General features: G+C 33.5%; 20 protein-coding genes, 2 non-coding genes and 2 pseudogenes across 39 annotated transcripts; 12 read left to right on the top strand and 12 right to left on the bottom strand.

Annotated features, from left to right (window-relative positions):
- Positions 1-6,484: 6,484 nt before the first annotated feature.
- LOC121206067 (transcription factor GTE10-like) lies at positions 6,485-8,207 on the top strand (annotated as a pseudogene).
- Positions 8,208-13,870: 5,663 nt separating this feature from the next.
- LOC107931499 (uncharacterized) lies at positions 13,871-26,159 on the top strand. 3 transcript variants are annotated; one of them, XM_041077399.1, is made up of 11 exons: positions 13,871-14,593; positions 15,639-15,806; positions 16,009-16,110; positions 16,203-16,304; positions 16,421-16,540; positions 16,998-17,135; positions 17,312-17,605; positions 18,437-18,689; positions 25,590-25,755; positions 25,848-25,976; positions 26,067-26,159. In XM_041077399.1, exons 1-10 carry the CDS (start codon positions 14,099-14,101, stop codon positions 25,891-25,893), a joined length of 1,884 nt encoding a protein of 627 aa, XP_040933333.1. In that variant the 5' UTR covers positions 13,871-14,098; the 3' UTR covers positions 25,894-25,976; positions 26,067-26,159. The 3 variants fall into 3 exon arrangements, with proteins under 3 accessions (XP_040933333.1, XP_040933334.1, XP_016718893.2); XM_041077400.1 differs by lacking the exon at positions 26,067-26,159 and having other exon boundaries at positions 25,590-25,759; positions 25,848-25,974; XM_016863404.2 differs by lacking the exon at positions 26,067-26,159 and having other exon boundaries at positions 25,590-25,859.
- LOC107931449 (transcription factor GTE8) lies at positions 19,533-25,168 on the bottom strand. Of its 2 annotated transcripts, XM_041077398.1 has the most exons (10): positions 23,008-25,168; positions 22,861-22,909; positions 22,627-22,770; positions 21,628-21,689; positions 21,459-21,528; positions 20,934-21,011; positions 20,744-20,859; positions 20,599-20,665; positions 20,383-20,513; positions 19,533-20,138 (listed from the first exon to the last, which is right to left on the bottom strand). In XM_041077398.1, exons 1-10 carry the CDS (start codon positions 24,331-24,333, stop codon positions 19,866-19,868), a joined length of 2,316 nt encoding a protein of 771 aa, XP_040933332.1. In that variant the 5' UTR covers positions 24,334-25,168; the 3' UTR covers positions 19,533-19,865. The 2 variants fall into 2 exon arrangements, with proteins under 2 accessions (XP_040933332.1, XP_016718814.2); XM_016863325.2 differs by lacking the exon at positions 22,627-22,770.
- Positions 26,160-30,859: 4,700 nt separating the features above from the next.
- LOC107921605 (4-coumarate--CoA ligase-like 9) lies at positions 30,860-34,735 on the bottom strand. Of its 2 annotated transcripts, XM_041077401.1 has the most exons (6): positions 33,492-34,735; positions 32,755-32,944; positions 32,318-32,463; positions 32,180-32,247; positions 31,193-31,295; positions 30,860-31,076 (listed from the first exon to the last, which is right to left on the bottom strand). In XM_041077401.1, exons 1-6 carry the CDS (start codon positions 34,530-34,532, stop codon positions 30,951-30,953), a joined length of 1,674 nt encoding a protein of 557 aa, XP_040933335.1. In that variant the 5' UTR covers positions 34,533-34,735; the 3' UTR covers positions 30,860-30,950. The 2 variants fall into 2 exon arrangements, with proteins under 2 accessions (XP_040933335.1, XP_040933336.1); XM_041077402.1 differs by lacking the exon at positions 30,860-31,076 and having other exon boundaries at positions 31,197-31,281.
- A 1,992-nt stretch (positions 34,736-36,727) lies between these two features.
- LOC107921778 (vacuolar protein sorting-associated protein 36) lies at positions 36,728-41,747 on the bottom strand. 2 transcript variants are annotated; one of them, XM_016851629.2, is made up of 9 exons: positions 40,970-41,747; positions 40,404-40,607; positions 39,886-39,979; positions 38,926-38,983; positions 38,754-38,823; positions 38,084-38,219; positions 37,925-38,009; positions 37,349-37,401; positions 36,728-37,035 (listed from the first exon to the last, which is right to left on the bottom strand). In XM_016851629.2, exons 1-9 carry the CDS (start codon positions 41,633-41,635, stop codon positions 37,031-37,033), a joined length of 1,371 nt encoding a protein of 456 aa, XP_016707118.1. In that variant the 5' UTR covers positions 41,636-41,747; the 3' UTR covers positions 36,728-37,030. The 2 variants fall into 2 exon arrangements, with proteins under 2 accessions (XP_016707118.1, XP_040933337.1); XM_041077403.1 differs by having other exon boundaries at positions 36,728-37,401.
- Positions 41,748-44,575: 2,828 nt separating this feature from the next.
- Positions 44,576-49,148, top strand: LOC107921779 (WD repeat-containing protein 74). Its single transcript, XM_016851630.2, has 12 exons — positions 44,576-44,798; positions 44,885-45,000; positions 45,091-45,120; positions 45,216-45,352; positions 45,607-45,777; positions 45,915-45,978; positions 46,073-46,180; positions 46,591-46,744; positions 46,889-46,978; positions 47,702-47,757; positions 47,857-47,911; positions 48,592-49,148. Exons 1-12 carry the CDS (start codon positions 44,717-44,719, stop codon positions 48,828-48,830), a joined length of 1,302 nt encoding a protein of 433 aa, XP_016707119.1. The 5' UTR covers positions 44,576-44,716; the 3' UTR covers positions 48,831-49,148.
- Positions 49,149-49,264: 116 nt separating this feature from the next.
- LOC107921784 (mitochondrial pyruvate carrier 1) lies at positions 49,265-52,334 on the bottom strand. Its single transcript, XM_016851636.2, has 5 exons — positions 52,164-52,334; positions 50,911-51,033; positions 50,716-50,770; positions 50,479-50,614; positions 49,265-49,622 (listed from the first exon to the last, which is right to left on the bottom strand). Exons 2-5 carry the CDS (start codon positions 51,004-51,006, stop codon positions 49,583-49,585), a joined length of 327 nt encoding a protein of 108 aa, XP_016707125.1. The 5' UTR covers positions 51,007-51,033; positions 52,164-52,334; the 3' UTR covers positions 49,265-49,582.
- A 918-nt stretch (positions 52,335-53,252) lies between these two features.
- Positions 53,253-56,788, bottom strand: LOC107921780 (adenylate kinase 4). The gene is made up of 6 exons (XM_016851631.2): positions 56,364-56,788; positions 54,823-54,968; positions 54,611-54,730; positions 54,351-54,518; positions 54,036-54,125; positions 53,253-53,599 (listed from the first exon to the last, which is right to left on the bottom strand). Exons 1-6 carry the CDS (start codon positions 56,473-56,475, stop codon positions 53,501-53,503), a joined length of 735 nt encoding a protein of 244 aa, XP_016707120.1. The 5' UTR covers positions 56,476-56,788; the 3' UTR covers positions 53,253-53,500.
- An 872-nt stretch (positions 56,789-57,660) lies between these two features.
- On the bottom strand, positions 57,661-59,450 carry LOC107921781 (60S ribosomal protein L17-2). The gene is made up of 7 exons (XM_016851632.2): positions 59,287-59,450; positions 59,133-59,169; positions 58,898-58,938; positions 58,290-58,520; positions 58,102-58,204; positions 57,949-58,016; positions 57,661-57,848 (listed from the first exon to the last, which is right to left on the bottom strand). The coding sequence occupies exons 1-7, from the start codon at positions 59,287-59,289 to the stop codon at positions 57,801-57,803; spliced, it is 531 nt and encodes a 176-aa protein (XP_016707121.1). The 5' UTR covers positions 59,290-59,450; the 3' UTR covers positions 57,661-57,800.
- A 1,165-nt stretch (positions 59,451-60,615) lies between these two features.
- On the bottom strand, positions 60,616-62,376 carry LOC107921782 (60S ribosomal protein L17-1). Its single transcript, XM_016851633.2, has 7 exons — positions 62,197-62,376; positions 62,033-62,069; positions 61,777-61,817; positions 61,216-61,446; positions 61,031-61,133; positions 60,878-60,945; positions 60,616-60,777 (listed from the first exon to the last, which is right to left on the bottom strand). The coding sequence occupies exons 1-7, from the start codon at positions 62,197-62,199 to the stop codon at positions 60,730-60,732; spliced, it is 531 nt and encodes a 176-aa protein (XP_016707122.1). The 5' UTR covers positions 62,200-62,376; the 3' UTR covers positions 60,616-60,729.
- Positions 62,377-64,552: 2,176 nt separating this feature from the next.
- LOC121206461 (uncharacterized) lies at positions 64,553-68,321 on the top strand. Of its 3 annotated transcripts, XM_041077404.1 has the most exons (6): positions 64,553-64,760; positions 66,460-66,505; positions 66,868-66,988; positions 67,241-67,311; positions 67,700-67,803; positions 68,034-68,321. In XM_041077404.1, the coding sequence occupies exons 1-6, from the start codon at positions 64,587-64,589 to the stop codon at positions 68,079-68,081; spliced, it is 564 nt and encodes a 187-aa protein (XP_040933338.1). In that variant the 5' UTR covers positions 64,553-64,586; the 3' UTR covers positions 68,082-68,321. The 3 variants fall into 3 exon arrangements, with proteins under 3 accessions (XP_040933338.1, XP_040933339.1, XP_040933340.1); XM_041077405.1 differs by lacking the exon at positions 68,034-68,321 and having other exon boundaries at positions 64,572-64,760; positions 67,508-67,807; XM_041077406.1 differs by lacking the exons at positions 66,868-66,988; positions 67,241-67,311 and having other exon boundaries at positions 64,572-64,760.
- Positions 68,322-69,119: 798 nt separating this feature from the next.
- Positions 69,120-71,086, top strand: LOC121206464 (60S ribosomal protein L17-1). Its single transcript, XM_041077411.1, has 7 exons — positions 69,120-69,282; positions 69,422-69,458; positions 69,651-69,691; positions 70,217-70,447; positions 70,538-70,640; positions 70,724-70,791; positions 70,883-71,086. Exons 1-7 carry the CDS (start codon positions 69,280-69,282, stop codon positions 70,928-70,930), a joined length of 531 nt encoding a protein of 176 aa, XP_040933345.1. The 5' UTR covers positions 69,120-69,279; the 3' UTR covers positions 70,931-71,086.
- Positions 71,087-72,048: 962 nt separating this feature from the next.
- Positions 72,049-74,800, bottom strand: LOC121206462 (uncharacterized). 4 transcript variants are annotated; one of them, XM_041077408.1, is made up of 5 exons: positions 74,356-74,771; positions 73,728-73,973; positions 73,379-73,460; positions 72,630-72,708; positions 72,049-72,254 (listed from the first exon to the last, which is right to left on the bottom strand). In XM_041077408.1, the coding sequence occupies exons 1-5, from the start codon at positions 74,689-74,691 to the stop codon at positions 72,251-72,253; spliced, it is 747 nt and encodes a 248-aa protein (XP_040933342.1). In that variant the 5' UTR covers positions 74,692-74,771; the 3' UTR covers positions 72,049-72,250. The 4 variants fall into 4 exon arrangements, with proteins under 4 accessions (XP_040933342.1, XP_040933344.1, XP_040933341.1 ...); XM_041077410.1 differs by lacking the exon at positions 74,356-74,771 and adding an exon at positions 74,123-74,268; XM_041077407.1 differs by lacking the exon at positions 72,049-72,254 and adding an exon at positions 72,328-72,551 and having other exon boundaries at positions 74,356-74,800.
- A 299-nt stretch (positions 74,801-75,099) lies between these two features.
- On the top strand, positions 75,100-75,692 carry LOC121206465 (zinc finger protein SHOOT GRAVITROPISM 5). The gene has a single exon (XM_041077412.1). It carries the CDS (start codon positions 75,132-75,134, stop codon positions 75,609-75,611), a length of 480 nt encoding a protein of 159 aa, XP_040933346.1. The 5' UTR covers positions 75,100-75,131; the 3' UTR covers positions 75,612-75,692.
- A 2,547-nt stretch (positions 75,693-78,239) lies between these two features.
- LOC107931394 (glucuronoxylan 4-O-methyltransferase 1) lies at positions 78,240-81,648 on the bottom strand. Of its 2 annotated transcripts, none has more exons than XR_005901500.1 (3): positions 78,888-79,052; positions 78,766-78,820; positions 78,240-78,506 (listed from the first exon to the last, which is right to left on the bottom strand). XR_005901500.1 is itself a non-coding variant. In XM_041077413.1 (3 exons), the coding sequence occupies exons 1-3, from the start codon at positions 81,540-81,542 to the stop codon at positions 78,429-78,431; spliced, it is 963 nt and encodes a 320-aa protein (XP_040933347.1). In that variant the 5' UTR covers positions 81,543-81,648; the 3' UTR covers positions 78,240-78,428. The 2 variants fall into 2 exon arrangements, 1 of the variants encoding a protein (XP_040933347.1); XM_041077413.1 differs by lacking the exon at positions 78,888-79,052 and adding an exon at positions 80,713-81,648.
- A 783-nt stretch (positions 81,649-82,431) lies between these two features.
- On the top strand, positions 82,432-82,504 carry TRNAV-UAC (transfer RNA valine (anticodon UAC)). Its single transcript has one exon. It is a non-coding gene; the product is annotated as a tRNA-Val (tRNA).
- A 4,433-nt stretch (positions 82,505-86,937) lies between these two features.
- Positions 86,938-88,680, top strand: LOC107939837 (heavy metal-associated isoprenylated plant protein 7). Its single transcript, XM_016873220.2, has 5 exons — positions 86,938-87,113; positions 87,207-87,429; positions 87,514-87,719; positions 87,818-87,911; positions 88,036-88,680. Exons 1-5 carry the CDS (start codon positions 87,105-87,107, stop codon positions 88,491-88,493), a joined length of 990 nt encoding a protein of 329 aa, XP_016728709.1. The 5' UTR covers positions 86,938-87,104; the 3' UTR covers positions 88,494-88,680.
- A 3,616-nt stretch (positions 88,681-92,296) lies between these two features.
- Positions 92,297-96,247, top strand: LOC107939843 (uncharacterized). 6 transcript variants are annotated; one of them, XM_041077414.1, is made up of 7 exons: positions 92,389-92,577; positions 92,903-92,979; positions 94,241-94,294; positions 94,657-94,777; positions 95,030-95,100; positions 95,489-95,592; positions 95,794-96,247. In XM_041077414.1, exons 4-7 carry the CDS (start codon positions 94,707-94,709, stop codon positions 96,028-96,030), a joined length of 483 nt encoding a protein of 160 aa, XP_040933348.1. In that variant the 5' UTR covers positions 92,389-92,577; positions 92,903-92,979; positions 94,241-94,294; positions 94,657-94,706; the 3' UTR covers positions 96,031-96,247. The 6 variants fall into 6 exon arrangements, with proteins under 6 accessions (XP_016728715.1, XP_040933348.1, XP_016728714.1 ...); XM_016873225.2 differs by lacking the exon at positions 92,903-92,979; XM_041077417.1 differs by lacking the exon at positions 94,657-94,777 and having other exon boundaries at positions 92,390-92,577.
- A 1,369-nt stretch (positions 96,248-97,616) lies between these two features.
- Positions 97,617-99,558, top strand: LOC107939840 (11-beta-hydroxysteroid dehydrogenase-like 6; annotated as a pseudogene).
- Positions 99,559-99,696: 138 nt separating this feature from the next.
- Positions 99,697-102,221, bottom strand: LOC107939841 (60S ribosomal protein L7a-2). The gene is made up of 7 exons (XM_016873222.2): positions 102,065-102,221; positions 101,544-101,594; positions 101,246-101,447; positions 100,703-100,872; positions 100,486-100,614; positions 100,303-100,395; positions 99,697-100,025 (listed from the first exon to the last, which is right to left on the bottom strand). The coding sequence occupies exons 1-7, from the start codon at positions 102,065-102,067 to the stop codon at positions 99,894-99,896; spliced, it is 780 nt and encodes a 259-aa protein (XP_016728711.1). The 5' UTR covers positions 102,068-102,221; the 3' UTR covers positions 99,697-99,893.
- A 1,318-nt stretch (positions 102,222-103,539) lies between these two features.
- On the top strand, positions 103,540-103,611 carry TRNAQ-UUG (transfer RNA glutamine (anticodon UUG)). The gene has a single exon. It is a non-coding gene; the product is annotated as a tRNA-Gln (tRNA).
- A 520-nt stretch (positions 103,612-104,131) lies between these two features.
- LOC107939842 (uncharacterized) lies at positions 104,132-106,672 on the bottom strand. The gene is made up of 2 exons (XM_016873223.2): positions 106,321-106,672; positions 104,132-105,268 (listed from the first exon to the last, which is right to left on the bottom strand). Exons 1-2 carry the CDS (start codon positions 106,391-106,393, stop codon positions 104,409-104,411), a joined length of 933 nt encoding a protein of 310 aa, XP_016728712.2. The 5' UTR covers positions 106,394-106,672; the 3' UTR covers positions 104,132-104,408.
- A 739-nt stretch (positions 106,673-107,411) lies between these two features.
- LOC107939812 (probable serine/threonine-protein kinase At1g54610) lies at positions 107,412-111,824 on the bottom strand. The gene is made up of 7 exons (XM_016873198.2): positions 111,252-111,824; positions 110,887-111,171; positions 109,554-109,865; positions 108,776-109,003; positions 108,461-108,561; positions 108,236-108,359; positions 107,412-108,011 (listed from the first exon to the last, which is right to left on the bottom strand). The coding sequence occupies exons 1-7, from the start codon at positions 111,642-111,644 to the stop codon at positions 107,679-107,681; spliced, it is 1,776 nt and encodes a 591-aa protein (XP_016728687.1). The 5' UTR covers positions 111,645-111,824; the 3' UTR covers positions 107,412-107,678.
- A 3,217-nt stretch (positions 111,825-115,041) lies between these two features.
- Positions 115,042-116,289, top strand: LOC107939825 (CASP-like protein 1F2). 2 transcript variants are annotated; one of them, XM_041077419.1, is made up of 3 exons: positions 115,043-115,281; positions 115,366-115,486; positions 115,577-116,289. In XM_041077419.1, the coding sequence occupies exons 1-3, from the start codon at positions 115,241-115,243 to the stop codon at positions 115,790-115,792; spliced, it is 378 nt and encodes a 125-aa protein (XP_040933353.1). In that variant the 5' UTR covers positions 115,043-115,240; the 3' UTR covers positions 115,793-116,289. The 2 variants fall into 2 exon arrangements, with proteins under 2 accessions (XP_040933352.1, XP_040933353.1); XM_041077418.1 differs by having other exon boundaries at positions 115,042-115,281; positions 115,366-116,289.
- The last annotated feature ends 13,472 nt before the right edge of the window (positions 116,290-129,761 follow it).

The raw sequence follows: 129,761 nt of genomic DNA on the forward strand, positions 1-129,761 counted from the left end.
TTAATTAGTAAATCACTCCCACTCCGGATTCCTTTAGATAATGAAGAACTGATTTTAGGTTATGTTTCGGGAGAGTTTTACCAACGTGGGATAGAGTCAACAAAAGTGAAATAAGTGCTTATGATTCAACCAGGGGGCGTATAATTTATAGACTTCGCAACAAGGATTCGAACGATTAGGTAGTTTTTTCAACTTCAAGATTCCTTTCGAGGGGATCCAATTCAAATTTCAAGAAACTTATTTTCTTCCAATAAGCGAATTTGGAAAAATTTAAGTAATAACAACTATGAAAATAAGGGCTTCCGTTCGTAAAATTTGTGAAAAATGTCACCTAATCCCTAGGAGGGGACGAATTATCGTAATTTGTTTTAACCCGAGACATAAACAAAGACAAGGATAATATTTCTATTCTAAAAAGAACTCCTGAAAGAAAAGAAACTAATCTTAAAGAAAGCGATAAACAAATAAAAATAAAAGATCTGTTTTGACATGAAATGGATATATCCATATATCTCTGACTTATCTTTATGAAATGATAAATTATGGCAAAACCTATACCAAAAGTTGGTTCACATAGGAATGGGCGCAGTAGTGCACGGAAAAGTGCACGTAGAATACCAAAAGGAGTTATGCATGTTTAAGCAAGTTTCAACAATACCATTGTTATTGTTATAGATGTACAGGATAGGGTAATCTCTTGGTCCTCTACCGGCACTTTTGGATTCAATGGTACAAGAAGGGGGACCCCTTTTGCTGCTCAAACCGCAGTGGGAAATTCTATTTGAGCAGTAGTAGACCAAGGTATGCAACGAGCGGAAGTTATAATAAAGGGTCCTGGTCTCGAAAGAGATGCAGCATTACGAGCTATTCGTAGAAGTGGTATACTATTAAGTTTCGTACGGGATGTAACCCCTATGCCACATAATGGTTGTAGACCCCCTAAAAAAACGTGTGTAGAAATAAAAACTAAAGAGATTTCAAGAGAAATAAATGATTCAATGATTTGATCAAATAAAATAATATTGCTATGGTTCGAGAGAAAGTAAAAGTCTCTACTTTGACTCGGATAGGACAATAGAAGTGTGTTGAAACAAGAACAGATAGTAAGCGCATTTATTATGGACGCTTCATTCTGTCTCCACTTATGAAAGACCAAGCCGACACAGTAAGCATTGTGATGCGAAGAGCTTTGCTTGGAGAACTAGAAGGGACATGCATTACACGTGCAAAATCTGAGAAAATACCCCACGTATATTCTACCATAGTAGGTATTCAAGAATCAGTCCATGAAATTTTAATGAATTTGAAAGAAATTGTATTGAGAGGGAATTTGTATGGAACTCGTAACGCTTTTATTTGTGCCAAGGGTCCCGGATATGTAACTGCTCAAGACATCATCTTACCACCTTCTGTGGAAATCGTTGATAATACACAGCATGTAGCCAGCCTAACTGAACCAATTGATTTGTGTATTGGATTACAAATCGAGAGAAATAGAGGATACGGTATAAAAACGCCAAAGAACTGTAACGCCCCTTACCCGAGACCGTTTCCGGAGTCGAGCGCAAGGCACTACTAAACTTATTTTAGCACTTAACCAAATTCAGATAATTTATATCATACTTTTCAGACAAGCTGTCCAACTGCGTCATAGTTGCTAAATAATTCATATCTCGAGTTATAAAACTCGAAATCCAAATCCGTAAATTTTTCCCGAATTTATACTCATATATATACTTACCAATTTTTTTATATAATTTTTGGTTGGTCCAATTAGTACATTTTATTAGTTAAATCCTCCCCTGTTTCAGGGTTTGGCTACTTTGACCCCTGTGCACTACGAACCAAATTTCTCTCTGTAAAAAATTCAAATAATCATGCCGTTTGTTTCTCTTAAAAATAGACCCAATGAGGAATCCATACATATACAGTATGACTCATAATTATTTTTGTGAAATTTTTAATGATTTTCTAAAATCAGAACAGGGGAACTCGAAGTCATTCAGACTCTGTCTCACCAAAATTTAAATATCTCATAACATAAAATCCAATTGCATGCACCGTTTCCTCTATATGAAACTAGACTCATTAGGCTTTAATCTCATTTTTTTTCCAGCCCTTAACTCAATTTCCAAAATTTATGGTGAATTTTCAAAGTCAAACTATTGCTACTTACCAAAAACTGTTTTAGTACAAATATTGTTAACTAGTTCATAACATCTTTACTTCAATTCATTCAAACTCTATACATGCCACATAAATCTTTAAACATAAAACAAAAACTACCAGAATTGATCTGAATAGTGTGTCCTGTTGTGTTGATCCGATCTACCCACTTCACTTCAAGTCAATCTACATAAAAATATTAAACACACACAAGTAAGCTTATTGAAGCTTAGTAAGCTCATAGGCATAAAAACACAAATCATATCAAATATCGTACACAATCATATATCTATTAGTTTAACTATTTCATCCTCCAAATCACAATTTCATTAATAACTCATTGGAATAATTTCCATATGGCTACTCACAATTTAACTCCCTTAGGCCCATTTCTCATTTACTTCATTCTCAAATTAGGGAACAATAAGGGAATTGAGTGCTTCATTATCACATTGCCATAGTAAACTATGGACTTTCACATTGTTACGCATCACACACCGAAGCCATAGCCTTGCCATGGTCTTACACGGTTCACATATCATACCGAAGCCATATCCCAGACATGGTCTTATACGGAATCACATTATCACATTATACCGATGCCATAGCCCAGCTATGGTCTTATACGGAGTCACATTATCACATTGCACTGATGCCATAGCCCAGCTATGGTCTTAAACGGGCGCACTTATCACATATTTTTCGTCAATTCATCAGGGTCACAGAATAGAAGCACTCAAATCCATTGTTCCTACTAATTTGTACTTTTAGTTACACATTATTTATTAATTAATGCAAATTGATAGTATTCATCAACAATGAAATACTTTAACAATCATAAGATTTTCATATCAAAACATTGAACTTTGCCATATGAACTTACCTGGACTAATTTGCAAAAGTCGTAGAAATTCAGGGACTATTCTTGAATTTTCTCCTTTCCACGATTCAGTTCGTTTTCTTGATATGATGTAAAATATGAAAAACAAGCTTTCTCCAGACCTTCTATGGCGTTTTGGCTGATAAAATATGAAGAGATCTCTAGATTCTTCAATTTTATTCTTATTTTATATGTTAAAGTTGTAAAATTTCCAATTTTGCCCTTATTTCCCTTATTTTTCTGCTGATTTTCTTGCCTTTGCCGTCCAGCCTATTCACTTTTAGGCTAATTTCCCTTTAAATCTTCCTTCTTTTAACACTTGAGCTATTTAATCCTTTTAGCAAAATTTATTTTTATTACAATTTAGTTCTTTTTATTTAATTGACTACCTAATCGTTAAAATTTTTCAACAAAACTTTAATACTAGCTAAATGAAACTTCATAAATATTTATAGAAATATTTATAGCTTGATTTTCAAATTTGAGGTCTCGATACCTCGTTTTTGACCCGTTTGACCTAATAAATTCTTTTAATTCACTAATTTCACCATTTCACAAATTCTTCTAAATTCTTACTTGACTCATAAATATTAAATTACTATCTTGTTCAATCTTATTTGTCGGATTTAGTGATCTCAAATCACCATTTCCAACACCACTGAAAATTAGGCCATTACAAGAACTTTCACGACGGAAGTTATCTTATAAATGCCGTATTCATGCCTGTTCGAAATACGAATCATAGTATTCATTGTTATGGGAATGATAATGAAAAACAAGAGATACTTTTTCTAGAAATATGGACAAATGGAAGTTTAACTCCGAAAAAAGCACTTCATGAAGCTTCTCGCAAATTGATTAATTTATTTATTCCTTTTCTACATGCGGAAGAAGAAAACTTACATTTAGAAAACAATCAGCACGATGTTACTTTACCTTTTTTTTCCGTTTCATGATAGATTAGTTAAACTAACAAAAAAGAAAAAAGAAATAGCATTGAAATATATTTTTATTGACCAATCAGAATTGCCTCCCAGGATCTATAATTGTCTTAAAAAGTCCAATATACATACATTATTGGACCTTTTGAATAACAATCGAGAAGACCTTATGAAAATTGAAATCGAGAAGACCTTATGAAAATTGAACACTTTCGCACAGAAGATGTAAAACAAATATTGGGCATTCTAGAAAAGAAGTAGAAAAAGCATTTCGAAATTTATTTATCAAAATTTTTAATCCAATGGATTTTGAACCTTCAGCACAATCCATAGATTCGGACCAGAATTGAATAAATGTATCTAAGGAGAATTCACTTTGCCTTTGAAGTGGCTACTCTTTAGATACGCACATCATGATATCTTTTTAATTGATTCAATTTAAAAAAGACCTAAAGTTAGGGATTTATCAATCGGTTGCTCCAATACCCAACCAAAGGCCTACTGCAGTACCAATAAAAAAAACGGTTGCCGCTACTGGACGACGAAATGGATTTTGGAATTTATTAACATTTTCCAAAAATGGTACTGTTAATAATCCCTAGGGTACTGAAACCATTAAAAAAACACCCAATAAATTGTTAGGTACTGTACGAAGTATTTGAAATACAGGAAAGAAATACCATTCAGGTAATATTTCCAAAGGAGTTGCAAATGGATCCGCGGGTTCACCAATCATTGAAGGTTCTAGAACCGCTAAGCCCACGTTACAAGCAACAGTACTGAGAATTACTACTGGAAAAATATATAATGGGCCATGCGGGTTCCCCATAATAATTATGCCCCATACCTTTAGCTAATTTAGCTCTTAATACAGGATCATTCAAGTCAGGTTTTTATGTTATTAGGATGGGTGAATTTTTCTAGATCCATCCCCCAAAGGAATCGGGCATGATAATTTTTCATCATCCGGCTCAAGCAAAAGTCAATCGAATCAAATGGATACAAACGGATACCTATAAAATAAATCTATATTCTATATGTTTAAAATAAATCTATATGTTATCCCCACTTATATGAATGGTTCCATATGTAAGAAAAAAGTTACCCGATTCCATTTTACGGAGTTGTAATTATACATTCCAAGGAATTTCATTTTTACAGGTAAATGCTCAATACCCAAGTAGGCGTACAAAGTTGATCGTGACCAAGTGCTTTATGGGTCGTCTTAGGCCTTGCAATTCACCTTTATCCCAAAAATATATCGAGATTTTTTACATACAAAAGGTTTACTTGTTACTAATATAGTCTAGCCTTTGCTCTTATTTAGATCGCTTATTTCACTCCGATAGTATAATTAAATCGGGTCGATGCAAAAAAAATGAATGGAAGGTGAGGGATGAAAAGCAGAAGAGAAAATGAAGAGTATATATAGAGTTAGTGGGGGTCTCTCTGCTCTAAAATACAAAGGTGAAATGCAAGGCACTAGTGTCATGGGTTGCGCATGGGAGCCCGCAACCATGACACATCTGTGCGATCCATCAAGAAGGAAGGAGGTCATTTGGCCCAATCGGACTGGCCCGTTGCTTGAAGAGATTGAAGGCCCATCTACAAGTTAGACAAATATGGAAACATGATCTTAAAAGATATGATTTTATAATCTTAGAGATCTTAGATATGATATGTAATCTTATAAGATATTATTTTATAGAATTACATATCTTAGATAAGATATGTAATCTTAGAAGATATAATTTTATATTCTTAGAGATTTAATTGTAGATACCCTTTAATCATAGCCGTTGATGTACTTGATTTTGCACCGTTGGATTTGGAGAGGCTCAACTATAAATAGAGGCCTCTTCCCTCATTGTAAGGCACTTGAGTTTTGAGCAATAAGAATTCTTGAGAGCATTCACTCAAAGTTCTCTCTCTCTTGTGTTCTTATTTTCCTTGGCTTGTTCTTGTCTCATTCTTCTTTCATCTTGTTTGGCTTTGAGTAGCTTTCGCTTGAGTTGTGTTTTGGGAAGAATTCTATTGAATCCTTCTTTTGTGGAAGTTAGGCTGACTTAGGCGTTTTTAGAGTAAGAAACTGCCTAAGGCCGCACGGATTGTGAGGCAAGAATCCTAAGTCCGTGACACTAGAAGCTTCTTCCATTTTTTTGTTAGTGGACTAATTGTGGGTATGGGATTGCGGCTGGATTTCTGGAATAAAATTAGTGGACCAAACTGTGGTCTTCTCTCTGGCATGGATAGGCTTTATTCGCTCAGCGAGTTTTTCACCTTTCGTGGATAGATGGGCTGGGTCGGGAGCAGTGACAATAGGAGTTTCAGTCTTAGGCTTTTTTGTGTACCCAAACAAAAGGAAAGGGGTTTATGTCTTCAGTTGCTTAATTGAACATTCTATTATTTGATGAATGTGAACCCTAATTCGAATTCTTTTGAAGAGTAATGAACTGTTCATTTGTGAACTTTGAAAGAGTTTGAATCAGTAGATAAGAGTTCCGAGTTTTTACAATTAAGTATCATCGAATGTAAACCTTAATGGAATTGTTGATATGTGTGGTCATTGGAAGTTAATCTCATGGCACCAACTTTTCCGTTAGAATACACTGGACCGAAGGAATCCGAAAGGTGTTCATTTTCACAATTGATGGGGAAATCTAGGGAGTATTTTAAGGGAGGGAATCGTTCTGGTTTTATCCCTGGTTATAGGCATGCGGTTGAGATCATGGGTGAATCAGAAGGGATTGGGAGCTCAGGACGGATCGATACAGAAATGACAGCATCAGAGGGTACATGTGCACCTAAAAGGAAATGTATTGGTTTGAATGCTGATAGTTACAATAATTTCGGTGTCCCCATGGAAGCATTGCTGTTGTCAAAGATGTCACTATCTGAGAGAAAGAATTTGGAGTTGAGATTAAAAATGGAGCTTGAACAGGTTCGGTTGTTACAGAAGAAAGTTGCTAGTTTGGGCTCGAGGTTAGATTTTTTATCTCCATCTACGGATAACAGGAGTTGCAATGATGGGAAGAAGATGCCTTTGCTTAATAAATTTAATCGGTCTGGAGCATCGAATTCACAACGTAAGAAACGACCTCTTGGAGGACATAATGGAGTCCACTCAAAGAAGAGCACATCGGGACGATTTGAACCGAAGCTGGCCGTTGCAGTGAATAATTCGAATGCTTACTTGATGAAGCAATGCGAGGCTTTGCTCAACCGTTTGATGCAACATACTTTCGGTTGGGTTTTCAACAGCCCTGTTGATGTGGTGAAGTTGAACATTCCGGATTATTTCACTGTCATTAAGCATCCTATGGATTTCGGCACTGTGAAGAAGAAGATAACTTCTGGACAGTATACTAGTCCATTGGACTTTGCTGCTGATGTTCCTCTTACACTCTCATATGCAATGACATATAACCCACCCGGAAATGATGTCCACATTATGGCCGAGACGCTAAGTAAATATTTTGGAGCAAGATGGAAAGCTATAGAAAAGAAGCTTCCTATAACCATGAATGTCGTTGATGCTATGCCTTCAATAGCGGCGGAGCACCCTATAGAAGTTGAAAGGAATTGTGACATCTTGCCTATGAAATAGAAAAAAATAACCCCAAAAGAAAGTATTCTCAAGTCAGAGCCCGTTAGACAGATGATGACCGATCAGGAAAAGCAGCAGTTGAGCACAGAATTAGAGTCTTTATTGCGTGAGTTGCCTGAAAACATTATTGATTTCCTTAAAGAACATAGTTCTACTGAAGGTCAAATGGACGAAGAGGAGATTGAAATTGACATCGATGCTCTGAGTGATGAAACCTTGTTTCAATTGCGAAAACTTTTGGATGGTTATTTGCTCGGGAAGCAAAAAAGCCAGGCAAAAGTTGAACCTTGTGAAATGGAGGTATATTCCTAAGTCTCTATGCCAATACCTTGCTGATTTTCTATCCAGTATGCAAGATTCAAATTGATGATATTGGTTCGTCTTTTTCCCCATTGTAGCTTCCTAATGAGTCAGGATTTAGCAATTCGTCAATGCAGCCTTGTAAAGGTAATTTACTGCACAAGTTGCTGGTCGTGATCCATCCACTTCTAGCTACCCTTCTGTAGAAATAGAGAAGGAATTAAACCATACAAACAGCAAATGCGGTAGTTCCAGTAGCTCAAGCAGTGAATCAGGTTCTTATTCTAGTGGTTGGTACTGTATTGGGTCGTAAATGATACACTTGTAATTGCGAGATACTCAGATTCGACTTTTTTAATTCGAATTTGATTCAGTAATTATCAACCCGAGCTCGAACTCAAGTAACTTGAGCAAGTCGAATCGAGCATCTTAATACCCGATTCAAACAGTCTCACAAGCTTTTATTTTTAATCAGCCTTTTATTTTTAATATATACTTTAAATAATTAGAAATTGTTTGCGTAAAAGCTTAATTCATGCTAGAGCTCGAGTATGGGGATCAAATAAAATAGTTTAATTAAGCTGAGCTCAAGTGAACTTAGGTTGTCTTGATTTTAGAGTAGAGTGAGATCTTGCAGTGTGTTTGAACTTGTTGGGGCATCATGTATCAGATTAATGAAAGAACTGGGAATAGCTTTTGCGTAACGAGGCCATCTTTGTATAATATGAGGTCATGATGTTCACTGTGTGATTGACTGTTGAACTCTTACCATTAAGTTGCTACACCTATTTATTTTTCATGAAGTGTATCGGTGTTTGGCACAGGTGCCAGACACATTGTCGGACATAGGTACAAGGATATGATCTTCCAAATAGATTGAAAAACACAGAGAAAATATGGAAATACCCATTTTAGGCACATAACCGTATTTGATACTTGCACTTGAGTTCAAGTAACAGATTATTTTAGGTCTTCATAGGAGTACACACCATTATATGAAAAAACTTAGAATAATTTAACAATCTCACTCCCGAGTCCAAAGTAACATAGCTTAAAGTTCAATAAAATTTATATAATTGGTTTGCCTACTTTTTAATCCCGTAATTCTGTGTTGGCATCAGTATGTTGGAAATAATATAATAATATATCTATCGAATATTAAACATATAATAATATATTTATCAAATAAAATTAAAATTTAATAGATATCATTTGATTACGACTAAAATTTTAATATTTAAAAAAATAAAATAAAAAATGATGAAATTAAATTATAAATATTACCTCCACAACTTATCCACAACTTATGTGCAGTATAAAAAACTTCCTTTGATAAAAACAAAAAACACTTTTTCCAATATAATAATAATTTTTATATAATAAATTTTAAATTTATCCTTTTATCAAATATATACTCATATATCATTCGTATATACGTGACAATGCAACAACCAACAAGATATATACTTAGATAGATAGCTATATATTGTTGTTCGATTTTGTTAATATGTGAAAAACAAATTTAAAAGGGCATCAAGGGTCTTAGTCTCCACAAAATTGAAAAATTACTATGAAACCCTTCAAGAAATGTTTAAATTATAAATTAATATGTGGTTAAATTGTGCTTTAATTTTAAAAAAAAAATTAAAACTCTTTAAAAATAATACAATCATATATTAATACATGATGAAATTATATTTTAATCTTTTAAAATTTTATAATTCATATAAAAAAATTCACCCGTGATTAAAAAGTCTACCGACTTTAGGCAAATGACAATTCATAATCTTCTCCTAAAAGTAAGAAATCCCTCACCAACATCCATATCTAAATACATATATGAACATACCTATGTAGCTTTGATACTTAAAAACTCTAAATACATGGAACTCTTGGAAAATAATATACATATACTTACATAGTTGAAATAACAAATTATGAGACTCTTCATTTTTTAAAATATTTGTATAAGATTTATATTCTGATAAAATATAATCGTTTAAATAAATGAAAAAAAAATCATACTATGTATAGCCGAAGAACTACAACAACACATATTCTACAAAATATTCTTCGTCCATGACTTTGTCCCCCACCCCCCCCCCACCAAAAAAAAGAAGATATGACAGTCGAATTAAATTATATAAAAATAAATAAACATGCTGTTCTCTAAGGCATCTGGCGTGTTTTAGAACAAGGTTGGTTTCTATAAATTATTATTTTAATAGTATTTATTTATTTTAGTGTTAAATGTGAATTTAAATATGATATATTTGCAAATGTTTATTATTCATGCATATATAAAAATTTAATCACATTAAATCCACTAGTACTTAACGTTAATATTAATATATAGCTAAATCGAGAAAATAACTTAATTGGAACAATACTTTAAGATGCGGATTCAATTAAGATATTTTAAAAGTTTATGGGTCAATTTAGAATATGACCCATAATTTGAAGGTCTATGATAAAATTAATTCAAATTCATAGAGACAATTTTCAAAATTACTCATTAACTTACAACTTGTATAATATAGGACTTTAATTTGGTGTAATTATATGTATAAAATATAGAATTTGATTCAATTGTAAATCAAGTTACACATGTTCAATACATATAATTGTTTGATATAAAATAAACAAACATAAAAAATGATGTCATAGCAACCGCAATGTTAGCCATATGTTAAAATTAAATTAAATTAAATTTAAATTCAAATTTTCATGTATGAGATCATAATAAAATTAAATTTTATGTTTAATTTTGTTATTTATCTAAAATATATACATATAATATTGTAACCCATTTAATATAAATTAAATTGTGCCATATTTACAAGTGAAAAAAATGTAAAATATATAATTATTAAAAAATATGTAAAAGATAATTAAGGTTTCAATTGATATAGTAAAATTTAAAGATTAAAATTTATGATATTCTTATTCAAATCTTACAGTGTGGGGATATTTTTAAATATTTATTTTACATTTAAATAGTATAGATATATCTTATTTTATATTTAAATTTTTATCTTATTTAATAAAATTTCCTCTTCCTTTTTATGAATAAAACTATACATCTTTATGGAAAAAGGTGATAAGTGAATATCATGTCCCGTACTTAAAAAAGCCTTTGATAAATGTATATCAACTTATTTAAATATGGGACTTGTGATGAAAACAATGCATGGCCAAGGTGGATAAAGCTTTTAATAAATGATTGACAGCCTCAAATTAATGTTTAAAACTCTTTGGTCCCCCAAAACATAAAAAGCCTATGATTTAGAGGTAGTATGGTAGATGTGGGTGGGGTTTGGATTGAATTTAAGAAATGAAGGAATAAAAATTATTTAATTTTAATTATAAAAATATTAATATTAATATAATAATATATTTTTAAAAATTGGTTAATGAGGTAAAAATATCATGAAAGTTTATGTACTGAGCATATGTATTAAGAATTATATTACATTTTGTTTATTTTATTCAAAAAATAATAATTTCTATATAACAGATCAAAGAGCATAATGATTATTTTTATTAAAAATTTTATCGATTTCATTTGTTAAAAACTTATGTGACTGGAAGAATAATCAGATAATTACATGTGATGTGTCACATGTACTTTTGTTAATATACAATGACAAGTTTTTATTAATAAAAATTGATGAATTTTTAATAGAAAAATCAGTTTACTTTTTGATTTGACGTACATGAACTAAATTACTATTTTTTAGTAAAAGGAGCAAAATGCAATTCGAAAATACTTTACTCAAGCCCATAAATTTTTATATTAATCTTTATATATTCATATAAGGCAACACTTATTCTCTAATCTTGATCGCTTTTTTTTTAGTTTTTATTAATGTGATGACTTATCACTTTGAATTGTACGTCATTTTTAATCATTTTAGTCTAAATAACTTCAAAGTGTTATGTCAAAACCATTTTCTACCATAAGTTAATTTGATGATATTTGAGGACACATTAAATTTAATTTTTAAGAAATTAGATTTTTATTAAGATTATAATTTTTTTTCTCAGGTGCAATCAATCACCTATGAAATTATATTTTTAAAAAGAAATTTCAAAATCCTTTAAAATATAAATTTAAAATCTGCATTATTGAAATAGAGAAAGAAAAACAAATTTGGGTTGTGAAATCATAAAATTTAATTTTTACAACCTCACACATATATATAATTTTTATTTCTATTTGTTATATTGATAGTTTTAAACTAAAAAATAATATATATAATTCAAACTTAATTAAAACATTATTTCGACTTTATCCGGACAAAATATGAGTGTTACATATTATATTATTACAATTACGTGGACTAAAACCGAAAAAAAAAAGAAAAAAGAAAAAGGCCCGACTACTTTTATGGAATCATCATTGCCTTTAAAGGAAGGTAATTGTGTATCCGTTTGTATGATTTCTTTCCTTATTTTTGTTATATTTATATTTAAGTTTTATAAAAGTATTTAAATTTTAATATGTTGATATAAATTTTATTTTTATTTGGATTGTATGTTTCTTTATGCTGCTTTTATTACGTTTGTACTATATAGTTGTTTTCCTTTTCATGTTAGGTTCATGCATATGTGATTGGATTTTAGTTTTATATATTTATATAAATATTGATATGTTTTTTTATCATTGCATTTCGTTGTAGTTTATATAATTTAATTTTAGTAACCAATTATTTAATTTTTTAAAACAATAATATTTGTAATGTATTAATTAATAAAAATATTATCACGATAGATATCTTAATTTCAAAAAAATATATATATCTATTATAAACAAAAGCTATTCTTATGCTATGCTCAAGTGGCATAGAATGGATTAGACGGGGTAATATAGACGGGGTAATATAGTCTTTCATTTAATCCTTTCAAAATTTATTTGAATTTAGTTTAGTAGAAGTTTGGTTTGAGTTGGGTAAAGAGGGAAGATTTTTTAACTATATATATATACGAATTTTAGTTTTGTGCGTTTTAAATATTAGCTTAAATTTAAATTGAATAATTTAAAGGGATATATCTTATGAGTTATAGTTTAATGTGTAAATTTATACACAAATTTTAATTTTATGTAATGTTGTATTTGAATTTTTTATTTTTTTTTCAATTCTCATAAATTATTAATGTAATTATCAATATATCATCATTTTATGTTTATATATTACATACAAATAATTATATTTATTCCATAATAAAATAAATTAATATATTTATTTCTTTAAATGTGTATGATTAAATCAAAATTAAATTTTCAAGTATATTTTTAAACTACAATTAATTTTCATGTCTCATTTTAAAATTTGTCCTAACATATTTATATTTAAAATTTCATTATAATATATATGTTAATATAAGCTTTTAATATTTTTAAAGCAAAAAGATGGGTTATTTAGTATAATCATTGAAAAATGAATTAGATATTTGTAAATAGATAAATTTGCACAAATAATCACCCAATTATAGATAAATTTTTTATCACTTAACAGTTAAAAAATGGTCACCCATATTTTCGTTAATTGAACAATAAAAAATGTGCATTAATTTTTTAATTTCCATAATAACAAATTTAAACATCAACCTATTTATATATTTTATTAATTTCACTTTGATTCTGTTTATTTTTTAAAATATAAAAATATATAAACATTATATAAATACATGAAATATAAAAAGTTCCAAGAAATTTTATATATTTTTAAAAATACAAAAAATCACTAAAAATTATAAAAAACTTTAAAAGATTTTAAAAATTCAACGAGATTCCATAAACTAGCGTATATATTTAGTATTAATATATTTTTATAATTTTAATTTTTTTTTGTGAATTAAAAATTACTAATAAATTAACATAGCAAATATAAAGATACTTACTATTCAATCAGAATAAAAATAAATAATTACGATTAAGTGTATATTTTCTATTTTTACACCTCTATATTTCAAATTTCCTCAAATTTCGATCTCTCCGCCAATCTCCCCATAGTTTCAAAATCATTTTCTCTTCTGCGGCTCCTCCTGGTCCTGGTTTAGCTGTATCTGTTTTTGCCTACGTTTTAAATTTTCTCGATTCAAAATTAAATGCTCTAAAATCATAAGCTTTCTTCTTCTCTAAATCCCTAATAAGTTCCCCCAGTCAATCACTCTTCTCTCCCTCTGCCTCTTGTTTTCTCAATGGCAACTTCAGCTTTCAAGTCAACTACCAGGAGGGCTTCCCTCGCTAACTCTCCCGGTGACTCTTCTTCCTCCAATCGCTCTTCCTCCGGCCACCGCCGCGCCAGGAGCCTCAGCAGATTTTCCCGTCGGATTCCTGGAGTCGGCGACGATGACGATGAGCCTACTCCGGCTCCGAGAAGCAGGGGGAGGTTTGTGAATACAGTCAGGGGATCGGGGTTCCCGGAGATTAGTCTCGACGATCTCGCTGTCGAGCTCTTTGATTCCTCCCTCCGAGGCCGTTCGGTTTCTCGGATGGATGACGTCACACCATGCAATGGTAAAGGAGGAGGAGGAGAGAGTGTGGCTCAGAGAAGAGGAAGGTCGGTGTCCAGGCAAGGATCCAGGGGTAGTGTTGTAAATAATGGTGCTGGAGGACGGTTAACTTCGGACACTGCTATTTCCAGGAGGAGAAGATCGGCCTCCGTTGTTCGGTATCAAATTAGTGATTCTGAGGTACTATTTCTTTTCAGTTCTTCCCTCTCCATTACTGTTGTTTTTATTCTTGTGCTTGAATTAATTATTTAGATGAATTCTTTAGTTTGTATAAACATGGTTAAACTAAGCAAATTAGTTAATTTATTATAAAAGTGAACAATGAAATTTTAAAGAATGTTGAATTTTGATTTTTTTTTCAACATAACTTTAAAAGACTAATCAGTCTTTCTTAACATTCAAAGTTACCGACATCTAAAATATTCTCTCTGTTGCTTCCAAATTATCTGTATAACGTTAGATTTCTCACTTTGATAGTAGAGGGTCTAATTAGCTCTTCAGAGCTTATAATAAGTGGACCTACCAGGTAGTTTAAACTATCAATTGTAATATTGCAAGGAGACATTATCCGGTGACTAGACTTAACTATCTGCTTGTTTTGTGCTTGATGTTTGCTTAATTTGGACTCAAAGATCAATTTACGTGGACAAGCCAACTAAAGCTTTTACCGTTTGTGGCATGCACTTGTACCACCTCCTTAATGGCGTTGCTTAGTTGAAGTTTAAATACAGTGTCCAAAATGAGAAAAATGTGGGAGTATTTAATGAGGACATCTGGTTTCTCTTTTGAGTATCCAATAATTATCAAACTCTTTATGGTATTGCAATTGTCATTGCTATGTTCCGAAATTTTTAAGTTCATCCAATGGCATTTCTTTTATGGATGACCAATCTGAGTACATAGTTCAGATGTTCTTGACTTGGATGGCAGATCATTTTCTATATTTGAATACAGGTCATCTTTAATCAGCTTAGGTATATTGTGTTGCATTTGATGAAAGTAAATGAGGAACTTTGGAATTTTTGCATGTCAAATATGTTTATTTTCTTTTAGTAATATTAAAGGTGAAGTGTCATTGATAATAGATAGTAATGTATCCACTTGGCTAACTTGAATGGTTAGGTTGGCTTTAATAAAACGTATTATTATTTTTCATTTTGCAGGGAATAATAATCAAATACTAACTTGGTGATGTGTATGCTTTTGTGGTTCCTAAAATTTGTAGAGTGATCTAGATCAGTTGCAGAACCCAAGCAACCGTGCTAGCATGAAGAGTTCCATTGGTGGAAACAATCAGTTATCCTCCACTCATAAGCCAACAGCTTCAAATAATAGACAAGGCTTAAGAAGATCTCTCAGCCAGAAGGACTTAAAGTATCACGATGGCTACTCTGTAAGCATTCTCTATCTCTTCGAAAATGTATCATTCTAACTTCTACTATCACCATTTAGTTGTGTGGAATTTCTATATAAGGGTTCTATTTAGTAGTTGGGTTAATCCTTACTATACCTAGATATCTTTTAGAATCTTTCAGGCTCATTTATGTCAAATTTATTTCGTTAGCTTAATGAAATTTATACATACATGAAATCAGAGTCACTCTTCTGCCGTAACTGATGATGAAGGGAGGGATGCTGCTCTTTCCAAAAAAAATGGGGCGGAGAGGACAATAAGAGCTGTATATGCACAGAAAAAGGTTGCTCTTCTCTTTAAAAAAATAACAATTGTGTAGTAACCTCTAGGAGATATTTTGCTAAATCTTTTACTTTTGTATTTTCCACCCGCTAGGGAGACCACCCCATTGAAGATGATGTGAATGGTGGATTATATGCCGCAATGCGTAAAGAGTTTAGACATGCTGTGGAAGAGATCAAGACACAACTTGAACAAGTCTGTAATTTTATGTTCTGGTCAATGTTTTTAATACTTTATTCCCTCCTACTGGAGCAGAATTTGCTTCATAAATTGTATGCTAAACTTGTTGGATGGCATCTTGGTTTATGCAGTCAATGGTGAAAACAAAGAACTCTAGCATAGCAAACGTTGATACCTTGCAACCTGACAATTCTGACGTTATTCAGGCTATTTCTACAGCTAGAAGGAAGTGCACAACAAAATTGGAAAAGGTATAATCATTATCATCAACATTCTGTGGCATTTATGTGATGATTATGGTCATTGGTACAATAGGGTTTGAGTTGCCTGTGCATTTGGCATCTTTAGTCTTAAACTATTTATATTTTATACAGTGAACTTTATAGTTTTTTTTTTTTTGTTGAAGATGTATTGGTTCTTGCTTAATACTCTTGGTTTATGATAATCCTGAACCTATCTTTCTTCCAGATTTTTACTCTATATTGAAAATCAAAATAAGGTTGCATTTAAGTTGCTTTTGATGAAAAAAGGTAACTAACTTTTCATGTATATTAACATGGTTTATGGTGGTTTATGCTTAACGAGCTGATGATTATTAATATATATCAATTGTTTACTCAGGTCTTTGATGAATTTATTCCCTTGATTGAAGCTCTGCACCTCATAATGGAAACATTAGTGATTGATTTTATTTTTTTGATTTGACAGTCGGAGAAGCGAAGACAAGATTTATTGGCTGAGATTCTATTGGAGGAGCAGCATGGGAGAGAGCTCTCTAAAATTGTCAAAGAACTGCTTCCTGAACCGAAGAGCTCTTTTGTTGAGAAACCAGTACGGGCCCGAAAGGTACAAATTCCCCTTACACTCACTGCAATTATGCATGACTTCGTAATCTATATGGCTATTTTTGAGTCCACACCATTTTCTTTGTTAAATCCACTAGATTCTGATGTTCCTTGATGTAGTAAAGGTGATTTGATCTTTCTTTTGATTGTTTAATCAACATACAAATTATTTCCCAGAGGAGCAATGACAGATATAGGATGTCCCGACAATTGACTGAGGAGGCTGAAAAATATATCGAGGATTTCATTTCTAATGTTGAAGATACAGATATTTCATCATTAGATGGGGACAGGAGTGATACTACCAGTTCAAGCATAGGGGGAATAACAAAGACACCAATTTTCCAGAATCCAGCAGTGTTTAAATCTGTCCCTGTTGAAATGGATGGTGTACTGCTGCCTTGGTTACAATGGGAGACTTCTAATGATGTTTCTCCGTTATCTTGCGAGAATAAATGCAATATTTCTCAGGTAATCTTATGCCCTACAATGGCAGTTCATAGTAAAAAGCTGAATATCCAACACTATTCAATCTGTTTTTTGGCAAATTCGGATAATTTCTGAATTTGGATATTAGAAATATCTGAATTTCCTTTGGCTTTTCTTCAAATAGTGTTGGATATTCAAATTTTTTATTACAATCGATTATATTTATATAATGGATTCAGGTATTTGAATTTGATTTAAATTTTTTACGTTACTCTAACTCTACAAATATTTTTTCTGAATTATCTATGTTTAACATCCACCTTCGGTCGGTTTTCTAATTTGAGGATGAAGATAAACATATACCTATGTCCAACAATCCTAGATTGAGTAACATAGATCTTTTAACTTGTTTAGACATGGTTAAATCTTAGGCACAATAATAAATTTAAAAAATCAACAAATTTCATAGAAGTTAGAAAAATTATTCCTCTCAATGTTGACGTATATGTAGACCGTCAGCATGCTATCTTGTCAATGTTATTAAAATTTTAAATAATTCAGTCAACAAAGTAATTTGACTAGTTGAAGGTGGGGAGCCGAAGTAATTCAAAAAAAAAGAAAAAGAAAAAGAGTAGGGGTTAAATTTGTCTTTATATTTTAATTTTATGTTTCTATGTTTAAAATGTTTAGTTTAACAGATTTATCAACGGTAATAATATCTAAATCAAAGGTAGATTTGGATAGAAAGTGGATAATAACCAGAATTCAGATGTCAGATATTTCAAAATTTGTAGATGAATACCTAATGAGTTGTTCATCTCTAGCGTTTCTATATATATGGATTTATATATGTGTTGCATTGAGATGATATAGGAAGCAGTGAGTGGGCAAGATCTAAGCGATCAATTGACCAACAGCAGCAGCCGAGGGAGTTGGAGCCCAGAATTTAGTGATTGTACAATTTCACAAAATGTTGTATTTGGAAGTGGAAATTACCAAAGCCAGACCTCTTCTTCTTCTTCAAATAAGATGATAATGAAGTTGGATTTGGATGATTATATAAACACTGGCAGTGACGAAGATTTTCTACTTGAAATGCGGAGCCAGCGACATGGAATTAATTCAGGTAAGCTTCTACTTTGTAACATGTTCTTTTAGTTACAATCACATATCTTTTTTTCTTTCTAAATTTTTAGACTACAATGGTAACTTTGTAATTTATTATTATTTAATAAGGGTTTCTGTTTGGATGAAATTATTTTTTAAAGAATGTTAATAGGAAATTTGTTAGTGAAAATTCATTTCAACAATTTTCTTTCGGTCAAAATCTTTCAACAAGTTTCCTAATGTTGGATAAGGTGATTTGTATTTTTTGTCCTACACTTTTTTTTTTTTGTAAAAGTTTTATTTTGTTTCACCTAAAAAGTATAAAATATTAGTATAAATGTTGATTTTTCAAATAAAAAATATTTATATTGCGTCCATCCACTGCCCAATATAAGCTCGGACAGAAGAAAAATCTCACTTTTGGACAACTTTTAATTCATATGATTACTATTAAATATAATATTAAAAATAAATGCTAGATTTTGTATTGCCTAAATTAATTCCCTATTAAATAATAAATTTATCATTTCTATTAAAAATTATTAATTTATATGGTTAAAAACTGACGTGATTAATAGAATAATTAAGTGTTGATATGTGAAGTGTTATTTGATGTAGAGATAAATTTTTAACACTAAAAATAAATTTTTTTTCATAAATTTATACAAAATTGGTGTGATTAATAAAATAATAAAATAATAAAAAATGATATACCACTTGTAACTTATGGTGGCGTGTAAAGATCAAATTTTAACCAAGTTACAGAATTAATTTACCATTCCGAGCTCACCAATGTACGCACTAAGCAACAAAATTACGAAATTCATGCCCCAAAACAAAGCGTGAAATAAAAACAACCCCAAAACACAACTAAACGATATTTATTGTTAGCACAAACATTTCAATAAATACAAACCTAACCTGAAAGCATGACAAAATATAAGGCCTACATATACGCACACACACACACAAGCAGAGCTTCATAAACCCACAAGTTAACCCCTAAACAAAAGAAAAATCTACTCAACCCAAATAAAAAGATTACTAACTGAACAAATAACAGCTTGGATCCTAATTCCTGTATTTAGGTATATAAAATAGACAATTTTTATGGTGTCAAAGAATGTTCTATCAAGGACATAATTTCGCAGGAATGCAGTTAGATCCGACTCGACAAGCACACCGAGAAAACAATTCAATCAATTTCGCCTTCCTCAACATCATTTACTGGCTCTGGAGCACTTTGAGGAGGTTCATCTTCATCATCGTCGTCCGGCTTCATGTATAAACCTAGTTGTTCGAGGGGATTACTTACTCCCCGGAGTTTGAAACTTCCCAACTCATTTTGAGAATGACTTGGGCTAGTCTCCTCCATGAAATCAGGCAAAGTTTCATCATTGGTCGTAGTAAGCATCTCTAGATCTTCCATAAATTGACTGTTCTCGTTGATATCCACTGTCTTCTCCATCTGCATAGAGCATAAACTTTTTCGCATCACTATAACCAATGTTGCTCAGACTCTTCATCGTGTTATTAAGGTAACCATGTTTGACACCTACGGCTGACACATCCATACATGGATACAACTTTCCAAGGACTCTCCAAATATAAGGAATTTTTTCATGGAACTAACTGAATATACCCATGTCGTATACACACCCACATCCGACACTGCACCACTTTAGCCACATAATAATGGTATCCTGATTTACCTTTAAAAGAGCCTGACGTGCTGCTTCTCTCTCCAGCTCCCTCTTCCTTTTGGCTTCAACAGCAGCTTCAGCTTCAGCTTTTCTCCTTGCCTCTTCCGCGGCTTTGGCCTCTGCTTGCAACCGTGCTTTTTCTGATAACAGAGTAAAAGGGATCATTCAGAGAAACCAAATGAACATTAATCCAGAAAAAAAAAAACAATAATATGAAGTCTAAACCTTCTCTTTGCCGTCTTTCAAGTTCCTCCCTCTCCATTCGCAGTTTCTCCGGATCACCTTTCTCACCCTGATCTCAATCACGTGATATATACATTAATATTGAGCCATTGACCATATTGTATCTACATGCTACTACTGAACTGACCTTTTCAAGTGCCTTTTCTCGAGCTTTAAGTATGGTGTCAGCAAAACGATTCCTCAATAAAGCTGCACGATAGAGCTTTTCGGGGGAGACTTGCCTCTCAGATGGAGCACTCTCCTCTATAATATTACAGCATTACGGATGAGATTAGCCCCAACAGTAACAGTACAGCCTTCTTAATAATTATGCTTACCCTCTTGTTGGCCCTCTACCTCAACAGCACTAGGTTTATCATCTGAGAACTCAACTTGACCAAACTCATTTAGTGACTCTGTACAAGTACAAGACGAACAGTTCATATTTTTAAGACAAACCGGGGATAGATTTTTCATGAGGCATGCATAGTGGGTAAAAGTACCATGAAAGCCCTTGTACTAGCAGTTGGGTTGCATTTTGCCCTCTCTACTAAAAAGAATGGGCAAATTAGTCCAAGCATATCAGATCTAGGAGCAAACTGATCCTTCTAATAAAAATTTCATCCATTTTTTCTGTTAAAAATTTGGTCTCTATATGTTAGAATGAGGTACATGTGGACCTATAATTGTCTGGTTATTTTGTCAACGTCAGTTTTTAACAGAAACGACCAGTTTGCTTTTTGATATAATGTATAAGGACTAATTTGCCCAATTTTTGAGTAAAAGGGGTAAAATGCCCAATACAAGAGTCTCTATAGTATTTTTACCTGCATAGTGTGCGTGTACAAGGATGAGAAACTTACGATTTGCACCATTGGGAACTGCAACACTACTGTTGTTTAAGTCCAAACTTTTTCCCGAATCCATATTTTCCTATGACAAAGGGAGGGGAAAGATAATCCTTAGAACTGTGATTCATTATGTCTCAAACACACCTACTTTGATTCCCAAATTATCAAGATATAGAGATACCTTCGTAGACCTAACAGGAACTGAAGCTTTAGCAGCATCCGACTCACTACCAGAATCAGTATCTGAAAAGAAAAATATCAAATGAAAAAGGAAGATTTTGAAAGAACTGATACAAGTTTACAATTGCTTTCAATTTGCAGTCAAGATAATACATACCAAAAGGCTAGGAAGTCTTTTCCAACATACAGATGCCAACACAGAATTAGGGGATTAAAAAGTAGGCAAACCAATTATATAAATTTTATTGAACTTTAAGCTATGTAACTTGGACTCGGGTATGAGATGGTTAAATTTTTCTAAGTTTTTTCATATATTGGTGTGTACTCCTATGAAGACCTAAAATAATCTGTTACTTGGACTCAAGTGCAAGTATCAGATACGGTTATGTGCCTAAAATGGGCATTTCTATATTTTCTCCGTGTTTTTGAATCTATTTGGAAGATCATATCCTTGTACCTATGTCCGACAATGTGTCTAGCACCTGTGCCAAACACCGGTACACTTCATGAAAAATAAATAGTTGTAGCAACTACATGGTAAGAGTTCAACAGTCAATCATACAGTGAACATCATGACCTCATATTATACAAAGATGGCCTTGTTACGCAAAAGCTATATATGATGCCCCAACAAGTTCAAACACACTGCCAGATCTCACTCTACTCTAAAATCAAGACAACCTAAGTTCAGTTGAGCTCAGCTCAATTAAACTATTTTATTTGATCCCCATACTCGAGCTCTAGCATGAATTAAGCTTTTACGCAAACAATTTCTAATTATTTAAAATATATATTAAAAATGAAAGGCTTGATTAAGCTTGTGAGACTGTTTGAATCGGGTATTAAGATGCTCGATTCGACTCGCTCAAGTAACTTGAGTTCGAGCTCGGGTTGATAATTACTGAATCAAATTCGAATTAAAAAATTCGAATCTGAGTATCTGGCAATTACAAGTGTATCATTTACAACCCAATACAGTACCAACCACTAGAATAAGAACCTGATTCACTGCTTGAGCTACTGGAACTACTGCATTTGCTGTTTGTATGGTTTAATTCCTTCTCTATTTCTACAGGAGGGTAGCTAGAAGTGGATGGATCACAGCCAGCAACTATATCTATGACCTTTTCAACTTGATCATTACCTAGAAAGAAAGAGAAAAATATATATAGGTTACGATTTGAACTTGATATATAGTAATAATCCAGCAACCAAAAGATGTGCAGCAAATTACCTTTACATGGCTGCATTGACGAATTGCTAAATCCTGACTCATTAGGAAGCTACAATGGGGAAAAAGACCAACCAATATTATCAATTTGAATCTTGCATTCTGGATAGAAAATCAGCAAGGTATTAGCATAGAGACTTAGGAATATACCTCCATTTCACAAGGTTCAACTTTTGCCTGGTTTTTTTGCTTCCCGAGCAAATAACCATCCAAAAGTTTTCGCAATTGAAACAAGGTTTCATCACTCAGAGCATCGATGTCAATTTCAATCTCCTCCTCGCCCATTTGACCTTCAGTAGAACTATGTTCTTTAAGAAAATCAATAATGTTTTCAGGCAACTCGCCCAACAAAGACTCTAATTCTGTGCTCAACTGCTGCTTTTCCTGATCGGTCATCATCTGTCTAACGGGCTCTGACTTGAGAATACTTTCTTTTGGGGTTATTTTTTTCTTTTTCATAGGCAAAATGTCACTATTCCTTTCAACTTCTATAGGGTGCTCCGCTGCTATTGAAGGCATAGCATCAACGACATTCATGGTTATAGGAAGCTTCTTTTCTATAGCTTTCCATCTTGCTTCAAAATATTTACTTAGCGTTTCGGCCATAATGTGGACATCATTTCCGGGTGGGTTATATGTCATTGCATTTGAGAGTGTAAGGCGAACATCAGCAGCAAAGTCCAATGGAATAGCATACTGTCCAGAAGTTATCTTCTTCTTCACAGTGCCAAAATCCATAGGATGCTTAATGACAGTGAAATAATCCGGAATGTTCAACTTCACCACATCAACAGGGCTGTTGAAAACCCAACCGAAATTATGTTGCATCAAACGATTGAGCAAAGCCTCGCATTGCTTCATCAAGTAAGCATTCGAATTACTCACTGCAACAGCCGGCTTTGGTTCAAATCGTCCCGATGTGCTCTTCTTTGAGTGGACTCCATTATGTCCTCCAAGAGGTCGTTTCTTACCTTGTGAATTTGATGCTCCAGACCGATTAAATTTATCGAGCAAAGGCATCTTCTTCCCATCACTGCAACTCCTGTTATCTGTAGATGGAGATAAAAAATCTAATCTCGAGCCCAAACTAGCAACTTTCTTCTGAAATAACCGAACCCGTTCAAGCTCCATTTTTAATCTCAACTCCAAATTCTTTCTCTCAGATTGTGACATCTTTGACAACAGCAATGCTTGCATGGGGACACCAAAATTATTGTAACTATCAGCATTCAAACCAATACATTTCCTTTTAGGTGCACATGAACCCTCCGATGCTGTCATTTCTGTATCGATCCGTCCTGAGCTCCCAATCCCTTCTGATTCACCCATGGTCTCAACCGCATGCCTGTAATCAGGGATAAAACCAGAACGATTCCCTCCCTTAAAATACTCCCTAGATTTCCCCATCAATTGTGAAAATGAACACCTTTCGGATTCCTTCAGTCCCGTGTATTCCAACGGAAAAGCTGGTGCCATAAGATTAACTTCCAATGACCACACATATCAACAATTCCATTAAGGTTTACATTCGATGATACTCAATTGTACAAACTCGGAACTCTTCTCTTCTGATTCAAACTCTTTCAAAGTTCACAGAACAGTTCATTACTCTTCAGAAGAATTCGAATTAGGGTTCACATTCATCAAATAATAGAATGTTCAATTAAAACCCTAATAAGCAAACACCAATCAATATTCAAAACCTAACGAATAAACTCCAAGATTATAAACATTCTCCATAAGTTCTAAATCAATGCCATCCCAAGAAGCCCTAAAACTCTTTTACTTTCCTTTCTTCGCCACTCAAAATCTCAAAATTCTGTTTCCCTCGTTTTCGAGCAAACTTGCCTCGACGATGAGGATTTATTGAAGAAAATAGGAAAGAATCAATACTTGCAAAGCCAAAAACAGAACTTTCAAAAAAGAAAAACTAATCTAAGCTCGTTTCGAGGATAAAACTCTATTGAAATGAGATCAGATCGAACTAAATAAAAGGAAGAACGAAATGCAACTAAAACCTACACATAGAATCTCGAATTTCAAAACCTGGATTCCGCAACAAAGCCGCTGAATCTCTTGATTAAAAAAACCCTGGAGAGAGAAAAAAACTGAAATTCACTCTTCAACGAATCTTCGATTCGCAGGGCAAGCAAATAGAAAGAGAAAATGCGAGCGAAATACGAAGAAAATTAAAAATGAAAAATGAGAGATTTGTGGAAATTGATGGGCTAAGCGTTCAAACTCATTTCCTTATTTAAATGGCCCAAAAGGATACTTTACCCGCTACTATTTGAAACTCATCTCAGCTGTTGATTTGTTTGGTCGATGAAATCTAGCGGTTAAAAAGACAAGACAGCAAGTTGTCAGATTTTGGTCCTATAATTAATAAACAAGTTTACTTGTTTGATTAGTGGACTTTACTTATTTGATTAGTGGAATCTGGATTAAAGACTTGGATTAAGCGTTATATAATTCAGTACCTATATATTAGATTTGGATTAAATTTAAAATAATCAGAGTACTAAAATAGCAATTAACCTAATCAGGTAAAATAATCACTTCAAGTGTGCTTAAACCTTAATGGTTCAAAAGGTCATGGATAGTTATAGTAATTGGTTGTGGAAGATGTTAATCTGAACCTATAATTTAAGATTGGTTTTCTTTAAAATACCTTTTGTTTATTACAATGATTGGCGGTTAAAGGTAGATTATATTTTTTTCCTTTTTTGCAGCAGCAAGTTTGTTCAAGTTGCTTCTCAATTACATGCCAGAGGACAAGGCATCCAAGAAGGAACGTCTGTTGAAAAAAGCACCGGCTGAAGCCGAAGGAAAATCTGCCGAGTCTAAGAAACCCATTGTCCTTAAATACGGTCTTAACCATGTTACCTACCTTATTGAGTAGGTTGCCCTCGAAATTCATCAGTTTATCCATTGTGTTATACACTTCAAAGTAAGAAAAGCAATGGTTTTCATTGTTCTGGCTTGTGCAGAACAAGGCTCAATTGGTTGTTATTGTTCATGATGTGGATCCCATAGAGTTGGTAGTGTGGCTCCCTGCATTATGCAGAAAGATGGAGGTCCCTTACTGCATTGTCAAGGGGAAATCTCGTTTGGGATCGGTATTGTTTTTCCTTTCAGTTTCTTTTTTGCAGATCATCGAGTTTGCCAAGTTGTTTTTACTTATTTGCGTTTAATGCCTAATACCGCAGATTGTTCACAAGAAAACTGCTGCCGTTTTGTGCTTGACCACAATTAAGAATGAGGATAAGTTGGAGTTCAGCAGAGTCCTTGAGGCTATCAAGGTACGATTACACCTGCTGTATTTTCTAACTAAATTTTATAAATTATGGAAGATCTCATTGAGTATGACTGCATGTGTGATAGCGACTACCATACCATCAACTTGATTGCAATAGCTGAGGATACCCCTTGATTGCAACTAGTTTGAATTAATAGGATCAAAGAGTATTCCATGGAAATGAGTTTTGGTTTATTGCAAGATAAATGTTAGCATAATAATGAAATGAAATGGTGGTTAACATGGTGTAAATATGAATGGGAACAGGCAAACTTCAATGACAAATATGAGGAGAATAGGAAGAAGTGGGGAGGTGGTCTTATGGGCTCCAAATCACAGTCCAGAACCAAGGCAAAGGAGAAGCTTCTTGCCAAGGAAGCTGCTCAGAGGATGACTTAGAAATGTTCATTTTTTTCCTATCACCATTAATGGTGTTTTATTTTTCCTTTTTGATTAAATGCTCCTTTGCTGTCAGGTGCATTTGACTCTCTTTTTATGTTTTTTTTTTTTGGCAGAGGAATAATTGTTATCATTCTAGTGAATACTTTCAAAGTTTCCTTAGTAAATGAAGTTTATAATTTAAGCTTTATTATGCTTTTCAAATCATAATCATTAATGAGGAGACTTGGATAAATCAAAGTTTCTTTAAGTGCCCATATGCATAATATGTGTTGTACGGCAAAATAGGCAAACAACCATGGTAACTTTTTTTTTATAACAAAGAAAAGCACGTGGCAAAATTTCTGTTATAACAAAGGCGTATAGTTTTAGTTATACGGTGCGTTTTGTTGTAACAGAAAGTTTGCCACGTCCTTCTCTTGTTATTTTTCCCTTTTAAGCAGAGCTGTATGAGAAAATGGTTATAAAAACAGTTGAAAAAAATATCAGAATTCTTCTCCTTTCTCTGTTCTTCTCCTTCCTCAATATTTCTTATTTTAAGGTTTTGAGATCACTTCAGTTTCAAAAAAGAAAACAAATTTAAGCTCGGTTTAGGCCAAAAACCTAGGACTAAAACTCCTATTGTCACTGCTCCCGACCTAGCCCATCTGTCCCCGAAAGGTGAGAAACTCGCTGAGCGAGAATAAAGCCTATCCATGCCAGAGAGAAGACGACAATTTGGTCCACTAATTTTATTCCAGAAATCCAGCCACCATCCCATACCCACAATTAGTCCACTAACAGAAAAATGGAAGAAGCTTCTAGTGCCTTGCATTTCACCTTTGTATTTCAGAGCAGAGAGACCCCCTAACTCTATACATACCCTTCATTTTCTCTTCTGCTTTTCATCCCTCACCTTCCATTTTTTTCATTCCCTTATAGTCTTCCTTCTTTTCATTTTGCAAATCTTCTTCCTCTTCTCATTTTGCAATTCAAAATGGTTAAAATCATTAATTAAAAAAAATTTAAAATACTAATTACAAATAATTAATACTTATATTTAAATATTTAATATGTGTTTATATATTCTAATTAAATTTTATAAGTAATTAATATTTATTACTTAAAAATATTTAAAATTTATAATATTAATAACAAGTCATAATAATTTTTTTTTATATTCTTACTAAAATAAGATAATATTAACTAATTTAAATTTTATTTAAATGCATATTTGTTTCTTAATAATAACATTAATAATAAATGTCTAAAATGAACATTTTATTTCTAAAAAGTATTTTTTGACAGTAATGCTAAACAGTCAAATTTTAAACTAAACTTTTCAGAAGCATTTTTTAAAAACACTTTTCCACAGAAGTTTTCAAAAACATTGCCAAACTAGTCCTTAAAACTTCAAAAAGGCCCACGGTCCATGCAGAAGCTACAAAAGCGCCGACGGACCATGCAGAAGTCGCTGAAGCGCCGACTATCTATGCAGAAGTCGTAGAAGCGTCAACTGTCCATGCAGAAGCCGCAGAAGCGGCAATTGTCCATGGAGAACTCTTAGAAGCCTCAAAAATGCCCACGATCTATACAGAAGCCACAGAAACGCTGATGGACCATGCAAAAGCCGTAGAAGCCCCGACTGTCCATGGGACGGAAACAATTGAGGAAGCGTTGTGGCAAACTTTGAAGGGAGTCGGAGCAGATGGTATGATCAGACGTAATGTGGTAACTGCATTAACAAAAAATGGTTTTGAGAAGTCTGAGGTGACAAGTTTGATTGCCAAAAGCTTGGACGGGAAAATCGCTCCAAGTGGAGACGCTATTGATGATAGTGACGCTATTGATCGTGACCTTGATACGGAGCTGGAGCTTCTAATTATGATGAATGCATTAACTATGGATATGATGTCGGAAATAGACCGATTTTATATCACCCTTCAATTCGAACTAGCAAAAGTAATGTCTCCTTGCATAATATGGATTACAAACATTCATGATCTGGATGTGAACGAGGCGAATTACTTATCCCTCAGTCTATTAGTGAACTATCTCTCCAAGGATTGTGAAAGATGTTCCACTAGAAATATTCTTGTTATTGCTTCGACTCATATTCCCCAAAAAGTGGATCCCACTCTAATAGCCCCGAATAAATTAAATACATGTATTAAGATACGAAGGCTTCTTATTCCACAACAACGAAAGCACTTTTTCACTCTTTCATATTCTAGGGGATTTCACTTGGAAAAGAAGTTCAGGAGACTTAGAAAATCAAAGCAAGCTTTCCTTTATTGGTTGAAGAGTTTTGTGAGTGATGAGGCCGCTAAACAGAGCAAGAATGATGAGGGTAATATCCCTTCCGCAATGGAGGATAATATCCCTCTCGCTCACCCTCAGCAAAGTGATATAACGCAGATTAAAGAAACTCTCAATGAGATCATTGAATCCCTGCAACAAGTGCAAGAAGCCATTTTTATTAGAAATCCAAAATCACAAGGATAATGTGGTGCAACTTCTTTTGACTAGAATTTTAACACATATATACATATATACTTTTTGTTATGAGCTAGAATATTAAAGAGGGGAGGGAAAGTTAAAAAATTCTGTTAAAACGGTTAGTTTCATTTAAGCATGAGTTGTATGAGAAAATGGTTATGAAAACACTTCAAAAAAATATCGTAATTCTCCTTCCTTTGTTCTTCTTCTTCCTCAATATTTCTTATTTTAAAGTTTCGAGATCGCTTCCACAACAAAGCCACTGATTCTCTTGATTAAAAAAATCCCGGAGAGGGAAAAGACTGAAATTCCCCCTCTCTCTCTCACTCTTCGACTAATCTTCAATTCGCAGGGCAAGCAAATAGAGAGAGAAATGCGAGCGAAAGACAAAGAAAATTAAAAATGAAAAATGAGAGAAATTTGTGAAAATTGATGGGCTAAGCGTTCAAGCTCATTTCCTTATTTAAAAGGCCCAAAAGCATACTTTACCCGCTACTATTTGAAACTCATTTCAGCCGTTGATAAGTTTAGTTGATGAAATCTAGCGGTTAAAAAGACAAGACAGCAAGTTGTCAGATTTTAGTCCTATAATTAATAAACTAGTTTGCTTATTTGATTAGTGGAATCTGGATTAAAGACTTGATTAAGGGTCGTATAATTCGGTACTTATATATTAGATTTGGATTAAATTAAAAATAATCAGAGTACTAAAATAGCGATTAACCAGATCAGGTAAAATCTCGGCACTCACAATTGACGACAATCAAGATGCAAGAGCGTTGTCTTGCTGATCAAACAAAGCTCAGTCAGGATTTTTAACTTTCTGACCAAATTCATTGATAATAAATTAAGAAGGAATGGATTTGATACTTTCAATATAAATTTGTAAATTATAGCTGCCAAACACTTGTTGTTTCTATAACGAGAAATTAGTTTCACCCAGATGTTGATTTTTTTTTTATGAAACCCTTAAAACTTCTATCAATAATCAAAGCACTTGCTATTGAACCAGATGACACAAAAACTTAACAAATTATCATCAATTTGCACCATGTTTGTTAACATCAACGAATACTCTCTAGTAACGGAAGCAAATTAAAGAGCACTAATATTTAACTCAAAAATTCTGGTTACTTCATTCTATCTGTTAAGTATAAGAATCTACTTATTTATATAACAAATTTAACTACTTCATAATAGAAAAACTAACTACTAACCGACTATCCAGACTTGGTTCAATAAGTAAATAATAATAATAATAATAATAATAATTAGATCTTAGCCTAAGTTTAGAATGTTTGTGTCGCGTATTTGAAACTTGTTGAAATTAGCATAAGTTGACACTACTAATTATTTATTTTTTCTATTGGTTCAATATTTTTCTTCTTCTTATGTTTAAAATATATAAATATATATTAAATTAATAGATTGAGGTGACTTACACGTCCCTTTTAATAGATATAAAACAATATATAAAATTGATTAAGTGAAATGGTATGGCTATAAATTTTTATAACCAATAACAAGTCTTTAATTGATTTAAGCAACGACTGATTTAACCGAAACTAACAAAATCGAATTTAACGATTACAACTGATTTTTACTCAATTTTGCTACACTATTTTGTATTTTTGTTCCTCTAGCTTTCTATTATATATATCTCCAGTTCGAATATAAATTTATTAAATTATATATTTTTAAAAGAAAATGTTTATACGAATCATTTAAATTAAGCATCAAATTTCATTGAGAAATTAATTGTTGCAAAAAAAAAAGGAAATGTAGAAATATTATAACCCATAGTTAGTTGCTTCTCAAATGCAAAGATGAAAAAAGCAATAATCTCCCTTTCATAAGGCAGCTTTTGTACCAAGAAATGAGAGTTCATAAGGTTCCGTATACATTCAAACATACATATTTATAATTTAGACAAACCAGCAGATAAAGAATGATTAACCAGCTCCCTCCTCAAGATCTTTCCGGCTGGAGATTTTGGGATTGAATCGATAAAAGCAACTCGTCGGATCTTCTTGTACGGTGCAACCTGCGAGAGAATAAAACCAGTTTCCGGAATTAGGTTGCCGTAATATACAGGATTAAGAAGCCTAAGGCTAATTCCCTCTTGTTATTTTAGCAAAAAAAATAAAAAATAAAACATGCCTGTTTCGCGATGTAATCCATGATTTGAGCTTCACTCATACTACTTCCAGGCTGTCTTACTATATAGGCCATAGGTATCTGCCCGGCTTCTTCATCAGGGTACCTAGTTTCAAACATATCAAATATAACTTCGTGTCCAAATAACTACAACATAAAATCAAATTAATATATATAATAGATAAAAACTATACATGATATACGCTTATGATATAACTGGATATTCATATATTATAATTGCACAATGGTGAGATTCTAAGCCGACTTAAAACCTCCTCCATTAACCAGCAATGCCAAGGCCTCATAAACAACATCTCAATTAATAGACAAAAAGGATCATATTTCCATACTTATATCTAGAATGCATCAAAAACAGAACCGGACTCTTCAAGGTTTTCAAAACTAATCAAACCGATCAAATCACCGGTTCAATTAAATATATAATTAAAAATTTATAATATATATATTAAAAATTTAGTTAAACCACCTGGTTCAACTGATTTTTGCCGGATTCAACCAGTTTGTATTAGTTACTGGGTCAATCGGTTTAATGTCCTTCTACGGGCTGATATCTTGACCAATTTCCAGTCAAATCGACAGGTCCGATTCAGTTCAAACAACTTTAAGACTCTCCCTTATGAATTACTTAGATACGAGCATATCTCCAGATGATCATGTTTCATTTTTATTTATAAATTGTTCGTGCATTTGAAAAATTATATTCTCATACCTATATCCAAATATGCTTCAAACATTTCAAAAGATTAAAGAAAAACCAAAATAACATAACTATCAATTATTCCCAAAACTTAATCATCGAGGCAGATTTGAACTGAGATGTAAATCATTCACAAGAAAAATGAGAAAACAATGTAAAACTACGTTAGTCGGATGCGTCTCATACGAGTATATTTTTTTCCCTACATTTTCAGATTTGGATATAGATGATAGGCTAAGTAAAAGTCGGAGCAACATAAATACGATACATACGGAATGATGGCTGCATCGGAGATTTCGGGATGGGAATGAAGTAAATGTTCCAATTCAGCTGGAGGGACCTGCAGATAAAAAATGAGATTGTTTTAGTCATAAAAAGATGATAGAGCAAACATCATTTATATGATTCACCTGGTATGCCTTGTATTTGATTAATTCTTTTAATCTATCTACGATGTAGAGAAACCCTTGTGAGTCAAAATAACATATGTCCCCGGTTTTTAACCACCCTTCCGAATCCATTGTTTTCGCGGTTGCATTTTCGTCCCCTATGTAACCTATGTTTTCAGACACAGTTAGCATTTTTCATTAAAAAAAATTAAATTAATCTTTTTAAAGATTAATAACCAAATTTAACTTTAAAAAAAATTAAATTAATAAAAAATAAATATTAAAAACTAAATTTATCATAACTTTTCATTTTTTAAGTCAACTAATGTATGTAACACTAAGTTACTTACTTTTATAAGCCTAAAGATTATGAAAAAAAAAAATTACTTTTCATAAACCTAACTTCCACAATAGCCATTCCTAACACTAGAAAATAAAAGGCAACAAAAAGTAAATACCTTTCATCACTGTTGGCCCTCGCAACCATAGTTCCCCTCTCTGCCCAGGAGGCAAGGCTTCTCCGGTCACTGGATCAACTATCTTGGCTTCCGTATTTTCAGAAAGGCGGCCGACTGTCCCGTACCGAGCTGCCTCCTCGGGCCCTATCACCCTGGCAGCTCCTCCTCCCGTCTCGGTCAGCCCATAACCCTTAAGCACAAACAAAACGAATCAGAATAAGACTTTAAACCCCTAAACTTGTGCCTGAACTAAACTCAGGGCTGGTATTAACAATCACCTTTAGTGCGTCACCAGAGGGTTGGGTACGAATTAATTGATTGTAAACAAAATTGAAAGCACAAATTTCATGTAACATTTTCGTAGGTCTTATATAATGCAAGATTATGATTGGATAATTACTACATAGAGCATCACCTAATTATGGGAAAATTTACATAAAATCCACCGCTTAAAAGCACAAATTTCAACCAATATTATAAGTCACGTTGCACTGGAAGCTCAAATTTCAACCTTGAAAATGAAGTCACTTGGAGAGACAATCACGAGTGAAAGTATAAAAAGGAGTGATATTGCATTTTCTCAAAGAACAAATTCGTTAGATGAAGGAGAAAATTTCATTTTTAATTTAATCTATTTTCGCTATTAATTTAATAAATTATCAAGTGGTTGCTGTTTCCTTACTGTTATGAACGGTGAATGTGCATATGATGTTATTAAGTAGTTGCAGTTTCCTTACTTGAACAAGCTCCACGGCTGGGAATTTCTCCTTGAACCGCTCAGCAACCTCCTTACCAAGCGGAGCGCCGCCGCTTCCGAGCATCAGAAGCGAGCTGATGTCATACTTGTTAGTCAAATCTGATTTAGTTAACGCCAGGACGAGCGGCGGCGAAACTGGCATGTACGTTACCTTGTACTTCTCTATCGCTCTCAACATTCCCTCAAATTCAAATCTCTCGGTGAAAACTGCCGTTTCTCCCATCGAAAACGCCCTCGCTAGCATAAAGAACCCGAACACATGGAACAAAGGCACCGTGAAAAACGATACCGGGTGCGGTGGATCTGGACCCTTTTGGGGGTGTCGTATGTGGTAAAACCCGGCGATCAACGCGATTAGATTCCGGTGACTCAGCATCACGCCTTTGACTCGGCCGGTGGTCCCCGAAGAATAAAGGACCGCCGCCGTGTCATGCTGGCTCACCTGGACTCGGTTAATGACGTCAGGATCCACATTTGGTTCGGATAAGAATGAAATGAACTCGGGCGAGTCGAGGAGGATTGTTCCGTGTTTGAGGGACGGAAGCTTGGAAGAGGTCGTTGAGGTGGCAAAGGCAATAACCGGTTTACTGAGTTGAACCTGGTGAGCTATCTCCGAGTCGGAACTGAGTGGATTAGCGGGAGAAATAACGATTCCTAATGACATAAGAGCGAAATAAAGCAAAGGGACATGAAGAGAGGGCGGGGAGAGGATCAAAGCGACGTCGTTTCTGGAAAGGAAATAGTTTTTCCTCAGACAGTGAGCGAGGGAGTGGAACTGAGCAATAAATTCGGAGTACGAAAGGCTGTCGCCTTTAGTAGCATTGATGACGAAAGTAGTGCCGCCGCCGCCGGCGGTGGCGGTGGAGGAGCGGAGGAGGGAAAGAGTATATTGTGGGAGGGAGAGAGGCTGATAAAGTGGTGGATGAGGTACTTCCGGTCTGAGACTGTGAAAGGTTCTCGTTTGAGAACAAAAGCCGGTGGCCGGATCAATCGACTGGCAGTGGTTGGCTGATTCCGCCATGGGATATGACAATTATGTTAGCTCTTTCAGCTTAGCCTTTTAAGCTTATGTGGTTAGCATGTTTCAGTGCAGACAATAGTCGCATCAAAAGGACGACGATAAGATGATTGGGATATACGAATTGTTCAAATAAATATAAATATATGTTGTCGTCACTGCATCACTATTTTTTTCTTTTTTTATATTGTTTTTGTCATGAAGATAACATGAAGTACGGGTTTGCTGGGCCAAATTTTATATTGATTAGTGATTACGGTTTCCTATATTTAGGTATTTGATTCACAGTAAGAAAAGAAATTAAAACATATGAATCTAAAATATATAAAGTAATTTTTCTTTCCTTTGTTTTCTTTTCTTTTAGTTAATTAAACCACTACATATAGAAATAAATTAAATTTTGAAAAAAGAGAAGCCAACCAATACACAGTCTCACAAAATTTTTGTTAATCTATCTTCATCATATCTAGACAGCATAGTCCATATATTATTTTCATTTTTTTTAATGACGATGAAATGGTGAGTTTCTAAAGCAAGAAATGGCACATGGACAAATGGTAGAAATATTAGCCTAAAGATCATAGCAGAAAGAATAAATCTTAGGCCCATGTCATTAAGGCCACATTTTAAACACGACATCCAGTGAAGAAAAAAAAATCGACGAAAATCAAGTCAACTTACCTAAAAACGAAAAATATAGGAAAATATCAAAGAAAAAAAATGAAAAAAAAAGATAGGTAATTTTATTTTAAAATTTAGATTCTGTCCAAATTACTTAAGGAGGAAGTTGTAACGTAAAATTATGAAATAGTTCGAATGTTGAAATTTAAACATCGTAATCTCATTTCAGAAAATAACATTATGTGGTGAACCAAACATCTTCGAAAAATTATTACGTATATGGTAATTATTTTTTACATATATAAAAAAAAAAGAAATAAGATAGAAGTTATTTAATAATTGAATTTAGAGATTATGTTAATTGAAGATTTAATACAATTCTTTTTTATGCCAACAACTTTTTAGTTGAGTGACAAAATAATAATATTATAAATACATGAGCTTCAGTTTAATCTCAAGCAATATCAATTCTTTTCGCCAATTATAAAAAAAAGTTAATATTTTAATTTAATAATTTTGAGTTTGTGATTTTTTTTTGTAAAATGTTTTTAATTATTTTATTTTTTTAATTTTAAAAACATAGATATGCATTGGAGCCAATAGCCAAGCTATCGGGTTCGGGCACATATAAATGTAGAAATAGTATTTTAAATTTAGAAAGGAGAAATTAGAAGATAATATTGGATTTAAGTAAAAGATATGGCTAAGAGTGAAGATATTGAAAGATAAGGTACCGAGACAAAGAGTAAAGGACACCTCGTCTGTAGATCTCGATTTTTTCATTTTAATTTTAATTTTAAATTTTATTTTATGATTTTTTAATATTTGACAATTTATTTTTATAAATATCTCTAAAATACAAATAATTTTCATTTTCATTATTTTAAATATAAAATATTTATTTTTACATCGCAGAATAAATAAAGAATAAAAATTGATTCAAGGATATAACTCAAAAAAAGAGGCAAGTTTGAGTCAGACTCAATTCATATATTATGAAATGAAATAGGGTCAATGAATTTCGTTATCAATAATTTAATGCTCTAAAAGGATAACAAGAAAATCTACGGTTAGAACACAACCACTTAGCCTTGTTTCAATTGCTTTCGCAAGTGGATGGATGATGTTGATGGATGCTTTTAATGTCTGTTACATGTAACCAAAAAAGTGACTTGTTTCACATTTGTGGTAAGGAAATCTATTTTACTTGCCCGAAAAGAAAACAAAGCATTTATTTTACTAATTCTATCATTTTCAGTTTCCAATATGGAGATTAAAACTAGATGAAATGCATTCTTTTAAAAAATATGAAACTCGGATTCATGATATGAGCCAAGCTTAAGTTGAAATTATCAAAACGGTTGTGTTTGAACATTCTAATACACTCAAATGGCTTATGCACCTAATCAATTTTTTATTATTTTTAATCAGCAATAAAAATATCAATTTAACTATAAAACAAATCATGAAAAAGGCACCTCAGATATAGAAAAGGAAGTTAAGCACATTTTCTACAAACCAAACACGTAAGGTAACTGGGCATAATTCAGGGTTTTTATCTTAAAACAGACTGAAACTATAGAAATATAACTCAGTTGAATACCTTGACAAGATTATTACATAAACGTGTAAAAACATGCATATATTATCGATATCTCTCTACACCCAATGAACTCTGTATATATTATCCGTATTGCAATCTTTAATTGAAGGACCAATCAGTTTACCCTTTTGTTACAATTCAACAATTAAACAATCAAAAAGTTCAAATTCCGACCCTTACAGGTTTCCTTCATGTTGCTGTTGCCATTATCATAATAGATCACACGGGAGTGGTATGAGATCATGATTCTGTAAATCTAAAGTCATATGCATTTATCTCAACCTAAAAGATAAAAAAGAAGAAAGCATCGAGTAGAAACAAGGTAAGAGCTGAGTTTTTTAACGATACCAGCAGCACAAAGCCATGCATGAACAGAGTATCTAAGATAGTCTTTGTACCATAGGCAAAAGTACAATTTAACATTGTATTATAGAACCAAGTAATTTAATCCTTGTACGTCTGGTATTGGTGCAAATGAATTTCTATTAAAGATTAAATTACTCAATTTTATGCTACTTTGACTATAGTATAAGGACTGCCTAAATACTTCAATCTGTAAATATCGATATGAATTGATTTAGACAGGCATTCTTACCGGTAGTAGAAACTGCTTTGATCCAAGTACTGCAGATCCCATTATCCTTCACACTACAAAATTTAAAAGCCATGTACATAAGATAGGTGAATTTAATTTTCACTATTATGAGGTAAAAGTACCATAGAGGCCACTGTATTAGGAGTCATATTGCATTTTACCCTCTAGTCAAAAAATGGGCAAACTAGTCCCAATACGCTAGATCAAAGAGAAAACTGGGCCTTTTTAATAAAAATTTAATCCATTTCAACTATTAAAAACTAGAGTGGCTGATAAAATAACCACATGTACCTCATGTACCTCGTGCTGATGTACTAGGACTAGTTTTTAACAGTAGAAATAGATGGATTTTTTAACAGAAGAACCAATTTGCTCTTTGACCTAATGTAAAGGGACTATTTTGCCCTTTTCTTTAGCAGAGGGGGCAAAATGCAATTGGACTCCTGGTACAAGAACCTCCATGGTAATTTTACCCTGTTTATGATAAAAAGTAAAAAACAACTGATTCTGATATCAATATGGGAATTACATACAATAAAGGGAGGTCTTTAAATTAATTAGAAGCATAAGACTTACAAATACATATTACATGGGTCGATTTCAGGAAACAGGTTAATATAAAACCGAAAGCCATCGGGGCTTATATCCCTGCATAGCAAACCTGCCAATACACAAGTAAATTATAAATATTTGCTACTTAGACATATTTAAAGAGAAAGCAAAGCAGAGTTGTACCTTTGCTTTCTGCAGTTAGAAGATGCTCCTTGGCCATGGCCGGAGCAATCCCTAATGTCATTGCAGCATCAGTTGGACTTATACCAGTTCGAAGCGCTTCAGGCTTAGTCACAAGGCTTTTGATTCTAGCAAAAACCTATGGATGAACGGACAAGTTATGTTTCAGGTTAAAGTTAAAGTAGTGAACAAAATGCGCTTCTACCTTTTTCCAGCAAAGTATATCAATCATGCATATATGTGTTTAACTTAAAATCTATTTCCAAATGACAGAATGGCCCAACATCAATATGATAGACCTCTCCAATCCCATCAACTGTGACTCCTACAGATTTCAACCTTAGACCTTCAAGTTGAAAGTTTAAATTTCTAATAATTGGCGTGTCTCGTTGGAGACAAACACAGCAGTAATCTATCACCTTTCAGGCTATCATATTTTTACAATAAAGGGATTTAGCATTGTTCAAGTTCCATACAAGATTCTCCCCTTCAGAAAGATTCAAGGAAACTATTACAAAAAAGACAGGTAAGTTCTTTCTTTAGCAAACAGCTTTCAAAAGCATTGAATTCGTTTCAATTAGGGAAAAGATGGCTAATAGAAAAAAGGAAAGGAAAATTCTTTAATATAAAACTGAAAAAGAATTTTATCAAGACAGAAATTGAAATGGATTACCTCCTCATCACTGTGGGACTTGTTTTGGATCACCATAACTCCGCTATCAAACTTCCTAAGCATCACTGGACTGTTAAACAATGCATAATATGATCAAAGAGTTCGAACGCCAAGTATGACTTATTAATTTCATTATGTAAACTTGAGAAAACGATAATAGTATCATACATACACATCAAATTTCTCCCACAAAGAACACGCTTGCAACATATCATCTGGAGAGATCAATTCTGAGAACAAAAAGAGATACAAAGAAGCCAGTTATTTTCATAAAGCTTTCAAAACACTGAAAGTACATGAAACAATGGCATACTTCAGAAATTTAAGCGAATTAGAAAAAAGAAAAGAACTGGTTCTGAGTGGGATGACATAAATTCAGGGACAGAAACATTTAAATTATTTTACACCAGAATAATAACTTCATTAATTTGAATGTCCTCTTTGCTTACAAAAAGCATAAAAAAAATCATAATAAAGAAAAATCAATGTTACAGGACTCAAAAGAACAGGCTTTAGTCAGTTCTAGAATGGAATGTTTAGCGCCAACCACAAGATAAGACTGTGAGGTCAAAGAAATCTTCACAATTGAGTTATGTGTGCAACATGAATTTAGAACAACAAAAGGAAGGCTTAATTTAAGCAAAGTTGAAAATGCCCACAGTTATTAAAAATATATTGATGGAGATATGCCACAATCTGGGACTGATGATGAAGAAGAAGAATATGTTAATGAAGATAATACATCTTCTCTTTACCGCAACTTCGAAAGAATTAAACATTGTTGGCTGCTGGAAATCCGAAGTTTCGGTCTGATTTATTTGGAAAAGATATAAAAAAAATTTAGCATCCATTAAATATAAAGAGAACTTCAAACAACTCTAACTACTTTCAAGCCTCCATTAAATGTTGTAACTTTAGATGTTAATTACATAAAGATCTACTACTACAATGTTTTTGAAAGTTTCCTTTTTCCTTTGAAAAAGAAAGGAGAAGTATGTTGGCCAAAACACTTATTTTGTCGGTCATAATATTTTCAACAACAAAAATTAGATTAAGAAATTTCAAGTTCACAATGTAACTAGACAAACCTAAATACAATGACCGCAAGAGATGAAGTTAGCGTTAACCAAACCTGTGCCACGAGCACGATTGAAGAGACAATAGGCATCTATAAGGTTGATCATTCCACCTGCTCTCTCCAGTGGAATTCTCACAAAATCTGCCAGCTGAGGTGCCAAGAAATAAAATCAAAACTAGCTCTCAAAAGAAAACTATGTAAAAGCCAAAAGCCAATCTACTATACATAGCAAGTCATTTACCAACTCAATAATAAAATTTTGGATGACTAATTTTATATTTTCAATGAAGAATCCATGGGATATGCAAGCATAAAGCAAAATAAAAAGTAAAATATCTTCTGAGAGTATTTTGCCATCAAAGTCTTGAATCACAAAAATGTAATCAACTAATCCCAAACTACAAAACCGTCTTACTATAAGGATTTCTTTAGAGCCAAATAAACCATAAAAGAATTCCTGAATTCTATAAACATTGATTTTATTAACAGAATGATAAACTAAACTCTATTGAGAAAAATTATTAAGCGAATAAATTAAAACTAACAAGGGGGAAAAGAGGAGAGACGAGAACCTGACGGGACAATTGTTGATGGTACAGGGCACCTGCAGACTCTTTAGTGACTGGGGATATTATGCCAACACTCAACAACCAATCTTGCATCTCTTCCTTTGAACCCATATCCTCATCATTTGTTCCACTTGTTTGAGAACTCGTTCCGAACAAAAGCTTTTGTCTCATTTTTTCTGCTAGCATCACCATCTCTTTAGCTTTACTCTGAAAACCCGAAAGCATTCTAAAAGTTGAATGATTGGAATGTAAGAAAACAAGCAAAAGAGAGACTACTGACATCATATTCATTAACTAAAGCTCGGAGATAAAACGACACAACTAAACTAAGCCTAATCAAATCATTTTATACATGCCATTGACACAAAAGTTTAATTTTCTCATATCCTAAATCATGATATGGTCCACTTGCATTCACCAATGCCAATCATAGTAGGAACTAAATCAAGTAGATGCTATATTCTTCAATGCAATTTGTTAACTACTAGGAAATTAAAAGTATTTATGATACAAAATTTACATAAAAACTAAATCCAAATCGTCAGAATTGAACAGATAATCTGCATTACCATGAGAGCATTTAAGTCCTGAAAAGCATCCTGCAAACTCTTATCAGTACTCTCCCACATTTCTTGCTCCTTCCTTAAAATACCCGCCACCCCAACCATCCTCACCGACCCATCACTCGAGTACAACCCTCCACCGGTTCCTGTGGCTGCCCCTGAACCCGAAGCCGAAGCTGAGCCGGAACCTGAAATCTCAGTAGTCTCCCAAGCTCTCGCCCGCCAACTGTCCCAAAACTTCACCAAAAACCCATCACAGTCCCCCTTCCCTCTAATCACTGCCGTTACTACGACTGATCTCGAGCCCGAACCTGAACTGGAACCAGACCCGGAACCTGGATCGAAGACCCGACCATCGGACGAGACGAGGACTTGGAAGCGGATCCTAGGGGAGTGGAAGACGGACTTGAGAGATTTTTTGGAAGAGAAGATGTGGGAAATGGCAGCAAGAGGGATGGCTGAGGCGGAAGTAGGGGTGGAGGCGGAAGAAGAAGGTAGCCAGATGAGGCGGTGGGTGGTGAGGATGAGGAGCCCCGATTTTAAGAGGGAGAAGTGACGGTGGTCTTCAGGTTCGAGGTCGACGGCGGAGAGAAGGTGGCATTCGACTTCGTTGCGGGGGAGGACAGGACGGCCGCTGCTTGTCACCTCCGCCTTGGAGAAAAAGTTGGACATCCCAGCGGCGTTGATCGATTAGTTTTGGATACTTTTTTCTACTGATCGAAAATGACTTTTTTGGGTCCAAATTCTGTAACATACTTAAGTAACTCCCTTAAAACAAAAATGATACATAACTCAACTCCCGGTAAATTTATTTCGTAATTTAGAAAATTAATTAATAATGTGAAAAATAAATTTAAAGGCATTCTATTAAAAAGATTTTTTTAAACTATTTTTAATTTTTAAATAATATTTGTACATATATGAATATAATTCTAATAATGTACATTATAAAAATTTTAAAATATTATACGAATAGAGTTTCTTAAGACAATTTTTCATTTATTTATTATGTTTTAAAAAAGTTAATAATTTTTAAATATTTTAATTATGTTGTTAAATTTAACCTAGTTATTTTAGGGCTCTCGTTTTTAATCCAATAATTCTTTCAATTGATTTAAAATGCATTTTAATTTTTTGAAACAGTTTTAATAAATTTTAAAGATTAACTTATGGTATAAACTCATCCAAACTTTTCTAAAAAGAAAAAGATTTAGAGAAACAGAGAAAGCCATAGATAAAGGAAAATACACTCGGAGAATACATCTTCCTTTTATAGCCGAAGGAGATGTAATATAACAAAATAGTAAATAGTACACTGGATAGATATCAAACATTAAAGCATAAAGTGAACAGTACATAAAGTAAAAATAGTACTAATATTAGACATTATTTGACATAAAGTAGAAGATTCTGTAGGCGATCTCGTAATGGAAGGTTGCAATTAAAATTCATTCTATTTTTTTTATTTTAAATAGTTATTATAAATTTCATTTTAATTTTGATATTAACGATTATAAGTTTTTTTAACTAATTGAAAACAATTGTAATTTTCTAAGGTTTAATCCCATTTTAACCCTTGTATCATAGGAATTTTTTCACTTTGGCCTTTTTTTCCTATTTTTTTCGATCATTCCAGTGACTAAGTTAGCCCCTAATCGTTTCCGCTCAAAAAAACCCAACATAGCCATTTAAACCAATTAAATCCATACACGTGAATAATTAATCCAAGTCATTTGCCAATGAGAATTTTAAAATCCAACTTTTCTAGCCAAAGTGAAATTTTAGGTGCTGTACCAACATTGTCGACGTTGCCGTTCACCACTGTCGTTGTATGGCCAAGCTCACAACATCATCTTTCTCCCTTTTCTTATTCTTTATCAACTTATCTCAAATCCCGAGTAAAACCCTAGGCACCTCACTTTGTTCTTACTCCCACCATCATATTCGAGTGTCGGAGCTCCAATCAAAGGCCACCCGGGCTCCCCTTTTTTCCTCATTCAATTTGTCAACTTTGTTTTCCCCGAAAACGTTGAAGGTTCATTGAAAGTCCGACACTCAAATCTCTAATTCGTCGTTGTTCGTTGCTCTGGCACCGTTAATGCTACATTTCGGTCACCATAGTCTTCATCACCATCATTTTCCTTGTGCTCTACTTTAAGATTCTTGGACCAGTCCAATATGTTAACCATAAGTGAAGCTACAGCAATTTTCGATTTTAATTAAAAAAAATAGAAAAGTCTGACCAATTCAATTATTTCAGTTTCGGTTTAGTCAAGCAGTGTGAATTGATTAGTTTTGACCTTAGTTTAATTAGGTAATTCATTCAGTTTATCGATTTTTGAATCTCAGAATCGATTCAATGAAAAAAAATTATATTAATTTTAAATTGTTTAAAATATATTTATATTTATTCACCAACATATTTTATAATATATCATCGATATATAACCATATAAGTTCAACCTAATAACTCAATATTAATTAATTGAAAAATAATGAAATCGACTAAATCAAAATCAATTTGATTTAGTCGATTTGCTCAATTAAAATCAGTCAGATCAATTTTCTCATGTTAAAATTGATTAAATCGATTAAAAAAATAACTGAATTAACTGATTTAATCGATTGCTGTCCCCTGAACGGAGTAGCCATTTTTTGGGGTCTTAGGAGCTTCTACCTCTCTAGAAAGTTTCTCACAAATCTGTGTTGTTTTCAAATTAGTGATGAACAATACATTGCTAGATGCTCAACATTTCCAAATCTGGAAACATTTCATTATTCATTACCATTTGTAAAAATGTTTTGACGACGTTGTGAGATTGGTTCAAGGAACGTCGACGGGGCGAGAGGTGAAAAGGCGTTCTTGCAATGCCAAAGTTTTCACTCTGGTCGGAAAAAGTAAAAATTGTTAGAGTTAATTGCACCAAACATCCCCAAACAATGATTCTCATTCTTAATTAGTCCTTAAACCTCAAATTATTCTAATCACATTCTTAAACTATCAAGATCATATCAATTAGGCCATTTCATTACTAAAATCGTTAATGTAAATGTCAAATAATACATCGGATCTTATGTGACATGATTTAAAATGAATATTATAAAAATAGATATTTTAAAAATTATTTTTTGAGCTAAACTTTTACAAAAATTTATTCGTTTTTACTTTTAAAACTATTCAATAACATTCTATTTCTTTAATTTTTTTCATTTTAAAATTACCTATAGAGATTTGAATAGTCATTTAATGATTAAATTAACGATTTTAATAATAAAAGGACCTAATTGATATAATATTAATAGTATGAGGATGTAATTAGAATATTTTAAAGTATGAGACCAATGTAAAATGAAGGCCATAGTTTGGGGATGTACAATGCTATTAACTCATTTTTTATGGAAAGAAGAAGAGAAACGAATAAAGAAAAGAAAGGAAGAGGAAGTGCTTTACTATCAAGAAAAAGAAAAGGAAATTCCACAACGTCAAATGAATTGGATTAATTATTCACGTGTACGGATTTAATGGTTTAAATGGCCACACTGGATTTCCCCTAACTTGAGTAACATACTGAAAATATAGGAGGTAAAGTGAAAAAAAAATAGTAAAATGGTTGAAGTGAGAAAATTTCAATAGTATAGGACCAAAAATAGTATTAAGCCCAAAAACAAAAATATTGTCATAAACCTGTTTTAAGGGTTTTTCTCTGTCACCGTGTCTCTCACAAAGTCTCTCAGCCGTACAAGGAGAAAACAATGCCTCGCACGACCACCGTCGACTGCCCTGGCTGTCCTCCACTTCGAGCCTTGACTTTCGATGCGCTTGGTCTCATCAAAGGTTTTTCTTTTATTGATATAATCGTTATCCAACTTCAATAAATTCATTCGAAAGGTTGAACACTAATTCTGTCATTAATTGAATAGTAATCGAAGCTCGAGAGAAAGGACGAGGAGTTGCCAAAGTGGTGGAGAGATGGGGAGATCCTGATGCTTCCAAATGTGTGCTTGCCGCTTCCATGAATGACCGCAAAATCGACCCCGTGAGTTTCTATTTTTTTTTAAAGAACAATAGGTATTGAGAAGATTTTTTTCTTTATTCTGAAATTTTGTTTTTTTCCCCTCTTTTGCAGTTATTAGCTGTTGCAAGAAAAAATGGTGTGGTGAGTAACCTTTTTCTTCTTCCCTTGTTTGTTGAACACGGGCTTTAGTAGGATTTCTGTTGAATATTTCCTTGTTCAATATCTATGTACTGCAGATTGAGATACTTAATCCCCTTAATGGTGAACTTTCCCGTACGGTTTCCGATGTTAGTAATGCTGGCGTTAGACCAGAAGATGATGCTATTGCTGGGCTGCATTTGTTCAGAAGACAGATAGTGGAGTTAACCCCGAGGTATAATCATATTGTTATTTTTTTGGATATGGGCACGGGGATATAACCCTTAAAGGATCATTCGAGTATATTGAAAAACTTAGAAAAATTGATTATATTCATGCTGGATGCATATGAGTCTTGGTAACATAGAAAAATAGAATTCCTCTGCTTTCTTATTTATATAATTTAGCATGGATAATAGATGGTTCTTGGTAGTTACAATTCCTTTACTGACAGAACCATGATGATCTCTATAAATTGATTATTGTCAGGTCATGCACTTTGCTCACATGTAAAACAAAAGGAAATGCAAGCATAAAAACTATTGATCTCGCTGATACTCAAGCTGATTCTGGTGCCCCAAAAACATGGAATGTATGTGGCTCTGGTAATATCTTGTTTTCTGAAGTGGATGGGAGTGAAAGCTATGCCTTATTCGGAGGGTGAGTGTGTTTGTGTTGTATGACTCTTTACATAAGCTTTGTACTCAGTTTTATCTGCATTTGCTGATAGGATATTTTCATGCTCAACTGGAATGTTATTAGTTCGGTAAATAAGATTTGAGTCTTTTCTCATTCAGGAAGGGTGTTGAAGTTAACATGTGGGATCTTGAAAACTGTACTAAGATTTGGACTGCAAAGCCTGTGAGCGTTTTCAACCTCTCTGATTTATTAAAATAAATTATTTTTTAGTATCTTCTCTGTTTTCATTTATCTTAATCTATCCCGTATTGAACAGCCTCCTGCAAACAGCCTTGGTATTTTTATCCCTACTTGGTTTACATCTGCAACATTTCTTAGCAAAGATGATCATCGTAAAGTTGTGGCTGGTACCAATAACCATCAGGTAATCGTTTGCGGCCACAGCCACTCCTTAAAACATATATGTGTGTGTGTGTGTGTTTTCTATGTTTTCCCTTTTCTTTTCTCAAGGAACTTTTATACGTGATTGCATATTGCCAGTTTCTAGAATTATTTTTACTTTTGAAATAATAAGGCTCATCGGTTTCAAAATATTCCCGAGTTGATTTTTGGTTAAACTTTTGAAAATGCAGTTTCTAGACTATAGTTGTAGCTTTATCTTTACGTGATTCATGTGCTAAACCTTAATGAATTCGAAAGAAAATTAAAGGAGAAGAGTTTTTGTTATCAATTTATTTGGAGTTGTGACAATTTCATGAATATTGGATTGAGTTTTTGTTATAGTAATGCTTTTCATTCGGTATAACATTTTTCCTTTCACTATTTCTGTTACAGGTTCGCCTCTATGATATTTCTGCCCAACGAAGACCAGTTGTATCATTTGACTTCAGGGAGACCCCTATAAAAGCAGTTGCAGAAGACCTAGATGGTCATACAGTTTATATAGGGAATGGATCTGGTGACCTTGCTTCTGTGGATATACGCACAGGTAAGGGATTTGATTCTATGTGCTTGTTCTGCGATTTTTTATGCCGTTGACCATTTCTGATTCTCGTTTTGGTGACTTTTCTTCAATGATTTGAGATGTATTTCTTTGTATATTCCGGTTAATGGTGGATGTATTTCCTTATAGGTAAATTGTTAGGATGCTTTTTGGGGAAGTGTTCTGGAAGCATCCGATCCATTGCCCGGCACCCTGAACTTCCTGTGATAGCATCTTGCGGTGAGTATATGCCATAGTGTTTGGTAAAGCTAAGCACTTCTACCTGTGTTTGCATACACATTCTGCACTTTTGTATTGGGAAGCTATAAATTGCAAGGTGTTCATTTGAGAACAATAGTTAAGGTCTTGGAGATGATTTTGTTGCTTGAAGAGCTAGAGAAGGAAGAAAAAGGATTTCTAATCAGTCTCAAATGATTCTGAAGTGAGTAAAAGGCCAGACCAGCGGGGTCAACTCGGAACCAATAAGTCCAGTGGTTCAACAATATAGATTGAACGGAAGCTAATGAACTGGCCAGACTGTTTAAAGACCGGGAGCCAGAGAAACCAGACTTCTGCTTCTTCTTTTTTTCCTTTTTAATTAAGTTTGGACTTCTTTTAACCAAAAAATCTGATTTTTTTTTCATTATGTTTTGGTCCTTTTAACCTAATTTTTAACCTATTTTTACCCAATTTGATTAATTGGTGCAAATAATAAACAATAATGGAATTCTTTCTTTCCATCCATGGTTTATTGTTAATATAATTTTCCCTACTTTCTTCTTTTTCCATTTTTTTTTAAATTTTATGAATTTTTCTTGATGGTTGAACTAGGTACTTTAGGTCCAACCGGTACTCTGCCCATGCCAGTTAAAATATTTTCATTTTGGCTGATTGAAACTGTGTGAACTTGCAATTATTAGCTTCCCAACATTAGCAGAACTGACAAATTTCAATATTTTCCAGGCTTGGACAGTTATTTGCGCATTTGGGACATCGGAACAAGGCAACTTCTATCGTCGGTATGTTCTATTCAGAGAACAGAGTTAAAATGTCCTTGCATGTAGTTAAATAGCAAAAAAATACACGGCAAATATCTGCCTAAAATTTTCCTAGTGCAGGTTTTCCTGAAGCAGCATCTTACAAAAGTTGTTTTCGATACTAATTTTACCGAAGGTCAGTTATTTCCTTGGAATCTTTATTGTTAAAAAAAAACTCATTATTCCGTGTTTGGTGTCACCACCTGTCAATATGACATTTTAGTTATAACGGTGAGTAATACTAGAAAACAAGAATTTGGTTGGAAGCCGTTTCCTGCATATCTCATCCACCCCTCCCCCCCCCCCCCCCAAAAAAAAAAAAAAAAAAGACTTCTGCCAGTGGCTTTTGTTGCATCACATGTTTCCCCTCAACATTAGTGTATAGGATTTCACAAGTGAAGCGAGTAGGGGTTGCCCTTTCAGCCTTTTGGACTAGGTCAAAACATATTCGGACTTAGATACAAGGATACATGCAGCACTAGCATTCATGATTGAAAAACATAGCTTTTAGATATGTATAGACTGTGGAGTGTAGGATCATCATCATAAGCTGCAAACTCAATTGAGTTGCAATTGTATGATACATTCCTTTACTTAGAGGTGAAACCGTTTTGCTTACTTAGAAGCCGTATTCGGTTTTATATGCATCTAGGTTCAATTTTTTTTAAAGAAAAGAGTTGGGGTGGATAATTTCCGGAAGTTTTTGATTTGTCCTTTAGACTATTAGATGAAAACGTATTGCTGTACTTAGTATTGTTGTAGATATTATTATTACTATTATTTTGAATGCCATTCTCATATATGTTATAAATGCAGAAGTTAAACACTTTGCAGCCGATTTGGCATTGCATGAAGCACAGAGCATAGATGAAATTGAAACCACAGATGAAACTGAAAAACTGGCTATGAAAAGGAAGAAGTCATCATCTAAAGAAAATAAAGAGGGCAAAAAGAAAAAGAAGTCATCTGAAGAAAAGGAGGGAATAAAGAAGTTGAAATCCAAGAAAAGAAGCAAAAATCAAGAACATGACATTGCTGCAGCTGATGATGCATAGATAAAATTATTTACTTGCACTGAAATGCTGAGGTTTCAGAACTCAAATATATACACTATGATTTGGATGGCATGGTGAAGGAGCATGGGGAAGATGGTTTAAAACTTTAGCAAAGGATGTGTTGGTCTATGGCTGTTTTGGTAGAAAATATACCAATGATGAAAAAACTGGACCAAACAGGCCTGTTCGATCGGGATCCAATAGGTGTGATGTCTCAATTGTATGAATGTAACTGAAAATTTTAAGAACCAGTGACAACTGTTAACTTCATAAAAACTTGGATGTATTGGAATTTTGTTAACTTTTTTTTTTAGGTCAGATTTATTGCCAGTTTCTTTGCGATTTACTAATTATTAAAAATTTAGAAATGCCACTTAGGGGTCGGAATAAAGGTGGTGTATGGATAAAAAAATTAAAAATGGAAACAAAAGAGATGGACAATGTTAAAAATTATACATTCTGTGATCTGCTAAATCGATTCCAAGTTTATTAAAAGCATGACTTGATGCCCAAATCAACAGTGATTGTAACTCTAAGCTAATTTTACCTTTTTAACAGGTAAAATCAAGAATCAGAACACATTATAGGGTCAATCAAGATGCACTCCAACAATCATTATTGGTTTAGCAGTCAAAATGAATGCTTTAATAGTAGGTTCAGAATACTACAATCTTCACGGATCACAGTAAAACTCACAGACACTTGGAATGGAAAGAATCGAAAAGCAGCTAGCTCCAACTGAAGCTGCTGCTTTACTGCGATGTAGCTTTGTCTTTCTTCTCCGACAAATACCTAAACAAAATTAGGATGATAGTATGTTAGTTAGATCAAGCGGAAAAACGTGACAACCAAATATGTAACTGAAAGCAAGTCCAAATATTGAAATTTTAATTATCCGATCTATGAACTCACCATGCTTTAATAAATTCCTACACCTAATAAGGCAACAACAAATGTTCTTTATGAAATCAAGAATATAATATCCAAGTTTTTCTTTCCTCTATAATTGCAAATTTACATGTAACAAAGCAGATGCATCCATTGTTATCCCAAGTATTTGATCATTGCATAATTTTAAGAGAACGTGGTCATGAACATCATTTCATGTCGAAATTTAACTTCGACAGTACCAATCTGAATCAATCCTAGTCACTAGGTTACCTGAAAGTACGACTTTTCTATGATTCAGTCGGGCGAATCCAGAAAATTTTTTAGTGGTCAGAATTGAATTATAAATTTTTGAGAGGTCAAAATATAATTTTATCATGTATTAATTTATAATTTAAACAATTTTTAAGGGGCCTACACAGCAATATTTCCTTTTTTTTGGGGGGGAGGGGCTGCCTGCCCCCTTTAAATTCGCCCCTGGATTCGGTCATGACATTGAATATTTTTTCAAATTACACATGAGATCTCTATACCAGAATATCGAAAGATTGTAAGCATAAGTCGGCATTAAACAGGGAAAGGGTAATAATGCATAGGTGGAAACAAGGATCGCAAACTAAATCACAACTGCATAGAAATTGGCTCAATGCTATATTGTTCCCACTGGAGTATATCCGTGTCCGACATATACCCATATCTAACACTCATCCTTGAGTCCAATTAACATATGCTAAATATAAACCAGAAAGATCATGCTTACCCTTGAGCTCTTGCCCAACGGGAGAGTTGGTAGAGCTGTACTGTCTCATTTGAAGCATGGCACGCCAACAGTAGATAGTTTCGTGGTTGTACCATCCATGCAAACCTCATGAATAATGCAGAATAGACACACATAGCTGCATACCAGAATAGAAGAGAATAATTAGAAACTGGGGCAGGCAATAAATACCAAAAAAATCCAAAGCTTCTTTGAACTGTATTTTTTTTATTTTTATACCTGATGTCATGTTGCCAGAAATCATTTCTGGGGGCTTATTCATATCCACCAATCCCTGACATGTTCATAAACAGTTTTGAGATACAAGTGATAAAGCAAAAGTTGTACGTTTCTCAGATCTGGCATGACTTTGTTCTAGGATGAACAGCTGAATATGTTAAAATGCTATCTTAAAATGATGGTAGTTGAACATACAGCGAGAACAAAACCCCAATTTGCAACAGGCCCCCAAAAGTGAGTTGTTTTTGGGCCAACTGGACTGTTTAGGAATGCTCGGAAGGAAGAAGCCATCTGTTACAAATATTGCTGAATGTGGCTCTGCGATTGTTGAATACAAAATATTATTATAAATCATCAAATTTCAAATACTAAAATAAATTCAGCTACAGAAATAGAAAGCTATATAGATCACCTGAAAGTACTGCCAAATGTATAGTTATAGAAGCTAGGCCAAAATTTCTAACTATTTTCTGGCAAAAACCAAAAATCATGCCCAAGTTCTAATTCAACCCCACTTATGCCACCTCTCGTATATTATTTATCATCTTACGAGTCAGACTCTACAAGTAATTCAAGACTCTCCTTGGTTGAAAGATGCTACACACAAGCTCAAGTTCTAAGCCATTAACCGATGCATTAGTCGTAACTATAAGATATGAATAAAACCTAATCATGAACCCCAAAACTGATAGCTATACTTTTAGCATGAATGGTCTTGACATAATATCAAAATTGCTTTCACCATCGAACTCAATTTTCTTAACCTGGTAGGCTAGTGCATGAGTTGGAATGCTAGAAAATAAATACTTGTTTTAGTCTATGTTACTAGAACTCGAGAGCGAATGTTGGATATGGATATGTTCAAATTTTCTAATTTTTACACACACACACATATATATAGAGAGAGAGAGAGAGAAGATCATTTCCTATGCCCATGTCTAGATATGTTTTGGGTACAAGTTTCGGGTACTTCAAAAAAAAATAGCCTTTGAAAAACACAGCTTTTACTAGAACTAAAATCAAATATCTTGGCTTTTTATAATTTGATCAAATCTCAGCAATCGATATATATATAAATACTTGTAAAACTGAAAAGACAAGCGGAACACTTTTTGTTTAATAAATATATCTCCCCCAATTTTGATTTGTAGCTAAAATCCCTAATCCTACCCGCGTCAGCATAGAGGAACTTAGTTAAAAAAAAGGCTACTCATCATGACAACTTACATAGAAAGCGCTAAAGAATCTAACTTTAAATGAAACCCAATGAAAAAGAATTGAAAAAAGAAGAAGCATACTAATAGAATTGGATCAAGGAGAAAATCACGAATCAGGTAAGAACATCAGTGAATCAGCTAAAATAAGATGGCGAGCGAGAAGATGGTGATGATGATGACGATGATGGTGTGTGTAGGGAGATAAAGAAGAAGTGAATTCAAGGAGAGTACCTTTGTAAACGGCGTCGCCGAAGAAGTCAAAGACCACAGGCCGATGAAGGAGGAAAGATTGGGAAGATGGAAATGTTAGGTGGAAGTGGAAGCTAAAGCTGAAGAGGAATTTGATTGTTTGACCGACTGACTGACTTCTGCTTTGGAGCTTTGATCCTGTAGAACGGAGTCTAAAGTAGAGTTTTATTGGATTTTGACACTTGGTTTAGTGGGTATGATCCTTAAATTTTTTAACAATGAATTTTGTTAGGATATTTTGAAGTATTTTTTAACAATGACCATACCAAGGTTTAATTAGTATATTTATGTTTTGAAATTTAAGGTTAAAAAGTTATGAAATAATTATTATACTATTTGAAAGTTTTTAAATAATTAGTTATTAAATTATTTTAAAAAAATTAGTGAACTTTAAGCGATGATCGGTACAGTAAATTGGTACTCATTGTCGAATAGAAGAATATACTTTAAATCTAGATCAATCTGACAACTAGTGACGAAAATCAAAGAAGAAACATGCTTAGATTTTTAATTCGTAAACTCTAACATTTAAAGTTCTTTCATGAAAAAAAGTAAATTGTAAAAAAGAAATCATATAACAACTATTTTAACAAACCTTAATGAAAATTTTCAAATCGTTAAATAATAATTTTAAAACTTTTGAAATTAAGCGATAAAAATAAAAATTTACCATTATTTTAGTAAAAAGAAATGGACATTAATCTCCATCTTTTAAAAATATCAATCCAGATGATATATTTGGTTCAATTTTTTTTTTAACCCGTTGACTTATACCGATGAACTGGTTGTCGTTAATAATAATTAGACAAAAGGTTTTCAATGAAAAATTATTTAAAATACAATATTAAAGTAACCATATGAGACGGCCTTTTTCCAAGAACTTTTTTAGTATGATTAAAAACACATAACTGAGTTTTTTCATGTATTTCCTATTAGTTTTTTGGCCAAATGCTAATCATATTCTAATTCTTCAACAAGCATATTCAATTTTTTTTTTAAAAAAAAAGATCCCATGTATTTGGAAAATAAAAAATCTCCCTGGATGCAACTTCAGTTATAATACACAAAGTATTAATCAGTTGTCAATCTATAAGTATATCATTATTTCAAGTATCATAATCATCACCAATACTTGAACAAACAACAGCTGATATTTGGGCCAAAAAAGCAATGACATAACAATGAATCCGAATATGTACTCGAAACACGAGTAAAAATCCATGAAATTTCTCAATTTTTTGGGGGGTCCCTGTTTGCAAAAGAACCAATGTTCATGTGTAAATCACCTTATACGAATCTCGTCCGTAATGAGGGTTTCGTCATGAAAGTACTTTCTTAACTTCGTCCGTAACCTCTTTCTGAGGCTTTTCCGCATGAAGCTTTGCGACTATTCCCTTCTCGGAATAATAATCAATCACCTGTAGATATTTCAAATAACACCATTAAGAATATTGATGACAATTCAGAAAGTATTTGAACATCATGGAGTTCATAAAAATAAGAAACATCAAAATGTTCCCTTTTTAGATTCAAATAAGAACCACCAAATAGTGTCCGTAAGACACTCGAGATCGGCTAAAAGAACCTCTAATTCTGATTGGTTATTGTCATATCAAGCTCGAGTAGCGTGCAAGTCTTTTGTTTACTATTAAGAAAATTTCAAGTTGAGCTCAAGTTTCTTACAACTTGAAACTTGAGCTTGACTTGGCTCGTTTCACCACCATATATAACTCATTTAACTGCCCCTTGCCTTGCACCTATTATGGTAACTATAGGATCCAACTTGGAAAAATCAATACCAAAAAGATAATTAAATCTTTCACAATTTAAACACTACGAAAGCAGAAAGCTTACCGGTTGGGTTTGCTTGTGAAATGCATCAAGCCTTGACTTGAGAACTGCTGCAGTATCATCTTTTCGCTGCACCAAAGGTTCCCCGGTCACCTTGAAGAGAACATAAACATGGATGTGAGGTCAGTAACATAATGGCGACACTTTTGAAAAAAAATGGTAAGGAAGATTATATAAAGGTTAACAGAATGACATGTAGACAAAGCACCATCAAATTTGCATTAAATTAGTCATATGAAGTGCCTCACATAAAATGCTTAATTTACCACTCGACTAGTCAACTTTATGCAAAAACTGAAGTACAATTGTTTGACTTACATCATCAAGGCCGGGAACTTTAGGAGGTGCAAATTTCGTATGATAGGTCCTACCGCTAGCAGGGTGGATCCAACGACCAGTAATCCGCTCCTCCAAGACTGCATCATCAATCGCAAAATCAAGCACCTTATCGATTTTGACTCCTTGCTTTTCAAGCATGTCATCAAGCTGTAAACCGAAGATCAACAACACGTAATAAGGAATGTCGGTATAAAAATTTTAAAAACCAAAGGTGCATAAAGATTCAAAAGAAGCAACACCTTCTGTGCTTGGCCTACAGTCCTCGGAAATCCATCGAGAATGAAACCTTTTTTACATGAAGGTTTCTTCATGGCTTCATCAATAATGCCAACAACTAAGTCATCGGAAACAAGTTCACCCTAAGCAAGATTTGCAAAACAGCTCATTAGTCATTATAAACACACTAAGAACAATTAAAAAATCCCAAGAGGTTGGTGGAAAAAAATTTGACCTTATCCATAGCCTCCTTGGCCTTGATACCGAGAGGGGTTTTAGCAGCAACAGCAGCTCTCAGCATATCACCAGTGGCCAAGTGACACAGGCAGTACTCATCCTTAATTATTGGCGATTGAGTACCTTTTCCCGATCCCGGTGGACCTGCCACTCAAAAGATTTCACAATTATTAGAAACAAGCCATCATTCTATGAAATGCTAAACAATACGCAAATGTCGATAGTCGTACATTGCAGAATGTTTTCGAGTTGCTGTTATTAGTTGTCCAATTTCCCCGTGATACAAAGTCTACAATGCTTGAAACTCGAGTACAAAATAAAATATAAAAACCAAACCATAATATCACCCTATTCACTCAAGCAGCCCAAATTCCATCCCGAATTTAGGTCAGCAAGTTAGTTTGTTTGAAACTATGTTGCTTCGGCTCTTCATTTTTCTTGATGTATCCATGTCTAACAGGCATAAAAGGATATGACTCTCCATGAACACTCAAAATACATAGAGAAACTTTAAAATTTTAAAAAATAACTATGTCAAATATGCCGGTAACTGATAATCACACCCGAGTCTGAGTAACATAGGTTTAAAACACATGCACGACTCTTATTAGCATTAAATGATTTTCTTAGTAATTGAAGCCGGGAACTCTACCACTAAAGACATACTTATTTTTTAGTAGGTCATAAACATGGGGCATTGATAGTTTAGTCTTCCAAGATCTAATAATTCTCCCGCACAGCAAAACGGGAAATGCAGAATGAATATATAAATACAAAACCAACATGAAAATTTATTTCATTTTATCAAAAAGTAAGTTATGGACTAGACCTTGTAGCAAAAACCATGCAAAGTTGAAACACATAAGAATAAATCTATGGTCCTTAAAAAAAGTAATAGCATGAACCCAAAATACTGTAATCCATTTTTCATTGATATAATGTTTGCCAAAAGAAAGACCCTTTTTTTCCCTCTATATGTAAATAAAGGGCATATATATAATTTCGAAAGCTAAAAACCATTACCTTCTGAAGATCAAAATTTCCCAACACTCCCCTTTACAGAGAAAAAAAGGCTGTCAATCAATTCACCCAACCTAGTATAGAATTGCAATTAACCATTGCAAATCCCTCCAAATTAGGGATTTCTTGGAGCGGAACGGTGCAGATCCAACTTCTAAGGAAAAAAACCACCCATTCGCAGCAGACCGGTGCAAAATCTGTAAGAAAGGTCGGGATTCACCAACCGTACCCCCAATAACCAATGCCCCCAAATTTGCCTATTCACAATTTTTGTGCATTTAAATTATATGAGAAGTAATAAAAAGTTCAAGATTTTATATCGACTTTGGAGCTTTAAAAACTCGAACCATGTTTCCATGGGTATCTCTACAAGAATAAACAACCCTAACGCAAAGCAAATTCAAAAAATATAATCTCGGATCTACAGATTCAAACAAAATAAATCCCCAAACTTTCCATATGAAAAAAAAAACCTCAAATCCAAAACAATTAGTGTTCAAAGCCAAAAAGAGAGAGTACCAATGAGGATGAGACGCTTATCTGGTTTGTAGGCGCATTTCATACGGCGAAGAAGCTCACTCATCAGTGATTCAGACGGTACATCTTCCAAGTTCATTGAATTGGTCGCCATTTCCGATCTCCTTTTTACTTTTTTGTGGGGAATTTCTGGGTTTTTAAGAGTAGATTGAGATTTAAGTTAGGTTATTTAAGGATTATTTTAATTTGGTTTTGGTTGGTACCAAGAGACTTCGGAGCCACCGATGCTTGAAATTCAAGCAGCGGTCTTTTTCCAGCTTGTTCTAAGCTTTAACTTTGCTTTTTGGACCCTTGGTCTTTTACAAGACTTCCCAAATATTCCCCAGGTTTTATTAGGGTTTACAAATCGATTCATTTTGAAGCGTTTATTTGAAAAATGGCCATTTCATTAATAATCATGCTCAAACTATAGATAGTTTTTCCCCCAATCTTTATTATTGCTTTAAAAAGAATGAGATTATATATTTCCTTTTCGCCCAAAAAACTCTTTGTTTTTCTTTTACAACATTTAAGGAATTATATCATCCTTTAAATAATATTTAATAACTTTCACTATATATCATAATTTCTATTAATTATCTACTCCATTTTATGAATTTATAAATAGATAAATTTTTATATAACATTTTACTTATATAATCCACTTCTAAAATTTTCTAAAATTTTAATTCCATTAGTAGTAAACCAAATTTATAAAAAGATTTTAAGCAATCAAAGTACAAGATTTACAATTTCAGTACTTACACAATTAAAAATTGGTACAATAAAAATTTTAACTCTCAACTTTTACATATTATATCAATTTACAAATAATCTCAATTTGATCTTAATTCCAAAATATTCAAAAATTATAGAAAAATACATAATTTTAAAAAATATAATAATAAATTTAAATAATATATAAAAATAAAAAATCATTGTTGACGAAAATGTTCGCTTCCATATGAAAATATAGATTTAAATATTATAAGACTTTGATATTCAACATTTTAAACCTACGTTAAATTAAAAATACATATATAATATTAGAAAATTTTAAACTAGGTAGTACTGTTCAATAACCCAAATAATTGACCCAAAAAAACCCAATTTAAATGAAAATATATTTTTACAAACTTATAAATAAATAAATAAATATTCTGTTGAAAGAATACAAAGAATTACTTATTTAAAACAGATTTCAAGCTTAAGTTTGAATATTTTAAAGAATCGATAAAAATAAGAATACAAATATAGAACTTAATCAGGTTTACGAGCTACGTAAGTATTACAAGCAAAATCACCATAGAACCAAGAATCTCCATAGACAAACTTTGAGTCTTAAACACCTCATTGTGAAGGAAACAAAAATGTTCTCATTACAGAGACAACTAAAGAAAAATGTAATAGTTTCCAAGTTATAATCCACCGCTCAGCAATTTAAAATGAAGCACCCTTCGATTTCCTCGGAGCCAACTGAGTCTCAGGCTGCAAAAACAATCAAATATCATGCAATGCAATGTCTCATTACGCTAATCAAGATTTTCTAGAGATACTACTGATCTTGAGAATGAATATTAACATTTACCTCTTTTTTCACAGGTTCCTCTTTCTCTGACAGTATCAGTTCAATGTGACACTGTGAAGACATGTAGGCTGCAAAAGGAAAAAACAGACACAGCTCGGAAAATTAGAACCACAACCCGAATGTAGAGTAAGGAAGGTAAACGAAATTACTCACGGTTAATCCTTCCATGTGCACGATACGTTCGGCGCCTTTGCTTCTGTGCTTGGTTCACTTGGATGTGAGATATGATAAGTGAGTCTACATCCAAACCTTTCACCTACGAAAAAAAAGTGGAAATACAATGGCAAAAGTTCTAACATTATGGACAGAATAGAGTAAAATGTCAATTCATTGGTAGATACCTCGGCATTGCTCTCAGCGTTCTTGAGCAAATCGAGAATGAATTTTGCAGATTTCACAGGCCAGCGACCTTGTCCATTAGAATGGCGATTCTTAGCCTGTGCGGTTCGCCCAACTCCACCACAGAAGCGCCGGAACGGAATTGCTTGCTTGTGGGCAATAACATCCTCCAAGTATCTCTTTGCCTTTGTCAAAGGTAGCTTTCGGATGGCAAAGGCAGTTTCTCGTGTATTCTGTTGAAGATAAAAATATAATCATTACCAATGCTCATATACTTGACCTAATAATCCGGTGCTGTCATCGTTATTAGCCATCTCCCAAGTCCAGAGCACAAGGCTACCACATTTGCACACAAGACCATAGCTTGAAACTAAGCATATCATGCCACTAACATAATAAGCAACCAGTAGAACAATAGCTCAAAACTAAGCGAAAGTATGAATCCTAGTAATCTACATGTAAATTATTCATATGATCAACTTAATACCACGGAAACTATATTACTCGGACTTGAGTACGAGGGACTCGGGTGCGTTGAATGTTTTTCTAAATTTTCATGTATTCAAATATTTTCCTAAACACAATTGTCGACGAAAAGAGATCAGCATACCTTAAAATGAACACGAAGGTCAGAACCCCTAGCTTTGCAAGCTGAAAATAAATCAATAAAATAAACTAACAATCAAGTTCCATTATTTTTTTCAATGAATTAAAGCAAACAGTAATACACAGCAGAAAATCCAACTGAGTATGCATTTGAGTTTCCTACATTTTTCCCAGATACGCAGAAGATAAGACTTGATCTTAAGTGATAATGATAATAAAGAGCAAAATTAAAAACTTACATTTAGTAGGGTTGTCCGGTTCTCTTGAATACTTCACCTAAGAAAAAGAATGCCAACAAAAATAATGAAAAAGAAAATAAATTAGAATTAAACTTGAATGTTTATCGAAGAAAAATATGGAAAGAGAACTTCGAAGTGAGGAAAATTGACGAACCATGGTTGCTGCCGCTGTGTGTGTTAGGGTTTCTTTAGCAAATAAAAGGGATGGTTTTTAGGGTAAACGATTTTCTATCGGGCTTCCTTATTTTCCTGCCCAAGGTCGTTTTTGGGTTTATTGGGCAATTTTCAATTAGGCCTCACCGTTAAATTGAAGTGGCCTTTTATTTGTTTACTAGACTTTCAATTTTAAATGCACACTCTTGATTTTATTGGTATTATTCACATTTTCATAATAAATTTAAATTAACAATGACATACAAAAAAATTACCATAAGAGTTAATTATATCAATACCATTAAAATTTTAATATTTTAATTTACTTTTTTATTTTAAAATTTGAGTTGAGAGCCAAAGTAATAAAAATAAATAAATGTGTAATACTAAAATAATTAACCGTTAAAACTAAATTTTGCGTTATGGCTAAAAAAACCTACAACAGATATTATATCTTTTTTTAACAATATTATTATAGATTTTGATCATATCTTTTTTTTTTATACAATGCTTAAAATTATTGAGTATTGGCAATAATGTTCATGCCAATCGAGCTAATATTTAATCGTCTCCATAAATTATAACTTTGTTTTAATTTATAAATTATAAATTTTGATTGAAATTTTATTATAATTTATTTTTCATATTTCTATTTTTATTATATTTTTTTACTGAGATAATATAACGGGTTAATTGAATACCAACCCCTAATCAATATTATTATTATCATACTTTTATATGATTCTTAAATAAAGCAATTAAAAACAACAAAATTCATAATCTAACACATATTTAATAAATTTAAACACAAATTATTTATCACTCCACTAATCATTAAATAAAATTTAAAAAGTTTTACATAAAATATTATGGTGTACCGTGATGTGATATATATTATAAAATTAACACGAATTCAACATAATTTTGTGCTTCAACTTGAGGTAACCTTTTATTCTTGGTTGTTTATTCTCCGCTTTGAAATCGATTCCTTTTTCTTTTGAATTTTTCTAAAAATATATATTAATTATATATTTCAAATCTCATAATATTAATTACTTAATATATTTTGTATATTATTATAAGATGGATTTAAATATAATTTAAATACATATTTTCTACTTTATAATATCATAATTTAAAATACTTTTTTGACAGTAATAGTAAACACTGCCTAAAACACTTTTCAACTTAAATGATAAACTAACCCTAATCGATTTTTCAAATTTTTAATCTATATCAGTATAAATTCAATTAAGCTTAAGAGCTACTCAAAAATTAAAATATTCAATGAAAAATGACCATAGATTTAAATAGAAACCAAGAATCTCCATAGACTAACTTTGAGTCTTAAGCATTTCATAAGGAAACCAAAAATGTTCTCATTACAGAGGCAACTAAAGTAAAATGTAAAATTTTCAAGAGTTACAATCCATTACTCAGCAATTTAAGACGAAGCACCCTTTGATTTCCTTGGAGCCAATTGAGTCTCGGGCTGCAAAAACAATCGAATATTATACAATGCAATGCCTCATTATGAATGATATCTATCATAATCAAGATTCTCTAGGGATACCAATGATCTTGAGAGGTACCTCTTTTTTGACAGGTTCCTCTTTCTCAGACAGGATCAGTTCAATGTGGCACGGTGAAGACATGTAGGCTGCATAACAAAAAAACCGACACAGCTCGGAAAATTAGAACCACAACCCAAATGTAGAGTAAGGAAGGTAAAAGAAATTACTCACGGTTAATCCTTCCGTGTGCACGATATGTTCGGCGCCTTTGCTTCTGTGCTTGGTTCACTTGGATGTGAGATATGATAAGTGAGTCTACATCCAAACCTTTTACCTAAGAAAAAAAGTAGAAAGACAATGGCAAAAGTTTTAACATTGACAAAATAAAGCAAAATGTTGATTCGTTCATAGAGTACCTCAGCATTGCTCTCGGCATTCTTGAGCAAATCGAGAATGAATTTTGCAGATTTCACGGGCCAGCGGCCTTGTCCATTAGAATGTCGATTCTTAGCCTGTGCGGTTCGCCCAACTCCTCCACAGAAGCGGCGGAATGGAATTGCTTGCTTATGGGCAATAACATCCTCCAAGTACCTTTTTGCCTTTGTCAAAGGTAGCTTTCGGATTGCGAATGCAGTTTCTCGTGTATTCTGTTAAAAATATAATGTATAATCACTAACCATGCCCAAACACGTGGCCTAATAATAGGGTGCTGTCATTGTTATTAGCATAATAAGACCATAGCTTGAAACTAAGCAGGAGTATGAGTCCTAGTAATCTACATGTAAATTGTTCATACGATTAATTTAATACCACCGAAACTATATTACCAAGACTCAGGACTCGATGTGTTGAATTTTTTTGAAATTTTCATGTATTTGAATAATTTCCAAACACACAAGTGTCGGACATGAATACTTCAAGGAAAAGGATTCAGCATTTCATACCCACAAATAATTGATGAAAAGAGATCAACATACCTTAAAATGAACACGAAGATCAGAACCCCTAGCTTTGCAAGCTGAAACAGAAGTCAATAAAATAAACCAACAATCAAGCTCCGTTTTTTTTTTCAATGAAATTTAAGCGAACTCTAATACACAGTTCTTTCTAAGCCCATAAAATCCAACAGAGTATTGCATTTTTTAGTTTCCTGCATATTTTCCCAGGTACCAAACAGAAGATAATACTTTATCTAAGTGATAGTAATAACAAAAAGCAAAATTAGAAGCTTACATTTAGTAGGGTTGTCCGGTTCTCTTGAATACTTCACCTAAGAAATAGAAAAAACAAATTAAACCAGAAAAAATAATGGGAACGAAAATAATTAGAATTAAACTTCAATATTTCTCTAATAAAAAATTGGAGAGAGGTTTTCGAAATGAGGAAGATTGACGAACCATGGCTGCTGTGTGAAACAGTTCGACTTCGTTCCCTACCACTGCAAGAGAAGAAGTACGGAGTTAGGGCTTCTTTAGCAAATAAAAAGGGATAGGCATTTTAGGGTTTAATATTGGGCTTCCTTATTTTCTCGCCGAAAGTTTTATGGGGTTTACTGGGCAATTTTCAATTAGGCCTCAGCTCTAAATTGAACAGCCCTTTATTTATTTTAAAATAACAGTTGGACTATTAAAATTTTGTTAATATTGTAGTCGCACTTCACGTCTTCATAAAAATTTAAAAAATTTCTTTAGACGTTCATTTATTTACTTTGAAAATTTTGCACATGAAAAGGAGTAACATAAATAAGTTAGACTCTTAACTATTTAGCATTCTTTCCCTTCCATTCAAATTAATACGATTTTTTGCATTCACATCTATTGATAAGTAATCTATTTTAATTAGTCTCCTCATGAATAAAGGAACACTTAAATATCAAACAGAAAACTTGTCAATTAAAAATCCAGTCACTTGTTGTACCTCCTAGAGCCCGGTCAAACCAACTAAAAAAACAAGAAAATAATAAATTTGTTGTAGCATGCGTTGAACTCCCACCATGGACTCCATTGTCCCCTTAGCAATGATCAATAAGTGGTGAACAAAAGTAAAATGCGAGAATTGGATGAAATTTAAGTAGATCGTGTATAGATTTGTCTTGTTTAAATTATTAAACAATACGTTTATTGAGAACACAAAAAAGATAAAAAGGAGAAATAAAATTTCTGTATTTTATAATATAAATTCTTTTAAAATATCCAATTAAATAACTATTTACCGATATAATTTTTTTTTATTAATAAGATAATTTCCTTTGGAGTGAAAATAATAGAGTAATCCTAGCTCAAGGAATAAAATTCCTTCTGTGAGCCAATCTTTATAGCACATGTTTGCGACAAACGTTGAACTACCGTACCCCTTAATCAACTCTTGAGCAAGCATTATATTGTCTATAAACTGTAATGCTTCTCCCTTTCACAAAAAGCAACAAATAATGTGTAGAAGATGTGTGGTGAGCCTACTAACAATTTATCCTAGTAATGCATTTGGGAACCAAGGTGGCAATATCTTTTAACCACGCTTGCATCTCAACCTCCCTTCTTTTATCTTTAACTCGTAGAGAAATTTCACTAGCAAGTAATATTTAATTGAAAATGTTTATACGTATTATTACCTTCTATAAACTCTTAACAGTTCTCTGAAAATATAAATTAATATATTTAAAAGGCTTGGGTGGTGTAGAGAAAGAAATTCCATCTCAAATAAAGAAAATTGACCATCTCACACTCTGCATTTTGTCAAGCAATATTTCTCTCATTGATTATTACACTAAGTAAACTTTGGTCCAATGAAAAAAGTGACCATACAAATTCGAATTTTAACATACATTGTGTCTTTGGTATAACATTGATATTGCGAGCTTTCACAAGGGTGAGCAATGATACTGATTTTAAAATTATCACAAAAATATCAAAATTTAAATGACTTAAAAAAAAACAGTTATAAAATTTCAAAAAACCTCCATTCCCAAATACTGTTTTTTTTACTATATAAAAAAATGACTACAATTCAATTTTTTAAAGTAAGTTGAAATTGTTATAAGTGTTTTATTTTTATATTTTTATAAATTGATAAAAAATCTTATACTATGAAATTTGAATTTAAGTTGATATAAATTTTAAATCCTCAACTTTATCATTTCAATTAAAAATTTATTTTATTCTTATATATTTTCGTCAATACATTGATTATATAATATTTTTCCACCCAAATTACTATGGTATCATAATCTAATTTTGATATGATTTTATATCATATCAAATTATTCATGTTTCAAAATTTACTAAAAAATTACTAGTTTTAAAAAAAAACCCTTAACAAATGATGCCATAGGACTTTATACTCTACACATATTCAAAATTTAATCTCTATAATTTTAATTTTAAAAAATTAGTTTATTTATTGTTTAGATTTCAAAATTTAGCTCCAATTGTTAATAGTGTTATTTTTTTTATTAAATTTATCGGTGTGACATTATGAAAGTAAAAAAAAATATTTAGTAATAATGTAACTAAAAAATGATATTGTAATGAATCTGATTTTAATAAAATAATTCTAAAATATTAAAAATATAAAAAATAAAATTTTAAAATAAAAATAAGGATTAAATGTCAAATTTACCAAAAATATAGGAAATTATGGCCGTATAAGGATAAGAGTAGAGGAATTAATGTCCTGTTTGGTTCGCTCCATTTTTCACTTATCACTTTTGTTTTTTTCCGGTTCAAAATCTGAATCATGCCAAACAAAGCATATAATCATCCAATAAAAATTCCCGGGTATATAGCGGGAAATGGAAATGGTAGCAGGGCAGGGTGCGGTGTCCTTCAATCAAATTCAAAGGCCAATGGAGGACTCGTCTTCTCACCCCTTCGAGCATGATCAAACGGCTCCTGGCGCTTCCAAGTTCCTCTCAGACCTTCCCTCTCGTGGCCACCTCTCTTCCCCCATCATCTCCTCAAATCTGGTTTTGCCTTCTTCTTTTTTCCTTTCTTACTTTCAATTTCATCTTTAATCCCGATTGTTATTGTTGATTCTTAATTTTTGAGCTTTGGTTGCTGAGAAAATGTGAAGATTGATAAGTGTGATATAGTGTGATAAAGTGAGTACTTTTACTGAATTCAGCTTAAAACATGGGTTATGGTTAGCTCAATAAGATAATCTTAAAGTAGGATCCAATGGTTTTAGCAGCGGAATAAATTGATTTAGGGTTCTGAATTGAGGTTTTAGGCTATCTTGAATTAATTTGTTTCTTGATGAATACTACAAATGTGGTGAAAATTATGTTTGATTAATGGTTGCTAGGGTTTGACGATGGTGAGCAATTGGTTACTTGAGCTAATGAAAATCTAATATGGATCTTTGGAGAACCACACCAAAAGCTAGCTAGAGAAAAGCTAGCTGTTGAGGTTTGAGAGCATAGATCCATATAAACCTCATAAGGAAATCTCATACTTTCTTATGTAATATGTTTTGAGACCGAGTTACTGTCAGGCGTTTGTATATAGAGATGTGTTCTAAAGTATGATATCTTCCAAATTGCCATTTTCGGTTGTCTTTAGTAAATTATTTTTGGAGGCCTTAGTTCAGCTTAGGATAATTTCCTGTCAGTTTTGGGTACCAAACACTTGGATGCAACAACTGAATACAATATCATGTTTGCTTGTTGCGCATTCTCTTCCAAGCATGTTGGCCAGGGTTTTGCAATTTAACATTTGACTTGGAAAGTAGAGGTCAAGTATGTATTTGACCTATTGAAAATTCTTTAAGAGTGAAATGCGTTATTTCAAGACAGTGTTAGGGTTTGTATAAAAAGACTTGTTTAAAGTATGATATCTTGGAGTTGCTATTATCAATTTTCTTTAGTAAAGTTCCTAGTTTCAGTTTGGGAGAGTTTCCCGTGAGTTTTGGGTACCAAACACTTGAATGTACTAATTAAATACATTTTCATTTTTGCCTGTTTAGCATTCTCTTGTACGCACGCTTTATGATAGTTCCTTTCATATGGTAAGTAATGAAGGATTAGGAAATTGCTGGTCTGGCACTGGAGGTCTTATCCTTTATGTTTGGATTTTGGACATGTTATGGTCTTTCATTAGAATGTCCTGTGCTCCTCTCTTCAGCCTACATCAATTTCCCCATGTGTTCTGTGTGTCAATGGAGTTTAGATACTTCTCAAGAATAGCTTTTTGTATTATCTCTCTGTATTTATTTTCTTTAACAATTACCTTAACTCTATCTTGCCACACAAAGGCGTAGCACATCAGAATCCTGGAAGATAGCAAGACAGTGGAGCCCCCTACCCATTTAGCTTCTTTTATTGCCCTGCTTTTGTTTCCATCTATCATTGGAACTCTTTAAGTATTTCATGCTATTTCTCTCAAAGAATCTTCCTGAAACATATAGAAAAATATAACCTATTTTCCAATTCCAAATATGCCTATCGAAACAAGCTAAGAAGAGTTTCTTATTTGGTTAAAGAGTGAATCAGCTTGGTTAGGCATCTAGAGGGAAACTTGTTAGGTGACTGTGTAGCTTGAATTATTGCACTCATCTACAGTGCTGCAATATTTTGCATATATTGCAAAAATAATCATGAATTACTGCAATTACCTATACTTCTCCATTGGATCAAAATTGTTTTGCTTATTTGCAAAGTTTTGCAGGGGGTGATGCAAGTTTATATTTGTGAGCACAATACTTCTCCTCCAGGTAACTGTAAACTTCAACTTATCTTGGACTTTCAATATGTCTTGAGGGAAACATATTCTTTACTTATGTCTTGAATTGGTAATGCACTTTTTAACGTATCAGCGTTTAATAGTGATTAAATTGCTATTATAATTTGATTTTAATTTTATATGTTATTGATTTATGGTTTATGCATAAATGTAAGAAAGTAAACATCCAATAGCTCTGTTTGTAGCCTCTTATTTTATAATTTGTACATGCATGCAATTATCTGCTTGTTATCTTATGGATTCCCCAAGATAATAAGAAGAGTGCAAGAAAACTGCTTCGAGATTTGTTCTTATTCACAAGCTAGAGAATTTTACTCTTCCATGTATATCCAGAGAGCCAGCACATAAAGACAGACCAACAAAACATACTTATTAGGTCGCTCATGCTTAATAACAATAAGGGTGGTTCCAGTTCAAAGGATGTGAAAGCTGCTGCTGAGGGTCCTAGAAAGAGGTTTTGATTTTGTATTATATTTAACTTAGCTTGTTACAATTCATTGTATAAATTTGAGTTAATTGTCTTATCACTCTCTTTAATCCTCATTTCAGGATAGGGATCTGAACATCCTTTTGTAGCTTCATTCATGGATCGCATCATGTTATATTTGCATTCCAGTAATATCTAGAGCAAAAGGCATCTTATTGCATGTGGTCAGACTTGATGTCTAGGCTAGATTGTTTTGACCCTGCCAATTTTTTCCCTCAGGGCTGCTGAAAAAGTCATGGATAGCAGCGCTTCAGCAAAGAAAGCCAATACAAAAAATAATTCTCAATCGGGTCAGTCAATAGATGTTCTGTCCTAGTACTACATATGTATTTGCATCCATGGTTCAATTTATTGGGTCAACATTGTCATGAAACAACAATGTCACTTAGGTCATATATATATTTGATGTACTAAAACGAGAATAACAATTTCCCTAGGGAATAATAAATAATACTGATGCGTTTTGTTTTATGTATTTTATGTCAGCCTTGGCCCATCCATTGTCCACCATGCGCTTGATTTTTCTTCTATGATATTGATCATCTGTTAGAAGTCGGTCTCTTTCACTTGTTGTGTTGCTTATCCGTAATCAGACTAAGTTGGATTTATGAAATGTTTGGTTTCATTCTACTGAAAATTATTATCTCGGGTTTCCCCTAACAACTTAAAAACTTGCAGAGGGATCAAGCAGTAGTGTAGCCGAGAAGGACTACCATAGTTTTACCGTAGAGAGACTTCGCGCTCTTCTTAAGGAAAGAGGACTTTCACCCAAAGGAAAGAAGGCATGTTATTGAGAAACCTTTCTTCGATGCTTTTAATTTTTAAGCAGCGTGATTGATTATAGTGGTCCAAGAGCAGTATTTGGCGTCGTAGTTCATTTTAGGTGCAATACAACTACATTTGTCAAGATTATCTACTTGTTTTGGATGATAAGGCTGCCTACTTGCACGATCGAATACGCTTAGCTAGTTAATGACTTGTTCTGGATCTAATGATGTGTTGAACCGTGCAGGATGAGCTGATCGCACGCTTGAAATGTGTAAATGAATCAGCCGAGTAGTTGGATCAATGCTTCGGCTGTCGTAGGCGATGGATGTGGCCTAAAAAGGGACGAGGTGGATGTGTAAATGTGTAGGTGCTTTTTTATATCTATGTAGGTGATCGGCGCGAGCATTATCGAAATTTTATCACTGATTTTCGGGTAGTATTTGTGTCATTACCTGAAATGATTTAGTAATTAAAGTAAATTATATTATGTGCATTACAAGTAAAGGCTTGCAAATAAAATACAAGTTTTCTTCGTGAAGCTCTCCAATTGATTTAAAAGAATACTGTTTAAAAAGTTTTTTGGATAACATGTTGGGTGTTTTATTTAAAAATTATATAAAAGTACAATTATAATAATATTAATTTCCATTTAAAAATAAATATATTTTAATTGAGTTGGTATTCAGTTAACTCATTATATTTACTCAATGAAAGATTTTATAATAAAAATAGATATATAAAAGCATAAATATACAAAAATAATTATATATTTCATTCCAAATAATAGAACATATTACAATTTTTTATTAACAATCCAAAAATTTAAATTAATCATATGTTAGAAAATGGTAATAGCTCCTATTTTGGTACCTAAAACTTTGGGTTTAAACTATCTAATTTTCCCAAAATCGTAATGAATAAAAAATCAGTCTAAAATGTCAATCAAAATTCATAATTTATAAAATAAAAATAAATTTATATTGTAGGTTCTTTTAGGCGTATGGATAAATATATGTTGTTATTTTAGCTTTATTTTTTTTATCACTTTAATCTTCATTTTTAGATTTTTAGTTAAATTGTTTTTAGAAAGAGAAGGTAATTGAAGTGTTGGTATGACAATTCTTATAATAGTTTACATGTATTTCATTGTTATAGTGGATAATTTTTAAAAGAAATTTTATAGATTTGTAAATTTTTTTAAAATTTTTTATGAAGATGTAAAGTGTGATAGTAAATACTAACAAACTTTTGTTTGAAAATCGAGAGTGAATAAATCTAGAAAATAAATAAAGGCCACTGAGGTGTGGCCTAATTGAAAATTGCCCAATAAACCCCAAAAAGCATTGGGCGGGAAAATAAGAAAGCCCAATAGAAAATCGTAAACCCTAAAAAACCATCCCTTTTATTTGCTAAAGAAGCCCTAGCTACACACCTCTTCTCTTGCAGCGGTAGGGAACCAACTGTTACACACAGCAGCAGCAGCAGCAGCCATGGTTCGTCAATCTTCCTCATTTCGGGAACATCTTTCCATTTTTTTCTTAGAGAAGTATTCAAGTTTCATTCCAAATTCTTTTCGTTTTCATTATATTTTTATTGGTTTGATTTGTTTTCTCTCTCTCTCTCTTTTTATAGGTGAAGTACTCAAGAGAACCGGACAACCCTACTAAATGTAAGCTTTTAATTTTTCTTTTATCACAATCACTTAAGATCAAGCCTTATCTTCTGTTTGGTAGCTGGGAAAAAAATGTAGGAAACTAAAATGCAATATTCCGTTGGATTGTAATGGCTTTAGAATTCGATTTAATTCATTGAAAAAAATTGGAAGTTGATTGTTGGTTTATTTTGTTGACTTCCGTTTCAGCTTGCAAAGCTAGGGGTTCTGACCTTCGTGTTCATTTTAAGGTACGCTGATTTCTTTTCATCGATTATCTGTGGATATGAAATGTTGCATCGTTATGTGACTCATTTATTTTTTTTTAAGTATTCATGCCCGACACTTATTTTTTGGAAATCATTCAAAAACATGAAAATTTCGAAAAATATTCAGTGCACCCGGGTCCCTAACATTCAAGTCCGAGTAGTATTGTTTTCATGGTATTACATTAATTGTACAAACAATTTACATGTAGATTACTAGGATTCGTACTTTTGCTTCGTTTCGAGCTATGGTTCTACTTGTTGCGTATTATGTTAATGGAAGATGCTTAGTTTCAGGCTATGGTCTTATTATGCTAATAACAATGTCAACACCCTTTTATTAGGCAGGGCCGAAGCTAGAACAACTTTTTTGGGGGGTGGGGGAGAATGAAATTTTAATTTTTTATATTCTATGGGGGCGCCGGGCTCCCTGCCAGCCCCCCCTAGCTCGGCCTCTGTTATTAGGCCAAGTATGCTCGGTGATTATACTTTTATTTTTATTTTTAATAGAATACACGAGAAACTGCCTTTGCAATCCGAAAGCTACCTTTGACAAAGGCAAAAAGGTACTTGGAAGATGTTATTGCCCACAAGCAAGCAATTCCATTCAGGCGCTTCTGTGGTGGAGTTGGGCGAACCGCACAGGCTAAGAATCGCCATTCTAATGGACAAGGCCGTTGGCCCATGAAATCTGCAAAATTCATTCTCGATTTGCTCAAGAATGCCGAGAGCAATGCTGAGGTATATATAAACAAATAAACTTTTTACTCTATTCTGGCCAAACTCCTACATGTTAAAACTTTTGCCATTGTCTTCCCTTTTTTTTCTTAGGTGAAAGGCTTGGATGTAGATTCACTTATCATATCTCACATCCAAGTAAACCAAGCACAGAAGCAAAGGCGCCGAACATATCGTGCACATGGAAGAATTAACCGTAAGTAATTCTTTTACCTTCCTTCCTCTACATTTGGAATGTGGTTTTAATTTTCGGAGCTGTCTGTTTTTTTCCTTCTGCAGCCTACATGTCTTCACCGTGTCACATTGAACTGATCCTGTCTGAGAAAGAGGAAGCCGTCAAAAAAGAGGTAAACGTTAAGGTTCATTGTCAAGATCATCAGTATAAATATAGATTGTAATGAGACATTGCATTGCATAACATTCGATTGTTTGTTGCAGCCGGAGACTCAGTTGGCTCCGAGGAAATCAAAGGGTGCTTCGTCTTAAACTGCTGAGTGATGGATTGTTAGTCGGAAGCTTTTAATTTGTTGTCTCTGTAATGAGAACATTTTTGTTTACTTCACAATGAGGTGCTTAAGACTCAAAAGTTTGTCTGTGGAGATTCCTGGTTTCTATTTAAAGCTATGCTCATTTCGCATTGAATATCTTAATACTTAATTAAATTTATATTGAAAAATCCATCAAATTAACTGAATTAATCGATTGTTAATTAATTTGTTATAAACTATATTGGATTGTTTAAATTCTATAAATATAATTTAAATGGTGATACAATCTCATTTGAAAGGTATTGAAGGATTAAGATTTATGGGTAGAAATAGTTACAGTATTGTATGATGGTTTGTTTTTAAAAAGAAATATATAATTTTTTTCTGACAAATAGAGATTGAATTGGAAAAATAATAAAACCAAACCGATTTCAAAGCCAAGAAAAATAGATTACCTCTTGTTGAAGCGCAAAATTATTATTATTATAAGTTAAGAAGCAAGAATAATTATAGATTGAAGCCAAAGGAATCGAGAAAAACAAAAGTCTAGAAATAATATGAAGACGGAGAATGATTCTCGGAAGGGTTTGGTTTATTAAATGAAATAGACTCATATAAGTTAGGAATTGAACTAATTAAATCAAAATTAATTTATTTGGTCTATTATTCCTTTTTAAGTTAGAATTAGGCTAAATTTTAAAAATAAAAACTTAAATTAACCTAATGAAAATATTGTTTATTCTTTAATTAAATGTTGATTTTTCTGTTTCCATTTTTCATATAAAAACATTAGTCAATTAAAATATGTAATAGTTGTAATACTCTCCCAAAAAATTGAAACCTAGACAACCATAAATCCTTATACATTTCACAAATTTAAAATCTTACCTCTTAATTATTTTATTGGTGTGACAGTTTAAAATTAAAAAAAAATCGATAACAATGTAACTAAAACATTAAAATAAACCTAAACTTAACAAAGTATTTTTAATTGTGTTAATAATTAAACAAATTTTAAAATCTGAAAATTAATAGTTAAACCTAAATTTTAAGATCCGAAAAATAGGACTAGAAATCAAAGTAGAATGACTAAATCTCAAATTTACGAAGAGTATAGGAAACTATGGCATAATTTAACCTAATTTATAAGACTATGTATATTTAAGGCATTCAATTATTGTTTTCAGGAACCAATATTCCTTTTGCTCAGTAAGTAATGTTTTGCCATTAGTGTCTTCAACATATCAGCTTCATTATGGCACCCAAAAGTATTTTCATTCTATGCTGTCCAACTCTTATATCCGAGCCAACATGGATACTACCTACGGTAAAAACTATAAAAGAATGACAATTGCTACACAGTGAGCAAATAATGAAGTAAAACAACAACAGGTGTGGAACAAAGATCATTGCATAAGATTCCTAAGCAGTAATATTTGTGCATGAATGAGTATCACCATGTTTTAATCACATGCAAAATCAATACCAAATGCTGAAAAAGAAAAGAAAAAAAAGGGGTTATAAGTACTGCATGGAGTAGTTGTATCCATGTCAATTTCAGATCCATTCATTTTTTCATTGAGAAAACGGGTGAAAGCTTCTTCTCCAACTCCAATAAGCTGAAATTTCAATACAACAATTATTTTTATCATAAAGGTTCAACTAAAAAGATTGGAAAAATTAAATAAATGACTCACATCTCGTATTTGCGCAAAGCCTCGTTCCGTTTAGCTATGTAGAGGTCGCTATCTTTAGGTATATTGTTCAAAGGATTGTCTAGATAGAAGAAACAGATAAAGAAAGTACATTAGAACAACTGTTCTTTGACATGCTGAAGATTATATGTTGCTTCATTGTTCAATATTCTATTACATGTTGCATAAAAGCAAACATACTGTAGCTGTTTGCTCCATTTATCATTAAATATGATTTGAATTTTTTTTTTCAAAAATTTGAGAAAGCACAAAGGACGAGTGTAAAAGCAGCAAACAGGCCAAAAAAACCTTCAAAATCGTGCATTTTATAGATAACACAATCATAGGCAAAGCTCATAAGTTTGTATCTAAGCATTAACGTAGCCAGTAAGTCTTGTTATCATATAGAACAACATGGAATCTGTGAAAAGAGGGAAACAAAAATGAGATGATCACCAAACAACTTACAGCTGCAAGTTGGCACCCATTGAGAGACACTAGAAATATCTCACTAAATTTATTTAATAGTTATAATGGTATGATTACAAACCATTCGTGTTTGATTTGAATTAATTTCTAGATTTGTGAACATCTACTTAAGTAAATTACCATTACAAATTTCCTACATGCAGTTTGTCTCGACAATAATTATCTCTCCTCTCCTCTCAGGAAAGCAAAAGAATGCTCTTTTCGCATCGAACATCAAACCTACCCTAAACATTATATAAAACTAACAGAAATTTGAGACATACTTGGCACTGGTGCTGGTTTTTTTGCCACTACATCCTTCCGAACTTTCAAAACACTTTCTTTATTCAAGGGCTGCGATCCAACCTGCTCAAGTAAGTGAAATTAGCAATTAACAGGTTTGTAGATATTGAATTTGAAGGATAAAAAACAAAGTGAAACAGCTGAAGCTGATTCTTCGTCGAGTTCATAGAAAGCTGATTCTTAGCGAACTCAATGCCATGAAAAGAGTATTTAAGGCCACAAATACGACGAGTGACACAAAGCAAAGATTTTTTTTACTAGGATACATACCGGTTAAACTGAACATTCAAATACCAGACTTTGAAAGACCAAATACCGAAGAATCATTACCTTCTTTTCCCTCCTCTTTAATATCTTTAAATGGCACTTTTTTATGTAGTGCATCAAATGATACCGCGAATGCCTAGAGCACAATTGGTCCTTGACTTGTGGGTTATCGTTCAACCAATCCAAAATATCTTTCGATTTGACCACTTCATCGGTATCCAAAGATTCTAACCATGAATACACCGGTATCCACTGATCGGTGCGCTGAAACCGAGCCGGTGGAAGATCATGCTGACTTGGTTCTCTATCCTACCAAATGAGACGAGAAAAACATACGAGGATAAGCACAAAGAAGCCAAAATTTCAGTCTCATCATAACGTAAACAGTCCATAATAAACAAAAACACAGAAAATTTACGAACAGATTTGAAGAAAACAAGCCATTTCTTTTAACTTACAAGCATTGATTCTTTCCCCATGTTGTGAACTCTCTACTTGATAAAATTACATTACAATAATTCCAAAAATAAAACCCAGAATAAGTTCTTTATTCATTAATTTCGGGAAACGCTTCTTTCTCCATTTTTTAATCAGTGGCTAGGAATATTCAAGCAATTAATACAGAGACCAGGATATTTAAATTAAATATTTTTACTAAAAATACCCACTGCAATAAATGCAGGAAAAAAACCTGGGTCTGGGAGGGAAATCTCAGGTAATTTTGGATTGAGAGGAGTCTTTCGATGAGCTCAGATCGTGGCATCGATTGGAGATCGGCTGGTAACGAGCCGAAGTTGGAATCGATCCAGACTTTGACTTGGCTCTCCGTCACGGCTTTTGCTTCTGGAAAAGCACCTACCCAGGCTCGAGCCAGGGTCTCCCATTCTTGGGCTTGCTGTTGATCTTCTCGGAGCTGATTTTTAGGGCTCCGATCGGACGGTCGAGGTTCGCCGTCTAGGGTTTGCTCCGTTGAGTTCGACATCTCGTCGGCTGCCGCCAAATTTGACCCGAGTTGAGAAACACTCATGTTTTTTGCGGGTTTAATTTGTGTGTTTTAAAGTAGAATAGCTACGGCACCGTTTCCGTTTCATTTCTTTGCGTTTCTAGAAATTATTTAACCTTTTAAAACCTAAATCTATTTAAAAAATGCTTGGAAAACTATTGTTAAATATAAATTTCTATTAGAAACAAAAACAATTTGAAAACAATAACACATATTTATGTAAGGTAAATAACTGAAATATTATGACTCCATATAATTGAAATATTACATTTTAGTGAATAAAATAAATAATTTAAAATTTTGAATATAATTAAAATATTATTATATTTTAAAATGATTGTATGAATTAATTAAAATAAACTCAAGTGGATGGGTAGTAAGGTAATTAGGGGGCAGGTGGTGAGTTGGTTTATATAAGTAATTTCTTTCATTCCTCACTATCTACTTACAACTCCTCCTAATCTATGGAAGAGCAAGATGAAAAAGAGCTGCAATTACTCCCCACTTCTCTCACCATTGCTTCACCATCCCCCACGTTATCTCATTCTTCATCGCTAACTTACCGATCGACGACGATGATGAGCGATCAATTCTTAGGGCCGTCATCATCACTTGACTTGCAGCTATCAATCAGTCTAAGGCCAGTCCATCAACATCCATCAAACCGTAACAATTTCGATCGCGTTGAGTCATTGAAACAACGGACGGCGGAGCAAATCCGGTTGGCGGCCATCGAGAAGGCTTACGCGGAGCGAGTTCGGGAGCTCACAAAGAGGGAAATGGAGATGGCTCGGTCCGATTTCGCGAGAGCTAAACATGTTTGGAAAAGAGCAAGGGAAGATGTTGAAAAAGCTGAGGAAATGAAGGAAAGAGCAACGTTGCAGATAGATTCTACGTGCATGGAGATCACTTGCCAATCTTGTAGGCAAAGGTTCAAGCCTTAATAAAATGTTACTTTTGAATATGTGTATGTACGTTGAATGTATCCGAGTTTTATTTCATACTCAAATCTATTTTTTAACTCATTTGGATGATTTTGTTTAGGGATGAGAAAAATTTTCCGAGGAAATAATAATTCGGTTTTTATTACGTTAGTATTTTAAGTAATTGAAGATTGAAATAATGGCATTTTTGAAGCAAGATTTTAGAGGGAGTGGGAGCCAAGGCAAGCACATATGCTTGTAATTGCTGTCAAAACCTCGAATTTGATGTATAATAGGATATTATCTTTAATCAAATTCATGATAAAATAAAATAAAAAAGTTAATCAATTGCGTCATGTTCTGACACTTGGACTTGAATACCTTAACCAGTGAAATTGAGAAACTTGATTTTGATAGAAAAAATTAAAGGCAAAAGAATGAGGGTTAAGTAATTTGAAGAAGACAGGAAATACCAGTTGGATTCAACTTGTTTTAACTTTATATTTATATATATCAGAAACCAAACCACCCCACTACACATGTCTGGGATCCAACACAAAAAACCAGACATTTTATTGATAGGATTGAATGAGCATCTGTCAGAGGACCTAAATAGTGAATTAGTGTCAAATGTCAATGGAATTTAGTTTCATTTGCGCTCTATTAAATCCGAGCAACATAGATATGAGCAGTTGAAATATAGATTCCTTGTTTTGTATTTGTTTATTTGGTTACAAGCATAGAAATGCAACAGTCCATAAAGTTGAAGGTGCAGTATGCAGATGTAGGGCATGGGCAAGCAGACAATCAAACAAGTTATTATGACAAAAACCTTAACATTTGTCTTCTCACATTTGTCCACATATCTCTGTATCATGAAGTCATACTGTTTTGTTTCTTAAAAACTTAGACGAAAATTTTCCTTAAATTTCTCCATTTGATTAAAAAAATTAATATTTTTACATTTGATAAACATGTCAAATTGCATATTTTTTATGCTTAATTTAGTTTATTGATGAACTGAATCCTGCTAATTAAGTGTTTTTATGATTTAATTCTTATCAGGGATACAATTGATCAAAAGTAAGCTGAAAAGGGGCCAAATTAGAAGAAAATTATTGGAATGGGCCAAAGCGAAAAGATGGAGCAAGCGAAGGACTAGTCATAAATTTGACTTTGTAAAAGCCAAAAATAGGAAATTCTATTTTAAGTTTATTTTAATTTTATTTATTTTTAATTATTATTATTTTAGATTTTATATTAATTTTCTTAAGCTATTTTTAGTAAACCCTATCTATATAAACAGGGGGTTTTAGTTCTTAGGAAATCATCCATTAATCAATTGTCTTTACATTCCTATTTCATTTTGGAATTCTATTATCCATTTTGTTTTCTTTTTCTTAATTCAATTGAGCATTAGATTATTTTGTCTTCTTTTTACAAAATTTGTCTAATTCTCTTTGTAATTTTTCCTATCCATTTCCACTACCTTTTTCATATAATTCCTATCATTTCCATAACTTTCAAGCATGATTAAATTCATGCCACACTAAACCCGTTTCAGTTTAAGCCGGTGTTAACCTCGTCAAAATACCCGTGAGTTACGAACCCGAGCTGTTTAACTCCCAACTTTCGATATTTATTATTTCCCCGGATTAAGAGTATGACTTTGTCAACTCACAAAGTCAAGTCAATACTAAGTCAAAAAAGACGTCGTTTGAGTTAGTGTGGCTAGACGTACAGTTGGAATTCCGAAAGGATCGATTGTCTAATTGGTCTTCCGTGAACACATTGGCGTGCCAAGTGGGGATTGCTGTTTGGTTCCGTCAAGGGAAGTAGTAACCGGATTTAAATGTCTCAATGTTGAGGGCATTGGTTCGAGCTAGGCTCTTCTAGAACGCAAAGCTGCCGGAGTTTTAAATCACGAACGTTTCGTAGGTTGTTCGATCGGTAAGGGTTAGTTATAGGACGTTCCATAACTAATTTACACAAGGAAGAGTTGGTGTCCGGGGCGTCCTTGGTAGCTATAACTAGCTTATCGAAAAAGAGGAGTTCATCTAATTTCGAGGAACGGGTCAAAGACGGGAAAACCTGTGCTTAAGGCTGAGCTAAGTTTTATTAATTTTCCTTTAAATCATTTTGTTATTTATTTTTATTTCATCTTTTACTTTTTACTTTTTACGATTTCTTGTGTTTATTTCAGGTTTCATATTTTATTTTCCCCCTAAACGTCGCGGGCACGACAACTGCCCAGACACTAATCTGGTCAAGAAACAAACAATTTTAAGTAATTCCAGTCTCTGTGGGATCGAACCTACTACCTATACTGCTTTAATTTGCAAACTAGGTGTAGTTTTATATTGGTGGAATCGACAGCCATCAACATTACATCAAATAACAATTTAATTATTTTTGTTAAAAAATTTATCTATTTGTATTGTTAATAACTTATGTGTCTACCAGAATAATTAGGCAACGACACATGGCATACCATGCTGACATACAAAGATCATTTTAATGTAGAAATGGATGAAACTTTTAAAAGAACAACCAATTTGCTATTCGATTTAATATATATGAATTAATTTGTTCATTTTTTTAATAGAGGGGAGAAATATAATCTGACTCTTATTGTAAGAAACTCCATAGTATAAGAATGTATAGTCTTAATCATAATTCACAGTTAAATACACCCATCAATCTGTAACATTCAGCAACTTTCTCGTCTGGTCTGTTCAAGTGCATTCTACTTGTATACTAAATTGGGACACCCCTCTTCACCACAACACCTAAACTCAGCAGATGGAGCTCATGACCGGCCTTCCTTTTCTTATCTCTTCAAAGATTTAGGCTCTCTATACCTCTTACAGTATAAACTGTACCATTATCTAACATCCATTGTTTTTGTGTTGTAATCTGTGTATTGAAATTTAACCATTGTTGAGAGGAACAAAGGGAAAAAAAATTCTTTGCTTTTGAAATTTAAGAAAAATTGAGTGTTTTTGAAAGAAAATGGTGGAACTCAAAAATCATAATCGAAACATGTGCAAGCGTGAATCTAATTCCCCATCAGATTCGAAAAATGAAAAAAATTGGGGTTACCCCAATGATCCTCAAGATAAAAAGAAGGTTCAATTCTATCATAAAATCAAAGAGGATCAAACAGATTGCAAACCTTCAGTAGTGTTGTATTTCGTTCAGACATTACATCAAACACTGGACCTGCCCACCTGCAAGGAAGACTTCAACTAATCATAACACCACCCCCCCTTCTCAAAAAAAAAAAAACTCATGTACCTCGTTTAGTGATTGTGATTGGAAGCTTATTCTTGAAGTCAAATTCAATTATTTTAATACTTAAGAGGATCATTTCGTATATAATCAATTTGATCCACCAATCTCTTATAATAATTGAGTATTTTAATTTCAAACCGTCTAATCAAACCCATTTAATTTTGATATGTTAAGTTGTTTTTTTTTAAATTAAAATATTCTATATTATATCTAAATAATAATATATTATTATAATATATGATATTAGAACATTATATTTATCATATATTATAAATATATTTAAATAAATTAAAAATATTATATATATTAAATTGGTTGGTTTGGTTATGAATTTTAAAATTGAAAATCGACGAGTTTAACTATTCTAATCGAGATTAGTGTGAAAACAATAGTGTATTTATCTGCGGTATTAATGTAAAAACAATAATGACGGTAATATTAGATATTATAACAATGCTATAGCATGAGATAAAAAAAATAAACGAACCACACTGAAATAAACGTTCATCCAAAAGGACCCTAAAAATTTAATGTATCAATTAAGTTTGTTATAACTAATTTTTGTTCATCTCTATTAATATTTTATTGGAGTAGCTTACGAGGTTAATCAAGTTTTTTTTATCAAAAAGATAATAATAAAAAAAACTCCAAAGTGAACTCAAGCACAACCAATCAAGTTTGAAGATGAATATGAAAATTGAGTTTTTATTTATTTATTAGGTAAAAGAGCTTAATCGAACTAGCTCAAGCTCTTTAATTTTAATCTTGATTTGAACTTTAATTTTAAAAATAAAATTGGATAAAACTCACTAAATATAATATTCTACATTCGATCCAGTCGTTAAATTTGAATGCGTAACGTCACGTTACATTGCCGAAACAACTAGACTATTTGAAGTAATTTAATCAAACAATTTAACATTAATTTATAATAATCACATACAATCACAATTATTAACATAAACATAATGCTTCTATGTTATATGATTCTATAAATAGGGTTACAAGTTTGTGTTTGATAAAAAATGAAGTTTTGATTCAAAATTTAAAATCTATTTATAAAATTTCAACATTATGTATTGAGACATTAATTAAAAATAATTATACATATTGATAAAAGAATTCTTTTTTTATTTTTTAATACTAAATGAATAGTACGTTAGAAAAGTCAATTTGTGCGGAAAAACAAGCCTTTTCAAAAATAAGAGGAGCCTTTCAATTTTTTTTTTAAAAATAGGTCTCCATTTAATTGTCTTTTTTAGATCTTAAATTTATTTATTTTTTTTCAAATTCAATGAAAAAAGTTAACATTTTTTTAATTTTACTGATGTGCCATACTCGTAGATTGTCACATGAATGATATATTAGCATTAGTTGACTTTTTAAATTTTAAAAAATTATAAAAATATTACAAAAATATTTTTAAACAGCAAAATTATTAAAATTATTAAAGTATAAATTTTAAAAATTAATTAAATATTAATATGTTATCTACGTGTATGTTACGTTAACAAAGTTAACACCTTAATTTTTTTCATTCATTTTGAGGTGATACTATAAAAATAATAAATTCAAAAATAAAAAAAGGGTAAATTTGGTGGAGGGCTAACATATTTTTAAAAGGAAATTAGAGTTCCAAAAATTCATTATGACAAAATAAAATAAAATTGCAATCCGACTCGACCTGTATGGACAAGTTTAGTTACATGGCACTCTCTAACGCTGAAAATTAATATATCATATGCCTTTGTTGAAGCCCTAATTTCCAGCATTAACGATGCAGGAAATGTTTTTGTTCTTTTGCCGCAAAACAAAATAAGGATATTACCGTATATGAACAGTCTCGGAAGAGCAAAACTGTGTAGAATTGGATTGATCGGAGGAGATCCTAAAGTTCCATAATTTTCCTTTGGCAGAAACCAAATTCTCTTCGCACAAGAACTCCCAAGAAAACCATTTCTCGATTGTCCGATGAACGTCGTGCACCATGACATCAGTCATATTCCTGGCTGTGGCTCTCGCTAACATGCTAGCGGTGTAGATAGTCGACATCCTGCCCGGTGCTTCGGGCGAGTCCCCGATTGGGCCATCAACCACAATGACATCCCATTTAAGCTCATACACTTGTTGTGGCAAATCCCTCAATGCCAATTTGCAAGTTGATTGTTGGAGTAGATTTATGCTTGGGGAACAAGTAGGGTTTCCCCTAGCATGTTTGAGTAGCTTGTATGCCTTTTTCGCAGGTACTCCGTACTTGACCTTATAAATTCGAGTCTGATTTGAACTGGCTTCAAAATTGCTTATCTTGTAATGATTGTCCTCGAGAAAAAGAGTGATCCCTCCGGCGTTTATTGACGAGAGGTCGATATACTGCGGTTGAAAACCGAACACAAGGAGATTACAAGGTGTTTTCCGTGTAACAAGATCAGAAAGAAGCATGAATTCCTTTGGGGAAAGAAGGGTCGCATTGGCCGCATTTGATTGAATCTTACTGCATTCGGAAGGTGACGAACACTCCCGTTGAAGCGACGATAACAAAGCAGCAGCTTGAGATGAAGGATCTGAAGAAGTAATTGCGAGTTTAAGGAGTCTGAGAACGGAAAGGCAAGAGAGGATGAAAATAAGCAGTGGTAATAGTTTTTTACAAGGGAATTTCATCCTTTTTAACTCTAAATCTTAAACCCTAAAATAAATTGAGACATTTTTTTTCATTGCCAGCACCTTACGGGGATTACACTATAACCATCTTTCTTATAGGGTAAATGTATATAAAAAAATTTGATGTTATATTTGATTGAAGAAGAAGAAATGGGGTGATTGCTTTGGTTTCAAGTGTTGAGCTTTTGCTTTATTATTATGAGATGTCAGCAAAGTTACCTAATTGCTGAGGACCTTAGTGCCACATTGCAGTAAGGTTTGGTGTTCTATCATTTTGCATGAATCTTTATCAAGTTTAGGCATGGTTTAATTTGATTTGTTGGTATTTGAATTTGAATAAGAATATACATTTTTAATGGTTCGGTATTAAAAAAATTATAATTCGAATTTTTCTTAAATGATTATTAAATAATGTCAATTGAATTAAAGATTGAAAGAACACATTAGATTTGGTATATTTTTTTTTTAAATAATAAAGCTGATATATATTAATGAAGGAAAAGAAAAGGCACAAGGTGATATATATTAGATTTGGTATACATTTTAAAAAACAAAAGGTGAGGTGAATTAATCGTAAATATTTTGAGCATTGTTTGGTGGGGGGCATGAATGGATGGTGAAGGAGGGTCCTGAAGTTTGTTGCTCCATCACTATGGATCGTTATTATTTACATTCATTTTCGGCAATTAATCGGTACAGCTGCATGGTGAAATATGCAAGGCTTTGGGCAACATTGGCAGCTTGTTTTTAAAGGCTTTGCCATGGTTGGTGTCTTATCATGGGCCCATAAAGAATGAGACCTCGGCCTGCAAATTTGCAAACAATAGCTTCAAGGAAAGCTCTATAATCTTTTTATTCAATAAAATTTCTGGACAATTTAGGCATCAAGGTTGCTGTGGTGTAGTGGTTATAACGTTAGTCTTACACACTAAAGGTCCCCAGTTCGATCCTGGGCAGCAACAGTTAATGGTAGGCAACTGTTTTACTTTTTAGGCTTCCCTTAATTTCGTTTTATGTTTTTGCTGTAAAAAAAAATAAAAAATAATACAATAATTGCTTATTTCGAAGGTCTAAAAAGACTATTTTGTATACTAATATGGGAAAATCAGCCTTATAAAGTTACAGTTCAATTTTCAGCCATCAGTGTCAATTCAAAGTCTAATTAAAAACTCAAACTTAAAACTTAAGAAGTTCAAATGGTGTATGTATCAGGTGCAATGAGAAATGGTATTATGGCGTGACGAATGCAAAGGTGAACTAAAGATTGACTTTTAATAAATAAAAAAATTATTGGAGTAGCTTGTAACTTAATCCAATCCGGCTTAAGTTGTTCGAAACTTAAAATTTAATTTTAATCGGATTTAAATACCAAATTGATTGAACTAGTTTGATATTTCGTGTGAAAAATAGTTTTAAGTTTCGTGCTTAATTTATAAGTTCAAATAGCTAGCATAGATAAGTGTGTACTAGTAATAATAATTTTATCATGATTCACACTTTGAATTTATATATTTCGTTATAATTACAATTTTTTGTTCATTGTTGATTTGTCTGAATCTTCAATAAGCACATCGTTAATATTTAGATCAATGTAACTATCTTTCATTTGGTCGGTTTTATATATATTAAAAATTTAAGTAAATCTCTCTAGCTTTTTTTATTAATTTTACTTAATTTTAGATTTTTTAAATTTTAAATTTAACTATCTTTCATTTTGTCGGTTTTATTGATTTCAAATACTATGTTTGAAAAGAAATATTAATGCCTTCTAGCCTTCCAAACTAGAGGCCCAATGAGGCTAATGCAAGGTTTTTATTTTTATTTTTTCTAGATAGCTCATGTAATGTTATTAAATATTGGATAGCTCACTTAAAAGTGATTTTTGTGATTATATTTCATATTTATATTTATACAAATGTAATTGAGGTGTAATATAATACTTAAAATTTGTAAAAAAAAAAATTAGATATTTGTAAGAATATAATTGTTTGGGTTGATATGAATAAAATATTAGTCAAAGTTGTAATTTGGAAACAAGTGGATTTATGGGAATTAGGTGTTATTGCTTTCTGTTGTTTCAATTATATACATATAATTACTTCTAAACAATCATAAGGATGCAATTTTATATCATCTCGAATACTTTATATGGAATATATATATATCTTATAGTTTATTTACCTAAATCAACAAAAATAAATATTATGTGCAGGGGTTCAAAATTTTAAAAAAAATTATTAAAATAAATAGATACAATTGTATAATAGTTTAGTGAATTAAATAAATTTTTATAATTATTTTGTAATTTGTTAAAATTAATTTTTCTAATAATTTAGTTACTCTTAAAAAAGATAGGTAAATTACACTAATAGTCAGTCAACTTTCAACAAATAACAAATTAATCACTAATGTTATCGAAAAATAACAAATCAGTCATCCTTTAATATTTTTCGTTACAGGCCTAGCGGCACAGGTGACTTGATCAGTTAACTTGTCACGTTGGACGAAGAGCTGAAGGGTCTAAGGTTTGGACGGTTTAGAAAAAAGAAAATAAAAGATGGTTTGGGATTAAGGGAAAAAAAGGAGAAAATATTGATTGCCAAAATTGCATGGAATATATGTTTATACTTCTTTTTCTCCATCCCAACAATCTTGTCGTCGCCGCCTCCGCCACAATCATCTTTGGCATCACCATCATTGACCTCCAAACCACCACCCTATCAATTTTTTCTCTTTCAGCCCCCCAATAAAGGAAGCTGTTCCTCTAAAGGGATAGCCAAATGCCGACAAGTGAATTTTTGGGTTGGGTCAGTGATTAGCAAGATCCAAAAATCAAAATTGGATTGAGTCTTGTAGCAAGGATGAGAGATGGATTAGAAGAAGAGCGACGAAAATGGTCAACGATGAAAGTTGGGGTCTAGGTGAGGATGTCGAAAACGATATTTTGGGGTAATGACAATGAGGAAGCCATGGTTAAAAGACAGTAAGGACTCCAATGTGGTGGTCAATTAAATGCCAAGTCACTTTACCCATTACATCTGTAATGGAAAATAGTTAGTAGGACTAATTTGTTGTTGTTTAAAGTTAAGTGACTATTTTATCATTATGATCAAAGTTAAGTGATTGTTGATGTAATTAATCAAAAAATTTGTATGATGATGGTTAGAAACTTAGGAAAGCCGAAAACAGAAACATGCTACGTAAAATGTGTCTAGCAATCATGAAGTAAGGGCCACAATTTAAGGTATCCCTTTTTTCACCAAACATTTTTATTTTTTCCCTCATTAATTATACTAACTTAATTAAGCCCTTTAAAAAAAGAAAAAGAAAATAGGTTTTAATTAAGATTTTCTAACTGTAACTTATTACATGCCAAAATTTAGTTATAGATAATTTACTAATTTTATAAGTAATTTGTTGTTGACTGGTGATTTATTATTATTATTATTTTAAATCAGCCTTGATTTTCGTCCACTAAATTATTCAGATTCCTAATCTACCCTACCATTTATTTATTTACATTATACACACTATTAACAATACAAATATTTGACTCTCTTTTTTCGCTAACGAATGGCTTCAGCAATTTGTATATTTATCATAATATTATTTAAAATAATATAAAATATTTTGTATAAGTTTTTCTATAAAATTATTAAGCTTATTGTCTATTGAAGGATTCTCTTTATGATGATTAGGTATATTCGCGTTAAAAAGGAAAGATAAAAAATAAAATACCTACTTACGCTTATTTTATTGATTTTGTTGTACTTTTTACCAACTGAGTTGGTGGAACGATTCTAGGGAGCTGGAATGGGCCCCGGCTTCCTTAAAATTAAAAATTATCGTTAACAAATATAAAATTATATTTTGATCCCTTAAAATTATAAAATTTTAATTTATTTATTTAAAATTTATAAAGATTAGATTATAAAAAAATTAAAATTTCATTTAGCCTTTCCTAAAAATTTATTCTAGCTTCACCCTTACTGAATTGACATAAATTTTATTAATTTTGTCCTATATTTGATACATTTTTATTGACAACAAATATTATATTTAAATAACCATAATAAAAATTAAATCATTACAAATAATTGAAAGATATTTAAATGTAAAAAAAACAAAACAAAACAGAAGGCATCCATTATAAAACTTAAATTAAATTAAATTAGAATAAAAACCTAACATAACTTAAGTATAGTTACTCCAAAGGTTTGTTAGTTAAAAAGTAAACAACAGTTATGATTATGTTTTAGTCATTTAATTTTAATATATAATAAAATAATTATTGAATAATTTGAATATTTTTATTTAATTCACTCGATTTGATATGGTATATTTGTTTATATTACCAGCATCAATTAAAAACTTTCATATAGTTCAAAACTTTTCTCATGAAACAAGTTTTAACGTTACAAATCTATAAATCAAATCCAAATAACATTCTTCTCCAATTGTCAAATTATTACTTAGAGTTCATTAGCTAAACTTTATAAAAATTAATTAACATCCCGATAACTTAAATTAAAATTTCAAATAATTAAGTAATTAAATGAAATCTTTAGAAACTATTTTTTTTTCAAATGAAATGATGAAAACATGAACCTACCAATAATTTTGTTACCCTGAATGCAAGTTAATAATTTAAGGACAATTACAACAAGATTTGACCCTTTTTTTCGATTCAAAGCTGAATTAATAGCCTCTTGTTAGTGTAGCGTGTGTTTATTGGTGTTGGACCAATATAAGTGATCTGGCATATTGCATGGGTGCCACGTAATGCAAAGACAGATCAATCTAACGGCTACTGTGAGAAAATAGATAATTACAGTTTGGTAAATCTTAATCCAAGGTTAGGGATAGGGTTGGCTTGCATTTATGGGCTTTAAAATCTAATTAATTGTAGCGTTAAACAACAAGTACCAATAAGATAATCCTAATCCTATAAGGTAAGGTGCATGCTAACAGCTAGGTTCAATAAACTTGTCTTTGGAATAGTATTTCGAGTTCTATTTTCTACCAAAAAAGTTGGTTTAATCTGTGTTTTGAATTATTATCTTAATAATAAATATATATTTTTTATTTTAATATTTTATGATTAATGATCAAGAAACTTTAAAAAATGACCACATTGCTATCTGACTCACCTACCAATCAGATTTTAATTAATTAGTGATATTTAAAAAATGTTATAATTAATATAACATTGAGTTTTTTTTTTAGTGAAAGTAACGTATAAAAATTAAAATACGAGAAAACAAAAGAAAACGGTAAGTATTTTCATAATTAAAAAGAAAAAACAAAACTTAAATCTGCACAACCTTATTTTAATAAATTTATCATGAAAATCGTAAATAATGATTTTCCCAAAGTGCCACTATCAGCAAGCCTGTACAAAATGCCACGTCATGTTATCATGACTAATGAATGATGATGATGGTGATAAAATCCCCGCTTCCTCTTCTTCATTAGCTTCAGATCTTAATGCTGTCCTAACTAAAATCCGAAGCATCCAAAAAAAAAAATCTCCATTCTTTGAAATCCAGTTTCACTAATCCAATGGGGGAGGTAATTTTATCATTTAATTACTTAAAAAACTATTCTTTTTCCTAATTTGTTTATAATTTGTTCATCGGGGTTCTTTTTTTGTTTGATTTGCAGGAAGAGAAGAAAACAGTAGAGAAGAAGGAAATGGAAGAGAAAAAGGTTGAAGATGAAAAGAAAGGGGAGGAAAAGGCAGCAACAGAGGAGAAGAAAGAAGAAAAGAAAGCTGAAGAAGCGAAAGAAGAATCTCCTGTTGTTCCTCAAGAGATTGTTTTGAAGGTTTACATGCATTGCGAAGGCTGTGCTCGTAAAGTCCGTAGATGTCTCAGTGGATTTCCAGGTTTCTAAAAAACACCCAACTTTATTTTTTTCTGAAGGAATGGAATGAATGAATGAGATGATTTCTTTTAATGGGATTTTGTAGGAGTTGAAGATGTAATGACGGATTGCAAGACTCACAAAGTGGTGGTGAAAGGGGAGAAAGCGGATCCTTTGAAAGTTCTTGAAAGAGTTCAAAGGAAGAGTCACCGGAAAGTTGAACTTCTCTCGCCGATACCTAAGCCTCCGGCTCCGGAGGAAGAGAAAACAGAGGATAAAGAGAAGTCTAAGCCTGAAGACAAGAAAGAAGAGGTTGCTTGCTTTAATCACTTAAAGTTTCATTTTTTTTTTCAACATTTCTTGGTTTGATAAGGTTTGGATTTTTCTATCTGGGACTGAAATTTTTGCAGCCTCCGGCGGCGGTTGTCACGGTGGTGTTGAAGGTTTACATGCATTGTGAAGCTTGTGCAATGGAAATCAGGAAACGTATTCAAAGAATGAAAGGTTTCTTTTTTTTTTTTTTTCCTCTCATAATGTATTGATTTGTTCATTAATATACTAATGATTTTGAATCAAATCTCACCAACCGTTTACCCGAACTCAATTAAACAAAAACAATGTTTTGTAGGGGTGGAATCAGCGGAACCGGATCTAAAGAGCTCAGAGGTGACAGTGAAAGGAGTGTTTGAACCGCCAAAACTGGTGGAGTACGTCTACAAAAGAACCGGGAAGACGGCGGTGATAGTGAAACAAGAAGCGGAGACACCGAAGACGGAAGAAGAAAAAGCCAAAGATGCCAACAAGGACGAGAAAAAAAGTGAAGAATGTGGCGAAAAAGACAAGAAAGAAGCCGGTGGAGAAGAAAAAGACGACGGCAAAGACAAGAAACAAGAGGGTAACAACAAAGAAGCCCCCGCCGCCGACGCAGCTCCGGCGACTGAAGGCGCTACGGAAGAGACCAAAGTGGCGGTGGAGCTGAAGAAAAATGAATATTATTATTACCCGCCAAGGTATGCCACTGAGTTTTACGCATACCCTCCACAAATGTTCAGCGATGAGAACCCTAATGCTTGCACTGTAATGTAAAAAACTCCAATGTTTAGGGGCATTATTGGAATTGAAAGTATTGGATCTTGCTCTTCATGTGCCCCCTTGTAGAATCTCCGAACCTATAATCTGCAGATGGAACTGTAGAATTTTGCAAAGCTTTTTGTATTTTATTTTTGAAGTATTTATAAAAAGAAATATAAATAATAAGACATTAATTTCAAGACATTTATACTTTATTTTAAATAATTATTCTGCATGAAAATGTTGTTTTCTACGTTACAAGACAAGAGAAGATGATTGTTTTTCGTTAGAATAATTTCAGATAAAGTACAAAAACAAGTAACAAATGGAAAAAATAATAATATAATAAGGAATTTATGGATTTTGCATCTGAGATTTTGATGGAAAACTCTTCTTTTCTGTTACTTAAAGTATTTTTTGAACATATAATTTTTTTATTTATGGTATCACCGGAGATTTAAAACTGCATTTTAAATAAACACAATCTTTTATTATATTTAAAATTCATTTATTTTTAATGATAAAGTCCGACAAGTTCATTAATATATCGGAAGTGAGAGGAATGGTGTGGAGACGACGGATTCCCATGACCAAATGGGGTATCCTATTTCTATAATGTAATCATTATTTTTCTGTTTATTTATATAATCAAAGAGAAAGCTTGATTGATTTGATAGACAAAAGTATGTTAATAATTCAAGGAAAGAACAACCCCAAATTTAATGGTTAACTAAGGTGATTGCTTTAGAAAATTAAAAATGAAGATGTAATTTGGAAAAAATGAAAATAAACTGCAAGTTCATTATTTTATGCATTTAAATAATTGTCATGCCATTGCCATGCCTTGAGTCTCTCCTAACCTTTTCAAAAACGTTTGATCACTCATTTTGCATGGGATTCCACTATTCTCGATTACGATAGGAAAATATAAATACATGAATTATTAAGGAATATAAGTTTTTTTGGAGGTCCACTTATGACTTAAGTTGACTCTTTTGCCTTAAGCATGTGAATTAAAAACAATGGGAAAAAAGTGATGATTTTCCTTCAACTTTTTTTTTTTTGACTGGATTTTCTTAAAGCACAAAGCTAACTTCTCTTTTTGGCATTTGTTGAGATTCAACAATTCATGATTATTATTTTTTATTAGCAGTAAAGCAAAATAAAATTGCTTTATTAAACATTGAAATTCCTTATATTTCGAGTTTTTAACACTTGTAAATATCGAACAAAACAAGATGCAACTGTTGTTGTCATGTAATGCTGTTCCAAGACATTAATTTATTGCAATCCAAATATAATTAATTAAGCAAGTTTAATAGTAAAGAAAAAAAAAGACCATGGTGATGGGGGTCGACATTGTTTAAATCCTTTGAAGCAGTAAAATCTCAGTTCCCAAAGGCCAATTATTCCTTGTAATAAAATAATTAATTCAAAATGCAATTAAGCTAATTAAAATCTTACTGCTGAAACACTGAGTGACAACAGTTTTATAAATCTTTGTGTAAATATGATTAAGTAATTAATAACAATTCTGTATTAATAAATAAATATTCTCCCCTCTATCAAAAACTAGGGGCGTTTTCTTTTTGGAATTTTATTTTTATTAGGTTTATTGGTTTAGCTAGTTTTTTAGTATAAAAAAAGGATTTAAAAAAAATTCTTTAAAATTCTTAAAAGCAAATTACTAATTTTATTTTATTCTTTTTGGCGATTTTCTAAAACTGATTTAGGGTCCAATAAATACATCTGACAAGAAAAGAAATCCTTTTATAAAAAAAAGTGGGCACAATCTCAGCAACGGTGGAGGTGTGGTGGTGGTTGCATGTAAAAAGCTTTTGTTACGCATTTTCATGCAATTTTTGTTTTTGCTTCTTTTTTTTTACGGGTTATACTTAATAATGTAATACAAATGAAATATTTTTACAATAATATATTAAATATTATATATTTTAAAATTAATCGCATAAATTAAATATTAAATACTAGAAAACAAAGGTAATACAATGTAAGAATTTAAAAAAAAAAAATAGATCTATCCAAAGCTTCAACAACATGGGTTGGTGGGTGGGTCCCACGTGATGGGTCCATAGTATTAACGGGGCTGAGCCCACGTGATCCCATTCCCCTCCCCTTACCATTTTTGCATTTTATTCATCCTCTGTGGACGTGCACGCGATCCGATAGTTTTTACATAATTTAAATATAATATAAAATTTACATACGATTGTGTATTTATTTAACTATATCAGCCCACCCATGGAATTGATTGATTATTTTTTGGTATAAATTATTTAAGTACGAGGCTTCATCTCTCTACTTAATTCTTTACTTCTCCCAATTATTTGTTAATTAAAAAAATTTTAAGTTTAAGCCAAATAATTTATTTTAATGTTTAAAAATATAAATTATATTTGATATTTATAAAATTGATTTTTCAAAATATTCTTTAAATAATTTAAATGAATGGAGCAGGATAACCCACACTGGTCTGTGAGTACTTGGAAACAATCCACTTAGAATCAAATATTATTTAGAGATAATTGTCAATCATGTCCGATCGCATGTTTGCTCAAAGTCTGGTTCATTGGAAATTTACAATTCATTTACAATAGTTACGGTGTAATTATTTTGTGTTATTGTTATTTTTTATTTGAATGGTTAATTGTTATTATTAAAATAGGTTGGTCAGATATAAATTCGTATTAGTAAGATTAATTTTTCGAGTTTGAGTCATTGAGTATATTAATATGAATCATTTTGAGTTTAAATAAATTTAAAATATTTGTTTAAATAATTTTATATTAAAAATATTTATGGTTCAAATCATTTTCGAGTTGTAATTGAATGGACCAAATTGACTAGTTTAAATTCAGTAATAATCGACGGAGGTGTTACTTGGTTTTCAATTTCAGATCGAAGTACTAGATAATAAAACTCAACAAGTTGTAATCAGAGTTGGTCAAGTTATAATAAGCTTGTATTGAAGCTTACTTATATAACTAAATTTTACTATAATCGAATTGTATTAAATTTGAATGGATTTTTTTTATTAAATTCCATTTTTCTTTGTTGTAAAAAACACTTAATTCTGCAAGTACTAACCACCAAAAGCATAAAAAGGTTTGAGAGATTAGCTTTGATTTGCAATCTGAAAACAAGCAAAAACATTGATCTCCTAGAAAAAATGTATTTAACATATCGATGATAGTAACATCCTTTACAAATATGGTAAGCTGATAGTAACATATTGAAATAAATTTTAAATCTTGAGTTTTATCTTTTCAATTAAAATTTTATTTTATTCTTATATAAAATTTTAGTGAATATATAGATTATATAGTTTTTTCCACTCATATTGTTATATCATATGAAACCACTATATAATATAATTTTACTAAAAAATTATTAGTTTAACAGAAAATTTTAACCTTAACAAATGATGGTTAAAATATGGCATACGAACTTATACTCTTCACATATTTAGAATTTAATTTCTATAATTTTTTATTTTAAAAATTAGTCCATTCATTGTTTAGATTTCAAAATTCAGACTCAATTATTAACAATTTTATTTTCTTTTATTAAATTTATCAGCGTGACATTATGAAATAAAAAAATTCACTTGGCAGCAATATAACTAAAAAAAATGATATTGTAATGAATCTAATTTTAATAAAATAATTCTAAACATATTAAAAATAGAGAAATTAAAATTTTAAAATAAAAAAATAAGGATTAAATAACAAAATATAGGGAATTATGGCCGTATAAGGATAAGACTTAAAGAGTAGAGGAATTAATGTCCTGTTTGGTTTGCTCCATTTTTCACATATCACTTTTGTTTTTTTCCGGTTGAAAATCTCAATCATGCCAAACAGAGCATATAATCATCCAATAAAAATTCCCGGGCATTTAGCGGGAAATGGAAATAGTAGCAGGGCAGGGTGCGGTGTCCTTCAATCAAATTCGAAGGCCAATGGAGGACTCATCTTCTCAGCCCTTCGATCATGATCAGACGGCTCCTGGCGCTTCCAAGTTCCTCTCAGACCTTCCCTCTCGTGGCCACCTCTATTCCACCGTCATCTCCTCCAATCTGGTTTTGCCTTCTTTTTTCCTTTCTTACTTTCAATTTCATCTTTAATCCCGATTGTTATTATTGATTCTCCAATTTTGAACTTTGGTTGCTGAGAAAATGTGAAGATTGATAAGTGTGATATCGTGTGATATTTTACTGAATTCAGCTTAAAACATGGGTTATGGTTAGCTCAAGAAGATAATCTTAAAGTAGGATCCCAGGATTTTAGCAGCGGAATAAATTGATTTAGGGTTCTGAATTGAGGTTTTAGGCTATCTTGAATTAGTTTGTTTCTTGATGAATACTACAAATGTGGTGAAAATTATGTTTGACTAATGGTTGCTAGGGTTTGACGATGGAGAGCAATTGGTTACTTGAGCTAATGAAAATCTAATATCGATCTTTGGAGAACCACACAAAGAGGTTTGAGAGCATATATCCATATAAACCTCATAAGGAAATCGCATACTTTCTTATGTAATACGTTTTGAGACCGAGTTACTGTCAGGCATTTGTATATAGAGATGTGTTCTAAAGTATGATATCTTCCAAATTGCCATTTTCGTTATCTTTAGTAAATTATTTTTGGAGGCCTTAGTTCAGCTTAGGATAATTTCCTGTCGGTTGTGGGTACCAAACACTTGGATGCAACAACAGAATACAATATCATGTTTGCTTGTTGCGCATTCTCTTCCAAGCATGTTGGCCAGGGTTTTGCAATTTAACATTTTGACTTGGAAAGTAGAGGTCAAGTATGTATTTGACCTATTGAAAATTCTTTAAGCGTGAAATACGTTATTTCAAGACAGTGTTAGGGTTTGTATATAAAGATGTGATTAAATTGTGATATCTTGGAGTTGCTATTATCAGTTGTCTTTTGTAAAATTCTTAGTTTTGGTTTGGGATAGTTTCCCGTGAGTTTTGGGTACCAAACACTTGAATGTACTAATTAAATTCAGTGTCATGTTTGCCTGTTTAGCATTCTCTTGTAAGCACGCTTTATGATTGTTCCTTTCATAAGTTAAGTAATGAAGGGTTAGGAAATTGCTGTTCTGGCACTGGGGGTCTTATCCTTTATGTTTGGATTTTGGACATGTTATGGTCTTTCTTTAGAATGTCCTGTGCTCCTCGCTTCAGCTTACATCAATTTCCCCATGTGTTCTGTGTGTCAATGGAGTTTAGATACTTCTCAAAGAATAGCTTTTTGTATTATCTCTCTGTATTTATTTTCTTTAACAATTACCTTAACTCTATCTTGCCACACAAAGGCGTCGCACATCAGAATCCTGGAAGATAGCAAGACAGTGGAGCCCCCTACCCATTTAGCTTCTTTTATTGCCCTGCTTTTGTTTCCATCTATCATTGGAACTCTTTAAGTATTTCATGCTATTTCTCTCAAAGAATCTTCCTGAAACATATAGAAAAATATAACCTATTTTCCAATTCCATTCATATAATAGAATATGCCTATCGAAACAAGCTAAGAAGAGTTTCTTATTTGGTTAAAGAGCGAATCAGCATGGTTAGGCATCTAGAGGGAAATTTGTTAGGTGACTGTGTAGCTTGAATTATTGCAATCATCTACAGTGCTGCAATATTTTGCATATATTGCAAAAATAATCATGAATTACTGCAATTACCTATACTTCTGCGTTGGATCAACATTGTTTTGCTTATTTTGCAGAGTTTTGCCGGGGGAATGCGAGTTTATATTTGTGAGCACATACTTCTCCTCCAGGTAACTGTGAACTTCAACTTATCTTGGACTTTCAATATGTCTTGAGGGAAACATATTCTTTACTTATGTCTTGAATTGGTAATGCACTTTTTAACGTATCAGCGTTTAATAGTGATTAAATTGCTATTATGATTTGGTTTTAATGTTATATGTTATTGATTTATGGTTTATGCATAAATGTAAGAAAGTAAACATCCAATAGCTGTGTTTGTAGCCTCTTATTTTATAATTTGTACATGCATGCAATTATCTGCTTGTTATCTTGTATAATCCCCAAGAAAATAAGAGGAGTGCGAGAAAACTGCTTCGAGATTTTTTCTTATTCACAAGCTAGACAATTTTACTTTTCCATGTATATCCAGAGAGCCAGCACATAAAGACAGACCAACAAAACATACGCATTAGGTCGCTCATGCTTAATAACAATAAGGTTGGTTCCAGTTCAAAGGATGTGAAAGCTGCTGTTGAGGGTCCTAGAAAGAGGTTTTGATTTTTTATTATATTTAACTTAGCTTGTTACAATTCATTGTATAAATTTGAGTTAATTGTCTTATCACTCTCTTTAATCCTCATTTCAGGATAGGGATCTGAACATCCTTTTGTAGCTTTATTCATGGATCGCATCATGTTATATTTGCATTCCAGTAATATCTAGAGCAAAAGGCATCTTATTGCATGCGGTCAGATTTGATGTCTAGGCTAGATTGTTTTGACCCTGCCAATTTTTTCCCTCAGGGCTGCTGAAAAAGTCATGGATAGCAGCGCTTCAGCAAAGAAAGCCAATACAAAAAATAATTCTCAATCGGGTCAGTCAATAGATGTTCTGTCCTAGTACTACAAATGTATTTGCATCCATGGTTCAATTTATTGGGTCAACATGGTCATGAAACAAGAATGTCACTGAGGTCATATATATATTTGATGTACTAAAGCGAGAATAACAATTTCCCTAGGGAATAATAAATAATACTGATGCGTTTTGTTTTATGTATTTTATGTTAGCCTTGGCCCATCCATTGTCCAACATGCGCTTGATTTTTCTTCCATGATATTGATCATATGTTAGAAGTCGGTCACTTTCACTTGTTGTGTTGCTTATCCGTAATCAGACTAAGTTGGATTTATGAAATGTTTGGTTTCATTCTACTGAGAATTATTATCTCGGGTTTCCCCTAACAACTTAAAGACTTGCAGAGGGATCAAGCAGTATTGTAGCCAAGAAGGACTACCATAGTTTTACTGTAGAGAGACTTCGCGCTCTTCTTAAGGAAAGAGGACTTTCGCCCAAAGGAAAGAAGGCATGTTCTTGAGAAACCTTTCTTCGACAGCTTTGCTTCTCCATCACAAGATACTTATTTCAATTAATTTTGTTTTCTTCTGTTACACACGTAAACTTACTTTTTATTTTTGCGGCGCGCTTATGGCTCCCACGCGCCTTACTTACCCTTGCCCCACCCTCTTTTATTAATTACTAACCAAAATTAAACGAAGCATGGCAGGATATAATATATCCCAACAATGAGGAAGATGATGCTGTTGCTGAAGGATCTCGGAAAAATGATGAAGTAAAGGAAGGATTGAAATTCGCTAGTGACGATATAGAGGGGGAAGAGAAGAAAACTCAAGAAGATACTAAAGGGACAGCCCGTGATGATGGCATCATGAAGATAGATGGGAAGAGCTGTAAGTCGATGGTTCATGGAGGAATATCCAAAATGCAGGCAGCAAAAAAATGAAAACAAACTAATGGAAAATAAGTCCAAAAGTAGTCTGATACAGAAGAAAACAAAATTAATTGAAATAAGTACCTTGAGATGGAGAAGCGAAGCTGCCGATACTGATTATGGATCATTACCAAGATTTCTATTTTTTTTCCACCGTTGATGATTGATGTGTAAATGTTAATTATAAAAAAAAAATCAATTCGAAAAAAATCAGTGAAATTAGAAAATATTTATGGGGCTGTGTTGTGAAATTAGGAAAATCAGTGAGTCTGTTAGTAATTGCAGAGATGCAAATCAAAGCAAGAGCTAAATGAAAAGATACGAAAAAACTTCAAAATTTTCTCGCCAAACCAAACAAGATGCAACTCTAATGATCAAAGAAGAAGAGACGAGAGGAAAAACAGAATAGAAGAGAGGTATATATAGAGTTGTGTTAGTAACTGAAATTGGAGAGTGAAACGGTGGGGGATTATTTTGATTTCTGTTATAACTGGTTTCTAAGAAAATTTTGAGCTTTGAAAATGTTTTGATGGGGTCTCTCTGTTCTGAAATTTAAATATGAAATGCAAATTGCACGGAAGGAGCATTAACTTTTTTTTTTTTTTGTGTTAGTGTTTATTTTTCCCGCTATCCCTAGCTACTAGGCCCCCATCAATATGGTTTTCTTCATATTGCATGGCCATAGCTTTCTTTCATGTTATTTAGTACTCTCATATATATATATTAAAAAATTTCAATGGGGTTATGCAATGAAAAATTTTGGTAATTTTTAAATTTTTTTTCACGTTAAATTTTGTAAAGAAAAAAAATTACATTTTATAATATTTTAACAAAAAATATTAAAAGTTAATATGAGTTGATTACAATATAATATAAGTATTACATTTTATGCGTCTAGAATACACAGAAAATTAAAATCTTTTAACAAATAAATACTTTTAATGTAATTATATATTCTACTTTTAAAAACGAAAATATTCTGAGAAGCGTTTTCCGAATATAATTCAACCTAAACAAACAAAAACTAAAAACAATTATGAAATTAGCTTTAAATTAATAATTGAATCAAATTCTACAAAAAAAACACAAACAAACGGAGATATAAATGGTGATTTTGATGATAATAAATTACGAAAGTTGAATTATATTCGGAAAAGGATTCTCAAATTATTTTCATTTTTAAAAGTAGAATATATAATTACATTAAAACTCTGGTTCACTCAAAATTTGCAATTTATTTAAGAAACTATGTTTGAAAATTTAAATATAAATATATAAGACCGAAAAAATGCTTTGATAATATTTTAATCCATTTACTTTGATGATACAAGTCCCTGACATGGTTTTCCATTAATTCGATGTAATCATATTTGAAATAAATTATTAATTTTTGGATTAAACTCAAAATATTTAAATACAAGGTGGTTGTTCCAGATAATTCCATCTACACATAAAACTGAGTTTCAACTTTTTGACTATCTTACACGCATTATGTACAAAATACCAAAAACAAAAGCTACGTGTTGAGTTCCCGACATGCAACATTGCCACGTTGCAAACAGCTAGCTAAGTTCCACACCCTCCCACCCTTTTTTAACCCTACCTCATATATGTCCCCCATTTTCAGGAGAAAGCTATGGATATGATCGATAAGTTCATGCATGCCGTCCTTTCTATTACATTCTTCGTCTTCTTCCTTCACTATCGACTCTTCACGTCCCTTGTCGCCACTGCAAGATCCCTTTTCAAAGAGAATGTGAGTGGAAAAGTCGTACTCATCACTGGAGCATCTTCTGGCATTGGCGAGGTTCCAATTCAAATTCAAATCCACTTTTGTTATTGAGTGTCAGAAGTTGAAATATTTATTTTGTTTTTAATTTTCTCAAGCATGTGGCGTATGAGTATGCAAGGAGAGGAGCTTGTTTAGCAGTTGTAGCGAGGAGAGAGCATCGTCTCCGACAAGTGGCTGCCGTTTGTGAGATCATTGGGTCGCCTGAAGTTGTTTACATAGTCGGAGATGTGGCCAAGATGGAGGACTGTCAACAGTTTGTTGAGGCCACTGTTAGCTACTTCGGGCATTGTAAGCAACCAATAAGAAGATTAGATTTTGGGGGTTTTAATTTTTTATTAGTATTTGATGTGGTGGTGACAGTGGATCATTTGGTGACCAATGCTGGGGTTACACCGGTCTGCATGTTTCAAGATTATGATGATATAACTAAAGCTTCGCCTGCTATGGTATTCCGCCATCTTCAAATTTGTTTTTTATTCATCACTTAGGTACCTGTTATATTACTATAAATATTGCTTTTGGATATTTGAAATCTATAAAAATTATTTTAAAAAAAAACTATTGAAAGCCAGAATAAATTTAGAAAAATATCCTCACATGGTGGGTGAGCTTTAAAACAAAGTTAATATGGTCTTCAATCTAAGCTGTATTTGTTTTTACATCATTTTTTTCAACTATATTTGTACACAAAATTTTTTATAATGAAAAAGCTCAATATATTAAATTAACGTAAAAAAATGAAAATACATGGAAATTAGATGATTATGTAAGAGTAAAAATGAAGAAGAAAATTAACGTGGGTGTCTGCCTATTTTGCGGCAGGAAATAAACTTTTGGGGGATCAGTATACAGCACATATTATGCATATGGGCACTTAAAGAAGAGCAAAGGGAAGATCATAGTCATAGCATCCAGCACTGGATGGTTGTTTGCACCAAGATTGAGCTTCTACAGTGTAAAAAATCTCATCCACTTGCATATTCTTTTCATGTAGATTAAAATTTGAGCAATTTTGGGGTTAATTAGGCAAGCAAAGCAGCAGTGATAAGCTTTTACGAGACATTGAGTTATGAATTTGGGGGTGATATTGGACTTACAATAGTGACTCCGGGACTGATCAAGACGGAGATGACTGATGGAAAATTCCTATCCAAGGAAGCTCGATTACAACTTGATCCTGAAATGCGTGACGTAAGTTAATGTTATTTTTCGTAACTTATATTGGATGGGGTCTATTCAGGGGGTAAACAACATGCTTTGCGCCTAAGTTTTCTGACTTCATCTTCTTCTCGATAGGGTTGAAGCGATCAAACAAGTTGCAAAGTACCGTATGCTATTTTTTTATGCATTTTTACTATATGAATTAATTTACTTTTTGAATAAAGGGTCCTAGGAAGTGATTTTATGTTATTAAAGTTTAGAAAGGATATAAATAGAATGGTGGTCTGGCAGGTTGAAATCAGTGTAATGCCATTGGAATCAGCATGTGAGTGTGGGAAGGCAATAGTAGCAGGGTCCTGCCGTGGGGACAATTACTTGACGGTACCCCATTGGTACGAGTGGACCAAACTGTGGAAGGTGTTTTGCCCTGGCATCATGGATCGGTGGATAGGCTTCCTATTAATGCCCTGTAATTCCCACAATGAAGTACCCACCAAGAAGTAAACCCATTTTGTTAATGGACTAACCCAGTTTTTGTCTTCCTAAATTCCCCACATCCAATACTATACTGAAGGTACTATTCATAAGTTGCAACCACAACTTCTTTCGAATTTCTCATTCAAGTCTTGGGTTTCATTAAAAACAATAAAATATTCAATAAAAATATTTTTACACTTGGATTTATCCAAGTATCCACATTAATGATTATCATTTGAAAAGCATAATAAACCTTAAATTAAAGACTTCATTTACTAAGGTGGCTTTGAAAGTTTTCACTAGAATGATAATAATTATTCCTCTGCCAAAAAAAAAAAAACTTAAAAAGAGAGTCAAATGCAGCTGACAGCAAAGGAGCATTTAATCAAAAAAGAAAAAGAAAACACCATTAATGGTGATTATAGATAGGAAAAAATGAACATTTCTAGGTCATCCTCTGAGCAGCTTCCTTGGCAAGAAGCCTCTCTTTTGCCTTGGTTCTGGCCTGTGATTTGGAGCCCATAACACCACCTCCCCACTTCTTCCTATTCTCCTCATATTTGTCATTGAAGTTTGCCTGTTCCCATTCATATTTACACCATGTTAACCACCATTTCATCTCATTACTATGCTAACACTTATCTTGCAATAAACCAAAACTCATTTCCATGGAATACTCATTGATCTTAAAAGGGTCTCTCCTATTAATTCGAACTAGTTGCAATCAAGGGGTATCCTCAGCTATTGCAATCAAGTTGATGGTAAGGTAGATACTATCACACATGCAATCATGCTCATGCTCAATGAGATCTTCCATAATTTATAATTAGAAAATACAGCAGGTGTAGTAATACCTTGATGGCCTCAAGGACTCTGCTGAACTCCAACTTATCCTCATTCTTAACTGTGGTCAAGCACAAAACGGCAGCAGTTTTCTTGTGAACAATCTGCGGTATTAGGCATTAAACACAAATAAGTAAAACCAACTCTGCAAACTCGATGATCTGCAAAAAAGGGACTGAAAGGAAAAACAATACCGATCCCAAACGAGATTTCCCTTTGACAATGCAGTAAGGGACCTCCATCTTTCTGCATAATGCAGGGAGCCACACTACCAATTCTATGGGATCCACATCATGAGCAATAACAACCAATTGAGCCTTGTTCTGCACAAGCCAGAATAATAAAAACCATTGCTTTTCTTATTTTGAAGTGTATAACACAATGGATAAACTGATGAATATAGAGGGCAACCTGCTCAATAAGGTAGGTAACATGGTTAAGACCGTATTTAACGACAATGGGTTTCTTAGACTCGGCAGATTTTCCTTCGGCTTCAGCCTGTGCTTTTTTCAACAGACGTTCCTTCTTGGCTGCCTTGTCTTCTGGCCTGTACTTGAGAAGCAACTTGAACAAACTTGTTGCTGCAAAAGGACATAAAATAATCTACGTTTAAGCCCCAATCATTATTATAACCAAAATGTATTTTAAAAAAAACCAATCTTAAATTATAGGTTCAGATTAGCTTCTTCCACAACCAATTACTATAACTATCCATGACCTTTTGAATCATTAAGGTTTAAGCACACTTGATAAAACACCATGCTCTTAACAAGAATAAACAATAAAATGGGAAGAAAAAAAAGCTTTGATAAAACCCATTCTCCCCCAATATAAAAACTAACCCGAAATCATAGAAGTAATCAAAGGGCAATGAAAATAACTATTTAGAAATTCATAATTCACTCAAATTACAATTTGTAGAACTAAAGAGCATGAACAAGTTTTAATGCATACCAAGGTTCTTATCAAGAGTCTTGGTAAACTGGTTCAACGCTGGTGGGACCTTCAATCTCTGCTTAAGGATCCTCTTCTTCCTTTGGATTCGAACAACCTTCGGCCACTTCACGAATCGATGCAGATCCTTCTTTGGAGGTAAAGCTCCTCCGATACCGAACTGTTTGGGACGCTTCTCAAACAATGGATTAACAACCTTCTCCTAATATTCAAAATCAAAATAACAGAAAGATAGTGAGACCACATTCAAATTAATTGAGAAGTTTAGGTGATTCAAGAATGTAATGGTGGTAAGTACCGGCTGTTTCTTCTTGGCAGGAGCCACAACCTTTCCACCTCTCTTAGGGCCCTGCCATTCAACAACAAAGTATATAAAAAACACGACGATGAATCCTTTCAAAGGAGCCGATCAATCCATGACTAACTTTAGACCATTTAAATTTATGAACAAGAGATAGGATTCACTTGTTCTAGTTCTATTTAAGGGAACTTGAGATCTACCAGGACAATTTCCAGCAAAGAACACAACACAAAAATCACATCTGTTAGCTAAACTAACAATTAAGCTAAACTTTCAGTGTAATCACTGATCACTACATTACAACAATAGCTTCCATGGATCTGCTCATTAAAATATCATTTTTTTCGTAGAAACTTAAAAAAGATGAACCAAACAAAGTGTTAATCCCATAACATGGTAGCAGAAATAGGTCAATGAAGTTCATCAGAAAGAGGAAAATAAAAGAACATTTGTGATGACAATTTGAAAAAGGAACAACAAAAAGAAAGAGAAGAACCGACATGAGATTTTAGAATTACCATTTTTTTGAACCTCCTTCTTCCAAGCTTCCCTAATTAAAAATCTAAACGACGGCGGAGGAAAACCCTACAAAGAACAAAGCAACTAGGGGGGGCTATATAGGAACATTGTTCAATGTTTGGGCCACTGTTACAAACTGTGGCCCTCGTAGGACTCTTTACACATTTTGTAATTTTTAAAAAAATATATTTAAAATTGTATTTTGCATTTTTTTTGGATAAGTGTATTTTTATAATTTTTAATTTATATACTCGCTATTTATATAACCCAACACTTGGATTTATCCAAGTCTCCTCATTAATGATTATCATTTGAAAAGCATAATAAAGCTTAAATTATAAACTTCATTTACTAAGGCGGCTTTGAAAGTTTTCACTAGAATGACAATAATTATTCCTCTGCCAAAAAAAAAAAAACAAAAAACATAAAAAGAGAGTCAAATGCAGCTGATAGCAAAGGAGCATTTAATCAAAAAAGAAAAAGAAAATACCATTAATAGTGATTATAGAAAAGGTTCATACCTTTTTAGCTTGGCTCTTTTTTCTTTTTATTATTCATTGCTTACTACTATTGGCATTTATATGTCTTATAAGATTCGAATCCCTTTCACTTATATAAAAAAAGGTGATATAGTGGAGTTTAAAGCGAGTCTCAAGATCATCTCTGAATCCTTGTGTCAAATGCCGGCAGCGATAGGAAACCCAAGATCATAGGGGGCTATATAAGAACATGAATAATGTTTGGGCCACTGTTACAAACTGTGGGCCTCATAGGACTCTTTCCACATATTGCAATTTTTTAAAAAATATTTAAAATTGTATTTTGCAATTTTTTTTGGATAAGTGTATTTTGAGATTTTCATATTTATATAAATTTTGATATATTTTGTACTAATTTTTTGAAATGTCCAGGGTCAATAAATTTGTTTTAGTATTATTATGTAACAAGGGTAATTGAGTTGATGTCAATAGTTACATATTACTAATTTAGGAGAATTTTTTTCCTTTTTGAGTTGGTAATGATATGCAAGTAAGAAGAAATTTACTCGGTTTAAAGATTTATATTAGATGCACTTATTGTGGGTACAAATAGTATTGGAAGTCAAATTTGATAAAATCTTTGGATACCGATTGAAGTTGTTAGTTGTATTAAAACACATGAATCAAAATGTATAAATTAAATCTTACCATCACTTTGGATTGGATTGAATTGTGAGCACATTGATCTATGTGATAGTTCGTTTTAGATTTGAGCTAACTTTTAATGTCTAATATAATGGATAGTTTAAATTAATATATAATTTAATGGATAGATTGATGAAAGTACTTTTTGAAGAATCTTTTTAAAGTTTTTGGTTGTAAACTAGTAATTTTAAAATTTAGAACATAGCTGAGGACTTCTTGTGGGTTAGACTTGAATATTTTTTTTCAAGAACTATTTGGATCTAAAACTTTAGCAGCGCACTTCAATGACCGGTTCCATGGTGTAGTGGTTAGCACTCTGGACTTTGAATTCAGCGACCTGGGTTCGACTCCCGGTGGGACCTATTTAATCATTAGGTTTTGCTGAAATATCTTTGAACAGTTGTGGGTTTCATCTGCCTTCTACAATGCCATATGAGAACATTTTAGTAGTGATCCCAAATGATTTTGGCCCTTATATGAAAACCATTCTTTTCAGAGATGAACATAAATTCATATTGATTCTTGTAAAGGTAAGGATTAATTAAGTGATGCTTTAAGTAATGAAAAGTAATAAGCCCTTTCATATATTTCAATAAAAGCAATTCGAATCCAAAGGTCTATTCAATTATTTTAAAAGCTCTTGTAAAAAATCTGATGTTGCTTTTAGTAGTTTAAGCATGCACAGATTTCTTTTTATTCAATTGCTTATATCATCATATATGAGGAAAAAAGAGGCTATGAGGCGCCTTTTTGGAGGCTATTGGATATAGATAAGATGGATTGAAGTGCAAGTCACCATGATATTGGGTTTAAACCTTGCTTCAAATCCTACACTTTACTACACCACCACCAATGCAAGGCATATTATCACAAACACTAAAGTTAGACCCGCAAGAAGCATCATAAACATAAATTGGCATCAAAGCTAGAAACCGAAAGTATTTCCACATTTCATGGACAGCCATACATACCATATTAAAGCATGAACATCAACTACAAAATATCTACCCTGTGGCCAGTTCCTTAGTTCCTATTTACCTGGCCATGTGTACCACAAAAACCACCTTCATACAAAATGCCTGCTGTCTTCCATTTGTTTCCTAAAGTTTACTCAAAAAGACCCATAAAATCCTGCCAGCAACAGCAACCCTATCAATCATCAAAACGGACCCCATTTCTTCTCTGCAACTTCCAAAATACTAACACAGATTAGCTTCTCTTCTTCCTCATCATCACCATCCTTTCCCACTTGGAGCAACTCGTCAACATCATTAACTCCAGCATGATTCTCTCTTGAAGGACCAGAAGCCGTACTAGGATGGACCGGTTCTTGCTCAACTCTTTCACCATCGCAAACGCTCCCCTTCACTAATGAAGGCAAATTGGTTTCCTTAATCTCCGCTTCCTCATCACCCTTCACCCTCGGATTGGCCCATGAAGGCAGTACACGTTTCCCCAAATTCCTTCCTTCATGGCTGCTAACCCTAACCCTAACGCTTCCTTCCCCAACTTCAAAATTAGATCCATGATTTTGCAGATTTTGAATCTCTGTTTCCGGCGCACCTTCAGGAGATGCATCAGAGTTCTTGAACCACTCCAGCAATTCCTCGGTGTCGGTGTCGCTCATAGCCGGAGATTCAATAGTCTTTGCTTTCAATCTTTTCGAAACTCCATTCTCTTCTTCTTCCATAACCCTCTTACTCTTCCTGCCGCTATTCGCCACAGCTTCACAATCAACGATCACTGGATCATCGTTGTTGTTGCAGTTATCAGAGGAGGCGTTAGTCGACCTGGACTCAGGAGGGGTGTGGAAGACTTCTTCATCTTCGGAAATGTCAAGAGCAGGTAATATCACGACGTCGGTGGAGTTGACCTGATTTTGGAAGGCGGCGTCGGAGCCGGAGTCGGAGTCGGAGAGCCCAAAATACGGACCGTATTCTACGGTGGTTATGTCAGAGGGGGAGGAATATCGGCATTCCTCGAGTATCCAAGCAAAAGGATCGGGTTCCATTCCCTCAACTATTTTGAAAAACAACTAGTGAAGTGAAGCTCGAATGCCTTTTCCGGCTGAATATATAAACATATAAAAACAACTAGGGAAGTGAAGCGCCACGAACCGTTTATAAAATAAATAAAAGGGTAAACTGTACCAACAGTCACTCAATTTTGGGATAGTTAACAAAAAGTCATTCAAGTTTTAATTTAGTCTCTCAATTTTTTAAAAATAATAAAACAATCATCACTAACCTTTTTCCGTTACAAATGTAATAGAGTTATCTTTTTTTATTACAAACTTAACGGAAGTGTCATTTTTCATCCCCTTAGCACTACTCTCACATCCCTCTCCCTTTTTTCCCACCATCCCCTTTACTTTGATTCTCTCTCCCTCCCCCCTCTTTCCCACCATGTTGCACCAAACTAGGGAACCACATCTTCACATTTGGTAAGCACAAAATCAAGCCTAGCAAGTTTGGGTGTTGCATATTGTTCAACTTCCTTAATTCCCATCACAAACCCAAGAAAAGAAAATCTCAAAAAATAACTAGGCTACCTTGTTGCAGTCACCAAATTCGAATAAAATATCAGATTAGTCTCCCATAATTCTCTAAATTTTATGGGTGCATATTTAGTGTTTATCTTCACTTTTTAATTCATTCCTTCATCCCTTTTAGAGGAAATGTAATCTACAAAAAATCTCTCAAGTATGAACATTCTTTCTTAGTCATTTTCCTTGTAACCCCACAATGGAGCTTTGGACTCTTACACAAGCAGAATTTCATTCTTTTCCTATGGCACATCCTCAGCTCATAAAATTTCATTTGAACTTTGCAACTAAAATCTCCAAACCGAAGTCCAAGTTCTGACCACTATTTGGATTCAGGGTAGATTTTTTCCCTTTACTAGTATGCAGAAGTTATCATATTGTTAAATTTTGTAACTTTGATTTAAACCCATAATCCTAATCCTTCATAGGTTTGTACGAATTCAAACATCAATCATTTTAGGCATCAACACAACAAAACTAAACAATGGAAAAAAAAAAGGCAAAGATAAAGAGCTTTGAGATATACCGTGAAAACGATGCCAAAAGCCAACAAATCCTGAACAAGGAAGCCGAGAACATCCCACTTGGGACCTTTCCATAAATCTGGCTGAATGCCCGGAAGATTCGGGAATGACTTACCATCAACCAAAATCTCAGACGAACTCTCACCAACGTCCTCTAATCTAATTCCAACAGCAATGTTTGATTCTTCAATCTTCGCCATCCTTCAGGCTCCTGCTCCTCATCTTGTTCTTTTGTGGTGAGACTGCTTTTCTTGTTCTTGCTGTCGAAACATCCAGCTTCGGAAAAGAACTTTTTGGCAACGGAGGTCTCAAGTGGATGGTGGGGAAGAGGGAGAGGGATGGGAGAGCAATGATAGGGGATGAAAAATGGCAGGTCCGTTAAGTCTATAACGGAAAATGGTGGCTCTGTTACGTCTGTAACGAAAACTGGTTGGTGATGACTGTTTTGTTATTTTTCGAAAATTAAGTGACTGAATTGAAACTTGAGTGACTGTTTTGTCAGCTACCCCAAAGTTGGATGACTGTTGGTGTAATTTAACCTAAATAAAATCAAACCAATATAAAATGGTAAAATAACTATGAAGGCCCCGTAATAGGTGCCGGATTAAATTTTACCTTTTCTACCAAAAAGATATTATACTTAAATTAAAGAGTAAATTGATATTTTTATTAGAAATTTCATTTATCTTTACTATTAAAACTTGGTCTTTGTACTTCAACATAAGATAAAAAAATTAATTTTCTCTTTAATTTAAGGTATGTAATTAGATTTCTAATACAATGATCTCTATAAAAATTTTACCATATAAAATGTAAGCTGACTAATAATTAGAATAAGTCTAATTAAAATTCATACATTGCAATTCAGCCTTTATCAAAAATATCAAAAATCCATTTGAGTTTATTTTACTTATCTTTATACTTTATACTTTAATTAATTATTGCATTCAAGAGTCTTGTAAATTCCATTTTAATCAATTTAATTTTTATTGATTGAAGGGATAAAAATTTTGCATTTTTAATTTATAAATAAAATAACAAAAGACTTGAATAAAATCTTTAGGAGGATAGTGAGAAGTTAGGAGTAAAAATATAAAAAAATATTCAGCTAACAATTTTTTTAAAGTCCGTAATAAAGAAAAAGAAATGACTTCTAAAATTCCATAACCGGGAGCTAAATGAACACCCTTCTTTTTTTGACAAAGTAATCCCAACTACGAGTTTATAAACAAAAAGGATCTGCACAGGCAGATTATGCACCAAATCACAAGGTATGGTGGCCTGGACCATATTATAAATAGGAAACGGCCATCTTTATTTTGAAGTTCCAAAACCAATATGATTTATATAAACTTGTAATCTAATTCTGGCAACCAAACACCTCAGGTTTACACCCTAAATCCAAGGATAGACCTATTGAGGTCGGTTTGTAACTGTGGACAAACCCTCTAGATGTAGCTCGCCGAGGGTCTTTGTTGGTTTTCCTTTGTATGGGAGGACCGGTGGCAAATCCCGATGACGTTGTGTTCAAAACCGATGAGCTGAAGGGAGTTTTGTTCGCACCAAAAGATGTGATAGAGCCCTTAAGCGATGCATCGGCGTCTAGTGAATGCCCAACAGCTCCATCTTGATGAGGTGGTGGGAATTTCTCACTCCTGCTCTTCCCATTTGTTTGTGTCATTACTCTCCTTTTCTGGAAACCAGCAAACAAAGAATGTGGCTGAAGCTCATAAGATAACCTTGGGAACAAGAACACATTAAACATGCTAAATTATAAGTGAAAGGTATGCTCGTATTTGGTCTTCAACCTAAATTATGTTACTTGGACTCGGGTGTAAATTGAGTACAAGTATGCGTCCTGTACGACTGTGTACAATTTCTTAAAAGAAGAGAATAAGAGCAAAGTCTCCTACTCACATCAAATTTTGCTTGAATCTCTGTATTTGCTTCAGGGGCTGGAATTGCCCGACTAGCACGTTCACCAACTCTAATTCTCCTGGTGCCATCTACTGCATTAACTTCGCTGTCTAGACCTCTTAACCTATATACAAGAAAGGTATATCTCAGCAATAAAACTCAGCAATCTCTATATAGCCGAACTTAGCAAAGAAAACGAAAGGCAATAAAAGTAAGTCCGCTAACCTTCTTGCTTCTTCAGCTCTCAATTTTACATCCATGTCTTTGCAGGGAGGAAACTTTGGTAAAGTGGATGGCTCACAAGCGTATGGTTTAGTGGTAAAGAACTGCATACAGAAAAGCAAATAGTTCTCAAAATCGTTTGTAGCAAAGGATATACATCATTCAAGTCCCAGGAATGCACGAAATGCTCTTGGTTTGGTTATCTAGCTCTAGCAATGTAAATCAATAGAACTGTCTTCCTATATGCGAATATAGATACAAGTACAACACAAATATTGACTTGCTTGAAAGATGCATTAATAAGCTAATATCACTCACTTCACTTTTAAGAGCTGCAATAGCGGTACTTCGTTCTTCAGGGTCTATTGAAAGAAGAGTTTCAATGAGAGGTAACGCAGAAGATGCAAAGTCCTTGAAGGTTTCTGCTATACAGCGTTTGTATGGATGCTGTAGCTTAAAGAGTGTAGCATTCAGTAATTTGGATTTCTTCCAATATTCCTCGGAAGGGGATCCACACAACTTAAATATCTTATGCAGTTGTTCAACCTAGGCACGAGATAAATCCAGTGTTAGCCGAAAAGAGAAAAGGGGAAGAATTTTATCAACATATAGAAAACAATACAGTACCAAATCAAACAAACCAAAAGCATTAGTGGTTACAACACAAATACCAAACTAATTAGATTTCAAGACTTTCCAAGAGTAACACACAGTTCATTGGTATATGATAAAATATATATATTAATTTGACTTGACAAGCAGTTTGCAACGATGTTTAACAAAGCATTATTTTTGTTGTCAATCGGCACTAGTTAAGAAATCACAAACCAAGAACATTCAGAAACGAGCTTATTAAGAACTGCTACAATATTCAATTACCAATGGCCGTATCGAAAACTATTCTAAGGCTGAGTTGACTATATGCAATAGTATACCATACATGGAAATCTATTATGGTAAGCAACATGTAAGAACAAATATTTCTAAGCATGACTACATGATAGCTTGCACTACCACTAACTCACATTCCAGCAGATTCACAAAAAATCAAAGATCCTATAGGGATAAAAAAAAAAAAAAAACAGAAAATGAATACCTCTGTCCTTGCTGGCACTATTGGCTTCCCATAAAAGAGTTCTGCCAAAATACAGCCTGCACTCCAGAGGTCAACTCCAACACCATAATAAGTTGTACCGAGAAGTAGTTCAGGCGGACGGTACCAGAGAGTCACTACTCGATTAGTCAAGGGCTGCTTCTGTCCGTAAAAGGTAGCGAGTCCGAAATCAGCAATTTTTAAAATCCCGTCATTGTTAATAAGCAGATTAGAGCATTTGATATCACGATGCAAAACGCCTTGTTTGTGGCAATGCTCTAGCCCTGAAAGTAACTGCTTCATAAAGCATTTAATCTGCCAGAGGGAAGATTCATCAAAAGAAATTGATCATCTAAGTTTGACATCTTCAGCCACATAAAAAACTTACTACCCAAAAACTGAAAATTACAAGTACATAATGCCGCAAGCCATAACGAGCCTTGCAGGGGAATTTCAATATATATTTCTGCAAGATGCTGATAAAACTGGATTCTATCTTGAAATTAAGCATTTAATTTGAGGTGATCATACTAAGGTTTAACGGTTTCGAATTTACTACTGGAAACATCTTCATATACAGCAACATATGTACAAGCTACCACCATTTCGCAGCACTTCTCCAATTCATGCAACAAATATCAAAATTCGGAAATGAATCAAAATTCTGATGCAAGCAACTGATTGTTACAAGTTTATATGCTTTAAAACTTCACAAAACATAAATATTGTTTCGAAGGAATTTAACTTTAAAAAAGAAATGTGAGAAATCACTGTGATGAGATAAGTAAGCTGTTAATGGATCATCTGTTTTATTTATCAGCTTGTTCTGTTCCCAGAAACCAATAGATAGATTAACAGCTACATGCTGTTAGCCAACTATTTTAAAAAAGTAGCCTCTTTCCTTATCTTGTTATTTCTCATTCACTCCATCTAGAAACTGTCCAATTAAAGTTATAGTTCAAAAGAAAATGGAAATCTAATTCCAGAAATTGACAAGAAGGAAATTTCCATGAAATTTGCATACCCAAAAATAGTACAAATACAAAGATATTTAACAAGCTCAACAGCAGGTAAAATGGGACCCAAGTAGCTACAGATATGCCTGAGTACCTTCAAAAGTCCACAACAAGCAAAACACAAAAAAAGTACAAGAATCATGTCGTTCCAAACTTTGTCGCTAGGAGGGGTGTTTCTCTAAGACAGGAAAGTTCAATTCTTCTAAGCGTTTTCATATATTTGGAGGGTCCTAAGAGGATCATATCGCCATAGGTCCCAAAATCTCATATAGACAAGCAAGAGCAAGATATGGAGCCATTTGAAGAAAGAATGGTAGTACCTGAGGCTCAGTGAACTTAATCCCTGGTGAGACGGTGAGGCCGGCGAGATCGTGCTCCATGTAATCGAAAACCAAATAAAGACTAGAAGACATTCTTGAAGTAACTAAACCTTCAAGCTTGATTACATTGGGATGGTTCAGCCTTCTTAATACAAGAATCTCTCTAGCCATAAACTTTACACTTTGTGGGTCTAAATTGTCAAACCTAACCTTCTTTAATGCCACTATTTTCCCTGTTAATAGATCCCTGGCTTTGTACACATTGCTATAAGTTCCTTGTCCAATCTTTAAAAGTAGAAAAAAAAAACCACGTTGTTAGGATTAAAATGATGATTAAAAAAAAAAGGAAACTAAAAGTTTGATACCTTGTCAAGCTTCTCGAAGGTGCTGGCGTGTCTCGGGGTCCAGTCATTGATGGCTTCCCCAACGACGTCTATTAGCCACGAAGGCCACCCTTGTAGGTTCGCGTCCTGTGGCGTTCTCCGTCTCTCCGGACCCGGAAGTATAACCGGGAAATCTCCGGTGTGATTCTCTTTTTGCTGCTGTTGCCTCCGCCTCCCTTTCTGTTTGACATCGACGATGCCGTCAACGGCGTCAGTTACTGAAACTACTGTGGATGGCTCGTTAGATCTCTGGCGACGACGAGTACGAAGACGACGTGGAGTTGAGGTGGGGCGATCCCATGGAAGTGATTTTGATTGCTTTCCGATGATACAACCCATAATATCAAGGCAAATGCATGGCGGCCAATAATGCATGAAACGGAAAAAGTAATAAGAGTTAAACGAAAAAAGCCTGAAGGTTAAACGGCGGGCTTCAAAGGAGTGAGAAAACCAATGGAGGTCTCAAACTTGAAGCAGGTTCTAATCTAAAAGAGAAAATTAAATAAATAAAAAGAGAAATTCCCGCGAAGGAGACGAAGGTAGCATAGCTTAACAGAGACACTGAGTGGGAGAGTCCTGTTTTATTTGTTTACTTTGGGTTTTTAAAAGTAGGCGCTGACTCCACCAAAACTACGGAATTGCCACGTACGGAAATTGCGTAGACTCATTTTGGAATTAGACGACGATCCATTAATTCGTGTGGAGCGTACATATATATATTATGATAATGTTTTTTTATACTCTTTGCACTAAAAGAATAGTCCTCTTTTAAAAATTTCAAACATTTTAATTTTAAAAAAAAAGATATTAATGGGTACTACGAGCAAAAATATTTTTAAGTTTTAACATTTCCCTTCATAATAATTACTTGCCATCTGAACTTTGATAATGAATGTCATGTTTTATAAAATATATTTTAAGATGATTATACTTTTTGTGAAAATGATGGCCAAAAAAGAAAGGTGGATTAAGACTTTTAAGTAGGGGTTGAATTAGAATTACATGATTAATTGGGCTTGATAAACTTTAATTAAGCTAAGGCCCTTTTTTAAACATGTGATCACATTAGCTTAAAATAAAATACATCAATTAATTGTTTGTGGTTGATTATAAATGAAAACTCTAATTTTATCATTTTAGATAACAATTCTAATTCACCATTCCAATTCATACTTAATTTAATATTTTTTTAGAGATTAGAGTATATGGCATATGCGTGATTTATGCCAATCTTTTGATTTTCGGTCAAAATAAATCAAAAGTCAAACGTCGTCTGATTCATACTTTATATTTCTTTTCTAAAATTAACATCTTATAATGCAATCGAAAATTTAATATTATAATCAATAAGTAATTCCATATTTTCTTTAATTATAGTATATTCTAAAGATAAGTTGAATATTCCATTCTATTTGAAAGCATACTAATATAGTTAGTAGTAGCAAATTCATGGTTAAAAAAAGAAGATTTTTTTAATTAATTTGACAATATGATTTAATATGAAAGGATTAATGTTAATAAACCCCTTTTAAATATGAGTGCTATTTGATTAAATATTTTAAATAAAATAAGAATTGTTTATTTATTATTAAAATTAAATTTATAGAGTTAAATCAAATCATCATAATCTTTGGTGAAGAGAAGGCTAGTTGTCATGAAAATCACGTATAAATGGTACACCTTTACTACCTACTTTATTGTATTTTAGGGTAAACTACTCATATAGACGTTCTTGTTTCGGTTACTATAATTTTATTTTATCAACCAAAAACATTACATTTCCCTATCAACTGCACTCCTCCAACCTCAGATTCATTTCCCATCTCCAATCTCCCATATGAAACCACCATAAGCGCGGAAAGCTGAAACGAAAAGGATCGGAAATCGTCCGAAACCGGAACCACCGAATCTTGAGGTGTGATGGAGGAGGACCAAGGAGATTAACTTGGACAGTAGGTGATAATGGATTTTTTGGGAACAGCTGGTAGGGTTGATGGGGAGAGAGTTTGGGTTGGCAAAAGCGGGGAAATTAAGAGCAAGGGAAGAAGCAGAGGTGTTGAGGGAAGAAGGGAAAGTGGAAGATTGTTTGGGGTTTTGAAGTTGATGGAAATGGATTTGACTATGGTGAAAGTTGCTGTCAAAGATGAGACCACTCAAGGTCACCGAATGAAAGAACACAGGAAGCTATGAAGAACATGCAAAACACCAATCAGCTAACAGGCTAAAGCTAGGTGCAGGCTGGCCATTCTTGTTGATCTGTTTCCTTTATTTTGTTAGATTTTACTTTTTCCTTATAAATTCTAGTATTAAATATCAAAATTTGTAAAGAGTTGATTACTCCATTTTAAGGCTACCTGTTTTTGGTAATTGATAGCTAAATTATTAAGGTTTTAATGATAAATTTTATTAATTTCTGTTCTTGATTCATTTAAGACATTGACTCATACTTCTTACACATCAAATTTTGAATAAGAATTTCAAATCCGACTTCATCTACCTAATCCACAATAATGACTGTTGATACATCAAATGTGGAAAGATAGAAAACTACAAATTTGAAAAGATTTGGATATAAAATTTTCAATTAAATAGTTTGAGTTTTTTCATCTCACAAATTAAGAGGATGGATGTTTCAAACTTTTATATTAAATTTTAGACTATAAAAGAAAAAAAACCAATTAATTTAATGGGTTAGCAGTTTTTGAATTATTTTTAAATTATTTATATATTTATAATACATAATAAAAATTTAACTATATAAACTCAAGTCAATATCTCAAAATTAATTAATTTAAAAACCGACTAAACTAACCTAATCAAAATCGTTTAATTAATTTTTTTAACTAAAATCAATTTATTTTTTTGTTAAAAAATTATTTAAAGTAAACCAATTACACTCTCTAAATATGATATCATAGGATGAATGTGGAGCTAGCTACACATAGCAGGTTCTAACATGTTCCATCTATGGCGTTGAAAAGTCAAAATTTCATAATTTCGAGCCAAGTTTCCTCTACCTTTTATAGAAAAAGAAAAATCCTATACGGATATGGAATAGGGTCGTAAGTAAGGGCAAATAAGAGTTTTGCCCCTTTCTAACTAATTGAGAAATTTGGTTTTTAAGTCTCTTCACAAAATTAAAACATACAATCTAAGCCTTTTTAGCTTTTGGTTTTTAAAAAATTAATAATTTTTAGTTTTAATTCCCAACCCTTTGAATATAAATATATTTATATAAAATTGAGCATACGCATCTAATTAAAACACATATAGTAGGTTGGGATTGGTTTGCCCTTCTCATATGGGAAAAGGTTGCATCGGAGACCACTTACGTCAAGGAGTAGAGCAAAGGTCTGTTTGGTACTTGGAAACCTAAACTTTACATCTACATTACGTGCGGTTTACCATATCTCTGCTTCTTTGGCAAAAAATCAAACATGTGTTTTTTCTTCACGTTTTTATTGCGAATACCATGTTGGAAATCCTTTAATTCATCTGCTTTGCTTTTCATGCCAATTCATTGGCTTCTATAAATAAAATAAAATAATATAAAACCCATTTGATTCGATTCGGTGTGCAAATCTTAAATAATAATTAAATTATCAATTTGTCTCATCATCTAATATCACAATACCATTTTTTTGAAATCAAGTGGAGTGTGGAGTACATTCTTTTTATATATATGGAATTAAGCTATAGTTTAAAAAATGAAATTCGAGTTATTATTTTTTACGACTTGTTTTTTCTTCTATAAATAACCTCCACATGAACTTAACCCCTCAGCTATTCTGCACTTTCTCTTCACTGTTTACGATGGAAATCAGGGAAGCCAATGTTCGAGCAAAGGCACCTAACAAAACAGACAAGTTTGACTTAGCTACACAAATCTGTTTGAGAATTGCGGCGACTGCGACAGCAATGGCCGCCGCATGGGTGATTTTCACTGCAAACCAAACTGTTGAAGTTTCGGCATGTCTTTTGATGCTCGATATAGCTATTCACCTGCTTTCAAGTAAAACAACCTCGAGCTGTTTTATTATGTGATAAATTCCAGAGCTCATATAGTGTTAAATAATATCCTCCATTTTTTTTTCAGGTTCTTCGCCTATGCAAATGCCATTGCTTTTGGTTTCAGTTTGATGTCGTTGTTCTTTCTGTTCTTTGCCCGTCATGCCTTGACTGCTACTATCTACTTCTTCTTCTTCCTACACGATTTGGTATATAGTGATGGTTTTAATATAAATAGTGATATGTCATGCCCTTTTTTTTTTTTTTTGATAATCCAGCGGGGTTTTGGGACATTGCAGATGATGATGTCTCTGGTTCTTTCCGGTTTGGCGGCAGGGACGGTGATCGGAATGGTAGCACGTGACGGTAACGGCCACACTGGTTGGCTTAAAATCTGCGACCGTTTCGAGAAATTCTGCGACAAGGTGACCGTTTCAATGGCACTGTCGTATGTTGCAGTGGTTTGCTTGCTGGTGCTTACCGTCATGTCGGCCGGCAAGTCTAGACAAATCTAAAACGGGATATAAATTTGGAGAAGATGAGGTGAGGATGATAACTCATAGTTTTGGTGGGTGATAATGAAATTACTGAACTTTCATCATTAGTGGGTTGGCATGCATATCTATTAGGCTCAAGCGTGAAAGAATAAGAGCGACAGATATTGTGGTTTATACCAATTAAAGTCGGGTTCTGAGGAATATTTGTGGGTATGGGATGAAAGCGGGCTGGGTTTCTGGAACAAAATTAAGCAAATTTTAAGTCCAAAAGTGCCGATTTCAGTCCACTGTTGGTTTTATCAGCTTCAAGTCCAACAATAGTAAGTTGTTATCAATCTTCTCTATGGATCCAGTCCAGATTAATTTTATTTTTTATTTTTCCTTAAGAGTTAAATCCACTATTTATTTAAAGTGTAATATTTAGAAGTATTATTTAGTAGGGAGAGGTTTTGGAGATTTTGAGATTCCAAATTTGAATCCCATCTGAAAAAATAAAAATTGAGGCTATATGTGAAGATTCGGGAGGAATTTATTATTTACGATTCAAGAAACTCGCATAATTTAAAAAAAAATTCAAAGGTTCCAGACATAAATTCCAGAGGTATTTGACAATAACATCTCTCAAGTTGTACAGCTAAAAATACTCACATCACTTTCACCTCCTAATATTCTTAAAACCATCTTCCAAATCTGAAAGGGTGTACCCCATTCCCCGGGTATGCTCTTCCAAGTCCAAGTGCTTGAAGGAGAGCCAAGCAAGCTTGCTCCTTTATCACGAAGACAATAGTGAAACACCCCTGAGAAGGGAGATGTCATGAGGAATGATTAAGATACCATTACAATTAAAGAAGGTGTGAACATTCTCTCCCTCATGAACGTCTTTCAGCTTCGGATGATACAAATAACGGGAAAACATAGGCCTTTTCCACTCAATAGAGAATCCGAAGGACTCCTCCAACTTCACCTCCACAATGATATACTTCTTGGGATCTGGTTTCAACCTCACCAACCTCCATAGATAAGCTGCTCTATTTTCCCTCCCTCCAGATCATATTTACTGAAACAATGCCACGTTAGGCCACATTTGATTATGAATTCAATTCAACCACCACGAGCTCCCCACTAGTTGCCCAGGTGCCAAACAGTAGGAATTTAACAAATGCACGACTAATTGGTGAGGTGGCAAATGAAACCCTACTTTCAACAAGTATAACGATAGGTAAAACCTTGTCTTCCTCACCATAATGTGTTCTAAAATACTAAACTCATACTTAAGATATTTTGTGAGGAGACCCTTTCATCTTAACGCCTTTCACATTTCCTGTTCTATTGTATTACATTTACATTTGACAATTGTCACTGGTTTATTATAATCTCTTAAGTGTTTAAGGATTTGTCCCTTTTTGTTCTCAATTGCCGAAGGTTTCTTCGAATTGACCATGGCCACCTTATTAGCCATCGCCACCCTATTGTCTGTAACAGCCTAATTTTCAGTGGTATCGGGAATAGAGATTTGAGATCACCAAATCCGACGGGTGAGTTAAAAATTTAATAAATTAATACCTATGAGTCAAATGCGAATATAAAAGCATTTTTGAATTAGTGAATTTGGTGATTTAAAAGAATTAATTAGGTAAATTGGGTCGGGAATGAGGTATCGAGACCTCGACTTCATAAATCGAGCCATAAATATTTTTAGAAATATTTATGGAGTGTTGGTGAGGTAGTATTAAAATTTAGTTAGAAAATTTTGACGTTTGGTTGGTTAATTAAATAAAAAGGACTAAATTGAAAAGGGTGTAAAAGTTGCTAGAAGGATTAAATAGCTCAATTGTCAAATGAGGAAGGACCTAAAGTGAAAATAGTCCTAAAGGAGATATTTTGGGCCGCAATAGCTGAGAAAAATCAGGAAATGGATGAAATAAGGGAAAAATTGGAAAATTGCCAAAACTGGCTAAATAAAAATGGGACTAAATTGGAATATCTAAAATTCTCTTCATTTTCTCTTCATATTCATCAGCTGAAAAACAGCCATGGAGGAGGGTTCAAGCTGGTTTTCATACTCTAGCTTCATGTAAGTTTAATTCTTGCTTTCTCCTTGAAATTTTTATGTTTTTGTGACTTTTACAACTAGGTCCACTTGTTGAATTCATTAGTTTTTGATTCTATGAAAGAAATTGAAAGTTGCTATGAATATGTGCTGGAAGTATATGATGATTTGGCATGGAATTAGAGCTTTAAATTATTTATATGCTGATTTTATTGAAAGAATTGAATAGAAAGTGAATGTTTGGGACCTAATTGTAAAAGAGTTTGAAGTTAGAGTTTCATATGGAAATTCTGAATTTCAATAGTTATGAAATAACTTATAATGTCTAGAAAAAGTATTAATTGAGAAAATTATCTTAATTGAGGGGTTAATTGAGCAAGGTTGTATGAATTGTGAAATTTGGGGCAAAATGGAAATCAATATTTTGCACTAAAACTGTTTTAGACAGCAGCAGTAGTCTAACTTTAAAAAATCACCAAAAATTATAGAAATCGAATTAGAGGATGAATAAAATATGAAATTAAAGCTTATTGAGACTAGTTTCTTATAAAATAAATTATGTAAGCAATGGAATTGTAAATCATGAGATACAATAACTTTTGTGAGACAAGGTCAGAATGATTTCGAGTTCCCCTGTTCTGACTTTGGAAAATCATAAAAAATTGGATAAAAATAATTAGGGGCTTAAATTTATATTTTTAGAATCCTGAATGAGTCTATTTTCAATAGAAACAAACGAGGACATCGTTCGAATCCTGTACAATAAGATAATTAATTTTTAGTGAAGAAGGGTTGGAACTGTCAGACAGCAGAATAGGGGAGACTTTAATGAATAAACTGTATTAATTGGCCCAACTAAAAATTATGAAATTTTTATGGTAAGAAGGTATATGAGTCTAGTTTCAGGGAAAATTAGAGGATCTTAATTTGGAGTTTTTTATCTCAAGATAAAAATAATTTAGTTACTATGACACAGATGGATAGCTTGAATATTCACATAAGTAGATAGTGAAAATTATGGATAATGTTCCTACAAGTGTGTTGTTTATACTAAGGATGTGGAATGGAGAGGAGGAGGAGAAAAAATATGTATGAATATTCAGCTAGCATGGCTAATTTGTATGTTTTTTGCTCAAGGACTAAATTGAATAAAAGTAAAACTTTATGGGTAATTTTGTAAAAATGTCAAAAATGACTAAATTGAAGGGAATGAATTGTTTTATTATCTAATTTAATAAATTGAATGAAATTATCAATTATTTAAGATTGGGTGAAATTTGGGAATATGGTAAATTACCAATATGCCCCTAAATCTTGGTATTTCTGCAATTTAGTCAGGTAGGTTCGTATATCCTGCATGAGCATGTAAATATGAAAAATTTAAGTATTGTATCGTATTTTATATGATATTTTGAATTGAATATATGAAAAGAATGTTACATGAAACATGAAAATGAATACTAAATAATATAAATTAATTGAAATTATTCTGAAAATCTCGGTAATGCCTCGTATCCTATCCTGGCCTCAGGTAAGGGTATGGGGTATTACATTTAATGGTATCAGAGCTACGGTTTAGTCGGTTCTCGGATCAAACGTAGTATATGTGAAGTCTAAAAACACATGTCATTAAAATATGTGATAGTGTGATATCTCTCGACTCTAATGAAATTTGTTTTACTTATAGAAAGAGATGTTTTATAACCAAGTTAATTCTGATAATGCTAAAAATGATACTCAAGTATACAAGTAGAAAGTTGATTACGATGAATCGGTAAAAAAAAAAAAGGGCATGAATAAAAGTTTTATAATACATGTCGATGATGAATATTATGTTATATGTATTATTAAAAGTAAATTATATTACTATATGAAATATTGTGCTGATAACTAAATTACAAAATATATAAATGTGATATATGAAGTACATGATAAGGATTATTAGAGAATTATGAATGAATAGTGAATTTTGAAATATATTACATGTATTGAAGATACAGAAGATATAAACATATAAATTATTGGTACAATGATTAAATTGTAAAGCATGTAAAAATATTATGCGAAAGGTGTAAAAGTGATATGCATGTATGAAATAATTTGCCCAAGTAGACAAGATTAGAACTACTAGGATGTTAAGGGACTTCAGCATGCTCTCTGAATATTAACATGCTCTCTGAATATTAGCACGCCAGTGCTCTCTGATTAGCACATTTGTGCTCTCTGATATTTAGCACGCCAGTGCTCTTTGATTACTAGCACGCCAGTGCTCTATGATATTTAGCATGTCAATGCTCTCTGATTAGCACATTTGTGCTCTCTGTATAGCACTTCAGTGCTCTCTGTTCATTAGTGCATAACAATGCACCTCTGTATAAGTCCTATATATCCGAAGTGTGACAGCCCAAAATTGACCCTAGTCGGGAAGTGGTTTCGGGACCACAAAACCGAGTCATAAAAATAATTGATTTCCATATTCTATGCTTATTATGTGTGTACATGAGTATGTGGAAGTTTCATTCTCCAATTTTGCCAATTGCATGAGAAATTATTAAATAGGGATTGATATGAGACATGGTGAAAATATGATAGGCTAATTTAAAATGGTCTATTAATGCATGTTGTGAAAATGATGGGTTTGCATGTCAAATTACCCAAAATTTGAGCTAGTGGTTGGCCATGCTATGGGTGGAAACATGTTGGGAACATGTTGGCCTAGTGAGGTATGTAGGAAAAAAATAAAATAAGGGGCATGGGCATAAAATAATGAAAAGGAGTATGATGAATACAAAAAAAATGTGTGTAGTTGTTTCCCCCCCCATTGCCGTGAGCTAAAGAAAAGAAAGGAGAAAATTTTTGTTCATCCTTTCTCATCTTCATTTAGCCGAAACTAGAAAGAAAAAAACAAAGAAAAAAAATGCTCATCCTTTGGTTCATCCTTGGCCAAAAATTTTAAGGAGGAAGGAAGAAGAAAGGTTGAAGAGGTTCGGCCATGCATGTAGCTAGGCTAAGGTATGTTTGATGATGTTCCATGAGATGCATGCATGTTTTAGTTGTTAGCTTGAGTTCTACCTAGCCCATGGTCTAAATCTTGCTATGTGATGGAAATGACACTCGGCCATGGATGCATCATTCTTGGTTGATGTTTGATGTTGTGGTGATGAGGCATGAGGATGAGTTAAGATTCGGCCTAGGTGGAGTTTGTGTTAATGCCATTGCATGCTAAATATAAAGCTTGTTAATGATGCATGTGATGGTGGCTTGATGATTCTTGAACCTCCTTTTTAGCATTTTTGAGTGAGCACATATGTGCATTGGTTGCTAAATGGAGAAGAATCGGCTAGCAAGTTGTGTGCTAAGGCCGAATATAACTTTTGCATGTTAATGAGCAATGCATGTGTTAAATTGATGGAAAGGGAGAGGATGCTTTACTAGTGTGTATATGTGTGTATTAGCCAAGTTTTGAACTTGAAACAAAAGGGTGTTTAGTCAATACAAGTGACCATACTTGTAGACTGTATTAAGTGTTGAAATCGGCCCCAAAATAGACATGCATATTCGGCCAAGGGGGAAAAATTAGCTAAAATGTTGAGTTTGATTCATGATTCCGTACATATGTGACTTTAATGTCTAATGTATAAATATGGGCTAAGTGCCTTGTGTTCCTCTTTTCGATGCTCAAATGATTAAATCAATTTATTTGTTTAATTAAGCTCAAGAGCAAAGGGGAACTAAATCCGATAAAGGGAAGGAAAAAGTGGTCGAATAGCTATCGGAATCGTTCGACAACACCCGAGGTAAGTTCTTGAGTAAGAGAGCTTAAATTATGATGTGATTAGATCATGTTTTAAGCAAATTAAAATCATGCTCTTTGTGTGGCTATTGAGCCGAATTTGCAAGAATGATAAATGTCTTGTGTTTGAGTTTTGCTAACGAAAATGAAATACGAATGGGCCATGATTTATTGTTAAATGTGCATGGTTATTTGAATGATGTCCGGGCTAAGTCCCGAAGGCTTGTGCTAAGTGACAATATCCGGACTAAGATCCGAAGGCATTTGTGCGAGATACTAATTCCGGGCTAAGCCCGAAGGCATTTGTGCGAGATACTAATTCCGGGCTAAGCCCGAAGGCATTTGTGCGAGTTACTAAATCCAGGTTAAGTCCCGAAGGCATTTGTGCGAATTACTATAACCGGGCTATGTCCCGAAGGCATTTGAACGAGGAGCTATATCCGGTTAAATTCCGAAGGTACGTGATTTGGGAATGAATGAACTTGCTGTAAAATTCCAGTTAATACTCTCGAAACATCCCAACATTGAGGTATGTTTCGTATGTGCTTGAATTTAGTTGAGCCCTTACAAATAAGTATTCGCTCAGTTGATAAACGAGCTACCGGCCTTTGGCTGAGTTGATCTTTTGTGTATGTACATAAGGGTTGATAATGTGAAGCAAGTACGATATCGTAAATTTGTGCATATGAAATTATCCGTTTAGCTATATGAATGCTATACTTTTGTTGTGCTGGAATTCCTTGCTCAAAACTTACTAAGCATAAATTGCTTACTCCGTTTCATTGCTCCTCTGTTTTATAGATTTGGTTCTCCAGCTATCGGACTCGGGATCTTGAAGTCAAAGTCGCCCATACTATCAAAGCCCCCCCTTTTGGTACAATTTTGGTTGAACTTCGAAATGGCATGTATAGGACTACCCGTTTGTTGTGGGTCGTGGACCCTTTGGACTTTATAAATTTTGGATAGCCATGCGAAAATGGCTTATATGTGTTTGAGTATAATGTTATAATCATTTGGTGTGGATATGCTTGACAAGGATTGGCCACGGGAATGGTTAATCACTTTCATAAATTGTGCTATTTATGCAAAAAGGGCTAGTTGAATCATGGAAACCATGAAATAGGTAAAGTCTACCTTAAAGGCAGATGCTGACAGCAGCAGTGATGTAGATTTAGAAAATCACTAAAAATAGTAGGAATGGAATTAAATAGTGAATAAATTATGTAAACAAACCTTGATGAATCTACTTTCATAGGAAAGTAACGAAACAATCATACGGATAGTATGTTAAGAGATATTCAGGTTCTCGTGAGACAGGTCCAGAACGGTTTCTGGATTCCCTGTTCCGACTTTGGAAATTCATTATAAATTAACCAGAGATAATTAGGAGTCATACCATATATGTATAGATTCCTCTCTGAGTCTAATTTCTATAGAAACAAACGGAATCAGTATTGGAGCCCTGTACAAGGAGATATCCAAGTCGTAATGCGCAAAGGTCAGGGTAGTCGATCCCTGTAACATGGGAGATTTTGACTAATAAACTGTACTAATTGGCCCAACCAAAAATTCTAGAAAAAAATATGTAGATGGGCATATGAGTCTGGTTTCAGGGAAAAATCACAAAACTGATTTTCGAGTTGTGAAACTCAAGATATGATTTTTAAAGCGACTAGTACGCAGATTGGCAGTGTCTGGGAAATATTTTTTATAAGGGGTTTAAAGTCTGTTAACACCTCGTGTTCGACTCCGGTGTCGGTCTCGGGTTCGGGGTGTTACATTTGATTGGTATCAGAGCTACGGTTTAGTCGATTCTAGGACTACCGTAATGCGTTGGGTCTAGCTATACATGCCATTTTATGTGATTACTTGATAGTGTGGTGATTTCTGACAATTGTAAATGTGTTTATTTATAGTAATGGATCCCGATCCCAACCGAGAGGTAGCTGATGATCTTGAGAGTGTAGCGTCTGCTCCCGCACAAGGGACAGCGCCGGCGGACTCTCAACCTAATGCTAGTAACCCGAATGATGAAGCTAGACAAGCTTTCTATAGCGTGATGAATGATTGGTTCAACCAATACATTCGAACTAATACGGCTGTCCCACAACCTCCATTCCCAACTAATACCACCCCGCACCTACAATACCTCCGGTAACTGACCAAATAAGGTCAAATAAGCCCCCAGTTGACAGAATCTGAAAACATGGGGCTACTGAATTTAAAGCTACGGATAGCGACGATGCCGAGCAAGCTGAATTTTGGTTGGACAACACTATCCGGGTACTCGATGAGCTATCTTGTACACCCGATGAATGCCTAAAGTGTACTATCTCCTTGCTACGTGATTCTGCCTATTATTGGTGGAGTACTCTGACTTCTGTTGTGCCCCGAGAGCAAGTAACTTGGGAGTTTTTCCAAACTAAGTTTCGGAAAAAGTATATCAGTCAGAGATTTGTTGATCAAAAACGGAAGGAATTTCTTGAGCTTAAGCAAGGTTCCATGTCAGTTACTGATTACGAGCGAAAATTTGTTAGACTTAGTAGATACGCTCGGGAATGTGTTTCGTCCGAGGCTATCATGTGTAAACGCTTCGAGGATGGGCTGAATGAAGATATAAAAATGTTCGTTGGCGTTCTTGAAATACGAGAGTTCGTAGTACTGGTCGAGCGAGCTTGTAAAGCCGAAGAGCTTAGAAAAGAAAAACAAAAAGTTGATGTGGGAACTGGAGAGTTTGGTAAAAGATCTTCGGGAAAGTCTCTTCAACAGGCATCGAAGAAATTTCGAGATGATGCGGGCCAGTTTAGAGGCACTTCGGGCCTTTTTAGACGAGATCGTGATTGACCCCCTGTGGGTACACGAGACACTTCGGTCGCCAGTGTTGGGAATGAACGTCGAGATAGAACGAAATGTCGATATTGCGGTAAATGGCATTCGGGGAGTTGTAGATTCCCTGACCGCTCCTGTTACAAGTGCGGATCAATTGACCACTTCATTAAAGATTGCCCGAGGTTGTTTGAACAGAATGAAAATCAGAGTGGGAAACCGGGTGCTACCACTGCTCGAGGTAGACCATCTGGAAATACGAGCAATGCTAGTGGTGGTCAGAGAGGATCTAGAGATGCTACGACCAGATCCGAGGCTCGTGCGCCTGCTAGAGCTTATGCTATACGTGCCCGCGAGGATGCTTCTTCGCCTGATGTTATTACCGGTACTTTTACTCTCTTTGATACTAATGTAATTGCTTTGATTGACCCCGGTTCTACTCATTCTTACATATGTGAAACCTTAGCATCCAGTAAGACTTTACCTATTGAGTCTACTGAGTTCGTAATTCGGGTGTCAAATCCCTTGGGTCGTTACGTGCTTGTCGACAAAGTGTGTAAGAAATGTCCCCTAGAAATTTGAGGTTCCTGTTTTCCGGCGGACTTGATGCTTTTGCCGTTTGATGAATTTGATGTTATTCTTGGTTTGGATTGGTTGACCGCGCATGATGCGGTTGTGAATTGCAAAAGCAAGACTATTGATTTGAGGTGCGCAAATAACGAAGTAATCCGAGTTGAGTCTACGGACTTGGAGGGGATGCCAGCTGTAATATCAGCAATGTTGGCCCAGAAATATGTAAGAAAAGGGTGCGAAGCATACCTTGCGTATGTACTGGATGACAAAGAATTAGACAAGAAACCCGAATCTGTGCCGGTGGTTTGTGAATACCCGGATGTTTTTCCTGAAGGATTACCGGGTTTACCACCTGTTCGGGAGGTAGAGTTTGGTATTGAGCTTGTACCTGGGACTACGCCGATTTCGATAGCTCCGTATCATATGGCACCAACCGAGTTAAAAGAGTTGAAAGCTCAGTTGCAAGAATTGACGGATAGAGGTTTTGCTCGACCAAGTTTCTCACCTTGGGGTGCACCAGTATTGTTCGTGAAAAAGAAGGACGGAACCATGAGGTTGTGCATTGACTATCGTCAACTGAATAAAGTGACGATAAAGAACAAATATCCGTTACCGCGTATCGATGATTTGTTCGACCAACTGAAGGGAGCCTCAATGTTCTCAAAAATAGATTTGAGATCGGGCTATTATCAGTTGCGAATTCGAGATTCGGACATACCCAAAACTACTTTCAGAACGGGATATGGTCACTACGAGTTCTTAGTGATGCCGTTTGGGCTCACAAATGCCCCTGCGGTATTTATGGATTTGATGAATCGGATCTTCAGACCATATTTGGATCGGTTCGTAGTTGTGTTCATTGATGACATCTTGGTCTATTCAAGAGATGAGACCGAACATGCTGAGCATCTGAGGCTAGTGTTGCAAATTTTGCGGGATAAGCAGTTATATGCTAAGTTCAGTAAGTGTGAGTTCTGGTTAAGAGAGGTTAGCTTCTTGGGTCATGTGGTATCCGCATCGGGTATTCGAGCTGACCCGAGCAAAATTTTAGCCATACTTAACTGGAAGCCTCCAAGAAATATTACCGAAGTTCGGAGCTTTCTGGGACTCGCCGGTTATTACCGACGATTTGTCAAAGGTTTCTCGATGATAGCCACACCAATGACGAAGCTAATTCAAAAGGATGTTAAGTTCGAATGGACGGAGAAATGTCAGAAAAGTTTTGATCAACTAAAAACTTATTTGACTGAAGCTCCAATTTTAGTGCAACCCGAATCAGGCAAAGAGTTTGTCATTTATAGTGACGCATCCCTACTTGGGTTGGGTTGCGTATTGATGCAAGAAGGTCGAGTGGTGGCCTATGCGTCGAGACAATTAAAGCCACATGAGAAAAATTATCCGACCATGATCTTGAACTAGATGCCATCGTATTTGCTTTAAAAATATGGCGACATTACTTATTTGGTGAGAAATGCCATGTATTTTCGGATCACAAAAGTCTCAAAAATTTGATGACTCAAAGAGACTTAAATCTGCGACAAAGACGTTGGCTTGAGTTGTTGAAAGATTACGAGCTTGTCATTGATTACCACCCGGGAAAGGCTAATATGGTTGCGGACGCCTTAAGCCGGAAATCACTGTTTGCTTTACGAGCGATGAATGTGCACTTGTCTATTCTACCCGACAATGTATTAATAGCTGAATTAAAAGCCAAACCATTATTGATTCATCAAATTCGTGAAGCCCAGAAAGTTGATGATGAATTGGTTGCAAAACGGGCTGAGTGTGCTCCGAACAAGGAATCGGAGTTTCAAATTGATGATGATGATTGTTTGAGGTTCAGAAGTCGTTTGTGTATTCCAAGGAGTTCGGAACTCATTTCGATGATTCTGAACGAAGCCCATTGTAGCCGAATGTCAAGTCACCCGGGGAGTACGAAAATGTACAACGATTTGAAACGTTGGTTTTGGTGGCATGGTATGAAACGAGACATCTCTGACTTTGTTTCGAGATGTCTAATATGTCAACAAGTGAAAGCAGAACATCAAGTGCCTTCAGGATTACTTCAGCCGATCATGATACCCGAGTGGAAATGGGATTGAGTCACAATGGACTTTGTGTCCGGACTGCCATTGTCAACAAGTAAGAAGGATGCGATTTGGGTTGTTGTTGATAGACTGACTAAGTCGGCTCACTTTATCCCCGTGTGTATGGATTTTTCATTGGATAGACTAGTTGAATTGTACGTTTCTCAGATTGTGAGATTACACGGGGTACCTATTTCTATCGTGTCGGATAGAGATCCGAGATTCACCTCGCGATTTTGGAGGAAATTGCAAGAAGCTTTGGGTACCAAGCTGCATTTTAGCACTGCTTTTCATCCACAAACCGATGGTCAATCTGAGCGGATAATTCAGATACTTGAGGATATGTTGAGATGTTGCATCCTCGAGTTCAGTGGTTCATGGGAACGGTATTTACCTTTGATTGAATTCGCTTACAATAATAGTTTTCAATCAAGTATTAAGATGGCACCTTACGAGGCTTTGTACGGTCGTAAATGTCGTACGCCGTTGTTTTGGACCGAGCTCGGTGAAAGTAAAATTTTCGGAGTTGATTTGATTAAGGATGCTGAACAGAAAGTAAAGGTAATCCGTGAAAGTCTGAAAGCAGCCACAGATCGTCAAAAATCGTATGCGGATTTGAAACGAAAGGACATTGAATATCAGGTGGGAGATAAAGTGTTCCTTAAAGTTTCGCCTTGGAAAAAGGTTCTCAGGTTTGGCCGTAAGGGCAAGTTGAGCCCGAGATTCATTGGGCCGTACGAAATCTCCGAACGAGTTGGTCCGGTTGCGTATAGATGATTTTGCCCCCTGAGCTTGAAAAGATTCACGACGTCTTTCATGTTTCGATGCTTCGACGCTATCGATCTGATCCATCGCACATAATTAGCCCATCAGAGGTTGAAATTCAAGCCGATATGAGTTATGAAGAAGAGCCGATGCATATCCTAGCTCGTGAAGTGAAGGAGTTGCGAAACAAAAGGGTTCCGTTAGTGAAGGTGTTATGGCTCAAACACGGGATCGAGGAAGCTACTTGGGAAACCGAGAGCTCGATGAAAGAACGATACCCAAACCTATTTACCGGTAAGATTTTCGGGGACGAAAATTTCTTAAGTGGGGGAGAGTTGTGACAGCCCAAAATTGACCCTAGTCGGGAAGTGGTTTCGGGACCACAAAACCGAGTCATAAAAATAATTGATTTCCATATTCTATGCTTATTATGTGTGTACATGAGTATGTGGAAGTTTCATTCTCCAATTTTGCCAATTGCATGAGAAATTATTAAATAGGGATTGATATGAGACATGGTGAAAATATGATAGGCTAATTTAAAATGGTCTATTAATGCATGTTGTGAAAATGATGGGTTTGCATGTCAAATTACCCAAAATTTGAGCTAGTGGTTGGCCATGCTATGGGTGGAAACATGTTGGGAACATGTTGGCCTAGTGAGGTATGTAGGAAAAAAATAAAATAAGGGGCATGGGCATAAAATAATGAAAAGGAGTATGATGAATACAAAAAAAAATGTGTGTAGTTGTTTCCCCCCCCATTGCCGTGAGCTAAAGAAAAGAAAGGAGAAAATTTTTGTTCATCCTTTCTCATCTTCATTTAGCCGAAACTAGAAAGAAAAAAACAAAGAAAAAAAATGCTCATCTTTTGGTTCATCCTTGGCCAAAAATTTTAAGGAGGAAGGAAGAAGAAAGGTTGAAGAGGTTCGGCCATGCATGTAGCTAGGCTAAGGTATGTTTGATGATGTTCCATGAGATGCATGCATGTTTTAGTTGTTAGCTTGAGTTCTACCTAGCCCATGGTCTAAATCTTGCTATGTGATGGAAATGACACTCGGCCATGGATGCATCATTCTTGGTTGATGTTTGATGTTGTGGTGATGAGGCATGAGGATGAGTTAAGATTCGGCCTAGGTGGAGTTTGTGTTAATGCCATTGCATGCTAAATATAAAGCTTGTTAATGATGCATGTGATGGTGGCTTGATGATTCTTGAACCTCCTTTTTAGCATTTTTGAGTGAGCACATATGTGCATTGGTTGCTAAATGGAGAAGAATCGGCTAGCAAGTTGTGTGCTAAGGCCGAATATAACTTTTGCATGTTAATGAGCAATGCATGTGTTAAATTGATGGAAAGGGAGAGGATGCTTTACTAGTGTGTATATGTGTGTATTAGCCAAGTTTTGAACTTGAAACAAAAGGGTGTTTAGTCAATACAAGTGACCATACTTGTAGACTGTATTAAGTGTTGAAATCGGCCCCAAAATAGACATGCATATTCGGCCAAGGGGGAAAAATTAGCTAAAATGTTGAGTTTGATTCATGATTCCGTACATATGTGACTTTAATGTCTAATGTATAAATATGGGCTAAGTGCCTTGTGTTCCTCTTTTCGATGCTCAAATGATTAAATCAATTTATTTGTTTAATTAAGCTCAAGAGCAAAGGGGAACTAAATCCGATAAAGGGAAGGAAAAAGTGGTCGAATAGCTATCGGAATCGTTCGACAACACCCGAGGTAAGTTCTTGAGTAAGAGAGCTTAAATTATGATGTGATTAGATCATGTTTTAAGCAAATTAAAATCATGCTCTTTGTGTGGCTATTGAGCCGAATTTGCAAGAATGATAAATGTCTTGTGTTTGAGTTTTGCTAACGAAAATGAAATACGAAT

The sequence above is a fragment of the Gossypium hirsutum genome, chromosome A09 (genome assembly GCF_007990345.1).
Source record: "Gossypium hirsutum isolate 1008001.06 chromosome A09, Gossypium_hirsutum_v2.1, whole genome shotgun sequence".
Taxonomy (NCBI): Eukaryota; Viridiplantae; Streptophyta; class Magnoliopsida; order Malvales; family Malvaceae; genus Gossypium; species Gossypium hirsutum.

What these genes read in the sequence shown, in the direction of transcription:
- LOC107931499 (XM_041077399.1), top strand. Translation starts at nt 14,099, where the DNA reads ATGGCAACTTCAGCTTTCAAGTCAACTACCAGGAGGGCTTCCCTCGCT. An exon ending in GCACAACAAAATTGGAAAAG is followed by an intron (nt 16,541 to 16,997) that starts GTATAATCATTA and finishes TTGATTTGACAG; the next exon opens with TCGGAGAAGCGAAGACAAGA. An exon ending in ATAAATGCAATATTTCTCAG is followed by an intron (nt 17,606 to 18,436) that starts GTAATCTTATGC and finishes GAGATGATATAG; the next exon opens with GAAGCAGTGAGTGGGCAAGA.
- LOC107931449 (XM_041077398.1), bottom strand. Translation starts at nt 24,333, where the DNA reads ATGGCACCAGCTTTTCCGTTGGAATACACGGGACTGAAGGAATCCGAA. An exon ending in TTGAACCTTGTGAAATGGAG is followed by an intron (nt 22,910 to 23,007) that starts GTATATTCCTAA and finishes TCCCCATTGTAG; the next exon opens with CTTCCTAATGAGTCAGGATT. An exon ending in GTCAATGCAGCCATGTAAAG is followed by an intron (nt 22,771 to 22,860) that starts GTAATTTGCTGC and finishes CTTTCTTTCTAG; the next exon opens with GTAATGATCAAGTTGAAAAG.
- LOC107921605 (XM_041077401.1), bottom strand. Translation starts at nt 34,532, where the DNA reads ATGGCGGAATCAGCCAACCACTGCCAGTCGATTGATCCGGCCACCGGC. An exon ending in AGGGCCAACAGTGATGAAAG is followed by an intron (nt 32,464 to 32,754) that starts GTATTTACTTTT and finishes CTGAAAACATAG; the next exon opens with GTTACATAGGGGACGAAAAT. An exon ending in TCAAATACAAGGCATACCAG is followed by an intron (nt 32,248 to 32,317) that starts GTGAATCATATA and finishes TTTTATCTGCAG; the next exon opens with GTCCCTCCAGCTGAATTGGA.
- LOC107921778 (XM_041077403.1), bottom strand. Translation starts at nt 41,635, where the DNA reads ATGTCCAACTTTTTCTCCAAGGCGGAGGTGACAAGCAGCGGCCGTCCT. An exon ending in AGTCCCACAGTGATGAGGAG is followed by an intron (nt 38,220 to 38,753) that starts GTAATCCATTTC and finishes GTTCATCCATAG; the next exon opens with GTTTTTGCTAGAATCAAAAG. An exon ending in TCTAACTGCAGAAAGCAAAG is followed by an intron (nt 38,010 to 38,083) that starts GTACAACTCTGC and finishes GTGTATTGGCAG; the next exon opens with GTTTGCTATGCAGGGATATA.
- LOC107921779 (XM_016851630.2), top strand. Translation starts at nt 44,717, where the DNA reads ATGCCTCGCACGACCACCGTCGACTGCCCTGGCTGTCCTCCACTTCGA. An exon ending in AGCTATGCCTTATTCGGAGG is followed by an intron (nt 45,778 to 45,914) that starts GTGAGTGTGTTT and finishes TTTCTCATTCAG; the next exon opens with GAAGGGTGTTGAAGTTAACA. An exon ending in CAAGGCAACTTCTATCGTCG is followed by an intron (nt 47,758 to 47,856) that starts GTATGTTCTATT and finishes TTCCTAGTGCAG; the next exon opens with GTTTTCCTGAAGCAGCATCT.
- LOC107921784 (XM_016851636.2), bottom strand. Translation starts at nt 51,006, where the DNA reads ATGGCTTCTTCCTTCCGAGCATTCCTAAACAGTCCAGTTGGCCCAAAA. An exon ending in ATTGGGGTTTTGTTCTCGCT is followed by an intron (nt 50,771 to 50,910) that starts GTATGTTCAACT and finishes TGAACATGTCAG; the next exon opens with GGATTGGTGGATATGAATAA. An exon ending in CGTTGGGCAAGAGCTCAAGG is followed by an intron (nt 49,623 to 50,478) that starts GTAAGCATGATC and finishes AATTTTGTTTAG; the next exon opens with GTATTTGTCGGAGAAGAAAG.
- LOC107921780 (XM_016851631.2), bottom strand. Translation starts at nt 56,475, where the DNA reads ATGGCGACCAATTCAATGAACTTGGAAGATGTACCGTCTGAATCACTG. An exon ending in AAGTTCCCGGCCTTGATGAT is followed by an intron (nt 54,126 to 54,350) that starts GTAAGTCAAACA and finishes GTTCTCTTCAAG; the next exon opens with GTGACCGGGGAACCTTTGGT. An exon ending in TTCACAAGCAAACCCAACCG is followed by an intron (nt 53,600 to 54,035) that starts GTAAGCTTTCTG and finishes AAATATCTACAG; the next exon opens with GTGATTGATTATTATTCCGA.
- LOC107921781 (XM_016851632.2), bottom strand. An exon ending in ACCGGACAACCCTACTAAAT is followed by an intron (nt 58,939 to 59,132) that starts GTAAGTTTTTAA and finishes ATTTATTTTCAG; the next exon opens with CTTGCAAAGCTAGGGGTTCT. An exon ending in TGCACATGGAAGGATTAACC is followed by an intron (nt 58,017 to 58,101) that starts GTGAGTAATTTC and finishes TTCCTTTTGCAG; the next exon opens with CCTACATGTCTTCACAGTGT.
- LOC107921782 (XM_016851633.2), bottom strand. An exon ending in ACCGGACAACCCTACTAAAT is followed by an intron (nt 61,818 to 62,032) that starts GTAAGCTTCTAA and finishes CTTCTGTTTCAG; the next exon opens with CTTGCAAAGCTAGGGGTTCT. An exon ending in AGGAACCTGTCAAAAAAGAG is followed by an intron (nt 60,778 to 60,877) that starts GTACCTCTCAAG and finishes TTGTTTTTGCAG; the next exon opens with CCCGAGACTCAATTGGCTCC.
- LOC121206461 (XM_041077404.1), top strand. Translation starts at nt 64,587, where the DNA reads ATGGAAATGGTAGCAGGGCAGGGTGCGGTGTCCTTCAATCAAATTCAA. An exon ending in GCTGAGGGTCCTAGAAAGAG is followed by an intron (nt 66,989 to 67,240) that starts GTTTTGATTTTG and finishes TTTTTCCCTCAG; the next exon opens with GGCTGCTGAAAAAGTCATGG. An exon ending in TTTCACCCAAAGGAAAGAAG is followed by an intron (nt 67,804 to 68,033) that starts GCATGTTATTGA and finishes TGAACCGTGCAG; the next exon opens with GATGAGCTGATCGCACGCTT.
- LOC121206464 (XM_041077411.1), top strand. An exon ending in ACCGGACAACCCTACTAAAT is followed by an intron (nt 69,459 to 69,650) that starts GTAAGCTTTTAA and finishes CTTCCGTTTCAG; the next exon opens with CTTGCAAAGCTAGGGGTTCT. An exon ending in ATGCCGAGAGCAATGCTGAG is followed by an intron (nt 70,448 to 70,537) that starts GTATATATAAAC and finishes TTTTTTTCTTAG; the next exon opens with GTGAAAGGCTTGGATGTAGA.
- LOC121206462 (XM_041077407.1), bottom strand. Translation starts at nt 74,691, where the DNA reads ATGAGTGTTTCTCAACTCGGGTCAAATTTGGCGGCAGCCGACGAGATG. An exon ending in GATTTCCCTCCCAGACCCAG is followed by an intron (nt 73,974 to 74,355) that starts GTTTTTTTCCTG and finishes CTCATTTGGTAG; the next exon opens with GATAGAGAACCAAGTCAGCA. An exon ending in TAAAGAGGAGGGAAAAGAAG is followed by an intron (nt 73,461 to 73,727) that starts GTAATGATTCTT and finishes TTACTTGAGCAG; the next exon opens with GTTGGATCGCAGCCCTTGAA.
- LOC121206465 (XM_041077412.1), top strand. Translation starts at nt 75,132, where the DNA reads ATGGAAGAGCAAGATGAAAAAGAGCTGCAATTACTCCCCACTTCTCTC.
- LOC107931394 (XM_041077413.1), bottom strand. Translation starts at nt 81,542, where the DNA reads ATGAAATTCCCTTGTAAAAAACTATTACCACTGCTTATTTTCATCCTC. An exon ending in TCCGAGACTGTTCATATACG is followed by an intron (nt 78,821 to 80,712) that starts GTAATATCCTTA and finishes TCTTCCTTGCAG; the next exon opens with GTGGGCAGGTCCAGTGTTTG. An exon ending in GAAATACAACACTACTGAAG is followed by an intron (nt 78,507 to 78,765) that starts GTTTGCAATCTG and finishes TTCAATACACAG; the next exon opens with ATTACAACACAAAAACAATG.
- LOC107939837 (XM_016873220.2), top strand. An exon ending in ATGTCTCAGTGGATTTCCAG is followed by an intron (nt 87,430 to 87,513) that starts GTTTCTAAAAAA and finishes GGGATTTTGTAG; the next exon opens with GAGTTGAAGATGTAATGACG. An exon ending in CTGAAGACAAGAAAGAAGAG is followed by an intron (nt 87,720 to 87,817) that starts GTTGCTTGCTTT and finishes AAATTTTTGCAG; the next exon opens with CCTCCGGCGGCGGTTGTCAC.
- LOC107939843 (XM_041077414.1), top strand. Translation starts at nt 94,707, where the DNA reads ATGCTTAATAACAATAAGGTTGGTTCCAGTTCAAAGGATGTGAAAGCT. An exon ending in GTTGAGGGTCCTAGAAAGAG is followed by an intron (nt 94,778 to 95,029) that starts GTTTTGATTTTT and finishes TTTTTCCCTCAG; the next exon opens with GGCTGCTGAAAAAGTCATGG. An exon ending in AAAAAATAATTCTCAATCGG is followed by an intron (nt 95,101 to 95,488) that starts GTCAGTCAATAG and finishes AAAGACTTGCAG; the next exon opens with AGGGATCAAGCAGTATTGTA.
- LOC107939841 (XM_016873222.2), bottom strand. An exon ending in GACTCTTGATAAGAACCTTG is followed by an intron (nt 100,873 to 101,245) that starts GTATGCATTAAA and finishes GTCCTTTTGCAG; the next exon opens with CAACAAGTTTGTTCAAGTTG. An exon ending in TTACCTACCTTATTGAGCAG is followed by an intron (nt 100,615 to 100,702) that starts GTTGCCCTCTAT and finishes TGGCTTGTGCAG; the next exon opens with AACAAGGCTCAATTGGTTGT.
- LOC107939842 (XM_016873223.2), bottom strand. Translation starts at nt 106,393, where the DNA reads ATGGAAAGGTCCCAAGTGGGATGTTCTCGGCTTCCTTGTTCAGGATTT. An exon ending in CTTTTGGCATCGTTTTCACG is followed by an intron (nt 105,269 to 106,320) that starts GTATATCTCAAA and finishes TTTTCAAAATAG; the next exon opens with TTGAGGGAATGGAACCCGAT.
- LOC107939812 (XM_016873198.2), bottom strand. Translation starts at nt 111,644, where the DNA reads ATGCATTATTGGCCGCCATGCATTTGCCTTGATATTATGGGTTGTATC. An exon ending in TAGTGCCAGCAAGGACAGAG is followed by an intron (nt 109,004 to 109,553) that starts GTATTCATTTTC and finishes TCTCGTGCCTAG; the next exon opens with GTTGAACAACTGCATAAGAT. An exon ending in AGATTCAAGCAAAATTTGAT is followed by an intron (nt 108,012 to 108,235) that starts GTGAGTAGGAGA and finishes GCTGGTTTCCAG; the next exon opens with AAAAGGAGAGTAATGACACA.
- LOC107939825 (XM_041077418.1), top strand. Translation starts at nt 115,241, where the DNA reads ATGTCTTTTGATGCTCGATATAGCTATTCACCTGCTTTCAA. An exon ending in AGCTATTCACCTGCTTTCAA is followed by an intron (nt 115,282 to 115,365) that starts GTAAAACAACCT and finishes TTTTTTTTTCAG; the next exon opens with GTTCTTCGCCTATGCAAATG.